The sequence below is a fragment of the Elephas maximus genome, chromosome 23 (assembly GCF_024166365.1).
Source record: "Elephas maximus indicus isolate mEleMax1 chromosome 23, mEleMax1 primary haplotype, whole genome shotgun sequence".
In the NCBI taxonomy this organism is placed as follows: Eukaryota; Metazoa; Chordata; class Mammalia; order Proboscidea; family Elephantidae; genus Elephas; species Elephas maximus.
The window spans coordinates 67,822,902-67,967,080 of NC_064841.1; the positions used below are offsets into that span (position 1 = coordinate 67,822,902).

At 40.0% G+C, this 144,179-nt stretch overlaps 2 protein-coding genes across 4 annotated transcripts; both read left to right on the forward strand.

Moving 5' to 3' along the window:
- Window positions 1–1,801: 1,801 nt before the first annotated feature.
- On the forward strand, window positions 1,802–36,600 carry ERCC5 (ERCC excision repair 5, endonuclease). 3 transcript variants are annotated; one of them, XM_049867668.1, is made up of 16 exons: window positions 1,802–1,862; window positions 2,183–2,420; window positions 7,296–7,471; window positions 10,024–10,139; window positions 10,643–10,729; window positions 12,118–12,178; window positions 15,024–15,167; window positions 18,539–18,746; window positions 19,243–20,358; window positions 23,008–23,270; window positions 23,614–23,733; window positions 23,905–24,118; window positions 25,593–25,737; window positions 32,890–33,090; window positions 33,720–33,804; window positions 35,916–36,600. In XM_049867668.1, exons 2-16 carry the CDS (start codon window positions 2,333–2,335, stop codon window positions 36,501–36,503), a joined length of 3,612 nt encoding a protein of 1,203 aa, XP_049723625.1. In that variant the 5' UTR covers window positions 1,802–1,862; window positions 2,183–2,332; the 3' UTR covers window positions 36,504–36,600. The 3 variants fall into 3 exon arrangements, with proteins under 3 accessions (XP_049723625.1, XP_049723624.1, XP_049723626.1); XM_049867667.1 differs by lacking the exon at window positions 1,802–1,862 and having other exon boundaries at window positions 1,871–2,420; XM_049867669.1 differs by lacking the exons at window positions 1,802–1,862; window positions 2,183–2,420; window positions 7,296–7,471; window positions 10,024–10,139; window positions 12,118–12,178 and having other exon boundaries at window positions 10,641–10,729.
- Window positions 36,601–48,169: 11,569 nt separating this feature from the next.
- LOC126066529 (putative methyltransferase-like protein 21E) lies at window positions 48,170–67,338 on the forward strand. The gene is made up of 4 exons (XM_049867678.1): window positions 48,170–48,231; window positions 62,776–62,942; window positions 63,910–64,027; window positions 66,623–67,338. The coding sequence occupies exons 1-4, from the start codon at window positions 48,210–48,212 to the stop codon at window positions 67,024–67,026; spliced, it is 711 nt and encodes a 236-aa protein (XP_049723635.1). The 5' UTR covers window positions 48,170–48,209; the 3' UTR covers window positions 67,027–67,338.
- The last annotated feature ends 76,841 nt before the right edge of the window (window positions 67,339–144,179 follow it).

Here is a 144,179-nt window from a genome sequence, read left to right on the forward strand (position 1 = left end):
AACTTGGCTTTCAAGTTTGGCAGTTATTAAGGAAAGACAGATTTACAGAGGCTGCTTTTCCAGAAATTTTAAGCAAGAGTTACTGCATACTTCTCTTCAAGAGCAATAACATTCCTGTCAGACTTGATTTCTTGGTCATCTCTTTTTAGGGATCTCCATAGAAGCATGAAGGTTCAAATCTTGGCTCTGTACGTGCTAACTGTATGACCTTGGGCAAGTTAAGATTAATTTTTCTATGTTTATTATTTGTAAAATGGGGGTGATAATAATACCTGTTTCTTAAAATGTTCTGAAAAATAAATAAGTTAATACATGTAAAGCGTTGAGAACAGTGCCTCAGGTATAAAAAGTGCCATTTAAGTGCTTTCTATTGTTATTATCCCAAAAGGTGTGTATTTTACTGCTCAGATTCTTTATAGAGAGCCCTTTAAACAGCAAAGAGCCAACTGATTGTAAATCAAATATACAGCCCTTAGTTACTGCTCCCTCAAAAGAATATTTTGTTTTCAAGAAATGCTGCTGTTGTTTTAAAAGCACTTAGAGTACTCAAATGCCCACACTGGCTATTTGTTTTTTACCCAGTTTTCAGGCAGAAAAAAAAAAAAAAAAAGCTAGTTTAGATGAAATTTTGTAACTCTTCCCTTTCCCACTGCTATTACTGTTTAATAACTATGCCACAGCATTAGGCCAAGCTCATACAGTAACTATACTTCCTATCTTGCCTTTTCCCAGACAATGGAGAGGCTCTGGCGGCTGCTCCGGGAACCAACACATTCTGTATCTCAGTTTTACCCAGAATCCATGTTAAATCACTGATCTCAGAACATCTCTAAGAAGGGGTGGCATCCTCGTTTTACTGGAGAGGACTGAGGCTCTCATTGGTGAAGAAACTTGTCTCTCACAGGTTATGTGCTGAGATGGGACCTAAACTAACATCTGTCTGACCTTCAAGCAAATTCTCTTTTAGTATGGTGCAAGATGCACTGCAGAGCTTTGTACTGGAGTCCCGAAGAGGTCATTTGGGCAATATTTATGGAACCCCTGCTGTGTCAGGAGTGGGGAATATGAGTCAACAAGATAGTTCTCTGCTTCAATAAGTTTAGGGTCTACTGTGGGAGAAGGAGGAGATAAAAACTGAGCAGTTATATTCATGTCAGTGAAACACAATTAGGAACAATTTCTGGGGATTACATTATATATGGAGGAAATGGAAAATACACTTAATTAGGATTATTCCTGAGAGATACTCAGTTGTAACTAGGTCAGCTAAACATGGCTACTATGCGCCATCTGTTGGGGCAGAGAAGTGGCTTTGCTTAAAGCTGATTTTTAGTATAGCTTTGTCATAAAGGATTCCTTTAAAAAATTACCTGCTCATTTCAATCAACCCTTTCACTCAGTTTTAGTCGTTCAATTTTGAATTAATGTGTGTGATAATACCACCATTTCTTGATTAACTACTAGTGCCAAATGCTTTGCATACATCACCTCAGATCCTTAATAAAATAGGCTGCTGGACTGGTTCCATGCCCATCTGACAGGTGAAGAAACGGAAGTTCTGAACAAATGTGACTGGAACAATGCTAAACATGATGTGTTATGGTCGGAATTTGAATCTGGGTCTGAGGGCTCCAAGAACTACTCTAGCAGTAAGTTTATCATTTGTGACCTCAAGCCGTGTAATCCTAAATGTCGATGCCGGAGAACACTAAAGGGTTAAGGAACCGACCTGATAAAAACCACGGAGCTCAACCCAATCACTTCCTGAGCGCGCCAGGCGCAGCATATATACGTCACGCAGGGAGGGCGTGACTTCCGCCCTGCGCTTCGTATTGGACGGAAGTCGGAAGGCCCCAATTGAGGTGTGGGTTTATTGACGCGCTCGAGGAGCCTGGCGGTAGCCGAGGCCCATCTTCTGGTTGTTTATGTCGCTTGTGCTGCCCCTCCTGCCCTATCTTCCATTCAAGTGGCAACTTTTGGGCCAAAACGCGGGGCAAGACCAGGACCTGTTCTCCCCGACGCTGGCCGTCCTCTGGTCCCTCCTTTCTTCCGGGAGGCTGTGTCAGCCGCCGGAAGTGCTCCTGCGAGCATCCCTCCCCCACATTCACGCTCCCGTGGATGTCGCTTTGCCCTGGAAAACCGTGTCTTTGTTTTATTTTATTTTTCCGTCCTTTCTGAGTAGGAGCAGGGAGCCTCTGACCGGCGTCCGTGGCGGTGGCGCGAGCCGCTGTAGGAGAGTTAGAATCCAAAGGCAGCGGCTCGGAGGAGCTCCTCCCTGGTCGGCTGTCTGCCGCGGACCCCGCTCCCGAGCTCTGCTGAGGACACCTGCCCCATGGGAGTCCAAGGGCTCTGGAAGCTGCTGGAGTGCTCCGGGAGGCAGATCAGCCCGGAGTCGCTGGAAGGGAAGATTCTTGCTGTTGGTATCCTTAATGCACCGGTGATACTTGGGATGCATTGATTTACATTCGAGTTTTACTCTCAGGTCTCGTTTGGGCGTAGAGTGGTATTTGTGGGGTGACGGTCTGACCCAGTGGGTAGCTATGGAATCTCCTGGACGTTCTTTTTTCTGAGTGTCTGCTTTTCCCGACTTTGGGATCAGACTTATTTATGGCCGGTGTGACGTGCCCCTTTGTTTTAGTTCTCATCTGTAAAGTGGAGTTGATGATAGTAGTTACCCACAGAGGTGGTATGAGGAATAAAGGAGTTATTTAAAGAGCGGAAGCTCAGGAGGGTGTTGGCATTGTTAAAATTACATCTTAAAATTATTATCTCGCAGGCATGTCAGGGCCGAGAACTTCCTACTATTAGTTTTGCCTACTGTACTGAATCTTGCTGTATTTGTTAGTGTGAAATAGTGATAATTTTTAAATAAAGTAAGTTTTTCGGCAATGATAATTATTTTCAAATACATATGTAATAAATATTTGGGTAATTTAGAAGTTTTGACATAGGGTACCTTGTGTGGGGAAAAGTGACGTTTGTAGTTTATTTTTTAAGACCCGTATGCTATTGCTGCCCTCCAGTGGTTTCTCCGTATCATTGCCGTCTAAAGATTTTCTTCATAGCCGTGGATGTGAATCCAGAGGAAGTGTCAGAAACCCTTAACACTTGAGCAGAGATTTAAACCATTTCATGTTGCAGTCTGTGCGAAGAAGTAAGAATTTGGAAAATCATTTAAATGACACATTAAGTTCAGCATTCTAATTTTTAAGAAAGTTGTCAAAATAAGGAACGATAAAACGTTTAATTCAGATTATTTTTAGAAGGCTCAAAGAGGTTGTCTTTTGGAATATGAAGTCATTTTTTTGGGTTAATTAAATTTTTCTGAAAGAGCGAATCATTTATCTAAGGAGGACTGTTAAATATGCTCTCGTTATAACGACAGCTCTCCCTGTATATGGAGAATATCTGATTGCCTGCTCTATAATTGATTTTACTTTGTTTTATTTTCATGGGAATTGAGACACCTGAAATATATTCAGATTTATTGTTTTGTTAGTAACAGTTTACTCTTTATTATACTAGGGTCTTCGTTTATTCTCGGATCCCTAAAATAAATGGTTTCATCTTTTTTTTAAGTGTCTTGTTCATTTACATAATAAATGTCTATGACAAATAATACAGAATTAACAGTTTAGCTTTGTCTCTTACCCACCTGAACATTTGTGAAATGCCTTTTAGTGTATTGGCAAAATAGTACACTCCATTTAGGCAGTGTATACGAATGGGGATTAACTAAATTTTACGTCACTTAACTGCAGACCTAAAGTAATTTATTTTTTGTTTCAAAATGTTATTCATCCTTTGGGTTTTGTCTTTAAAGTGATTTTTGGCTTTGCTGCAGATTTTAACTTTGCTAGCGCCAGAAGAGATTTAATTTTGTTTTGTATAAATTTATTGAAATTTTAGTTGTTAGGTGCCGTCCAGTCAATTCCAACTCATAGCGACCCCATGTACAGCACAACAGAACGAAACACTGCCTGATCCTATGCCATCCTCATGATCGTTATTATTGAAATTAGACATGTCAAATTATGTAAATATTTTCAGTTTGCTTAATTTTACATATTTCATACTTCACTATAAAAATTTCAAGCTAGAATTCTCAACCCTAGTTGAGAATGTGAGGATCAGCACTACCTATGGTTAATTAAAAAAAAAAAGACCCCATCCCAGTCCCTATGATTTAGAACTTCAAGCATATGGGGTTCAGTAATCTATATGTTTCAAAACTTTGTATCAGAGTCTGGTGGATTGCAGGGTTGAAAGCCACTGAAATTAGACTTTCTCAATTATAAAACTGATGGGCTGAGTAGAAACTTACTTAACCCTATACAGTAGTGTCAGAGAAAGCCAGGCATAAACGTTTATCCAGCACAGTACAGGTCTAAATCAGCACCACATCCCGCCTGCATCACTACCATGCGCTTTCACCTGGGCCCTCGTTACTAGCTTTGTAACTGGTTTCCTTAGAGTCTATTCTTTATTGTCCACCAGAAGGACCCTTAAGCCCCCTTCAGGAAACCTTCCAGTGGCTGTCGGAGATGCTGTATGACCCCACCAGAGTCTGTAAGGTCTGACAACCCACATTGGCCCCTACCGCTCCTCCTCTCACTGTTCTCTTGCCACGTTGGACGCATGCTCTGTTTCAGGGCATTCATGCTTGCTGTTGCCTTTGCCTCACAGTTTACTCCTATGTTCCTCTTTTCATTCAGGCCTCTGTTAAAATGTCATTTTTTTAGATAGGTCTTCCATAACTTAAGTAGTCCTTGGCCCTGAATTATTCTTTTGCCCCTTCACTCTGCTCTATTTTTTTCATGTCATTTGCCAATGACCTAACATATACCTGTTACTTAATTTTCTTGTTTGTCTTCCCTACTAGAATGCAAGTTTCCTTGGAACAGGGACTACGTCTGTTTCGTTCACTGTTACAGTGGTCACTGCTCAATCCCTCGAGTCTTAGATATGCCTGGCCCATGTTGTTAGGTGCTGTTGAGTCGATTTCGACTCAGATATTATGGAACAGAATAACAACAACAACAAAAATAAAACTAAAGAAAAGCAAGCTATTACTGTATTCATTTCTATAATACTTGAGTGTCAGTGTGTGTCATAGCAGTATGTGTCAGGCATATTTCATTGGGCGAATCTGCTGCAAAAGATCTCTATGAAGTATTAAGAAGCAAAGGTGTCATTTTGAGGATTAAAGTGTTCCTGGCCCAAGCCATGGTATTTTCAATGGGCTCATATGCACGCAAAAGCTGGGCAATGAATAAGGAAGACCAAAGAAGAATTGATGCCTTTGAATTATGATGTTGGTAAAGAATACTGAATATACCATGGACTGACAGAAGAATGAATAAACCTGTCTTGGAAGTACAGCCAGAAGGGTGCTTAGAAGCAAGGATGGTGAGACTCCTTCCCACATACTTTGGACGTATTATCAGGAGGGGCCAGTGTCTGGAGAAGGACATCACGCTTGGGAAAGTACAGGGTCAGCAGAAAAGAATAAGACCCTCAAGGAGATGAACTGACACAGTGGCTGCAACAAAAGGTTCAAACATGGCATCGACTGTGAAGGTCACGCTGACCTTTTGGTTAGCAGCCGTAGCTCTTAACCACCAAGCCTCCAGGGTTTCCGTGACAGGGCGAGCAGTGCACAAAACATGGTCCAGACAAGTTACGGAGCTCACCATCTTGGTTTCCCCCAACAAGATTGTAAATTTCTGAAGAGCAGGGACTCTTGTGTTTTGTTCAGTGCTGGATTCCCAGCACCAGAATTTGTTTTATGCATTGGGGAGTAGGATTTTATAACTGGAGGTCTTAATCTAAGCTGAGGAAGTGACCCATAAACTGAGACCTAAGGTTAGGAGATAGCGAGGCTAGGAGAGGGAGAAACTGTTAATAGCAGAGGACAGTGTGTGTAAGGAGACCCTGAAAGGAAGGAGCTTAGTAGGCAAGAAGTTTTGGGTATTATGCTAAAGACAGTGCAAAGCTTTCAAAGAGTTTTAACCAAAGATATAGTGGCAAAATCTAGTGTATACCTTCAAAATATATTAGAAGGTGGAATTGATAGGACCTGGTAATGGCTGGATGAAGGGAGAGTATATGAGATGACACCCAGAATTCTGACTCCTGCACCTGGGTGAATAAGAGTGACAGCCACTGATATGGGAAAAAGGAGCAGCCCATGGGAAAACAGTGAGCTGAGCTTTGATCATGTTAAGTTGGAAATGTCCGTGAGGAATTAGGTAGGGATGTTAAGTAGACTACTGGCCCCGCCTATTTGGGGTCAGGAGAGAGCTCTGGGCCAGACACAGACCTATTGGGATCTGCATCCAGAGGATAACAGCCATGGATGAGGCTGGGAGGCTGAGATAGCCCAGTAGGTAGTGAAGATGGGAGAAAAGAAGAGGGCTTCAAGAGATCATTGGTGAAGCTGGAGAAACTGCCAGAGACGTTGGGAGCAAGAAAACCAGCAGAGTCTCCTGTCCTTCTTTCTTATGGGCAATCTAAAAAAAAGCATTTTTTTAGAAAAGTTTAAAAATGCAAGAAAACCCCAAGAAGAAAACAAACTACCTATAATGTCAGTGTATCTAAGCTTTTAGTTTTTTAAATTTTGATAAATTACGTGTAAAACAATTTACATACTTTTGTAACCCGTTTTACCTCCTTTAATAACATTTTGTGACTGTCTCGTCACTGTATAAGCTTCTGCAACTTCCGTTTTTAATGGCTACTTAGTATTCTAGCAAATCAGTATATCATAATTTAGTTTTTAAAAATGACACATCGGGAAGCATTTAAATCATTTCCCGTTTTTCGTTATTTGTAAACACTCATTCTTATGAATAACTTATTGTGAATCCATGGTTATTTTCTTAGGATACATATCTGGAATTGGAATTCTTTGGTTAAATAGAATGCAGGTTTTTAAGGTTTTTGTGCTGAATTGGCAAGTTATCTGCTAGAAAGTTCATGCTAATTTACTGAAATTTTTTAGAGATCACTGGTTTTCTTATAAAAACAAGTCTTTGCAATTAGACTTTTTAAAGGATGCATCTGTCTTTGCAAGATAGTAAAATTCAGTATGTGGATAGTAGCGTACAATAAGGGTACAAATAAAGTTAACTGATTTCGGGGAAATTCCGTCAAGGCCAAACATTTTTCAATTTTATTTAAATAGCCATGAGTGTCTGGTGTTCAACATTTGGATGTTATCAGTTGTGAGGAATTGGAAATTGTGAGAACGGGGGAAGAGATCCGCAAATATTTGTCCTTAACAGTTCGTGCAGATATTAGCATTTGGTTAAACCAAGCACTTAAAGGAGTCCGAGACCACCATGGCGGCTCCATAGAAAACGCTCATCTTCTCATTTTGTTTCATCGGCTCTGCAAACTCTTATTTTTTAGAATTCGTCCTATTTTTGTTTTTGATGGGGATGCTCCACTGCTGAAGAAGCAGACTTTGGTGAGTGTCATCTAATTATCCTTTTCCTTCTTTTTCTGTACTTTAGGTGAAGGTGTACAGAACAAACTAGCTTCCCATTAGACAGAACACATATTGTTTTGTGACATTGGTTACCAACCCCATGACATGTCAACAGTGTCCCCTTCTCCACCTTGGGTTCCCTGTTACCAACTTTCCTGCCCCGTCCTGCTTTCTCATCCTTGCCCCTGGGCTGGTGTGCCCTTTTAGTCTCATTTTGTTTTATGGGCCTGTCTGATCTCTGGCTGAAGGGAGAACCTCAGGAATGACTTCATTACTGAGCTGAAAGGGCGTCCAGGGTCCTCCCTCTCGGGGTGTCTCCAGTCTCTATCAGAACAGTAAATCTGGTCTTTTTTTGTGGGTTAGAATTTTTGTTCTACATTTTTCCCCAGCTCTGTCTGGGACCCTCAGAGCAGTTGGTGGTGGTAGCCAGGGACCATCCTTTGGACTAATCTTTCCCTTGTATGTTTAGTTTTCTTCATTCTCCCTTGCTCCCAAAGGGGTGAGACCGGTGAAGTATCTCAGATGGCCACTCACAGGCTTTAAGACCCCAGATGTTATTCACCAAAGTAGAATGGGAACATTTTCTTTATAAACTATGTTATGTCAGTGGAGCTAGAAGTTCCCTGAGGCCATGGTCCGCACAGCCCTCAGCCCGATGATGCGGTCCCTCAGGAAATTTGGATGTGTCTCTGGAGCTTCCGTGAGCTTGCCTTGTACAAGTTGTGCTGGCTTCCCCAGCATAGTGTAGTGTCTTACCCTTCACGAAAGTTGTCCCTTAACTTATTGTCTATTTAGTGTTTTTCCATTCCCACCCCTACCCTCACTCGTAACCGTCAAAGTTGTTTCTTTTTGTGTGTAAACCTTTTCATGAGTTTTTATAGTAGTGGTCTCATACAGTATTTGTCCTTTTGTGATTGATTGATTCCCTTCAGCATAATGTCCTCCAGATTCATCCATGTTGTGAGATGCTCTGCAGTTCATCATTGTTCTTTTTTGTTGCATTGCACGCCATCGTGTATGTGTACCACAGTTTGTTTATCCATTCATGTGTTGATGGGCATCTAGGTTGTTTGCATTTTTTGTTATTGCAAACAATGCTACAGTGAACATGGGTGTGTAATTATCTTTTTCTTGCTGCATTCTTAGAAACAAAACAGAAAACTGATTTTCTCTGTAGAATTTTAGGAACTGAGACTGATTTTGAGACAGAGGCAATTTTATTTCAGCTACATTTTTATTTATCTTGAACAAATACACAATTGTTTTTTTGAAAAAAAGTTTAGTTATAAAGTATATTGTGAGTGAAATGAGAAAATTTAACTTTTAAATTACTGGAATTCTTACAAATGACAGTTTTCCTTTTAGAGGATATTCTTAGAGATTCTACATTTATTCTAGTTATGCTGCCATTATTTAGAGCATTATGAGATACCTCTTTGGGGAGTTTGTCCCTGAATCTGAGATTGGGTATTCTCAGTGATAACAAACCCTCTTTGAAAGGCGAATTGGATTTTTAGGAGTAAGCAGTGTTACATAGTGCCAAGTGGTAACTACAGTAGGTTATCAACAGAAGACATGTGATATGATATGAAAAAGTGAGAATTAATATCTTTGTTGTTCTGAAGGTAGTTTTAGAAAGTGAAATATGTTGTTATCTTTGTAATAACTGTTACCTTCCAAATGACAGCATCCATTTGGATATATGAATTTGTATGTTGCAAATGCTAGCTCATCATTTTATAATCATACCAGACAGAGATTATCTACTTAAGGGAGGATATAGGATAAAGGTAAGAATTTGTAAATCTTTGGGGACATTTGCTCCTTTAGTAAAAGTGTCTAGACTTGAATGTTCTAGTTTTTGGTTATCCAGGGCATACTCTGTGTCAGGAACTTTTCGGCAGGGTTAGAGAGGAAAAGAGAATGTCTTGATTATTTCTGCCTTCTATTCAAACATAAGCATAGAGACTATTCCAGTTTTCCCCTCCTTGGACATTTCTTAAAAGGCATTTCTATATATTTTAGGATTTCTTATGATGTAACCTTGAATGTTGAGGGACAGACTTATGAGTGGGGCCAGCTGGACAGCAGCTAACAGCAAAAACAACAATGTGTTTTTCTAAAAAACAGCTAACTTCAATTTGAGAAATTATCTTTAGCATAACAGTGACATTGTAAAGAATATATTGGTTGATAAAATAATTCCTTTGCAGCATTTACTTGATTGTATATCATTAAGTTTTAGGCTTCTTTGCAACATTAAGGAACATTCAAAGGCAGTAAATTAATAGTTTGCCACATACATTGTGTAGTAGCCAGTCCTTGAAATAGTTAGGTGGAAACTATGGGTATCCTTTGTACAGCTGAAACCTGAATGTGATTACATCTTTGATACAACAATTTGGAGGAGACGCTAAAACGGCCATAGTCTGAAAACTCAGACCAGCTAAGTTCTATGGGAGAAATATCACAGAAATGCTTTTAATATAGTAATACCTGCAAGTAAAATCTTACATCCATTCTTTTCACAGGCTAAGAGAAGGCAGAGAAAGGATTTGGCCAACAGTGACTCCAGGAAAACTACAGAGAAGCTCTTGAAAACATTTTTGAAAAGACAAGCTATTAAAACTGCCTTAAGAAGCAAAAGGCAAGACACATATTACATTGATCTTAAGGACTGTTTTTTTTTTTCAGGTTGGGTTCCTGCAGTTCCCCTTCCCTAATTTTAACTCTCAACTGAAAGTAGAGGATGAAATGAGCAGGAAATAGTAGGATGACATTCAGCCTAGTACCTTGAAGTTGTGAAAATTCTCCATTCTCTGGAAATTACCTTTGGTAATGAGAAAGAAAAGATGAAATGTTGCATTGCATACATTTTTTACTTTTATAATACTCCTCTTCGTGAGTATTGTTAAGGCTGTGCTCCATTCTCTGAGGGGCCATAGCCAGTTTCCTTTTTTCCCCAGCCTGTACTTATTTTGCAAAGCGGTGATCTAGCTCAGAGCTAGGTTAGTAAGGGGAGAAGTTCATTGCTGGTGTGTTTTCTCCTCCTTCACCTCCTGAGTAGGATTGGTGTCATCCATAGGTAGTATGATTAACTCAAAATACCACTCCATGTAATCTCTGTTTAAATATATGTGTATGTTTCAGAGATGAACCGCTGCCCAGCCTTACTCAAGTGCGGAGAGAAGATGACATCTATGTTTTGCCACCTTTACAAGAGAAAGAAAAAAATAGGTAAATGTTTAACTGTTTACAAGCATAATTGAAATTATTGCTGTATTCAAACAGACTTAAACCTTTTTATTCATCTATATGATAAGGCCTGTGGGAATGAAAGCACCTGAAGGATACACTCTGTACATCTTTCAGGATATTTTTCACAGGCTAAATTTTCTATTTGTTAACTTGCCTTTGTGTTTTGGTGATTTGTGATGGTTTTTGATACATTATTCTTTTCTATTCCAAACAGTCTCTGCTAGCACCGCCGATTTAAATTTCATAAAGACATGGATTTTAGTTTCCCTTGCACTTTGCTTCAGGTGCACATGCTGTGTCAACTTCTCAGTCCAGGATTGTCTCTCTTTACACCACGACACCAAGAGACCACATAGCCCATCCTGGTTGCTAAATCCAGTAGAAGCTTTTTAGTTCTCAGCTTCTTTGATTTCTTGGCACCATTTACACTGCTGCCTGTTGTCCTGTCTTCTCCGTACCTCTCGGATCACTTTTTCTCAGGCTTCTTTGTGGACTCCTCTCGTCTGGCTATCTGGTAGTTGTTCGTGGCTTCTGTGGTTGAAATGAAGGTGGAGGGCTAGAAGCCTTGACAGTTTGTCTCTGTCCCCATCTGCCCCTAGTCCTTTTCCAGGAGCTCCAAGAGGTCACATAGCTGTAGATTCAGCCCAGTTCTGTTTATCTCCATTGGCACCACCTTAGATTAGGTCACTATCTTGTTTTATCTGGATGGCTGTCATAGCTTCCAGACTTCTTTCTGTGTCTTTGTCTTTGATCTCACCCCTTTTGCAGTAGCCCCTCCCCACCTGAGTCCAATCTCTGCTTTGCGTTGCAGTGTTCTATTTAAAACACAAATCTGATATTGTCGTTTCCCTGCTTAAAACACTTGCTAGCATCTCATGTCTTTAGAATCAGACTTCAAAACTATGCTCTTCTCTAGCCATATCTTTTGCCTCTTCCATCCACAGGCAAGCTTTCTTTTCCTTATTTCCAGATGTTTGTAGAACTGATTTCCTCTGCTGGGAACACATGTCTCCGTGACTCTCCCCCACACTCTACACCTAGAAGCCCCCACTTTTTCATGGCTAATTCCAAGCAGTGTAATTGAAGGAGATTCCAGTAAGCTTTCATGACCTCCAAATTGGGGTGAGGTGGTGCTCCTCATTGCACCCATAGCAACCTGCTCTTTCCTGGTGATGATAGTTATTGAATTACATTGTAATTATTTACTTATAGTGCTTTTCACTAGACTGTAAGGTCAATGACAGCACAGATCTTGGTGCCTTGTTCACCATTGAGCTCCTGTAACTATCAGCACCTGTCACTGAAGAAATCTTTATGCAGGTAGTGATTGAAATCATAGATGTTGTAAACGTATGCTTGGCTTTCAGTTCAGAAGAGGAAGATGAGAAAGAATGGCAAGAAAGAATGACTCAAAAACAAGCACTACAGGTACTTAAATACTTTTTGAATTATTTAATTTTTAAATCTTTAAAAATATTTAAAAATTATTTTAAAATAAAAAATGATTTCCAAAATTAAATTTTAGAATACCTTTTGAATTATTATTTTGAAGGAATTTATTCTTTTATTTGAAATGAATGACATGAAAGTGATTCTCAGTGATGTAGTATGAATTCGTGAAAGTCTTGATAAAGATAAAGACAAATGCCTTCTTTATTTTGTGTGCAAATATGTATATGCATGTATATATGTGTATGTGTATACATGTATATATAAAATACGTGCACACCCCTACACACGTACATGGAATTTACCGTTACCTATGTCTGTTGTTGTTGTATGCCATTGAGTTGATTTTGACTCAGTGTGACCCTATAGGACAGAGTAGAACTGCCCCGTAGGGTTTCCAAGGAGCATCTGGTGGATTTGAACTGCTGACCTTTTGGTCTTAACCTTTGACCTTTTAGCTCTTAACTAGGGCTTCCCAAAATAGGGCCATTTTTCTTTTCCAACCAATAAGTAAATAAATAAAAATAATACATGCTTGTGTAGACAATAAATAGCTTCTAGTAACATTTTAGTATATTTTATGTTTTATTCAATTCATTTTCCTGTCTTCTGTATGGATGAATGTGTGTGTGTGTGTATGTATGTGAGAGTGTATTTAGGTGCGTGTATAGGTACCATAGAAACCCTGGTGGCGTAGTGCTTAAGAGTCCGGCTGCTAACCAAAAGGTAGGCAGTTTGAATCCACCAGGCACTCCTTGGAAGCCCTGTGGGGCAGTTCTACTCTTTCCTATAGGTTCACTATACTTGGAATCCACTCGAGGGCAATGGGGTTTTTTTTTTTTTTTTCTTATAGGTACTATATATATGTGTATATGTATGTCTTGCTTATGTTCCAGCTATCTATTGTTGCATGATGAATCACCCAAAAACTTAGAGCCATAAAACAACAGTTATTTATTTTCTTCATTTCTCATGCTTCTGGGAATTGACTGAGCTCAGCTAGGCAGTTGTCTTTTAGGGCATCCTATGCGCAAATGTAATCAGATTGTAGTTGGGACTGAAGTCACCTCAAAGGCTTCCTCACTTTCTTGTCTGGTGGTTGATCTGGCTGTCGGCCAGAACACCTGCACGTGGCCTCTCCACGTGGCCTGGGCTTTTCCACAGTGTGATGGCTGTGCTCCAGGAGCAGGCCTCTGAAGAGAAAGTGACAGGCAGTAGGAAGGCGTTGCCTTTTCCAGCCTTGGAAGCTGATGCAGCATTTCTTCCAGTGCACTCTCTTGGTCAGAAGTAAGTTATCAAAGCCAGCCCCCACTGAAGGGGAGGAGAATGAGGCAGGAAGAGCATCTGAAGAATTTGTGGACAGGTTTTTAAATCACCACCACAGATATTTTAGCGAATAACACTTTTCCAAACTGAAGTTGTACTCAATATACAAGACTGTTTAATAGGCATTTTTTTTCAAGTTTCTTATTCTAGGTGATAGCATTCTTTGATTCCCAAATTCACTATTTCTTATTTACTTGTATTATTTTCATACATCTAGAAGAAGACCTTTGAGCTAAAACCATGGGACTGATCCATGGAGGTTGTGCAATATTAAAATAGTAACTGATAGCAACTTTGGTGAAGAACATGGATCTTGTAGTGAGAAAGACCTACATTTCAGTCTGGGCTCTGCCCTTTACTAGTTCTGTGATCCTAGTCAAATTAATTAACTTCTCCAAGGCTTTATTTTATTTTATTTTTGTAGAACAGAAATAATAATGACAGCTTCCTCATAGGGTGGATGTGAGGGCTAGTAGGTGAAGCATGGGAAGTGGTAAGCATAATGACTGGCTGTCATAAGTGCCCAGTGGATTTTTACACACATACACATACATATAGGCAACCAGATTGTGTTACCTTATCTTGTATAGTAATGAAAAGCCTATTGCCCTCGAGTCAGTTCCAACTCAGTAACCCTGTATGACAGAGTACAGGTGCCCCATAGCATTTCCAAGGAGTGGCTGGTAGATTCGAACTGGTGACCTTTTGGTTAGCAGCCAAGCTCTTAACCACTGTGCCACCAGGGCTCCTATATAGTAATGAAGGGGTTTTAAATACTTCTGAAAATTAATTAAATTTTAGAAAAATTTTGCCTTTTTCGTTGCCTGTGAAATTTCTCCCTTTTAATTTCGCTTTTCATTTCAGGTTCAGAACAAAACAAAAGAAATAATTAAAAAATTATAAACATTCAAAATCATAAGGCTCTCCTTGCCATAGGGACTTTGCCCTTGCTGTTCCTTCAGCTTGAGAACTCTTTCCCGTTCACCCTGCGACAGGCACTTTGTTATCCTTCAAGTCTCTTTCAAATGTCCTCTTTTCACTGGGGCCTTCTCTATTTATCAAACAATTTTTTTCTTTTCCCTAATTCTCCTAATCACTCTCTTAGCCAATTAACCTGTTTTATTCTCTTCAAAGCACGTACTGTTACCTTTTTTATTTACTTATCATATGCCTTCCTGCATTGCTTAACACCCATTGTCCTTGAGTTGATTCCAACTCATAGTGATGCATTGCTTAAAGTGGGAACCTTATGTAGCTTGATCGCCACAGCACTCTAGCATCTAGAGTGGTGGCTGCACAGTAGAGGTGCCTGGTAAATGTTTTTTCCTTTTGAATGAATGAATGGCTACATTCCCTGATCTGCCTACTCACTTTGATGCCCGTCGTAGATTATGTACAACTATATATTTATGTCATAAGCGCAGTAAATATCTGTAATGTTGAGCAGAATTAGGCGTATAAAATGTAATTCTATGTTGTCACATTTCGCTCTTTACAGGAGGAGTTCTTTCATAACCCTCAAGCAATAGATATCGAATCTGAAGACTTCAGCAGCCTGCCCCTGGAAGTAAAGCATGAAATCTTGACTGACATGAAAGAATTTACCAAGCGAAGGAGGACATTATTTGAAAAGATGCCAGAGGTAAAATACACAGAATACGTAAATGCTTGGAATTAAGACCTTCACCAAAACTTTTCATTCAAAAGAAGAGAAAATTGATGTGCATTTCTTATAAGATACTTCAGTTTTCAGTAAACAGCGTTTGTATATCTCAGAGATTCTGTGAAGCATCATGTAATTAGAAGTTTGAACTTATAAACACTTTCTCAAGGAAGTGTTTCTTGACTTTCCACCCAAGACTATGTATGTCTTATCTCTGGCCATATGTTCTCATCGCACCTTGTAACATCTCTTTATAGCTCTTAGCATAATTAGTCTATTTCACCAAAATGTGCCTGTCTTTCTCACTTGTATTCTCAGCACCTAGCTCAGTATTTTTCACATAGTAAGTGCCCGTGTATGCTTAGCAGGCCAATTCTCAGGCTAGCTCATAAAAGATCTATTTAATTTATGACATAGGCTATCTTTAGAGTTCCAATAGGAGTATAGAATCAAATCAGAATGGAAAAATATGCTCTAACTTGGAAGTACAGGTACATTTCCCTCTTTGTGGACAGTGGTAATAGGGCTTCCTCATCTTGGAGCCTCTGGTGGTTCTTAGTGATTAAAGCCACAGAAAGCAGGGGTGGGGATGGCGCATGGAGTTGGGTTTTATTGAGCATGTCTCCCACCTCCTGATCATGCTATATACCATTATTTATTTTCTTTAGTTGGTGAATAAGTTTCTTTCCCTTTCTGCATCTACCACCAGTTATTTCTAACGTTGCTGCTAGGTGCTGACGAGTCAGTTCCGACTCATAGCGACCCTGTGTACAACAGAACAAAATGCTTCCTTGTCCTGTGCCATCGTCACCATCATTGCTGTGTCTGAGCCATTGTTGCAGCCACTCTAGTTCTCCTTTAATCTACTGTAGAAGAGAATATAATTTTTCAGTGTTACTATCTCTGGTGAATGGGTGTGGTGGTGGTGGTGGTATTGTTTTTTTCCTACAGATTTTTGAACGTTTTAGAAAGTGATACCAAAAATATGAAAAAGGCAGGAGATATTTCTTTACACATCACTCCCTCCTTTTTTTCCACTAAGAATGTGAAGGTAGGAAAATACTACGGCACACAGAAGTGATATTTTTTGGGTATACGAAGGACATTTACTCCCATTTCAGGGGAAAATCCCAGACTCAGTCTGTCTATCAGGCACTTTATTTCTTAAATGTGAAAGGATTCTTGAGTGGCTCTTGAAGAAATGGAGTTCAAGTAATGTAAACAGTAGTGGGAAGGAACGGGGGGAAAAAGAAGCAGCTCCTAGTGATCTGCTCTAGTTTATTCTTTCTGCCACCACATAGTCTCTTGGACTGGTAGACCGTGAGGTAGTTTGGGGTAGAGACTGAGTTGGAGCCATAATTTTGATAAAGTGGGGAGGTTCTAAGTCAGCAGGTTGGACCTTTGCATCATCTGTACATGGGGCAAGTGTAATATTGATTGTTGGAGCCCTGGTTGTGCCATGGGTAAAGCCATCGGCTGCTAACTGAAAGGCCGGCGTTTGGAAACTACCAGCAGCTCCTCAGGAGAAAGATGTGGCAGTCTCCTTCCATAAAGATTTACAGCCTTGGAAACCCTGTGGGGTCGCTGAGCCAGAATTGACTCGACGGGAGTGAGTTTTCTTTAAATATTGATTATAGTAATGATGGTAAGTAATAATAGTAATATTGATTATCATAATGGAAACAGTTTCATATAATTGCTAACAGCCTGCTTTTAACCCTGGATCTGCCACTTATGAGCCATGTGACTCCAGGGTAGTTACTTGACCTATTTAAGTTTCAGTTTCTTTATTTGTGGACTGGAGACATGGGTGTCCGTCCCATAGCTGGTTGTGAGAATGGGATGTGATAATACATGTAAGAGCACTTAGAAGAGCCCTCTACACACATGAAATGCTCTATAAATGTTAACTATTAGGGTTTGTAATTGCTGTAATTCGTTGTGCGTCTGTTAGGTGCCAAGGATTGTGCTGGGTACTTCATTGGCTTATTTTATTTCCCTGCATTCTAGAATGTTTTCTGTTAAGCCGTAATCAGAACCTCACAGGGACTGGGATGTAGTAGATGCTGTCTGAATGTTTTTGGATAAATGATCAAATCATACCTGGTGTCCATAGTTTCATTTCTCTTCCCCAATTAATATTATTATTTTTAAAATAATTTTTATTGTGCGTTAAGTGAAAGTTTACAAATCAAGTCAGTCTGTCACATATAAGCTTATATACACCTTACTACATACTCCCATTTACTCTCCCCCTAATGAGTCAGCCCGCTCCCATCCTCCAGTCTCTCCTTTCGTGACCATTGTTCCAGTTTCTAACCCTCTCTACCCTCCCATCTCCCCTCCAGACAGGAGATGCCAACACAGTCTCAAGTGTCCACCCTATACAAGTAGCTCACTCTTTATCAGCATCTCTCTCCAACCCATTGTCCAGTCCCTTCCATGTCTGATGAGTTGTTTTTGGGAGTGGTTCCTGTCCTGGGCCAACAGAAGGTTTGGGGACCATGACCTCCGGGATTCTTCTAGTCTCAGTCAGACCGTTAAGTCTGGTCTTTTTATGAGAATTTGGGGCCTGCATCCCACTGTTCTCCTGCTCCCTCGGGGTTCTCTGTTGTGCTCCCTGTCAGGGCCGTCATCAGTTGTGGCCGGGCACCGTCTAGTTCTTCTGGTCTCAGGATGATGTAAGTCTTTAGTTCACGTGGCCCTTTCTGTCTCTTGGGCTCATAGTTACCATGTGAGCTTGGTGTTCTTCATTCTCCTTTGATCCAGGTAGATTGAGACCAATTGATGCATCTTAGATGGCTGCTTGTTAGCATTTTAGACCAGAGACGCCACACTTCAAAGTGGGATGCAGAATATTTTCATAATAGAATTTATTCTGCCAATTGACTTAGAAGTCCCTTTAAGCCATAGTCCCCAAACCCCCGCCCTTGCTCCGCTGACCTTCGAAGCATTCAGTTTATCCCGGAAACTTCTTTGCTTTTGGTCCAGTCCAGTTGAGCTGACCTTCCGTGTATTGAGTATTGTCCTTCCCCTCACCTAAAGTAGTTCTTATCTACTAACTAATCAGTAAATAATCCTCTCCCACCCTCCCTACCTCCCCCATCTCGTAACCACAAAAGAATGTGTTCTTCTCATTCCCCAATTATTTTTGTTTTAAAGATTATCCTTTAAAAGGTCAGTTACAGATTTCCTACCATTCAGACTTTTCTTTGATAATAGGAAAATACTACCAATGAAAAAAACTCAGTTGCTCTTTGTCCCCTCTTGGGGAAGAGGATGGAAGAATGGTAATATTACCCGTGTTTCAGCTTTCTAAAAATCGTTTTTTAAATTTATTTTACCTTTAGGAGTCCAATGACTTTTCACAGTATCAGCTCAAGGGCTTGCTTAAGAAAAACTACTTAAACCAGCACATCGAAAACGTAGAAAAGGAAATGAATCAGCAACACTCAGGGCAAATCCAAAGGCAATATGAGGACGAAGGGGGCTTTTTGAAGGAGGTGGAGTCAAGGAGAGTGGTCTCGGAAGACACGTCACATTATATCTTGATAAAAGGTAGTACGCACCATCACTAATTTGACAGTGAAAAACCAAAACTGGGTCATGTCTCTGAATTCTATAAGTTACCATCCTGGATAATGTTAAGCTCTACTTATGTAATAATAATTTTATAGAACTATTAATGGATTACCAGAAACCCTGGTGGCGTAGTGGTTAAGTGCTACGGCTGCCAACCAAAAGGTCAGTAGTTCGAATCCACCAGGCGCTCCTTGGAAACTCTATGGGGGCGGTTCTACTCTGCCCTATAGGGTTGCTATGAGTCGGAATCGACTCGATGGCAATGGGTTTGGTTTTGGGCTTTTATTAATGGATTAACTACTGTCATGCCAACCTACTTTTAAATTAACTAAAGAATTCACTCTTCATTGCTAATAAAATGAAAATTTAGAATTTTGTTGATGAGAACCAGTATTCTCTTGTTCATCCTGCTAGAAGCATCTTGTCACACAGTAAGACTACTACATAATTAGAGATGTTTTCCTTTTTTAAGGTATTCAAGCTAAGAAAACTGCAGAAGGAGATTCAGAGTCTCTTCCTTCCTCCAGTAAAATGCATAGCATGTCCTCTGACATGAAGCCACCTCCATGTGAAAAACTGAAGCCAGAGAAAGAGACCGAAGCTACCCCTCCTTCTCCAAGAACCTTACTAGCCACGCGAGCAGCCATGCTGGGAAATAGCTCGAAGGAGGAGTTGGAGAGTGAAAATAAAAGGCAGTACGACGAGAAGAATGCATCTGCTCCTGTGGACAAAGGCTCTGTCTCACCAAGGACTCTCTTAGCGATTCAGAAGGCTCTTGATGATGATGAAGAAGTGAAAGTGCATGTTGGGAACGGTGTGCAGACAGCAGGGTTGGGAGCCAGAGAACTGCCTGTGAAGAGTCCTAATGAGGAAAATGATGAAGGCCTTAAAGATGAGGGAAAAGGGATGCTGTTTACAGCCGTGCCTCCTTCAGCCGGTGTGAACCGCGTAGAGGAGAGTGCAGCTAGTGCTCATGATGAAAAAGAGCTGAGCGACTCAGCTCGTCTGTCAAGCACTGCCTTTTGTCAAGGCAGTGAATCCGGTGTTCAAAAAGAACAAACATCGTTTATTCAGACAGTGAGCAAAGACCTTCACACAAGAGATGAATCTATGGAAAAGGATAGAAAAAGTCCCATTTCTGTACAGAGTACAGTGGTTCTGAGCAGTGATGCACCCAGGCTCCAGACCAAAAAAGAACTGATAGCAGCATCCTCACCAAGTACTGTTTTTGTGTCACAGAATGAAACATACCCCAAAGGTCCCGAGCCCCAAAACGATCTTGGCACATCTGAGAGTAAACATGATTCCTCTGTTCTCTCAGGTGATCATGAACTGGAATGTGAAAAAAATCATGCTTCTGAAGTCACCGGCACTGTCAATACGCAAGAAACAAGTAGCACAGCAATTGTCCCTTCAGAGACATTAAATAACTTAGGAGATGTGGTGTCACTTCATGATAAACAGCACGAGAATTTGCTGAGAACCATCCAAGAAAGTGAGGTAATTGAATCTGCAGGTCAGGAAGTAGTTTCAGTCCCAAAGTCCATGGAACCGAGGGAATCTGACTCTGAAGACAGTGAATCTGATGGTAGGTGCTATACTCTTTTAGGGATAAAACCCGTTACCATCTAGTCGATTCTAACTCATAAGAGAGGGAGTGGTAGATTTGCATATCTGTAGGACCTGACAAACCTTTTAATCTAGTCCAGTTCCCACTTTTTACTGCTAATGAACCAGAAGGTCAAATGACTTTTTCAAGGACAAACAACTAGTCATTTTAGTCTTGAACTCTCTTGTTTTACTGTTCGTTTTCTTGGAAACTCTATGGGGCAGTTCTACTCTGTCCTATAGGGTCGCTATGCGTCGGAATCAGCTCAACGGCACTGGGTTTTTTATTGGTGTTTTTAAAGGGAGAGAATGCCCTAGTTGGAGAAGGTAAAGGTAAGTCTCTCCTCAGTTTATCTTTCAACTTCTTATTTTTAGATAACTACAAACATAAGAAAATTTGAAAGAGTATTAGAGATAACTCTTGCTCCTTTACCTGGTACCTCAATCTCTAGCATTTTACCACATTTGCTGTATCATTCTGTCTCTTGACATACGTACATACATGTACACATACACAATGCTGTGTACACGGTACGTACTGTACCACACACACGCACATGCACACATGCCTTAGTTTTTTGTTCCTGATGTATGTCAGGTTTCTCCACTCTGCACTTACTGCAGTGAAACCTGTGAGAGCCAGAACTCCACGGGACCGCCTTTGACAGGGTGCCGTCTTACCACTTTTATGCCACTCTCTGTTAGCGGAAAATATTTGCGTTTTTCTTCTCTGACAGATTTCCGCCTTACACAGGTTCCGGCTTTTGCAGGCTTCACTGTATTTTAAGTATTTTGTAGAAAGCTATTTTTAGGGCTTTGTAAAGATGCTGTTCTGAACTGACTCCCATCCACTCGTTTTAACATCCTTTGGTGATTTTCACCTGCGTGAGGTACTGCAGCACCTTACACTACAGCAATAATGGTTGCCAAACGGTGGTTTTCGAATCCCGTCATTCCTTATATATTTATTAAGTTAGCATCCTACTGCAGCGAAGATCTGCCCTTCTCTCCCGTTTATTATTTTTTATATTACTTTGGACTCATGGATTCCTATTTTATTTAGTGAGTTATAATCTGATGCTATCATAATTTATTTTGTTGTTCGAGTTTTTCCAACTTTGGCTAGTGGAGACCTCTAATACTGGCTTTTGTGACTTGTGACAATTGCTCATTATTATTAAAACTTTTTTTTTGGTGAAAATGTGCATAGCAAGAGATTACATTGTTTCATCAACTCCTACACATACAATTCAGTGACGCCGGTTACATTCTTTAAGTTCTACAGTCATTCTCACTCTCCTTTTTCAAATTACTCCACCACCATTAACATAAACTCACTGCCCCCTAGGCTTCTCATCTGATCTTTTGAGTTGCTCTTGTCAATTTGATCTCACATAGATCATTTTCTTACTTCCTGACAAAGATGTTCCAGGCTTATCTTACACTTTTCCTGCCCTGGCCCTAGAAACACCATCTCACCAGGGGAGCCCTGGTTCCTTTCTTTTTCTTTAATTTATTGTGCCTTAAGTGAAAGTTTACAAATCAAGCCAGCCTCTCATAGAAAAACTTAAACACACCTTGCAACGTAACCCTAGCTGCTCTCCCCCTAACGAGACAGCACAGTCTTCCTCTTCAGTCTGTATTTCCCGTGACCATTCAGCCAGCTCCTGTCCCTGCCTCTGCCTTCTCATCTCGCCTCCAGACAGGAGCTGCCCACATAGCCTCATGTATCTACTTGAGCCAAGAAACTCACTCCTCAGTCCTGGTTCCTTTTAATAAAGCATGGTGTTTAGAAAACAAGATCTAGGTGGTGGGTGTGTTTATTGTTACTGGGTGTTTTGGGCCCTCTCAGTTACAGGACCAGAAAATATGTTTATACACAAATACATACACATTTATATTTATGTATGTGTCTCTCTATTAAAATTAATGAGTTCACACTGGTATCTCCAGCTCCCATCTAATGTTACAGATTACATTCCAGCCTCCTCCCTTTATTTATGATTTCTGTTTATAGCAGTGAGAAACCTTGCTCCCATTATCTTCAATAAATTTACTTATTTGCTTATTCCTTACCTGTAGGTAACCAATCTCCCAATCCCACTGGCCTCCTCCTTGGCCCTGTATGCCTCCTCGGCCCTAGCCCCAGCCCCTGATAGCCCCAGCCATCTTCTCGGTCAGGAATTCTTCCTCAGACCCAGACAAGAACAGAGGAGGGAAGGAAAGCAGAGGGGGAAGTACTCAGCTTTATTCTTTGCTGCATTAATAGTGAAATAGCATAAAAACATTTTTAACAACTTGCATAATTGTTTACATACTCTGATAGTTCTCCTTTTTGAATTGTTTAAACAGTATTAGTTCACTTAGATCATATTTGTATGAAGGTAACATACCAATCTTCGAAATCTTTATTCCTCATTTCAAAGACAATGCTAGTTTACCTAATTGAAAAGACTTGCTTTGAACTGACAGGGGTTTTAAAATTAATTTTATAGTTTTAAATTTAATAGTTGTAAGTTATCATTAAAAGTCTTCTATTATATTCAAATGTTTTATTTTAGAGTAAAACATTTTCTTTAGGATAATTTTAATGTTTCAGTAGCAAAGTGACTTTATTATCTTGGTACAGGAAGTTTCATCGAAGTGGAGAGTGTAATCAGCAATGATGAAAGTCAAGCCAGATCATCCGAGAGTTCTAAACCTCCCTCTGAACAAGGTGACAAATCCGTTGCTGAAGAGGGACTGATAGAAACCGAGATGGAAGAAGCTACCAGTGATACTGAGAGCCTCCCAAGAGACAACTCCGAAAGCAAGGGCTTCGATATTGAGCCACGTAAAGAAGCTGAGAAAGATGCAGATGGTTCAGTCAATGAATGGCAAGATATCGATTTGGTAATAATGTAACATTGCGTTTTCACTTTCTGCTAAGGAAAATAAGCACTTTTAAGGAGTCAGCGGATGACTATTTATTAGTTATTTGCACGTATCTTCTTGTTCTTGGTGATGGCACCTTCTTTATGTAGGTTACTGTCTGGGATAGACTCCGCTTTCCATGTGATTTAGTGAGGGAACTCAAAAGATATTACAGAATCTTGCCCAGAAATCCAAGTGGAGTACTTCATAAGGAGAAAAAGCATGTTGGTAATTTCGGTCAGACTACATGCAGGCTTTTTGTAACAAATGAACTTTAATTGGATTATTGATATGATTATTTACAAATGTAATTATTACATAGGAAGAGCTGGAGACCCTGGAGAGCAGCCTCTTAGAACAGCAGAATTCACTGAAAGCTCAAAAACAGCAGCAAGAACGGGCTGCTGCTACTGTAACGGGACAGATGTTCCTGGAAAGCCAGGTAGGTTGACTTAACCTAGACAATGCTAGGCCTTCCTTAAGCCACGCCTACTGATAACTTGGCTTGTTCAGCTTCCCGGAGAATGCATTGAATAAAGCACCGCTCCCACTTCTGAACTAGGACTCGGTAACGTATTTCTGTAGGCCTCACTCTGTGTCTGTAACTCTTCAGGAACTTCTTCGCCTGTTTGGCATTCCCTATATCGAGGCTCCTATGGAAGCAGAGGCACAGTGCGCCATTCTGGACCTGACTGATCAGACTTCCGGAACAATCACTGATGATAGTGATATCTGGCTGTTTGGAGCACGGCATGTCTATAAAAACTTTTTTAATAAAAACAAGTTTGTAGAATATTACCAGTACGTGGACTTCCACAACCAGTTAGGTAAGACTTCAGAGTGTGATCACTTTCTGAAACTTACCTTTCGAATTTGCAGTTTAAACTCTTTCTTTCCAAGGAGCTAATATGATGGATTAATGGAAATGGTAGGTCTATATGAAGTTTTATATAATCTTTTGCCTGTATAGAGTAACAGGCTTTTTAAAATTAGAATTAAGAACTTAAAATCCAAGCTTGTTTAAGTATTTCTGCAGTTTAATTGTCTGACTTGACTGGGCTGTGACTGATTACCCTGAGATCTCCACAGTGAAGCAAAAGGTGGGAGAGAGAGAAAACAGGTGGGAGTCACTCCCGCTAGAATCATGAGCCTCATGGTTCTGTATTAGTGTTTCTGGCATTGATCATTTGTTCTTTCTTTCATTCAGCAAACATACATTGAGTGATTCTTATGTACTAGTTGCTGTTCCTGGTAGTGGGGGTACAGCAGAGAATAAGACAGTCTGGCAGGTAAAACAGATGGTAAATAAATACATAAATAATATATATGTATTAAATAGACTATCTAAATAACATGACCTTTGGTGGTATGTACCATATGGAAAAATAAAGCAGTAAATGGGAGAGAGAGTGACAGGGAGTGGGGTGCTGTTTTAGACTGAGTGTTGGTCAGGAAAGACTTTTCTAATAGGCAAGCTTTGGACAGGGACCTGAAGGAAAGGAGGCAAGTATCTTGGTGAGCGTGTCAGACAGAGGGGCTACTGGATGCAAAGGCTCGAGGCGGAAGTCTGCTTGGGGTGTTGTAGGAGAGCAAGGAGGCCAGTGTGAAGGAAGCAGTGAATGAGGAGGAGGCCGAAGTTGAGGTCAGGAGGAGGAGGAGGCCAAAATCAAGTAGGCTCTGATGTGCTATAGCAAGGACTTGGAGGTGGATTGGGTGTGTGATGTGAAGGAGAAAAGTCAAAGGGGACTCCAAGTCCTGAAGAACTGATAGAGTGGACTTGCCATTTAACAAGATGAGGGAGGCTGTGGAAGGAGCAGGGGAGAGAACTGGAGAAATGAAGAGTTCGGGTTTGGACATGTTGAATTTGAGATGCCTGTTGCACATTTGGCACGGTGGTTAGCGTTAGGCTGCTAACCAAAAGGTTGGCAGCTGGACTCCACCAGGCGCTCCTTGGAAGCCCTATGGGGCAGTTGTCATCTGTCCTGTAGGGTCCCTATGAGTCGAAATTGGCTCAACGGCAATAGGTTTGGTTTTTTGGTATTGCGCATCCAATTGGAGATGTTAAGTTAATAGTTGGATATATGTGATTGTAGTTCAGAAACCAGATCCAGGCCAGATATCTAAATTTGGGGGACAGTGTATATTTAAAGCTATAGAACTTCATGAAACTTAAAAAAAAAAAAAAAAAAACCCTTAACAATTTAAAGTAAAGAATCTAATTTCCAATAGTAAAAAAGAATTGTTGGGTGGGGATATATACATATATAAAACTCTATATAAACTTCATTTTTGCTTTTATAGGATTGGACAGGAACAAATTAATAAATTTGGCCTATTTGCTTGGAAGTGATTACACAGAAGGAATACCAACTGTAGGTTGTGTAACAGCCATGGAAATTCTCAATGAATTCCCTGGACATGGCCTAGAACCTCTCCTGAAATTCTCGTAAGTTTATATAAATACCTAAATTAACAAATAGAACTATTATTTACAAAAGGAACTGTCACAAATCGTTATGCATTGAGAAAACAGGAAGAAGTATTTGTTGGGGTTACAAAAATTTGTTCTCTCTTTTCTAGAATTTCATGAAGTGGGAGTCAGTATTTTTAGTGGTGGTGGGCTTATCCTAGTTCAAGAGTACAAAGCCCAGCCCTCCATAGGGGTGTAGAAGTTGCCATTTTATTCATTCAGGTGTTTATTGAGTAGCTCCCTTGTGCTAGGCACCTGTGTGTGTATATATATGTAAGCATATGTATAGTCAGGTAGTCCCGGACTTAACGATGTACAGCCGCGTGTCGCTTAATGTCCACCATATATTCTGTGAAATAGGACGTTACACACCTTGGACGTTTTGCGAATACTGTATTATATACAGGCAGTCCCGTGTAGTCTGTAGTTATGAACCAACCCCCGTAAAGCCTGTTATATTAAAATCTTTTGGGAGCCTGCCAGACAATGCCGAGAGATGTATCCACTGGATATAGGAGGCTGGGCTTGCCAAGTGTAAGGGTTCGGGCTGGGCAAGGGCTGCGCTGGCAGCCAGATTGGGACTTCACTCACTTCCGAGTGCAGGTGGGGAAGGCACGGGAGGCTGGAGGAGGGAGGCACAGAGAAGCAGCTGCGGTGACTGGTGACCGGGTGGGGAGCAGGTGTGCGGGAACGTGGCCTGTAGTGGCGGCCCTGGCTGCTGCTTCTCTATTGGTGCGGCTGCTTCCTGGTCATGTGTAGCTACTGCTGCACCCAGAGCTGAGAATCTGTGATCGCCTTGGCCCGGCCAGCACCCATGGCAGGAGCAGAGGAACCACGGCTGATGGTGTCCTGCCCTGGGAGTGAACAGCTGTGGCTGCTGGTTGGGTGAATGAGGCCAGGAGGAGGTGAAGGAGGAGGTGCTGCGGGATCCGGAGGCACCCCGGAGCCCTACTGCTTCTTCACTCTGGGGGTTTAGGGTCTTTAAAATCATGACGGGGAAATAATAAAAGAAGGAGAGCTGCTTTCCCTTCAGAAACAAAAACAAACCCTCATGGGACCATGGATGTATATGCGATTGGACTTTGTCCTAACGGACATCATGTGGTGCATGGCTGAATTCCAGTCACGAGGAACTGTTCTTAGGACCATGTGTTTTTTCGTACATCTTATTGTTAGTAACATGTACTACATACAGTGTTGCAGCGTGTAATTTGCCGATGTTCTCATTCTCATGCCTACCCCCAAAGAGAAAACAAAGATTAGATTTATAGAGATAATGATAATAAAAGGCAATAATAATGAAAACTTAAAAAAGAGGTTTTCAACTTAAGTCAGAGCCAACTTATGACGGAGCCATTAGAAACAGAACCCCGTCGTAAGTCAGGGACTACCTGTACACACACACATGCTTTTAACAAGAATGAGATGATGCTACGTATACTTTTTATGTTGCCTGCAGCCCATTTAGTGGTACAGCAAGGCATATTATCAGCAATGTATAGATTTATATTTTTTTAATATTATTTTTGTACTTCAGATGAAGGTTTACAGAAAAACTAGCTTCTCATTAAACAATTACTACTTGTATTGTTTCGTGACATTGGTTACCAACCCAACAACATGTCAGCACTCCCCTTGTTGACCTTGGGTTCCATATTTCCAGCTTTCCTGTCCCCTCCTGCCTTCTCATCCTTGCCCTGGGCTGGTGGGCTCATTTAATCTCATTTTGTTTTATGGGCCTGTCTCATCTTTGGCTGAAGGGTGAGCCTCAATAGTGACTTCATTACTGAGCTAAAAGGGTGTCCGGGGGCCATACTCTCAAGGTTTCTTCAGTCTCTGTCAGGCCAGTAAGTCTGGTCTTTTTTTGTGAATTAGAATTTTGTTCTACAGTTTTCCCCAGCTCTGCCTGGGACCCTCTTATTGTGATCCTTGTCAGAGTAGGCAGTGGTGGTAGCCAGGCACCATCTAGTTGTACTGGACTCAGTCTGGTAGAGGCTGTGGTAGTTGTGGTCCATTCGTCCTTTGGACTGGTATTTCCCTTGTGTCTTTGGTTTTCTTTGTTCTCCCCTGCACCAGATGGGGTGAGACCAATAGAGTATCATAGATGGCTGCTCACAAGCTTTTAAGACCCTCTATTGTTGTTTGTAATGGCTCCACAGTAGTCTGTTTTTTGGGGGTATAACAATTTTTTAAAAATTTGTGTTTTTTAAAAGCATAAACAAATACTGATTTGAATGCCCTTATGTATGTCCTTCAGTTGTTGCCTAATTATCATTTTAGGAGAAGTGAAAATGGCATCTAACTTTTCAATGTGGTTTCCTAATTAGCATTGAGAGTTAATTTTTTTTCACGTATATTAACAATATGCATTTCTGATTTAGTGAATGGCCATTGTCATTTTCCTTTTCTTTATTCAACAGTTTTTGCTTGTTTATTGCCTGTTGAATTGTTTTCATTTTTGTAGAGTCAGCTGAACATCTAGAGTCAGTCACAATTTCTACCCTTGGTCTTCTAGCCTTTCTGGCTCAGGGGCAGCCTCAGCCCTGGCTTGGGTGGCTTAGGAGGATGCAGAGCCCGAGAGCAAACAGGAGCAGAAGAGCAGGAGCCCTGAGAATGCCGACTGGCTGGCGTTTCTGCTTTCTCTTTCTCTTGATCGGACTCCGGCTAGTAACTCCTCCTTTAAAGCAGAGGTTCCCTGGGTCTGCAGGTGGAACTCAGCCTCAGTGTGTTTGGTTTGGGCTACTTGGTATACTCTTCTGTAGAGCTTTAATCGTGAAATACCTACCAGACGAATCTGGGGAGATTTCACAGAAAATTTTGGATTCTCTTGAGGGAAAAAGAGATCTGGCGATGCTGGGCCCAAATTCCCAAATGTCCCCAAAATAGCTGGTATGGAATAACAGCAGTTCCCATCTGCTGCCGGGCCACCTTAGACAGACTGTGAATGCTTCAGCTTCATCACAGTTGTCACCACTCTCTAGTGTCTCCCCCACAGCTAAGCTAATTGACAAATGCCATCCTTTATTTTTATGTAAAGTACCCAGCTTTCTTACTATAAGGAGGCTTGCTGGGCTCACAGTGTGTTGTGCTATACTCTTAGCTGGCAATCATGATTACTGTTTCAAAGAGAAAAGACAAAAGGAGAATGGGGGAGAATTACAAGTGAACTCTTGGAAACAGTATTGTAAAACTGATGAAAAACGATACTGTAGGGTGAAGACTGCAGTTATGCATTTTTAGTGCTAGATGGCACTCCTGCATCAGTGAGGTGAGACGCTGGCGGAGACAAATATGAATCAGTTGCTGGTACTAATAAACACATGGAGCAGTGGAACAGGAGGTGTAGGGTTTCTTTTAGGTTCCATTGAATATGTGGATTGATGAGGGTTGTGTTGTGTTTTTAACTTTTATGTCCTTTTTCTAATTATATAAGTTTTTCTGATTATCCTTAAACCTAAGTGGCTTAAAACAGCAGCAGTCACTTATTTTGCCCACGAACCCACAGTTTGATCAGCCCTCGGTGAGGATGTCTCGTCTCTGTTCCATGTGGCGTCCTCATCTCATCTGGTTGGAGGATCCACTGAGATGCCTTAGGCACAGACATGGCTGGCACGTTGGTGCTGACTGTGCGCTGGGGCTCGGGCAGAGCTCTTGGCCAGGGGCCTTGGATCCTCTCCATTTGGGCCTCCATGAGCTTGGGCTTCCTCACAGTAGGTCCACTGGTTCCAAGAGAAAATATTCCAAGAGACAGGAAGTAGAAATCCAGTCTCTTAAGGACTGGCACAGTGTCACTTCTAAGTATATTGATTAAGCAGTGACAGAGTCCGCCCAGTTCAAGGAGAAAGGACATGGAGCCCACTTCCTGGTGAGAGAAGTGTCAAAGAATGTGTGACCACCTTTAACCTGTTGTTGGGTGCCGTCCAGTGGGTTCTGACTTATAGCAACCCTATGTACAACAGAACAAAACATTGCCCATTCCTGTACCGTCCTCACAAGTGTTGTTCTGCTGGAGCCCATTCTTGTAGCCACTGTGTCAGTCCATCTCCCTGAGGGTCTTCCTCTTTTTCGGTTACCCTCTACTTTACCAAGCATGATGTCCTTCTCCAGGTACTGATCTCTCCTGATAACATGTCCAAAGTATGTGAAATGGAGTTTTGCCATCCTTGCTTCTAAGGAGCATTCTGGCTATACTTCTTCTGAGACAGATTTGTTCATTCTTCTGGCAGTCCATGGTATGTTCAGTATTCTTTGCTGACATCATAATTCAAAGGCATCAATCCTTCCATCTTCTTTATTCGATGTCCAGCTTTCGCACGCACATGAGATGATTGAAGACGTTACGGCTTGGGTCAGGCTTACCTTAGTCCTCAGAGTGAGATCTTTGCTTTTCAACACTTTAATGAGGTCTTTTTGCAACAGATTTGCCTAGTGCAATACGTTGTTTGATTTCCTGACTGCTGCTTCCATGGCTGTTGATGGTGGATTTGTTGATTTATGCCAAGTAAAATGAAATCCTTGACAATATCCGTCTTTTCTCCATTTATGATGTTACTTATTGGTCTAGTTGTGAGGATTTTTGTTTTCTTTATGTTAAGGTTTAATCAGTAAGTGCTTCAAGTCCTGTTCACTTTTAGCAAGGAAGGTTGTATCATCTGCATATTGAAGGTTGTTAATGAGTCTTCCTCCAATCCTGATGCCTCATTCATCTTCATATAGTCTACTTTCTCTGATTATTTGCTCAGCTTACTGACTGAACAAGCATGGTGAAAGGATACAACCTGATGTACATCTTTTCTGATTTTAAGCCACACAGTATCCCCTTGTTCTGTTCGAATGACTGCCTCTTGGTCCTTAACCTACCATAATAATTTATGTTCATAGTAAGAAAAAAAAATTGAAAAATAAATAAAACACAAAGAAGAAAATGAACAGCTTTTTCTTACCTCTTAGAGAGAGCCACTTTAACAGACATATTCCATTCTAATCTTTTATATTTGTAAAATGAGAAAAATGAATAATACTTAAATATTTGAGATATGAAAATTAAATGGGTTAACAGGTAAAGTGCTTAGAACATTGCCTCGCCCAAAATAAAATGATAGTCATTGTTTTTTATTATGGTAAATATTTCTGGTTACTTCTTTTCGACACATATGCATTTTTTTTTTTTCAAAAATTGGGATCATGCTTGTTACACAGTTATGCCCTCCACTTTCAAAATTTAACATGTTCTTAGCATTTTTGCGGAAACACTGGTAGTGTAGTGTTTAAGTGCTATGGCTGCTAACCAAAAGGTTGGCAGTTCGAATCCACCAGGCGCTCCTTGGAAACTCTATGGGGCAGTTCTGTTCTGCCCTGTGAGGCTGCTACGTGTCAGAATTGACTCGATGGTGACAGGCTGGCTGGCTAGCATTTTTGCATTTTATTAAACATTCTTGGGTCCGTTATTGATTCAGTATTTGATTCACGCTAGATAGATAGAGCAGTCAGGAAATCAAACAACATATTGCATTGGGTAAATCTGCTGCAAAGGGCCTCTTTAAAGTGTTGAAAAACAAAGATGTCACTTTGAAGACTAAGGTACACCTGACCCAAGCCATGGTATTTTCAATCGCATCATATGCATGTGAAAGCTGGACAATGAATAAGGAAGACCGAAGCAGAATTGACACCTTTGAATTGTGGTGTTGGCTAAGAATATTGAATATACCATGGACTGCCAAAAGAACAAACAAATCTGTCTTGGAAGAAGTGCGGCCAGAATGCTCCTTAGAGGCAAGGATGGCAAGACTGCGTCTTACATACTTTGGACATGTTGTCAGGAGGGATCAGTCCTTGGAGAAGGACATCATGCTTGGCAGAGTACAGGGTCAGCGTAAAAGAGGAAGACCCTCAACGAGGTGGATTGACATAGTGGCTGCAACAATGAGCTCAAGCATAACAATGATTCTAAAGATGGCAAAGTACAGGGCAGGTTTCGTTCTGTTGTGCACAGGGGTCGCTATGAGTCGGAACCGACAGGACGGTACCACCACCACCAACAGGTAAAGCAGATCTGTTGCTCCCGTTTTACCATTGAGAAAGAGTCTGAGAAGTTGTGACTTTTCTGTTATTATGAGTGTGGACTCTGGAGGAGGGTGGCCAGGTTCTGACTGTGCCAGTTCTAGCTGTACAATCTGAAGCAAGATAGGCACTTCTATTTGAGTTCCGTTTTCTCATCTCAGGAAGACCAGGTTAATGATAGGACTCTGCTTGTGTAATTATTGGGTGTCTTAGCCATCCTAGTGCTGCTATAACAAATACCACAGGAGGATGGCTTTAACAAAGAGAAATTTATTCTCTCACAGTAAAGTAGGCTAAAAGTCCAAATTCAGAGTGTCAGCTCCAGGGGAAAGCTTGCTTTCTCTGTTGACTCAGAAGGAAGGTTCTTCTCGTCGATCTTCTCCTGGACTAGGAGCTTCTCTGCGCAGGAACCCAGGGTTTAAAGGGCGCGCTCTGCTCCTGGTGCTTCTTTCTTGGTGGTATGAGGTCCCCAACTCTTTGCCTGCTTCTCTTTCCTTTTTATCTCTTGAGAGAGAAAAGCCGGTGCAGGCCACACCCCAGGGAAACTCCCTTTACGTTGGCTCAGGGATGTGACCTGGGTAACGGTGGTGTTACAATCCTACCCTAATCCTTTTTTAACATAAAATTACAATCACAAAATGGAGGACCAACCCATGATGCTGGAAATCATGGCTGGCCCAGCCAAACTGATAACATTTTTTTAAAAAAAAAAAAAACTAGGGGGACATAATTCAGTCCATGACATAGGACATGTAAGATAGCTAACACAGTGCCAAGCAGACAGTAAGCATTCAGTACATGTTACTATCATTTTGTATTGCTGTTAATAACATTAGAAGTAATAATATTAATAATAAAAAATATTTACCATCATTTTACGTGGCTGGTAATAATATTAAAAGTAATAGTATTGTTCTGTAGATGGTATAATTCGTTTTGGAATTGGGACTTGAATTCAGGTTGGAACCTACTCGACAGCAATTTTTTTTTTTAAGTCTAGCTCTTTTTTGTCTACTACAGTGTCTTTATTGCTTTATAAGTAATTATTTTCCTTGTACCTTACAGAGAGTGGTGGCATGAAGCACAAGATAATAAGAAGATAAGACCTAATCCTTATGACACCAAAGTGAAAAAAAAATTACGAAAGCTGCAACTTATGCCTGGTTTTCCTAACCCAGCTGTGGCAGAAGCTTACCTCAAGCCCGTAGTGGATGATTCAAGGGGATCATTCTTGTGGGGGAAACCCGATCTTGGAAAAATTAGAGAATATCCTTTTACTTATTAAAACATAAAGAACATTGAGCTAAATATGTGTCTTGGTATAAAACTTAACGAAACATGAACTTGGATCAGTTTTTTTCTCATATTCCATTTACCTAAGAATCTTCCTTTTAGTTCTTTTTCCCTCTCCTTAATTTTAAAGAGGATATTTATTTAAAATACACAGTGATAAGCATTCATAGATACAACCACATACTTAAGTATTAGTCTGAAGGAGAAAAGATGATTAATTTTGTCCTTTTTATTACTGGTGTTCTTTCTGGTGTGTCATTTGAATAGCTGCTGAAAAGACTGCAATAGAATTAATTGAACTAGAGTCTTTTTGTTTTTTCATCCTCAGAGGAATTAACTACTGTTTTCTTTTCTCAAGAGTCTTTGATGTCCTAAAATAATAGTTGGATATATTTTACCTTAGAGGATATCGAAAAGAACACAGTGCTGGATAATTACATTGGTGTAATTTGTTTTGTTATTCTTTTCTTTTCCCACTTTGATCTTTATAACCATGAAAATCTTTGACAATATGGGGATTCAAGGGTGAGTTCTTTGGACTTTTTGATTTATCATTTCTTTAAATATCTTTAAAAACATTTATAAGCCTTAACTGCCTGCATATTTTGTCAGCGGTATTTTGGCTGGAACAGGACCAAGACGGACGAATCTCTGTTTCCAGTATTAAAGCAGCTGAATGTCCAGCAGGTAACCATAGTGGGCTTTGTCCTCAGTTCAGGAGAAAGAATAACCTTACTAAGGCTGTGATTAAAAAAAAACCCACTGCCATCGAGTTGATTCCAACTCATAGCGACCCCATAGGCTGTGATTAGCAGCTACTAAAGACCAGTTAACTCTTTTACTTTAGGGCATAGCACATACATTTTGAAATGATGATACTTCAGATAAGGGAACAGGAAAACAGAAAAATCAGACTTTGTCTTCATTTTCTAACACCAGACTCGTAGGGCTGAACTTTGGTGTACTTTCTTGTTCTTTCTGACTTTGAGACAAACAAGCAGACAAAAAAACGGTCTATATAGGTAGGAGTGCCGTGATTTTCTAGAGAAAAAAGTTTGGTTTTTAGTTTACCCATGTAGGTACCTATATCTTGCTCTACTTGTGAGTGTGTTTGTACTTACTCAAAACCAAACCTTCTCTCTCCCCAGAACAAATTCACAAAACATACATACAGATAAATCATTTAGCAGAAATGAGGCCATATCGCTTGAGACCATGTATTTAAATTAAATAAATTTCTATTAGATTTGGTTAATCTTGGAAAACAAACAGACCCCCAAACTGGAATAAATCACATTGCCAGAAAGGGTTCCCCCCTTTTTGTCTGGTGACTTTCTCTACTGAAAATATTATGAGCCAACAGAGAAGGAAATCTATTTGGCTTAGTGACTGGTTACCTCTTAATTTCAGATGAATTTTATTTGAACACTTTCCTCCTTTTCATTATAGAAGTTAGTATAAATTTATTTCCCCCAAATTGGAAAGTAAAAAAATAAATTGTTCATTATCTACCTCCTGTAACACAGATCTTAACATTTATCTTTATTTCTTTGTTTTTTCCTCCTTCACCATTCACCCATTTATTTATTTATTTTAATACTTTTTGTTGTGCTCTAAGCGAAAGTTTACAGATCAAGACCCATTTATTTATTTTTAAATTATTTATAAATAAAGTTGTGTTAATGTATGGTAACGAATAAATGCAACTTTATATTCCCCCCCACTTATTAACAAATTTTTTTTTTCTGTGTTACTGCATAGTTTTCATAATTTCAAATGACCAGATTACATTTCATCAAGGGAACTTGACTTAATTAGTTCAGTTTGTTTGTCAGATCTTTACATTTCAGTTTTTCATAAATAATGCTGTGATGAATGTTAGGCATATAGGTTTTCTTATATGTAACTATTTTTTAATAATAACTTCCTAAAAGTAGATTTGCTGAACCAAAGACATAAATATTTATTATGACTTCTAATATAGACTGTGAAATTGCTTTCTAAAGGAATTGAATGATAATAAAGTTTTGTAAAGAATGAAATAGCGAATTTAGAAATACCAAAAAACAAAAACTCATTGCCATCGAGTCAATTCCGACTCATAGCAACCGTACATACCAAAACCCAATCCAAACCCACTGCTGTCAAGTCGATTCTGACTCATAGTGACCCTATGGAACAGAGTAGAACTGCCCCATAGAGTTCCCAAGGAGCGCCTGGTGGACTTGAACCGCCGACCTTTTGGTTAGCAACATAGCACTTAACCACTACGCCACCAGGGTTTCCAACCCTACATAAACCAAAAAAAAAAAAAAAACCAAACCCACTGCTGTCGAGTCGATTCCGACTCAGAGAGGATAGAACTGCCCCATAGAGTTTCCAAGGAGTGCCTGGTGGATCTGAACTGCCGACCTCTTGGTTAGCAGCTGTAGCACTTAACCACTATGCCACCAGGGTTTCCCAATCCTACATAAAAAAAAAAAAAAGACCCCCTAAAATTATGTTGCTCCAAAGGAAGCAATAGATGTGGCTACCAAAAAATGTTTAACACCTTTTGAGTGCCTGGTAAGAGATTTTCATATTTGAGATGTAGACATTTGCCAGGGTTGGTATAAGTACTACTTAAAATACGATATAGAAAGTAAAATTTAATTCATTTGGGAGAGAACTGGTGTTCGAGAGATAATAAATTAGTATTCTCTGACATAGTAATCCAATGCCAGTGATCAAGGTAGAGATCTTTGAGATTTGTTTTAGAAACTTTGATTGTCTAATTTATTATTATTCTGTTTTTTTAGACGCAGCTTCGAATTGATTCCTTCTTTAGATTAGCTCAACAAGAGAAACAAGATGCTAAGGGTATTAAGAGCCAGAGACTCAGCAGAGCTGTGACATGTATGCTGAGGAAGGAACGGGAGGAAGAAGCCAGCGAAATAGAAGCAGTTTCTGTTGCTATGGAGAAAGAATTTGAGTTACTTGATAAGGTAAAAGGAAAAACCCAGAAAAGAAGTGTAGCAGATAAATGGAAAGACTCATCAAGCCTGAAAAGAAAGAGGCTTTCTGATTCTAAACGAGAGTATGAATGTGGTGGGTTTTTGGGGGAGGCCTACCTCTCAGAATCTTCTGAAGCATCTTCAAATGAGGATGCTGAAAGTTTACCTTTAATTAACATCCAAAGGAGAAAAGCAGCTAAAGAGTCAAAAGCCAGCCCTTCAGATTTGCAGAACACAGTGAAACACGATCACGTAAAGGATGGAGGTGACACTACCAGCAGCTCTAGTGATGATGAAAAGAAAACAAAAGTGATCATGGTGACTGCCAGATCTGTGTTTGGAAAGAAAAAAGGGAAACTGAGAAATGCAAGAGGAAGAAAAAGAAAAACCTAATGTAAGAATATGTATTTTCTGTGTGTATAAAATATGTATATATTTCTGTAACATCTATTAATGAATTTGCTGTGAGGAAATAATAAAATTAAACAAATTTGCACAGTCTTTGTATTTGGTGTTTGGGTTTTAAATATATGGGTGCTAAACTTTGCGGTTATTTGTTTCTCAATATGTTGCTTTTCTTGGTGTTTTCTACTTCATTGATTATTTCCTCATATTCACAGGTGTTGTCTATTCAGATTTCCCATGTCTGATGCTTTCTGACCATGTTTTTTTTTAAAGAAGGATTTATATTGATCAGCACTCACTCTAAATATGTGTTCCTCTGACTTGCAGACGTAAGAGAAAAGGTATCCTTATTTTTCACAACACAGTACTGGCAGTTCCACACAACTACTAAGTCCTGTGTCCTGCCACTTCCTGTTTTCCCTCAGGCTCCCTTTGAAAGAATTACAAGAGGGAATCTCACTGCTGAAGCATATTAGAAGAATAGATTGTCTGTGGTTATGGCAAATAACGAGAAAACCTATATAGGGAGCACCATTCCATTGGTGAGCACTAACTGTATGGGAACCTCCGTACCATGATGTTGGGCTTTTAAAGTACATCCTTTGTCAAAAGGTGACTTCTGTGTAAATGGATTTGGGGTCTCAGGTCTATGATAGAACTGGTATAGATTGGCCAGTTCTAGGGGTGGCTTCCGGGGGTTCGTTATTGTTAACACAGGCGTTTCTTCAGAGTGGATCAGCCAAGGTTACTTTAAGATTGCTCCTGCTGAGACATCTCACAGTAACAACACCCAAACTACTGGTTGCTTAGGTTAAGAACAATCTGATCAGGCACAAAATGGATTCAAGACTGGTATGCAGAATCTAAGACTCATCTTCTCATTTTCCCCCCATTCCTAGAAGATAGTTTTCCAGGGGTACCAACTAATAGCCTGGTGTTTCTCTCTTCCTTTGGGCTTTCTCTGATTTTAGCTACTTAATGCTTCTCAAGTTAGCCACATGACAGCTTCATCAGGAAATGCCTTGAGTAAAAAGTCAGTGCTCAGCATCAGGCTAGCTTCTCTGTCCCTTCTTTCTACAATCTCAGGCCCTCAATTCCTGGCTGCCTTGACAGCCCTAAACACTATTTTGTCTCCCCTGTTCTATGAGATTCCCTAAAGTTGTGCTGGCATCTTTGAGGTTGTCCTCTCTTTGGCTTCTCAGCTTCTTTCCCTGCACTTGGGAGCAAACGCACAGAATTCCGGGCTGCCTGGGCAGCTCTGATGGCTTCTAATATATGTGTGTGTATGTGTGCACGTGTGTGAGCTTAAAATCAGCTCTTCCAGTTCTCAACAGAAGCTGTAAGCAACTCATGTCTGGAGGCAGAAGTCTCTACGTACTCATTAAACAGTTGAATATAACTGAAAGAATCATTGTCATCATGTTGGTTAAGATGACCGATTTAAGGATTCTGTCTGTGGAGAAATCCAGCGCTGAGGACTGCATGATCTTTTTTTTTTTTTTGCCTTTTCTTTTTTTATTAACTTTTATTGAGGTTCAAGTGAACGTTTACAAATCAAGTCAGACTGTCACATATAAGTTTATATACATCTTACTCCGTACTCCCATTTGCTCTCCCCCTAATGAGTCAGCCCTGCCTGTCTCTCCTTTCGTGACAATTTTGCCAGCTTCCAACTCTCTCTATCCTCCCATTCCCCTCCAGACAGGAGATGCCAACACAGTCTCAAGTGACCAGTTGATATAATTAGCTCACTCTTCATCAGCATCTCTCACCTACCCACTGCCCAGTCCCTTTCATGTCTGATGAGTTGTCTTCGGGGATGGTTCCTGTCCTGTGCCAACAGAAGGTTTGGGGACCATGACCGCCGGGATTCCTCTAGTCTCAGTCAGACCATTAAGTGTGGTCTTTTTATGAGAATTTGGGGTCTGCATCCCACTGATCTCCTGCTCCCTCAGGGGTTCTCTGTTGTGCTCCCTGTCAGGGCAGTCATCGATTGTGGCCGGGCACCAACTAGTTCTTCTGGTCTCAGGATGATGCAGGTCTCTGGTTCATGTGGCCCTTTCTGTCTTTTGGGCTCTTAGTTGTCGTGTGACCTTGGTGTTCTTCATTCTCCTTTACTCCAGGTGGGTTGAGACCAATTGATGCATCTTAGATGGCCACTTGTTAGCATTTAAGACCCCAGATGCCACATTTCAAAGTGGGGTGCAGAATGTTTTCATAACAGAATTATTTTGCCAATTGACTTAGAAGTCCCCTTAAACCATGGTCCCCAAACCCCCGCCCTTGCTCCGCTGACCTTTGAAGCATTCATTTTATCGCGGAAACTTCTTTGCTTTTGATCCAGTCCAATTGAACTGACCTTCCATGTATTGAGTGTTGTCCTTCCCTTCACCTAAAGCAGTTCTTATCTACTAATCAGTAAAAAACCCTCTCCCACCCTCCCTCCCTCCCCACTTCGTAACCACAAAAGTATGTGTTCTTCTCAGTTTATACTATTTCTCAAGATCTTATAATAGTGGTCTTATACAATATTTGTCCTTTTGCCTCTAATTTTGCTCGGCATAATGCCTTCCAGGTTCCTCCATGTTATGAAATGTTTCACAGATTCATCACTGTTCTTTATCGATGCGTAGTATTCCATTGTGTGAATATACCACAATTTATTTACCCATTCATCCGTTGATGGACACCTTGGTTGCTTCCAGCTTTTTGCTATTGTAAACAGAGCTGCAATAAACATGGGTGTGTATATATCTGTTTGTGTGAAGGCTCTTATTTCTCTAGGGTATATTCCAAGGAGTGGTATTTCTGGGTTGTATGGGAGTTCTATTTCTAACTGTTTAAGATAACGCCAGATAGATTTCCAAAGTGGTTGTACCATTTTACATTCCCACCAGCAGTGTATAAGAGTTCCAATCTCTCCGCAGCCTCTCCAACATTGATTATTTTGTGTTTTTTGGATTAATGCCAGCCTTGTTGGAGTGAGATGGAATCTCATCATGGTTTTAATTTGCATTTCTCTAATGGCTAATGATCGAGAGCATTTTCTCATGTATCTGTTGGCTGCCTGAATATCTTCTTTAGTGAAGTGTGTGTTCATATCCTTTGCGCACTTCTTGATTGGGTTGTTTGTCTTTTTGTGGTTGAGTTTTGACAGAATCATATAGATTTTAGAGATCAGGCGCTGGTCGGAGATGTCATAGCTGAAAATTCTTTCCCAGTCTGTAGGTGGTCTTTTTACTCTTTTGGAGAAGTCTTTAGATGAGCATAGGTGTTTGATTTTTAGGAGCTCCCAGTTATCTGGTTTCTCTTCATCATTTTTGGTAATGTTTTGTATTCTGTTTATGCCTTGTATTAGGGCTCCTAGGGTTGTCCCTATTTTTTCTTCCATGATCTTTATCATTTTAGTCTTTATGTTTAGGTCTTTGATCCACTTGGAGTTAGTTTTTGTGCTTGGTGTGAGGTATGGGTCCTGTTTCATTTTTTTGCAAATGGATATCCAGTTATGCCAGCACCATTTGTTAAAAAGACTATCTTTTCCCCAATTAACTGACACTGGGCCTTTGTCAAATATCAGCTGCTCATATGTGGATGGATTTATATCTGGGTTCTCAATTCTGTTCCACTGGTCTATGTGCCTGTTGTTGTACCAATACCAGGCTGTTTTGACTACTGTGGCTGTATAATAGGTTCTGAAATCAGGTAGAGTGAGGCCTCCCACTTTCTTCTTCTTTTTCAGTAATGCTTTGCTTATCCGAGGCTTCTTTCCCTTCCATATGAAGTTGGTGATTTGTTTCTCTATCACCTTAAAAAATGACATGGGAATTTGGATCGGAAGTGCATTGTATGTATAGATGGCCTTTGGTAGAATAGACATTTTTACTATGTTAAGTCTTCCTATCCATGAGCAAGGTATGTTTTTCCACTTAAGTATGTCCTTTTTAATTTCTTGTAGTAGAGCTTTGTAGTTTTCTTTGTATAGGTCTTTTACATCTTTGGTAAGATTTATTCCTAAGTATTTTATCTTCTTGAGGGCTACTGTGAATGGTATTGATTTGGTTATTTCCTCTTCGATGTTCTTTTTGTTGATGTAGAGGAATCCAAGTGATTTTTGTATGTTTATCTTGTAACCTGAGACTCTGCCAAACTCTTCTATTAGTTTCAGTAGTTTTCTGGAGGATTCCTTAGGGTTTTCTGTGTATAAGATCATGTCGTCTGCAAATAGAGATAATTTTACTTCCTCCTTGCCAGTCCGGATACCCTTTATTTCTTTGTCTAGCCTAATTGCTCTGGCTAGGACTTCTAGCACGATGTTGAATAAGAGCGGTGATAAAGGGCATCCTTGTCTGGTTCCTGTTCTCAAGGGAAATGCTTTCAGGTTCTCTCCATGTAGAGTGATGTTGGCTGTTGGCTTTGCATAACATAGGTGGCCTTTATTATGTTGAGGAATTTTCCTTCAATTCCTATTTTGGTGAGAGTTTTTATCATAAATGGGTGTTGGACTTTGTCAAATGCCTTTTCTGCATCAATTGAAAAGATCATGTGGTTTTTGTCTTTTGTTTTATTTATGTGGTGGATTACATTAATGGTTTTTCTAATATTAAACCAGCCTTGCTTAAAAAAATTTTTTTTTTAATTTAATTTTATTATTATTATTATTTTTTACCTGGTATAAATCCCACTTGGTCGTGGAGAATTATTTTTTTGATATGTTGTTGAATTCTATTGGCTAGAATTTTGTTGAGGATTTTTGCATCTATGTTCATGAGGGATATAGGTCTATAATTTTCTTTTTTTGTAATGCCTTTACCTGGTTTTGGTATCTGGGAGATGGTGGCTTCATAGAATGAGTTGGGTAGTATTCCGTCATTTTCTATGCTTTGAAGTACCTTTAGTAGTAGTGGTGTTAACTCTTCTCTGAAAGTTTGGTAGAACTCTGCAGTGAAGCCGTCCGGGCCAGGGCTTTTTTTGTTGGGAGTTTTTTGATTACCGTTTCAATCTTTTTTTTTGTTATGGGTCTATTTAGTTGTTCTACTTCTGAATGTGTTAGTTTAGGTAGGTAGTGTTTTTCCAGGAATTCATCCATTTCTTCTAGGTTTGCAAATTTGTTAGAGTACAATTTTTCGTAATAATCTGATATGATTCATTTCAGTTGGGTCTGTTGTGATGTGGCCCTTCTCATTTCTTATTTGGGTTATTTGTTTCCTTTCCTGTATTTCTTTAGTCAGTCTAGCCAATGGTTTATCAATTTTGTTAATTTTTTCAAAGAACCAGCTTTTGGCTTTGTTAATTCTTTCAATTGTTTTTCTTTTCTCTAATTTATTTAGTTCAGCTCTAATTTTTATTATTTGTTTTCTTCTGGTGCCTGATAGATTCTTTTGTTGCTCACTTTCTGTTTGTTAAAGTTGTAGGGACAGTTCTCTGATTTTGGCTCTTTCTTCTTTTTGTATGTGTGCATTTATCGATATAAATTGGCCTCTGAGCACTGCTTTTGCTGTGTCCCAGAGGTTTTGATAGGAAGTATTTTCATTCTCGTTGCATTCTATGAATTTCCTTATTCCCTCCTTGATGTCTTCTATAACCCAGTCTTTTTTCAGGAGGGTATTGTTCAGTTTCCAAGTATTTGATTTCTTTTCCCTAGTTTTTCTGTTATTGATTTCTAGTTTTATTGCCTTATGGTCTGAGAAGATGCTTTGTAATATTTCGATGTTCTGGATTCTGCAAAGGTTTGTTTTATGACCTTATATGTGGTCTATTCTAGAGAATGTTCTATGTGCACTAGAAAAAAAAAGTATACTTTGGAGCAGTTGGGTGGAGAGTTCTGTATAAGTCAATGAGGTCAAGTTGGTTGATTGTTGTAATTAGGTCTTCCCTGTCTCTATTGAGCTTCTTACTGGATGTCCTGTCCTTCTCCGAAAGTGGTGTGTTGAAGTCTCGTACTATAATTGTGGGGGTGTCTATCTCACTTTTCAGTTCTGTTAAAATTTGATTTATGTATCTTGCAGCCCTGTCATTGGGTGCATAAATATTTAATATGGTTATATCTTCCTGATCAATTGTCCCTTTTATCATTATGTAGCGTCCTTCTTTATCCTTTGTGGTGGATTTAAGTCTAAAGTCTATTTTGTCAGAAATTAATATTGCTACTCTTCTTTTTTGCTTATTGTTTGCTTGATATATTTTTTTCCATCCTTTGAGTTTTAGTTTGTTTGTGTCTCTAAGTCTAAGGTGCGTCTCTTGTAGGCAGCATATAGACGGATCGTGTTTCTTTATCCAGTCCGAGACTGTCTCTTTATTGGTGCATTTAGTCCATTTCCATTCAGCGTAATTATAAATAAGTGTTTAGTGTTGTCATTTTGATGCCTTTTTATGTGTGTTGTTGACAATTTCATTTTTCCACTTACTTTTTTGTGCTGAGACGTTTTTCTTAGTAAATTGTGAGATCCTCATTTTCGTAGTGTTTGACTTTATGTCTGTTGAGTCGTTATGTTTTTCTTGGCTTTTATCTTGAGTTATGGAGTTGTTATGCCTCTTTGTGGTTACCTTAATATTTACCCCTATTTTTCTAAGTAAAAACCTAACTTGTACTGTCCTATATCGTCTTGTATCACTCTCCATATGGCAGTTCTATGCCACCTGTATTTAGTCCCTCTTTTTCATTATTGTGATCTTTTACGTATTGACTTCAATGATTCCCCGTTATGAGCATTTTTTTTTTAATTAATCTTAATTTGTTTTTGTGATTTCCCTATTTGAGTTGATATCAGGACGTTCTGTTTTGTGACCTTGTGTTGTGCTGGTATCTGATATTATTGGTTTTCTGACCAAACAATTTCCTTTAGTATTTCTTGTAGCTTTGGTTTGGTTTTTGCAAATTCTCTAAGCTTGTGTTTATCTGTAAATATCTTAATTTCACCTTCATATTTCAGAGAGAGTTTTGCTGGATATATGATCCTTGGCTGGCAGTTTTTCTCCTTCAGTGCTCTGTATATGTCATCCCATTGCCTTCTTGCCTGCATGGTTTCTGCTGAGTAGTTTGAACTTATTCTTATTGATTCTCCCATGAAGGAGACCTTTCTTTTCTCCCTGGCTGCTTTTAAAATTTTCTCTTTATCTTTGGTTTTGGCAAGTTTGATGATAATATGTCTTGGTGTTTTTCTTTTTGGATCCATCTTAAATGGGGTTCGATGAGCATCTTGGATAGATATCCTTTCGTCTTTCATGATGTCAGGGAAGTTTTCTGTCAGCAGATCTTCAACTATTTTCTCTGTGTTTTCTGCCCTCCCTCCCTGTTCTGGGACTCCAATCACACGCAAGTTATCCTTCTTGATAGAGTCCCACATGATTCATAGGGTTTCTTCATTTTTTTAAATTGTTTTATCTGATTTTTTTTCAGCTATGTTGGTGTTAATTCCCTGGTCCTCCCGATTTCCCAGTCTGCATTCTAATTGCTCGACTCTGCTCCTCTGACTTCCTATTGCGTTGTCTAATTGTGTAATTTTATTGTTAATCTTTTGGATTTCTACATGCTGTCTCTCTATGGATTCTTGCCACTTATTAATTTTTCCACTATGTTCTTGAATAATCTTTTTGAGTTCTTCAAGTGTTTTATCAGTATGTTCCTTGGCTTTTTCTGCAGTTTGCCTTATTTCGTTTCTGAGGTCATCCCTGATGTCTTGAAGCATTCTGTAAATTAGTTTTTTATATTCTGTATCTGATAATTCCAGGATTATATCTTCATTTGGGAAAGATTTTGATTCTTGTGTTTGGGGTGTTGTAGAAGCTGTCATGGTCTGCTTCTTTATGTGGTTTGATATCAACTGCTGTCTCTGAGCCATCACTAAGATATAAAAAAAAAAAATGGTTTATTCTATAATTGCTCACTGAGTCTTATCTTGTTTTGTTTTCTTTCAATATATGTGGATGGGCTACTAGACTGTGCTGTCTTATTTGTTGTAGCCCTTGACTTATTTATGACCTATTACCAGCTGGTTTGGGCTGTTGCCAGATATATATGCCTGAATCTATTCATTGTTCTTGAGTAGAATCTGATTTTGGGTCATCAAGTGTGTGCTGCACCCTAACACCTATCCACCTCGAGAAGTAGTGGTGATAGTTGTGTGCACCAGATTCTATTAGCAGCTGGGGTTCACCCTCCAGGGGGGCAGGATGCTGACAGGCTTCCCCCAAATGTCAGTGAGGTAGGTGTGTCTCTATTCCTATAGCACCTTGGTGGGAGGGCACTGCAGCTGTACCTTAGGCCCCCAATGCAAGTACCTCTACTGATTGGTAGGTGTCACCCTCCTTAGACCCCTAAGGCAAGAGGCTAGACGGTCTGGGGGGAGCTTCAGCCCTCAGTTCCCTGTTGTGGGTCAGTTAGGGCTCTGTTGAATAAGCAGAGATATCAGACCTGGGAAACTTGTTTTTCCAGAAAATTCGCTAAAAAAAAAAAATGCAGTCAGATCCCTATCAGATTATAGAGATCTGACTTTGGATTATAACCGCCACCTTGTTCCCTGTAAGGATGAGAGTCCGAGATTTGGATCATATATGCTTGGCTGGAGCTGGTTCTGTGTTTTTAGTCCAATTAGGGATGGATTTTTGGTCCCATGGTTTTTTGTGGTTCCTTCTCTCAGGCCGGAAAAATGGGTTAGGAAAAGACCAAAAAAAAAAAGGGAAAAGCAAAGCCGCCGCGGAGCCGGAGCCGTTCTCCCTCTGGCTCAGGAAATTCCAATGTTAATGAAGCTGCCTGGGAAGGGTGGGGGAGGGTTCAGAGAAACAGGAGAGTAGCACCCCGGAATATAGCCAAAGTTGCTTATCTTGCTTGGAATGACTATTTTATCTGAGATTCCAGAGGGGCGTGTCTCCTATGTGTGCTGGCTGTGTGGAGATTGCCCTTGAGGCTCTGCCCCGCTGAAGCCACAGTCAGATCCTCCGCTGCCAGTCCAAAGCCAAGTGTCAAGGTTCCCCTGCTGGGACGCGGCACTCCCGGCTCCAAAATCAGTCGCTGCCTCCCGGGAACTTCTCATCCCGGCAGCCGCGTCGCCACGCCGCCCCCGGGGACCGGCTGAGCCCCCTCCCGGGGTTAGTTAGGGGAGTAGGGCTGCACCCCGTGGTAGCGCCGTGACAGCACCCAGTTAAAAGCCCCGCGCCAAGGTTCCCCAGCTGGGACACTGCACTCCCTGCTCCAAAACCATCACTGCCTCCTGGGGACTTCTCCCACCAGCCACGTCGTCACGCCACCCGCGTGGACCGGCTGGGCCCCCTCCCGGGGTCAGTTCAGGGGGGTAGGGCTGTACCCCTTGTTGGCGCCATCACAAGATTTTGTGTTCAACTCCCCTGGTTCCAGACCTAAGCCCTGCGCCAAGGTTACCTGACTGGGACGCTGGCTCCAGGCTCTGAAAACAGTCGCTGCTTCCCCATATTTGTTCGTTCTCCATCTCTAAATCTGTGTTTGTTGTTCAGGGTTCGTAGATTGTTATGTATGTGATCAATTCACTTGTTTTTCCAAGTCTTTGTTGCAAGAGGGATCCGAGGTAGCGTCTACCTAGTCCGCCATCTTGGCCCCGCCTCCTCTGCATGATCTTTTAAATAACCCCTTGAAAAAGACAGGTGATTTTTTTTTCAGTAAATGACACTTTCTCCTTGTTTTAAAAAGATCCAATAAGAGGGCAAGCCCTCTGTCCTGAAATAACTGCCTATGAATAATACTTTCCATTGTTCAGGATTTTCAGCTTTCCAGTGTTTTTTACCTATAATATTCATTACACAGATATATGCTGTGTGCCTTTTATATTGCTGTTTAATAGATGAGCTAATTATTGACAGGAATAACTAAAATCAGGGCCTAGACTCCTAGTCCTGTCCAATATATTAATAATGACCTTGATTCAACTTTATATAAATTGTGGCATATAAAGTGTTTCTTAGAAGCTATGCTCGCCCTCTTCCTCCTAAGTTTAACTTCACAATGCTGCTTGATTTTGTTACCCACAGTAGCTATTAGGAATACCTTCAGTGAGAAGAGAAATTTATACATACCCAGAGGCACATATATGCTCGTGTGCACGTGTACAGACATCCACCTTCAGTCTTCCTGTTCAGTGTGGAGAAGGAGACCTCCTAATCCGATTCCTAATTTTTGCCCAATGCTGCACACATTCTCAAACATTTCTGGTGCAGTTGTCTCATTCAGAAAACGATTTTCACACCCAGGCAGGTGACGTGAAAAATCCACAGTCTCCATTTGACAGCTCCACACAGCCATAGAGTCTTAGAATAACTCTTGGCATCAAAGCTAAAAAAATAGGTTACCGCCCCCGGATAGTTCTCACTCACTTGCAGTACTGGTTTATATTCACCTGTTAGCTCTTGCTCTGTTCTTATCCTAAGACACTCACATGGAATAACCCTACTGTCCTTTAGCCCTTTACGGGTGTTCCAAAGCTGCCTTCCTGTATACACAGGGCTCTGAAGCTGCAGCTGTCAGGGTTCTTAATCCCTTCTGTGTGGGTTTGCTGCCAGTGTGTACAGGACTAAACTGCTTGCTTTATTGCTGTTCTTTCAGGCATTATTAGAGGTCTCACCAGGAGAACAAAAGTTGTGGATGATACTTCTTAACCTTCTAGAAACTCAGCCTCATTTAGGTATGTTCAGATTTAACATTTAACAAATATTGGACTTCAGGCAGACATGTATAATAAAGACTGCTGTATTTGATGGAAGAAATGCTAAGTAGGAAACAGAATGTGTGACCACTCTTACTGTTGTTTAGTATGTGGCCTCAGTGACTTAATTTAACCTTCTTCTTTTTCTCGATTGTAAATTGTAGGGAAAATAATTTGTCTTCTAACTAAGTAAGGGGTACCGTAAAGAAAAGTGTAGTGACTGTGAGAAGTGTTTTGAGATCCTTAGAAGAAAGGAGTGCTATATTAATTCATGGTAGTGTAATGATTATTTACTATAGGACCCAAAATTAAGATGTAAAACATCAAATCATTGTTTTCCCAAGTTTGAATAGCAACATATTTAAGCTTGCTCCAATTATATGCTTTATTTTAGAGGCATAAAATACCTTAATTTCTTCATTTTTCTATATGTTTGTTGAGGTTGTATGGACTCTTTAAAGTACAAGCTACTCAAAAGAACATTTGGCAGGTGGGCTGTTTGATATTGCATGGGGGCTAATGATGCGTTAGAGGGAATGGCCGAATTTGTCTTTATTGGTCTGAAGAAGACCTGGTGTTAGATTAATATCATGGTTTTCACAACTTTGTACTGAACCCATTTCTTCCTAATGTTTTAATCACCTTTTAAATTTTAGGATTGCTATCTTACTAGTCAATGTAAAGATGATACCTTTATATAAAGATGATACCTTTCTTCAGGTGAAGTTTTTTTTTTTTCTAGTAGCTTCTGAAATTTACTGACTCTGAAGTCTTTGTTCTAATTTAGATTTGTACTATTTAGATTGTGTCTAGATGGTCTTTCTTAAATCATAATTTATTAATATATGATGTTTTAGTATAGTTGTCCCTGTTATATTTGAAATTAAACATTAATAGACAAATATTAAAGCACTCAGTACACATTTTGGATTTATTACCATTTGATATTCTCATATATTATTTGCCTAGTTTTCAAGAAATGTTCAAGAAAACATCAAATTATAGCCATCCATTAATTCATCACTTAATGGATCCAGAGGCTCAAAAAGGTAAATCAGTTTATGTGTCTTTTGTAACATGACCTATTCTACAACAAAAAATAGAATATCAAATCTTACCCTTGCAGTGTTTGTTAATGTCTTAAAGGGACCTGGGTATTTTATCACCTGCATTTTAGATCTTGTCTTGTGTTTGCTAATCTGCAAATATCTCTCATAATGCTTGATGTCTACGGTTGTGGTACCTGTGGTCCTGATGGTAGGTTAGAGAGAAATCTGACGGTAAATCGCATATCTAGACTAACAATTACTTGGAGTTTGTTTTTTGATCTGCAAAAGTAGAATGCATTTTTCGCCCAAGTGCTCTACCCTGAATACATGATTATGACTTCTAAGTTACTTCATTTCAGATAAGAAGATTGCAAGAAAGACACAGTTTTATGTTAAACTACGAGCTCTCACTAATGCTTAGATAAAAGATGAATTTGGACTACAACAACATTGATAGCTCACATTGATGGTCCTCTGATGTACTAATTAGAGGCAAATACGTATTGTAATTTGACCTCTAGGTACGAGGAGCATCCACAGTTTGAATTCTACTACCCGTGAAGTTCTTTGATATTGGTTCCCTGTTTTTACTAGTAGCGGTTGCTGTCGAGTCGATTCTGACTCATGGCGACCCCACATATGTTGGAGTAGAACTGTGCTCCATGGGGTTTTCAGTGGCTGATTTCTCAGAAGTGGAGAGCCAGGCCTTTTTTCTGAGGCACCTCTGAGTGGACTCGAACCTCCAACCTTTTGGTTAGTGGCAGAGAACATTAACCATTTAAACCACCCCGGGACTTCACTGTTTTTACACAGCCTTCAATATCAAGTGCAACTTTGCGTAGGTTACATAGTGTAACTCTCTGCCTTGTCTTGAGATGAAAAATGTGCAGACATAACACTTTTGATATAGAATCATAGAAAGATTACCATGTTTTTGTAGAACAGTTGTAATACAAATTATCTTGGTTTCTTTCTTATCTGCACACACTGTAGATCTTTTCTAAGAATTATAATTCTGTCACACCTCCCCCCCCGCCCCTTTTTAGGACATAACAGGTGGCTTCCACCTAGGTGAGCATATCTTTAGGCCAAGATCGCTGGGTGCATGCCCAGTGTTGGCAGTTTTTGTGGCTTAAACATGAGTGGTTTTACTGTAGTGATTTTTGCAAACCTAAACATTTAAAGTTGTAATCACTTAGAGCATTCAACCATTTAGGAGACTGGAGTGAAGATGTAGTTTCTGTGAGGTTTATGAATAAAAGTACATCATTATCATCACCATTAGTAACTATTCTTGGTTTCAACTGTGCACACAATAATTTGGCAAATTACAAAGGAAATGGAAGAAGTTCAAGGTAAGGTTGAGACAGAGCTAGTATTAAAATATTTTGGAACAGGGACAAACACATCCCATAATCATTATATAGCTAATTAAAACTTTAAAAACATGTTCATAAGTACAATGCTAAGGGGATTGAGTGTGTGCTATTGGAGCACGGTCAGATAGCGTTTTGTTGGAAAGGCTTCTGCTAGCTTAGAGGAACATTCAGTTCTCAAGTACTGAGGCACATTGACTTTTCCTGTCCTAACTCTTGTATACGTCTCATCTTGCTCTTGGAAAGGGTGGAGCAAACCCATATCCAGTTCTCATATTTCAATACTGGCATGAAGATCCAAGAATCATAGGATGTCACCTATTTATATACAGATTAAAGTTAGGACTATGGTGGATTCTAAAAAACTGTACCTATGGTTTCTAATGCCGTATTATAACTTAAGTTTTCTGAAGCCTCATCCAAATATCCTATGTTGTCTGCCTCTTGCCAACAGCCACTCTCCAGCTGTTAGCACTTTCAACAACGTGTTGTAAAATGGCAGAGGACTCCTTGCAGCCTTGGGATGGGCTCATTCTAATCCAAGCTTCAGTGGCTCCTCTGCGTGACGACTCACCTGTCTGTCACTGCGGTTGCTTACTTGACGTCCTACTGGGGACCTCGGTTTGTAGCATTGTCTTGTGTCACTTTGAGTCCTCTTAGGAGCAGATGCTAAAATGGGATTAAATATGCAAGAGATTTATTGGGGGAATGCTTGCGAAGGAAGGAAGAGAAGTAGGCAGGAAGAGCCTTCGCCATGCAAGCCTGACACCTGTGAACAGCAAGAAAGATAGCTTGGGTAGGAAAAGGTTCAGCCTGCAGCATGGTTCTGAGAAAGTCCCGGGGGGCTGATGAGGAGTTTCCCAGCAAAAGTTGTCCACTAGAGGATTACTGTAGGAAGCAGGAACGGGCTGGCTTTAGTAAGCAGCCCCACGGGGAGGCATGGCCTCCTAGGAGTCACAGCCATGGCAGCTGGCACTGTCAGCTGTGCTCCCTGCAGCAGGTTCTCTTAACCTGCATGGCACACCTTCGTGGCTGGCACATCATGCCACAGAATATTATGCACTAAATGATCATTTCCCTTTGCAGATTTACCCCTCCACCTAGATTTTTCTATTTCGGTGTATGGCAACGGAAACGCTGGTGGTGTAGTGGTTAAGTGCTATGGCTGCTAACCAAAAGGTCGGCAGTTTGAGTCCACCAGGTGCTCCTTGGAAACTCTATGGGGCAGTTCTACTCTGTCCTATAGGGTCGCTATGAGTTGGAATTGACTTGAAGGCAGTGGGTTTGGTTTTTTTTTATGGCAACATCATATCCCCAGCTACCAAAGCCAAAGACCTGGAATCATCCTAGTCTTCTTCCTCTTTGCCCTTCATCCTTATGTCCCATTGATTTTAAGTCGCTAGCATCTTTTCCTACCCCCATTTCCACTGTCAGTTGCCTTGATGCAAGTCTTTGACTATTTCTTCTCCCCCATGTTATGACTTGGCTGCTCCCACCCTGGTGGGCATCCTTTCTTTACCCTCTCCAGTTCAGTCTCCACACCCTAGCCTGCATGATCTTTTACAAATCCAAATCCTGTCATAGCCATCTTCTGCTTAAAATTCTTCAGTGCTTCAGTATTTCCTATGGGATGAAGTCAAAACTTCTTAGCTACTTCACCCACTTACCCTGTATTCTAGTTCTCAGATTTTCCCAAATTGGAAAATTGATCCAGAGAATTTTTGCCAGTGGGTTTTTGTGGTTTCCTGTGAGTAGAATGCCTTACCCTCCCTCATATGACTGACAGACTCATAATCAAGACTCGGGTAGTTCTTCCCTGAGCTTTCTGAGATGAGACCTCTCTCTTTTCTATCATTGAGTCACCTAGTTAAGCCTCTATAGTAGCACTTACATGTTGGTCTGTCTTTGTATTCAGAGTGCCCAGGTTCTTAAAAAGTGGATGCTTAATAAATGAGTGAATAACTGAATGAGCTATAATTTCATTCTGTTGGCTCGATCTGACCTTTGTTCATCAGTGATCATCTTGCATTTCTGCTCACTAGTCATTTGACTCCTTTCAGAACCTAGGATACTACATCCAAATCTTTCATGAGGACCTTTGTAAGTCTGTAAAGTTGGGTTAATGGGTAATGCAACTTTTATAAAAACTATTGCCTTAATGTATGAATGAGAAAGTATATTTGAGTAATTTTACTGTTTAAGAAACATAGCAGACTGCAGTTCGAGGTAATATATTTAATGTATTAGTTGGAGTACTATAAAAAAACCCAAAACCAAACCCATTGCCATCGAGTTGATTCTGACTCATAGCGACCCTATAGGACAGAGTAGAACTGTCCCATAGGGTTTCCAAGGAGTGGCTGGTGGATTTGAACTGCTGACCTTTTGGTTAGCGGCTGAGCTCTTAACCACTGGGCCACAAAGGCTCCACTGGAGTCCTATAAAGAAAAAAAAAAATTTTTTTTTTCTCAGCAGATGTATATTCTATATAGCACACAGATGTTCTTTCACTATACATTTTAAATGTTTAAAAAGATAACCTGGATAAAACAAACAAAAAAACCAAACCCATTGCTGTTGAATCGATTCAGACTCACAGCAACCCTATAGGATATAGTAGAACTGCCCCGCAGGGTTTCTAAGGAGTGGCTGGTGGATTCCAACTGCCCACCTTTTGGTTCGAGGCTGAACTCTTAACCACTGCGCCACCAGGGGATAAGTATCTGATAAATAAGACTAACACGTTTTCCACAGGTTGAGTAAAAATAAGTCTTAAACATAACAATTTGGCTCAGATGTCTTAAAAAACTCAGGTTTGAATGTCAGTTTTTGCCCTCTGGGGGAGATATCTCTGTTTCAAAAGCACACACATTCCTACTTTACTCCTACGCCCAGTGCTGCTGCTTTTAGTTCAGACTCCAGTCGTATTTTATCCAGATGATTGCAACAGCCTTCTATTGGGTTTCTAAGTTAGCCAGTCCTTCAACTACACTGCTGCCAGAGCTAAGTTCTTCAGTATCAAATCTGATCATGTCACTTCCTGTTAAAAACCTTTGCTGGCTCCTCCTTACCTTACAGAATAAAGGTCACCATTGCACTTAAGTCTGACCATATCCTACTTCTGCCTGCTTATTCTCTTTAACTTCTCAGCACATGCCTTGTACACCAGCCCCACCCAGCTTCTAAAGGCGCCCCAGCCAGCCTCCATGCCTTGACAGGTATTGCATCTCCCTTGACTGTACTTCCTCCTGGCAGCCTTTTTCATCCCTCGAACTCAGTTCAAATGTCTCCTCCTTTAGAAGGTACTTCCTGATTCAATGAACCAGGGTCCTTCCCATTGCTCTTTAGAAATATCTCTCTCTTTTTTTTTTTTATCACACTCCTTGAAATTTGTTTAGTTGTCTATCCCCACCATGCTCTCAGCAAACTCTGAGTACAACTAATTTTTGTTTTTTTTCCCCCCTGCTGAGAAGTCTTGGTGAAAGATGAATTTTCTTCCTTCTCTAAAGACATAAAAATGTAGTATTGTTTGGCCTACTTGGTTGGAGTTACAATTTCTGCACAATTATTGAAAATAAACAGACCTACAGACAGAAGATATTTGTGGAATCTTCTCAGGAATTGGTTTGGGCCCAAGAATTTGATATTGCTGAGGCATTCAAACCTGGATCTTTCAGGTTAGCCTGTGACCGTTTACTAATCTGAAAATATCTTTAAATTTTTTTAAAATCTCTAGGCATTTCTAAGAAGCACAAAACATTCATCTCTGAATAGATATTTTCGTTGAATGACAGTCTCTTGCATTTAGTAGAGGGTTTTTACTTTAAATTTTGCTGACAGCTTTTTCATGACGGCCCTCAAGTGGAAGCTTGAATTCACTTGTCATAGTTATTAAAGCATGTGTGTGTGTGTGTGTGTATTTCTGTACTGACCCTTCCATTTTTTATTGTTGCTGTTGACCTTAAAAACATAAAAGAGAAGAATATAGACAAAGCCTCGATTTTTGCAGGCTTGCTGCAGGCCTGCGTTGGAAGCCAATTCACTGTTGAGTCTTCCTCTGAAGAAAATCATTATCATAATGTGTTAAAATCTTGCTAATTTTCACTTCATACTTGAAACCCCTTTAGTTCTCAGGAGAAAAAGAACACCTGGTAGGTTTTTATTCACTATCAGCAAAGATTTAATAGCAGGAAAATGATGTTAAATCTTTTTTGTATTTATAACACGAAGATACGGGATCAAAAGCCTTAAATAGATAAGCCCAAGCTGTCGACATATTGTAATATTATGTCTTGATTTTGTTTTGTTTATACTTTGTTTTAATATTTATGTTTCAATTTTAAATTCATTAATAAAATAATATTGTAAGATTATGTTGTTGCTGTTGGGTGCAGTGGAGTCAATTCTGACTCATAGCAACCCCATGTGACAGAGGAGAGCTACCCTCTAGGATTTTCTTGGCTGTAATATTCATTTGTTTTGTAATATTTATGCGAGTAGATCATCAGGCTTTTCTTCTGGAAGCCACTGGGTGGGTTTGAACCACCAACCTTTCAGTTAGCAGCCGAGTGCTTAACCGTCGTACCACCAGGATGTCTTTCTAAGATTATAGTTGGTAGTTTTTATCTAAAGGTGCAGAAAATCAGGGTTTCTCCTTTTTCACGTAAGGAAGCCAAGATGCAGTATTCTGTGGAAGGTTACCCAGTTTCAGGGGGCCTGAGTGCTAGATAATAAGGGGAGAATATATGTGGAAAAGTGGATCGCTGGTGGCGCAGTGGTTAGGAGCTTGGCTGCTAACCAAAAGGTTGACAGTTCGAATTCACCAGCTACTCCTTGGAAACCCTATGGGGCAGCTCTACTCTGTCCTATAGGGTCACTGTAAGTAGGAATCGACTGGATGGCAGTGGGGTTTTTTTTTTTTTTAACGTGGAAAAATTAGTCTTCAGAAATACATATTAGAATTTCATTATATGATAATACTGTTAATTTTTGGAGAAAATTGTTCTTCAAATCTTAACTAAAAACCAATAAATATTAATTGATTTTCTTAACATTTAGTCCTGTATTCACCAAATAACTAAGCATGCAAGTTGAGGAACTTGTTCCTTGTATATTATGTTTGGAGAATGGATCTCTCCTTCTTATTACAACAAGGCTACTTCAGGAACGCCTTCTAACAGTGCAAATTTTTCCATTAGATTTTAGTTCAGGTATTCTTGCTATCAATGTTGACAGGGCAGTGCTACTGTAAAACTTAAAACTCAACTTCGCCTTTTGATTGAAATAAAAAACATTACTGCTTGAATTGTTACCTCAAAGTCTTTAAACAGAAGTTCATGCTGGAAAACAGCAGCCAAAATTCTTAAAATGAAAACAATTGTATGCGTGTGTGCTTTTTTTTTTTTTTAATCCCATGTATTATAGCTAGACAAATTACTTTAAGCAACCAAGTTGAGTACATTTTGGTTTTATGCTATTTATGTGCTAATTATTTTTATGGAAGACCTATAGTATTCATGATGGTATTTAAACCCAGAATGGTATATTAACATAAAACATTTTCAATTAAATTTTATTTAATCTGATACTGTTTTCCATATAATACGTAGGTATCTTAGTTGTATATAACTAATTTTGAATTACCATGTATGATGGGATAGAGTTGTCTGTTTTTATATATACAACTAATAGTGTCTAGGGAGCCCTGGTAGCCCAGTGGTTAAGAGCTTGGCTGCTTACCAGTTCAAAGCCACCAGCCGCTCCTTGGAAACCCTATGGGGCAGTTCTACTCTGTCCTATAGGGTTGCTATGAGTCAGAATTGACTCAGTGGCAACGGGTTTGGTTTTTGGTTTTGGTATGGTTGCTTCATGACACTCTTTGAAGGTACTTAATTTTGAGGGTACAAATACTTTTCAATTATAATATATATTTGCATATTAAAAAATCTCATTCTCCTTAAAAAGGTAAAGATGTGGTCATTCTTTAAAAGAAATGGGTATCTCTGTGTATTTAGAAAGACGTAGTGAAAAAAAAAAAAGAAAACAGGACTTCATTCGTTATCACCCTGTGGCTGCTAGGACAGCAGCCCTAATCTGGCCAACTAACCTTTAAAAGAAAGTGCAAAGTCAGAGACATCAGATTGTACCAGTAAATATTCACTGGCAAAGTTTTTATATCAAAGATGGGAACTTTAGGAGATTCTCCTGGGATTTACTGTAACATCTATTAATCCCTGATACCTTAGGTGACTTGTCAAAGAAGTGCCACATTTACAATGAATGTGAAAGGAGGCCCTAGAGGACAAATTCAGCTAAAGGTCAAAGAAGCTATTCATGTTCTCTACTTTTTCCTAAAGAACTTCCACAGCAAAGTTGTCTCCCCTCCCCAATCTTAGCAAAGGCAAGTGAATACAGTGAAATGAAAGGGAAAGTTCAAATAAAACATATTACCAGTATTAGTTGGGTCTTAGCGCTCTTCCTGAATGTGAACACATGCAGTTTTTATGGAAAAGTATAACAAAATGTATTAGAAGTGGTGCCTCTTGCCGAAGAATATCAATTTTTCATCTCTATTTTCTCTACATCTCTGCCAAGGGTCCGTGTTTGTGGTGGTAGTCGGGTGGGGTGGTGAACTGAGTCCTTCCTGTGGTACGTAGTTATGTTAGAGTTTTGGGGGGCATACCTGGTTCTGTCTGGGTCCTTCCTTAGCAAAGCTTTACTAGGATCACAGACTTTAGGGCACAAAGTCCCCTGCTGGGACTATGGCCCCCAGTGGAAGTTTTCAGCAATGGCAAACTTAATTTACCTCCATCTTGCCATTCTGCTCCCTAAACACTAGGAAATGGTATCAGTGGAGCTCACAGGACAGAGCGCTGTAATTACTTCTTCCCCTGGGACTCCGCGACTCATGGCCCTCTCAGTGGAATTCTTGCTTCAGTGCAGAAATCTGAAAGTCTCTTGAGGCCTTCACTTACTGTTGAGTGTAGAATTTTGAAGACTGGCACTGAACTCATGTATTTTTTTCTTTGCATAGTCCCCCACCCTAACATTTTTGAATTTTTTTTTTTAATGCTCATCTTTGAGCCTACATTTAGGGATAATAGGTTTAAAAAAAATCTCTTATGTCAGATTTTGGTTTAATATTAGGAAAAGCTTCAATAATCAGGTTTTTAAATTGCAGAATGGGTACTTTGTGAAGTAGTGGACTCACCGTCACTGGAAATATTCAAACAGAGGTTGAACAAGCTGGGTATTTAGTTAACATGAATGTGAGGTTCCAGAATTAGGTCCAAGGTTAGGTTAGAAGGCGTCTACGGGTTTTCCATCTTGATGTTTTATGATTCTATGACATTTTATTTTTGAGTGCTATATATGTTTTCAAAGTTTGAATAATTATTTTTTTATATATGTTTTCAAAGTTTGAATAATTATAAAGTTGGAAAACATTAAGATTTTTAGCTGTTGGTATTTGTGAAATAAATTCCCTAGGAGGAACGTGGCTTCTCTGAAGACCAGAATGAGAAATTTTCTTGTTTGTGGATCTCAGGTACAGAGGTATGAGTTAGTTACACCTATTTTTTTTTTTTTTTTATTAGTTCATGGTTCAGTCTCATCATAAATTCATGCAAGGTCCTACTCTTGTATGTATATCTGTCTCTCTGATTCATTCATTCACACACTCATTTATTTGTTCATTCATTCCTTTTCACCCATTTCCTGCTCTCTTTTCCTTTCCCTGCTTCCTCCTCCCCCTCATTCTAATGTGTTTGGTCTGTATCTTTCTGCTTGTATGTATTTTTTGTGAAACCTGTTTTGTGCACAGTGTTTTAATTTAAATAATTGGTATCATAGATACTATTATATAGGTTTTTTTCTACCTCGTAGTATATTTTTAAAGTTTTTTTCCTATTTTTTATGCATAGATCTAATCTGGGCTTCTAGCTACTGGGTGGCATTCCAAGATATGCATCTACCATTTACTCCAGTGATAGACACACGAATTACTTCCAACTCCCACTACCACTGTAAATGTAGTGATAAATATTTTCATGCATATCCACTTATGGACTTGTGTGCAACTTTCCTTGGGAAGCATATATAGGAGTGGGGTTGTTGCGTCATTGGAGATTCATGTATTTAATGTATCAAAATACTGTGAGATGACTGCAGAATGACAGCAACATTCTAGATTCTCACCAGCAGTACTTGACGTTCTACTACCCCACAAGTCCACCAACATTCAGCACTGTCCATCTTTCTAATTTTTGTCAATTTAATGCATTTTGTCAATTTAATGCATTTTGTCAATTTAATGCATATAGAGTGGCAACTTGTTTTAATTGGCATATGTCTAAGTTTGAACATCTCCATATGCTTATGCTTTTCTGATTTACTCTTCTGTAATCTGCCAGTTCACGTTCTTTGCTAATTTTTCAGTACAGCCACCATTTTTTTCCTTGTTGATTTGGAGAGTATACTAATTTCTTATGTACTCTAGATATTAGTCCCTTTTTTAGTTTTAAACCTTGCAGAATATTTTCTCTCCCATCTGTCATCTGTCTTTTAACTTTGTCCCTGATGTCCTTCGTTGAATAGAAATCTTTACTCTTGATATAAGGATATTCATCAATATTTTGTATATTGCAGGTTTTGTTTAAGAAGTCTTTAAAAAATATGTCCTCCTGTATTATCCACTATTAACTTTATTTTTTGGGCTTTTCAAATTTAGGTCTTTAATCCGTCTGGAATCCATCTTTATAAAGATGTTACACAGGCACATAGTTTTATTTTTCTCCATGTAATGGGCCATCTTACCCATCACCTGTATCTTTAGTGGTCTGTCTCTGAGACCTCTCTTTTTCCCATCGGTCTATTTACCTGCTGTACCAATACCATACTGTTTTTATTACTATGACTTTGTGGTAGATCTAAATATCTAACAGAGTAATTCTCCCTCATCCCTTGTTCTTTTGCAAAGCTGAATTTTCATGGACATTTATTCTTCCATGTAATTTTTGGAGTAGGTATATCAAGTTTCTAAAAAAAAATCCTAAATTGGGGTTCTGAGCTATATCTATCTATCTGTCTATGTTTCTGTCTATCATCCATCCATCCATCCATCCATCCATCCATCCATCCATCCATCCATCCATCCATCCATCCATCCATCCATCCATCCATCCATCATCCATCATCCATCCATCCATCCATCCATCCATCCATCCATCCATCCATCCATCCATCCATCCATCCATCCATCCATCCAACCATCTATCTATCTATCATCTACCCATCTACCCATCTACCTACCTATCTATCTATCTATCTGTCTGTCTGTCTGTCTGTCTATCTATCTATCTATCATATATCTAAAATTCCTAAAGGAGCCCTTATGCTGTAATGGTTAAGTGCTCAGCTGCTAACCGAAAGGTCAGTGGTTTGAATACAACAGCAGCACCATAGGAGAAAAGACCTGGTGATGTGTTCCCATAAAAGATTACAGCCTAGGAAGCCCTATAGGGCAATTCAACTCTACTCTATAGGGTAGCTATAAGTCAGAATCAACTCAACAGCACACAACAACAATAACAGTATATTCCTTATAGTATTACATTATCCCATTCTAGCCATCGTATTCAAGTATGTAGACTGTCCATTTATTCTGAAAATACTTATACTGAAAAGTATTTCAAATGAGCAGTTGTGAAGTTTGGACTGCTGAATGTAGTTTCAGCCTGAGGGCCATACAAGAAACTTGAAATACATGTTTTGAATGGCAAACATTTAGCATTATGTGGTCTGGATGTGAGCAGTGATTCTGTTCTGCTGAGAAATCTAGTACTGCAGCTCTAGATGTGAGCAGTGATTCTATTCTACTGAGAAATCTAGTACTGCAGCTCTAGATGTGAGCAGTGATCCTATTCTACTGAGCAATCTAGTACTGTACCTCTAGATGTGAGCAGTGATCCTATTCTGCTGAGACATCTAGCACATCAGCTCTAGATGTGAGCAGTGAGTCTGTTCTGCTGAGAAATCTAGTACCGCAGTTCTAGATGTGAGCAGTGATTCTATTCTGCTGAGCAATCTAGTACTGCAGCTCCAGATGTGAGGAGTGATCCTATTCTACTGAGAAATCTAGTACTGCAGCTCTAGGTGTGAGCAGTGATCCTTTTCTATTGAGAAATCTAGTACCGCAGCTCTAGATGTGAGGAGTGATTCTATTCTGCTGAAAACTAGTACTGTTGATGCTCTTACTGGTCATGTTCTCGCTGAGGCAGAACTTCACGCAGGTCAGCCTACCTCATGGAGACGGGAAAGAGAGCGTGGCGCATGACAGTGGACATTTTAAGGCTCTAGCCTCTCAGTGTCCTTTTAAAGTGAGGCTTCCAAAACGAAACACAGCACTACAAGTATGGCCTGACTGGCATAAAATAGAACAGAGCTTTCACCTCCCTGATTTTGGAAATTGTATTGTTAATATGGCCTGGGTATTAGCTTTTATGATAGTTCTATTTTTGGCTCGTACTGAGTTTGCAGTCAGTTCAGTTTATACATTTTTCCCCCCAACATGTACTGCTGCTTCACTTAGCCTGAATGTAATCTTTACATTTATCTTGATTAAATTTTGTCTGTTGATTCCAACCCAGTGTTTGAGCTTATCAGGGTATTTTGTATCACATTTATACAAGATTATTTGGTATCACAGCAGGTATCTAGCATGCTTGCTGTCCACCTTAGACTCACATCATCTGAATGTTTGATCATACCTTAATATCATCAATCAAGCCATTAGCAAAAATGCTGAACAGGGCAAAGCTGAAGACACACCATTTATTAGGAAGGTCTATCTACGTGGGCATTGAAGCCAAGTGCTTTGAGGGGCGCCGTGGAAAAAGCTACGTGGGTACTCTTACATCTAACCCAGTATTGCTACATGAGGATATCATGAGAGACTGTGTGCGTTGCTGAAGTTCAGACGCATCGTGTCTATGCTTTTCTAACTTTCTCGAGGGTAGGAACCGTGTCTATGTGGTTAACTGCTGTGTTTCATCATTTAGCACTGTGCCTGGCACATAGCAGACCTTCAGCACAGTTTTGTTGAATGACTAAATGAAATAAACAAGGAACAGAGGTAATTCTGGCTTAAGTTTTTAAAACCAATCTTTACTGCCTCACCTCTTTCTCTTTCGAGGAATTATATTTTTTCCTTTCTCGGTCTTTATAACACTATCCCCCCTTTGTTCTTGAGATCTGGTCTTTATTTTCTATGTTCTTTCCCAGAGAGAACTAAGCATGGATTCATTAATGCTTGGGTAGGGGCAGCAGCCAGGAAGACACTAGCCGAGACTGGGAGAGTGGAGATAAGACTTAAATGACCAGTGGATTTCAAGGACTGATGTGAACAATAGATAGTTCCTCTATGAATGCAACTCATGTGTTAGAGCAAGCATTAAACCTTCGACATACTTCTCTGATGAAACCATACCTGACTAACCTCCTCCACAGTGATTTTCTTCTCCTTCTTTATTTGACTACAGACATTTAAAATCTGTACCACACAATCTAACATTTGATTATATGATGATACTGTTTCGTTTTTAAATTTCACGATCAAAATAATAGTAACAGCAGCAAAAATAATAATGCTATATTGAGCTCTATGTAACAGACTTGGTGCTAAGCACTTTTTACCTTTTTTAAGCCTACCAACATCGTTGGATGTAGGTCCTTCTTCACATCTTACAAATAAAGAAATGGAGGCTTGGAGAGAGAGGTAACTTGCCCCACAGCTGGCCTGTAAATTCTTAGAGACAATGTGTTTGTCTGGTTTTGTTTTATAAATGACATCATACCTTTTACTACTTTAGAGAGGAGGCTTTGGAACAACCAAAAAAGGAACTTAAATATTGGCTCCTTCATTTATGAGTTGTGTAACCTTGGTCAAGTTAATAAGGCTCTGTGAGTTTTAGCCTTATTATCTGTAAAAAGGCAAGTGATGATGCCTACCTACCTACACTCTTGGAAAAAGTGAACAAAATATCATACACAATATGTTTAATGTGCTCTGGCATGTTAAGTGTGTGCTCAGCAACTGGCAATGTTGCTTATTAACCCTATGTAATATTGCAGATGTTAAGATGTCATGAGTGGCCCCAAAATAATAATATAAAAGTAAGTTACAGTAATATAACACAAGAGGACATTGTTGGATGGCATTGAATATCTTTTGTCTGCATAAAAGCAGGCCATGAAAGATACACTGCTACACATTATTAAAATAATTGGAATTGTATTGTGTAGCCAATACAAATAGTTGGAATCTTATATTCCATCACAAATCTTTCTCTTATTCTAGATGAACTGATTGTTGTCGTTGTTGGGTGCCATCAAGTCAGTTCTGACTCGTAAAGACCCATGTACAACAGAACAAAACACTGCCCAGTCCTGCGCCATCCTCACAATCCTTTGCTGTGTTTGAGCCCATTGTTGCAGCCACTGAGGGTTTTCCTCTTTTTTGCTGACCCTCTACTTTACCAAGCATGATGTCCTTCTCCAGGGAATGGTCCCTCCTGATAACATGTCCAAAGTAAATGAAACGAAGTCTTGCCATCTTCACTTTTAAGGAGCATTCTGGCTGTACTTCTTCCAAGACAGATATGTTTATTCTTCTGGCAGTCCATGGTATGTTCAATATTCTTCACCAACAACGTAATTCAAACATATCAATTCTTCTTCAGTGTTCCTTATTCATTGTCCAGCTTTCCATACATATGAGGCGATTGAAAACACCATGGTTTGGTTCAGGTGTACCTTAGTGCTCAAAGTGACACTTTGCTTTTTAGTACTTTAAAGATGTCTTTTGGTGGCCCTTAAAATATATGTTTTTAAAAAGTATATTAATTATTTGTTTCACAAAGCATTGCAGAAATGGAGAGTGATGATTTCCACTTCAATTAAAAGCAGAAAAATGTTGCCACCCTGATGTATGAAATATTAGCTTGTATTATGAGCCCTTTTCAAACAGCTTACCCTACTATTACATTACACATTACACCTAAAGACAATGAGTGTTCAAAAATAACAGGATAAGTACAAATGCTGTGTTTCCATCAGGTTCCTCTTTGTTTTCATGACTTTATCAACACAACCATCACCCTCTTCCTTTCAGAGAACAGAGAAGATCATGAAGATAAGCGGGTGGTTCAGGAGATTATGTCAAGACGTTTTACTCCAACTGTAATAACGACAACCTCCTGGGAAGGTTTTCATTTTGTTGGTCATGAGATTCGGATTACTGAAGCCATGGATTGTTACGGTGCAGTTGTTTGGCCATCGGTATAGTTTCATATAAAATTTGCTACATTTCAGTTATTCTCAGCCAGTCTTGCTTATTATTGTGTTCTGTTTGGAAGAAGAAAGTAGGTTCCATAATTCTACCTTGTTACCTCAAACGACACTAACATATACAAATCACAAGATTGGGAAATTGACTCTATGGTTTCTATTGCTGACTTTATCAAAGTCAGGTTGGCAGAGAATGTTGTTTACACCTTCAGTTTTTTTTTTAATTTTTTTTAATGACTAAGAGTTTGGGAAACCCTGGTAGCATAGTGGTTAAGTGCTATGGCTGCTAACCAAAAGGCTGGCAGTTTGAATCCACCGGGCACACCTTGGAAACTCTATGGGGCAGTTCTACTCTGCCCGTAGGGTTGCTATGCGTCAGAATTGACTCAATGGCAATGCTTTTTTTTTTTTTTTAATAAGAGTTTAGAATAATAAAGGATTTTTATTTCCCATTTAACTGCCTCCATTTGGGTTAAACAATTATATTAAAATTTGTGCAAGTCTCAACATGCAGAGTATTCCAGAAGACCACCACTCCTTTACCAACCATTCCATGAAGGCTGGAACTCCCCACCGCTGCCTGACCTGACCCCACTTACTTCTTCGAAATGTCTGTTATTATTAGAAGTTGCTTCCCTTCAAGATCATCAAATCTAAGCAACAAAACGCCGTATTATTTTTTTCTCTCACCACCCCCACCACCATCCTCAGAGACTTTTTCTAGCCTAAATATTTACATGTCAGAGAATACACTTTCTGCTGATATTCTGTAGTGATGTATATATATGTATACACACACACACGTACACACACACAAATACACAAATACACATACTCACACACACACAATACATACAGCAGCATTAGTGGGATCAACTAGATCTTACAGAGTTTAACTTTGCTTCCTGTTATTACTTACCTAGCACCACTTTTTAATTTTATTTCTTAACTTTTATAGGCTCTTGTTCTATGTTATTTTCTGGAAACAAATGCAAAGCAGTACAATATAGTTGACAAACATGTAATTGAAATTGGAGCTGGAACAGGGCTAGTCTCTATTGTGGCAAGTTTATTAGGTAAGTAGTTTTTTTTTTTTTTTTTTTGATTGAATAAGATCAGAGAATTGAATGAGCAAATCCCATTAGTTGCTTTTACTATCTCGTGAACTGTGACCTGTGCCCGTTTTTCTCTTTAGTAGGTGAATGAATTTCATTAAGAAACTACCTATTCTAGAGTTATCATAATGGTTTCCTTCAAAATTTTAGGTGGAACTTGCGTTAATTCTTTCCATGGAGTGCTGAGTCACTAGCCTTCAATGAGATGTGCTAAATGGAAGGTGCCTAAGCATTCTGATTGCTAAAGAAGATGTGTAACATACTAGACATAGTCAGAATCTATCGCTGCTGATTCTGATATACGTTAGCCATCCATCAATGGTCCCGTATAGCTGTGTATTCCTTTTGGTTTTGAAGTTCTGTGCTTTATAAAAAAGCATCTGTTAATAGGGGTCCATCCAAAACCGTCAAACCCAGGGCAGTCGAGTCAATTCCAACTCATAGCAACCCTATAGGACAGAGTAGAACTGCCCCATAGAGTTTCCAAGGAGCACCTGGTGGATTCGAACTGCTGACCCTTGGTTAGCAGCTGTAGCACTTAACCATTACATCACCAGGGTTTCCATAAGAGTCCATAGGGAGGGAATATTAGAAATCACATGCTCCCTCTTGTCTGCTTCTATTTTTAGGTGTTTGTCTTTGAATTTATTTTCTCAGTTCATTTCCATTCTTCTTTTATGATCCCCTGTTCTCTCACCAGCATCTTCTTTTCCAACCAGTGTGTGATAGTTTCTCTGTATGCCTAACTCTGTTCCAGGTCATTTTGTCATTGTTGTTGCTGTCTATTTCATTGCCTTAATTTAGCTGCTGTCTCTAATGTGAGCTACCCAGATCTGTCTTGGTTTCCTTGACCTTCAGAGGTGCACACCTGCCACTCTAAAATCTTGAGTGAAATTCAAGATTTGACAGCCTACAACTTTTCAAACACTGGGGAAATAAGGACCCTTGAAGGTCCTCCCAAATATTTTTAAAAATTGCTCTGTCCTGATATCTCTCCAAAGTCATTATTCCATTTAGTATGGACAGAATCAGGGTGGCTATTTGATTTATACTGAAGGCTACCTGATTGAGGATCAGAGTTTTTATTTTGGGAAGTTAGTTTTTTTATTAAAAAGAATTGACCCCTTCAATCCACTTGTATAACTTGAAATAAACACCAAGAAAAGGAAGGCTTGTTTAGTTAGTATTCTGAAAGTGGTTGTGTTTACCTCTCTAGGCTCAAAGTTTTTAAGTTGACAATCAGTATAGGTCCCTATGAGTCTGAATCGATTCAATGGCCATAAGGAAGGGGTGGCCAGGAGCTATTCCGTGTCTTGGGACTTTAAATAGATTTGTTGAAAATGACGACCCACCTGCGTTAGAATATGAATGTCTATATTTCTGTGATTCTACTAGAGATATGAGTATTTATCTCTAATTTTAATATTTTTACAAAATATTATCAATGTAAGCAGGTTTTTCTTTTCATTGTGGCTAAGGAATGGATTCTAATTTGGTCTGAGCTGATCTACCTTTTGCTTCCAGTTCTGCTTTCTTATTCTTTGGCCTAGCATGTTCTTATCTGATGCTGTGGAATTGGCCAATCCTAGATTTATTAAGATTATTTTCAGGCTGTGTTTTGCTCTTAGTACACTTTAAGAATTTTTATTGATTATATACAAATTGATTTCTACAAGTTTGTTTCTTCCATTTTCTTGCTTAAAATGACCAAAACTTTTGGCACAGTTGTTAAGAGCTTGGCTGCTAACTTAAAAGTCTTGCAATTTGAATCCATCAGCTGCTCCTTGGAAGCCCTATGGGGCAGTTCTACTCTGTCCTATAGGGTGGCTATGAGTTGAAATCATCCCCGTGGCAATGGGTTTTGGTTTTATTCACTTTTAATAGTTTACCTCTCCTTCATTTGCATTCTGTCCTGCATCTGTGACCTTTGACTTCATGAACGCTATATGCATGTTTTGGGTAGGTTTTAAACATCTTTTGGTGGGAAGAGTCACACTTAGGATGGGGCTGAAAACTTGGACATAAGCATGGATGTCATGATACTTTTAATTTAATGCTGTTGAAAAGTCTTCTTTCCTCTCTTTGCTTATCCCACTTGAGCATTTCCTTTTCAACGGTAGGATGCCCAGTGTCATCTGCGCTCTCTTGGTCTACTCTTCTGAGGGCTAGACATCTTTTAGGGAAACGCTTATTTGTCTTTCATCAGTGACTTCTAGTTGGTTCAGTGCAGGTATCCAATATTTTGGAATTCTCTCCTAGCATGTGCTGGATGATTAGAAGACAGATCAACACCGCAAAAACAAAGGCAAACAAACCAAAAACCAGGAGAATGGAAAAATGGAATGGAGCACAAAAATATCATCAGAATCTTAAAAGTTTTTTTTTAATGGGCAGAACATAGCTCCCTTAGCATCCATTTTGGAAAGGATCCTCTTCTGTATGTCCGGACCAGTCTTTTCCAATTATGCAGAATTGCAGAGCGCATGCTGGTTGAAAACTTGGTTGTTCTACCTCATCCCACAAGGGTTACTTTTTCTACCATCCTTTGTTTCACAGGTGCACGTGTGACAGCCACAGATTTACCTGAATTACTTGGAAATCTGCAATATAATATTTCCCGAAACACCAAAATGAAATGCAAACACCCACCTCAGGTTAAAGTGCTCTCCTGGGGAGTCGCTTTAGATAAGACCTTCCCCAGATCTTCACACAATTTTGACTATATCCTGGCGGCAGACGTTGTCTATGCTCATCCTTTCCTGGAAGAACTCCTCATTACCTTTGACCATCTGTGCAAAGAAACCACCATCATCCTCTGGGTCATGAAATTCAGGTTGGAGAAAGAAAATAAATTCGTGGATAGATTTAAGGAGTTGTTTGACCTGGAGGAAATTTCCAGGTTCCCGAGCCTGAATATTAAGTTGTATAAAGCTATGAAGAAAAATCGGAGAAGCGCGTGATATCCTCAAATAAGGATTTGGAAGTGCTAAAGCCATTTCCAGTAGATTTTTGCTTTAAAGAAGATCCTGAATAATCTCATGTACCATGCACTTTTTTCAAGGGCAAACACACACACACACACACACACACACAAAAAACTATGAGTACGGAAGACAGTCCCTCAAATTTGCTTCACCCCCAGCAGGGATTTCTCCAGATACAACATGTGGGTCAAGAGGATTCAGGGAACTTACTCCAGGTCTACGTGAATCGGTGCTCAGAGCTGCCTTCTACTTATGTGGTAACAGGAACTGTTGTCAAAGTCATACTATGTGGTCATTGGGTAAGAAACATGTTTGCTGTCCTCGTTCCTCCTTAGAACTGCAAGCAATTATTGTTTTTTCATGTATAACTGCAGAATGACAGTTTTTAACAATGCTATCTCTAAAATGAACATCGTTATTCATGATTTTAAACATAGGATTATCTGATTCTCTCTTTAGAAATGAAGAAATTGACTACCATGGGATCTGCAAATAAATCTGAGAAGGCAGATACATAACATAATGGTAAATCTTAGGCTATGGTGGTTTTGGTTAGTGCCAACTTATAGGTGGTCCGTCATTCTACTTTGCAGGGTGGGCCCCTGTCTACTGCAACCTCTGAAATCAAATTTGTGGGTTTGAGGTTATCGGTAAGGACACTTCACTCTATTAAATGAAAAATGAGTGGAAGCAAACAAAAAGTCATGATTTTAGGGGAATTGTTTTGTTTTTAAGCTAAGTACACTTATTAATGTATCACAAATAAAGAGATGCGTATAAAAAACTAAAAAGACATACAAGAAGATTTAGGCCTCTAATCTCAAATAACTAGACATATGGCTAGTTTTAAAATGTAAAGCTCTTTTGATGAACATGTATAGAACTAGATCTTTGAAATCCTGTGTGATTTTTTACATGGGCCTTAGAGATTAGAATAAAATCTGAGGTAATTAATGTCAATGCGAGGAGAGCAAACATATTAGGATTTTGTGCTGTGTAATTGCTCAGACCGTATTAGTTGGTGACTACGCTGCAGTGTCCACAGTGATGTTTGTTAGGTTGTCACTGTGCCCTTGGAGTGACCCTCACTCTTCTAGGATCAGTCCTTTCAACTTTACATCAGTATGGCTGAACAGGCTATTTCTTAGGGCCCCGATCCGTAAGCCAGGATGTGGATATCCTCCCAGTGGATTTTTTGATATATGTATTTCATAGGACAATCTCTCAGTAATTCCCAGTACTTAGACATGGCTCTGTAGTTTTCACAGCCTGTTACTTAGATGAAGTCATTTTATCGTCATAACTACTTTATGAAATATAAGTAATATCGGTATCCCAGCTTCACAGATAAAGAAAATGAGGGTAAAAAGAGTAAAATGTCTTGTTCCAGGCCACACAGAGGCAGAGTGGCAGAGCTGGGCACTCACATCCAAGTCTGAGTCCAAAGCCTGTGTTTTTTACTACTACACTGTCTTCCTTTATACAAAACGGTAACTTTCCAACTTTCTTTTTTTAAGCTAGTGCAGTCATTTTTTAAAAATGAAATATATACCCTGGAAGGTAAGCAAATAAATTAGGAATAAAAAAATTTGAGAACTCTTCCTTCTTAAAACTTGTTTTCTTGCCTACTTGGGTTGTCAGGGTAGGCTCATTTAGGAGGTGACATTTATGCAAAGCTGAACGGAGATGAGGGAATAAGTGCAGATATCTGGGGAAGAGCATCCCACGCAGAGGGAGTAGCCATGCAGGAGCCTTATGACCGGAGCATGGCTCTAAGTTGCCTTAGAAGCTTCTGGAGACCTAGGTCTTTTAGGTGAAACACATGGAGCTTTGGACCTAGCGTGGCTTTTCGCTGTAGTTCCGAGTTGGGGCCTTTAGCGTCATGTAGCTTGGTTGTTAGATATGGGTTGCCCTAGGAAGCTTCTGTGACCTTGGGTGAGGTGACTCTCTTCAGCTGAGACAGTTCCTGAAGCGGTTGATAGCTGAGGGCTGTCTGCCAACAGCACTTCCAGCAGCAGGGGATCTGGGCAGGGTATCACAGTGTCAAATGCAGCCTTGTAGGCCATCAGAAGAATTTTGGCTTTTATTCTGGTGAAATGGAGAATCGCTGGATGGTTCTGACAGAAGGGTGAAATAATATTACTTAGTGTAAGAACTACTCTGGCTGATGGTTTGAGAATAGAATGTAGGGGAAAGGCTTCAAGAGACCAACTGAGAGGCTGAGGCAGCCATCCCTCCAGGCAAGAGAGGGTGGTAGCTTACAGAAGAGAGTTTGCAGTGAAGGTGGTAAGTGGTCAGTTCTAGATGCCTTTGGAAGGTGGAGTCAAGAAAGCTTCCCACGATATTGGATATGGAATGTGAGGGAAAGAAGAGTCAAGGGTGACTCTGACGTGTTTGACTGAAGTTAGTTACCCATTACCCGTTGCTGTCAGGCGGCTCTGACCCCTGCTGCTCCCTAGGGTTTCAATGACTGATGTTTTGGAAGTAGATTGTCAGACCTTTCTTCTGAGACACCCCTGGGTGGACTAGAACTGCCAACCTTTTGGTTACCCGCTGAGCACCCATTTGCACTGCCTAGGAGCCTGAAGATAATCTGAAGTCATCAGCTTACAGATGGTTTATAAAGTTTACTAAGGGAGCAAGAGTGACTAGAAAGAGAATAAAACAGGGGCTGAGCCCTGAGGCGTACCAATGTCGAAAGATCCAATAGAGATTTTTTTGCTTTGTTTTGTCTTGAGATCTCCTTCCACTGCTAAAATTGTGTTAATATCCGTTGACTCTGAAAGATATTAGTTCAATATGGCAGTGATTTTCGAACTGGCCTCTAAGCTGCCTTAGAGGCTTCTAGAGAGAGACCTCGGTGTTTTAGGTGAAACAGCAGGGATCTTGGGATAAGTGAAAAAATGGCTTCACTTCTAAAAAATGTTTGAAAATCACTACTGTTATTTTAGGTAGAATAAAGTGTCCTTCTTTCAAAGACAGTGTAGGACCAATCAAACCATATGGTTCTTTAAAGTTCTCCTTTTTCTCAGTGTCAGTCTGTCAAGCACAGTGTTTAATAACCATTGTTTTATTCTGTTTATAGCATTCATTTGCAAGTTTTAACACCCACCCACGCACGCCATGTCTCTTCTGCCTCACTTCATTTTACGGACGTGTCTAGTCTTTTATCTTTTTGCTGCTGTTTCTCCATATTTTTTAGATTCAATTTTACAATAGTTTTAATTTCAAAAGATGTAATTTGAGTTGGCTTTTTCTATTTTACAATTTTTTTTTTTTTTTTAATGGCTAGGAATTGATTTGTTAACTTCAATCCAAGGGAGTTATACTGTGAATTTTTCCTTTTCCCCTTTTTATCTGGCTTTTTGACAAGTTAGGCTAAGTTACTAAAAACCTTAGTCCAATTCTTGAAGTAGCTTTCTGGGCCTCCAATAGAATATATATGTTGATTGCCAAGCTTTTAATAGAGGTTGGTATAAGTTATTGTGGCTCCGCAGCAGACACTCCGACTTGCTAGAAATGCTCTGGAGCTTAAAATTACCCTGTGGAGCCGCAGGAGTGGTCACTGCGCCCCAGACTGTAACAACTGACCTTAGAAAATGCTGTGCTGCACTGAAGTCTTCTGTTCCGGAATTCCCTGATGGATCCTGTTTCATTTGTATCCATTTTTGTGTACTGAATTAAAAAAAAAAAATTTTTTTTTTTTTTTGCATTCTGTATTCATACCTGTTCTCTTTTTTGGATGAAGATTTGGTGGCATGAGTAACCTCTTAACAGATTCAGCAACCAACAGCGTAAACTCAGAGCCCTGGTGGCGCAGTGGTGAAGAACTTGGCTGCTAGCCAAAAGGTCAGCAGTTCAAATCCACCAGCTGCGCCTTGGAAACCCTATGGGGCAGTTCTACTCTGTCCTCTAGGGTGGCTATGAGTCGGAATTGACTCGCCGGGAATGGGCTTTAGTGTAAATTCATTATCGTGGAAGAAAAAAAGGTGAGGAATCAGAGTCCTTAATGGCAGGATCCAGGACATCGAGTTTGCAGCGAATGTCTAACCTTTAAAGACAGAGGCCAAGGGCAACTTGTTTCCAACACTGCCATTTGCATGTGAGCCGATAAATAATTTCTGAATATTTTTTTGGAAGCAAAACCTGTGCATTGGGTAGAATTTTGATCCAAGAAAAGATTTGCATGTACTAGTGGGGGCCTTAGGTTCTAGATGTAAAAGAAAAAAAGTAGACTTTAAGTAAATCAGAAACAAACTTACAGATAAAAGTATTAATATACCATGCCTCTTCTTTCTACTTTATTTTAATTTCGTTTTTATGGAAATCTGCAAGTGGAGAAAATAAAAAGAATTGTCATATGTGTGCTTTCAAAAAAATTTTTTTTTACCAAGTTATAAAAGAATAATAGGAAACAAAATTGGGTTTGAAGCCGGTAAATACATTTGTAAAAGTGTGTGGGGATGTGGGCAAAGCAGTATTTAAGCACCACAGACATGTGTAAGTGTGTGGGGGGGCGCAATTCTTTACACCTTCTTTCCGAAGTCTAGAAATAGTTAACTAATGATTCCCAATCCAGGTTTTAGCGTGCTTGAGTTTCTGATGTCATATCATGCCTAGAATGTTACCTGCAAATCAAATTTCAGCATTTCCTCTGCTTCAAATCCCACACCAAATCAAAGTGTTCCCTGTAGTTACAATGTGACAGTTGCGTCTCACACGGAGTTAATTAGCATGAGTTAGTTCCGGGGTCATATTAGCCCCTTTTATTAAAAATTCCTGGGCTGGACATTAGTGTTTGCTCAGGTTGTGCAGAGCTGTGTAGTGTTTAGATTGCTGGGCATATACTATTGAAATGGCCTTTGGCTTCTATTAAAGGATCCCTGGTGGTACAGTGGTTAAAGCACCTGGCCGCTAGTTGAAAGGTTGGTGGTTCAAACCCACCAGCCGCTCCACGGGAGAGAGATGTGGCAGCCTGTGTCCGTAAAGATTACAGCCGTGGAGACCTGTGGGTCAGTTCTACTCTGTCCTGTAGTGTTGCTTTGAGTCATAGTCGACCTGATGGCAGTGGGGTTGGCCTTTATAGTGAGCAGTGCTTTTACTGAGCAAGCTCAAAGACAGTGTTTCTTCCTTCCGGTTCTCTCCATTCCTTTGTTTCTAAAGCCAATTTTCTTTCCCTGAAATCCAATCAAGTTTTATAGTTGGCACAAGGAATTTTAAGGTATAGAATTCATTAAAAAAACAGGTTTTCAGGTTAATTTTGTGATGAATGGCATTAATAGAAAAAAAAAGCATAAAATGAATATTGGCTGTCAGTTGCCAACTCCCCAACCATCCCAGTGCCAACTACCGGCACTTTTATTGTATTAAAAATATCGTGTGATTTTTCAAACAAAAGCACAAGCAGAATAAGATCAAAACAAGCCATTTTATTTTTTATGCTTTTATATTCAGGTGTTATTTCATGATATCCTCAAATACAAGACATAAGGCATCTAAAAATTACTTATTTAGTAAATGCTAGATTTTGTAATTTAGATTTTAAAAAATCTGTATTTTATTGTTCTTAGTCTGTATACCTATACCCTTCTTTGCTTAATTTTTAAATTATGAATCAGTCCTTACCTTCACTGGAGTTGTTTTTTTTTTTTTAGTGCCGTGACTTAATTTGGGTTTTCTTATCTCTTTCTATGTTTCTTTTGTTGGTAGAGTATAAATCATAATGGCAAAGATTGTCTCTTTGCCACGAAGTATCATAAATAAGCCCAAAGGACAGGCCATAAAAATGTAAGAAATTCTTAAATTAGAAAACACGAGTAGTGCTTTCAACCCACCTGGTGTTCAGAGAAAGAGACCTGGTGATGCAGTGATTACGTGCTTAGCTGCTAACTGAAAGGCTGGCCGTTCAACTCCACTAGCCACCCCTCAGGGGGAAAGATGTGGCTGTCTGCTTCCAGAAAGAGTTACAGCCTTAGAAACTGTATGGGGCAGTTCTGCCCTGTCCTATAGGGTTGCTATGAGTTGGAATTGACTTGATAGCAGTGAGTTTGGTTCTTGGTGTTCAGAGGTAAAAGTACAGTCAGCTGCCAGTAAATTATTAACACTTTTCTACCAAAGATTTCCTCCTTTCTCAGGATCTCTGTGATTAATTTAAGATTAGGAGAATGTCAAAGATGATAAGAGCATTTTATAATCATGTATTAGAAAAAACTCCATGGACACATCCAAACTCTCTGAGGGGCTGAATTACTGGGCTGAGGGCTGTGGGGATGATGGTCTTGGCAAACATCTGGCTGAATTGGCATAACATAATTTATAAGGAAAATATTCTACATTCCACTTTGGTGAGTAGCATTTGGGGTCTTAAAATCTTGTGAACAGCCATCTAAGATACTTCACTGTTCTCACCCCATCTGGAGCGAGGGAGAATGAAGAAAACCAAAGACACAAGGGAAAGATTAGTCCAAGGGTAATGGACCACAACCTCCACAGCCTTCACCAGACTGAGTCCAGCACAACTAGATGGTGCCCGGCTACCAACACTGACTGCTTTGACAGAGATCACAGTAGAGGGTCCCAGACAGAGCTGAATATATACATACACATATATATATAGAATAAATTTCTAACTCACAAAAAAAGATCAGGCTTACTGGCCTGACAGAAACTGGAGAAACCCCAAAGGTACGGCCCCAGACACCCTTTTAGTTCAGTAATGAAGCCGTTCCTGAGGTTCACCCTTTAGCAAAGATTAGACAGGCCCATAAAACAAAGTGAGACTAAATGGGCACACCAGCCCAGGGGCAAGGACTAGAAGGCAGGAGGGGGCAGGAAAGCTGGTAATAGGGAAGCCAAGGTCGAGAAGGGTGAGTGTTGACATGTTGTGGTGTCAGCAACCCGTGTCACAAAACGATGTGTGTACTAATTTATTAATAAAAACTAGTTTGTTCTGTAAACCTTCATCTAAAGTACAATAAAAAAAGAAAAAGGAATTGAGGAAAAACTGTGCAGCATCCTTAGGGTGAGGGGGAGAAAAGTGTTCAAGCGGGTAGAAGCAGATTGTGTGTTGTTTTGAGGAAGTAATTCAAGGAGACTTAAAGACAATTATAGGAAGGTAAATTGGCTAGTGTAACAGCCTTGCACTCTTCTTGGATTTTACTTTTTCTTCTTTAGGAAGCTATCTGTGGTCATCATTCATTCACTCATGCATGCATTTATCCAGTCAGTATTTATGGAAAACACACAATGTCCCAAGAAGAGGCTGCAGACACGACGGTAAACAAGGTAGGAAGGGCTCCAGTCCCCATGGATACTTGAAGTTCAGAGTCAGTGGGTGTCATGAATTGAATTATGTCACCCCCCCAATATATGTCAACTTGGTTAGACAATGGTTCCCAGTATTGTGTGGTTGTCCTCCATTTTGTAACAGTAATTTTATGTTAAAGAGGACTAGGGTGGGATTGTAACACTCTTACTAAGGTCACATCCCTGAGCCAATGTACAGGGAGTTTCCCTGAGGTGTGACCTGCACTACCTTTTATCTTAGGCAAGAGATAAAAGTAAAGGGAAGCAAGCAGAGAGTGGGGACCTCATACCACCAAGAAAGCAGCGCCGGGAGCAGAACTCATCATTTTGGACCCAGGGTTCCCGCATGGAGAAACTCCTAGTCCAGGGGAAGATTGATGACAAAAACCTTCCTCCAGAGCCGACAGAGAAAGCCTTCCCCTGGAGCTGATGCCCTGAGCTTAGGCTTCTGACTTACCAGCCTGTGAGAGAATAACCTCCTGCTTGTTGAAACCATCCACTTGTGGTATTTCTGTTCTAGCAGCACCAGATGACTAAGACAGTGGACAAATGCAGCAAAGTAAATGGCATTTACAATGCAGTATTATAAGTGTCGTGGCCGGGGAAATAGACACAGTCACAGGAGCGTTAGGTGTCACGGGAGGGGGAAACGAAGCCATAATTAGGGAGCCAGGGAGAGCTTCCTGGAGAAATAACCTGTGGCTGTAGCACAGGAGACAGAGCCTGAGGGCCGAGAGGGAGAAGATGAGATATATTCTGGGCAGAAGGAGCAGCATGTGCACAAGTTTAGGGGCAGCCAAGTGCCACCTGCTTGAACAACTTGCTGGAAAAGTTATAGCTTCTATTAATCCTTGCTGGAATAGTAACTGCCGTTTATGGCATAGTCACTGCTTTAGGCTCGGCTTTAGACATGTCAGCAACCCTAGGGTTAGCCCACTTTTACATATGAATTTATATATAAATTAGCCCAATTTTATATATGAAGGTACTAAGGCTCAATGAGACTAAGTCATTTCTCCGAGGTTGTGCACTTGGGACACTTGGCATGGTAACCTCAGCGGCTGTGGTGCCAAAGCTTATGCGCCCTGCAGAGTGTTGTCTTGTGTACATTTTCCACACTGAGCCCTGCAAGACGATCCTGAATTTAAACTTTATTCTAGCTAGTTTGGAGCCATCCACTTAGGGAATATTGTCTTTGTTTACTTCTTGAGCACAAATTAGCTTATGTCAGATACTACTGAGATGTACCTGGAGGAGATCAGAAGCCCTGGTGGCACAGTGGTGAAGAGCTAAGGCTGCTAACCAAAAGGTCGGCAGTTTGAATCCACTGGGCATTCCTTGGAAACTCTATGGGGCAGTTCTACTCTGTCCTACCGGAATCGACTCGACAGCAACAAGTTTGGTTTTAATGGGGTGTTGAATAACATGCACTTCTTTTCATATCTCTATGCTTTTATAAATATATGTATATACCTAGTGAGTACACGTATAAATTTTTGTTTGCAGGGAATATTGGACAAATGTTAGATTAATTAATTTAAAAAGACATGGAGATCTTAGATCAAGTGGGGAAAAAAGATCCCCTTGTATAAAGGAGGCGGAGGGGGAGGTAAAACCTCTTTTTCTTGAGCGATGGCTTAGGAAGAATGAAATGATGAAACGTAGGGTGTTCTCAGGTGACTTTTCAGCAGAGAAGCCAAAAGAGTGGGGTTGTACTTTAAAACATCACCTGATATGTTTGTGAGGCGGTTCTGTCAATGATGCCAGTATTTATAGCCCTGTTGCTAGGTGGTGGTTCGCTGCATCAGCAGAGAATAAAGCCCTGCAGTGCTGTGAGAACACCGGTTCATGGAAACCACCTTTCAGCAGTCTTTCAAGGTGGCAGCATATATTGACTCAGGCTGCATAGCCTTCTAAAGCCAAAGAAAGGGGCAAAGGAACTCTTAGTGGTAGACTGGAAGTACACCAGCGTCTTTGGCAGGAAAGTGCTCATCTAAGTGGGAATGGCCTTTGGCGTCCATTAGCCTGAGATTGGTCAGGTGACAGGCATCTCATTTCTGGGCAGTTGATATTGGCTGGAGCACTCAAACAGGTGACAGGATGTAAGCTGATGCTGGAGTGGGGAGGCCTGTGTGCTTTCCTGATGTCAGGGGAGAGCTGGCTGTCACGTGAGGACGATGCTCAGAGGATGGCGTGAGGGCCACTGGAGAGTGGCCTGGTCAGCCAGAGTAGCCACAGGATGTTCCAGAATTGAGAGGGGAAACTATGTCTGTAAAACACCTGATGAGAAATGGCCACCCTGGGCAGTCATGTTGTCAAAGGCAGCATGTTAGGAATAGAAGCCCGGGGAAGAAAACATTAAGGCTATTGAGGAAAAACAACCACAGGATAAGTTTCTCTTGACACTCTATTTACTGTATATCTTCCTGCTTCATTTTGAAATTGACCAGCAGAACGTGAAGCCCGCTGATCGGCATCTCTACTAAGCAAGTGACTGGAGTTTGATCAATGCAAGAAGCCATCATCTGGGTAGATTTCAGCTCAGACGCTGATGTAATCTATCTCATACGAAGTTTGCTTTGATTCTGTTTTATGCTTCTACCAGCTACGTAGCACCTAAGTACTTGGCTGTCACTCCTTCAGAGCTCCCAGAATAAAATCTGAGTCTGAAATTCCATGAGATTGCCACTGGGAGTCCCCAGTGGTCTGCAAAATCAACTTTCCTTTCCGAATAAACAAGCAGAAACAAAAGAAATGATTTAAACAAGTGAATTGAATTATGAAAGATTATATGCAAATGCATCAAAAGCGGTAAGGGGTAAATACACAACAGTATAATGTGATAAATACGTGGTGCTGTCTTCCTTAATTAGGGATTGTTTAAATTCCACCCCTTGCCTCAGCACTCTGCACACATTCTGAAACAAATTCTCCAAGAAAAGGAAAAATAAGGGCTAGTTTCCAGTTCTTTGAATGCTACGCAGGTGTTCACTCAGTTACGTGTGAGTGTGTGTGTGTGTGTGTGTGTGTGTGTGTGAGAGAGAGAAAGGGGGAGGAGAAGGAAGAGGAAACAAGTGCAAGAGAAAGGAAATGGAGGTGAAAGTGAAGACTAAGACTGGAGTGGTAGCTAGGTTTTGATTTTTACAGCCTGAGAAATAACGTCTGGTCAGACTTGTCAAATTTTCATTTCTTGTAACATCCTCGTGGCCTGTTGAGTCGATTAGCACACATAGCGACCCTGTGGGACAGGGTAGAAACATAGGGTTTCCAAGGAGCAGTTGGTGGATTCGAACTGGCTGACCTTTGGGTTAGCAGCCGAGCTCTTAGCCACTGTGCCACCAGGAAACAGTGGTCTTCAGACTGTAGCCTGCATCAGAATCAACTGGAGGTTTTGTTAAAACACAGGTTGCTGGACCCCAACCCCAGAGCTCCCGATTCCATAGATCTGAAATGGGGCCTGGGAATTGCATTTCTAGCAAGTCCCCAGGTGATGCTGAATCTCCTGGTTTCAGGACTACATTTTGAGACCCACTGTCATACATTACACTTCTTCAACCTTCAGTGTTAATCGTTTGAGACTGGGGTATTTGGTACATAAGAGAGATGCCCTCGTCCATTTGTTCTATTGTATCCTTTATTCATTCAGTCATTATAGCTGATGATCCATATATTAAAATGTACCCTCTTCCTGAAATGAATATTCTTCCCATGAGGTCTTCCATGAACCACGTAGGCAAATTCCTGCGAGTCCTGTCCTCTCTAAGTTGTTAAGATTACGGCAGAGTAAATATTAACATTATTTTTTTAAATGTTTACATGCCATTTATGTCCATTTTAAGTGTGACATCTTAAGCATAGTTATAAATAGTCTATAAATTGAAGAGGAAGTGAGAAAAATCACAGATTATTTTATAGTCAAAGACTAAGGGGATAATTCTTGAAATTCCAGTTTGGGGACTTTGAATATAAAATGCTTGTAAGCTATTAAAGAACAGAAAGTGACAATGTTTAATTTTATTGCTATAATGTGTATTCATATTTTGTATTCAGACAGGCTCTTAGTTAAAATTTTTTTTTTAATGCTTCTTTAGTACCAGAGATTTTACTCCCAACCCTTGTCTTTAGAGGGAAGGTTCTGATATTCACAAATAGTGACAACATTTGGTGGTACCAAAGGAGGTTGTTGGGGCTGGGGTGGGGGGTGAGGAAGCTCAGGCAGGCAGAGTCCTTGATCTCACCATTGAACATGTGTCTCTGTGCAAGCACCCTGAATGTCACCACCTTCACCATCTGTGGGATATGCTAGAAGTTGGTTGGCATTGGTGAGCTTTTTTGTCACAGGTGAGATTTTCTGGTCGTGGAGTCTAATAGCTTGTCTCTTTTCAAACTTATGATGAATTAGGGTCATATCCTTTCATGAAATTTACATAATGATATCTCCAACTAGATAATCTTCATGAAGTAATTTGAAAAACTTAGATTTACCATCATTATTGTAAGAAATAAATTTAAAATAAAAAATAGACAATTCTAGAAGTGGGAGTGGAGACAGGTATTCGTTTTCTCTTTTCTAATATGAACATGGAAACCCTGGTGGCATAGTGGTTAAATGCTATGGCTGCTAACCAAGAGGCTGGCAGTTCAAATCTGCCGGGCACTCCTTGGAAACTCTATGGGGTAGTTCTACTCTGTCCTATAGGGTTGCTATGAGTCGGAATCAACTTGATGGCACTGGTTTTTTAATGAAACTTTGGAGCCTGGTGGCACAGTGGTTAAGAGCTCAGTTGCTAACCAAAAGGTTGGCAGTTCGAAACCACCAGCTGCTCCTTGGAAACCCTGTAGGGCAGTTCTACTCTGTCCTATAGGGCCGCTATGAGTCAGAATGGACTCTACGGCAGTGAGTTTGGTTTTGGTTTATGAAGGTTTAGAAAAATGCACTTTCCCTGTGTCATGGATTGTGTTCTCCCAAAATGTATCAGTTTGCCTGGACTATCAATTTGGCTGGTATTGTGTGATTTTCCTATATGTTGTAAATCCTACCTTTATGATGTTAATGAGGGAGAATGGGCGGCAGTTATGTTAGTGAGGCAGGACTCAACCTACAAGATTGGGTAGTGTTTTGAGACAATCTCTTGACGTATAAAAGAGGAAAGTGAGCAGAGAGACAGAGGGACCTCATATCACCAAGAAAACAGCACCGGGAACAGAGGTCCCTGCGCTGAGATGCTGCCAGATCAAGGGAAGACTCATGCATCAAAAGGACCTTCCTCCAGAGCCAACAGAGAGAGAAAGCCTTCCCCTGGAGCTGAAGCCCTGAATTTGTTCTTGTAGCTGACTTGATTGTGAGAGAATAAACTTCTCTTTGTTAAAGCCATCCGCCTGTGGTATTTCTATTATAGCAGCACTAGATGACTAAGGCACCCTGCCTCCCCCTCCCCCCCATCCCACTGAATTAGAACCCTTCGGGGAGGGGGGTTGAGATGGGTGTGTGCTTGTGCAAAAAGTTGTGTTATGTTTTTTAAATCTCCCCACAAGATTCTACTAATTGGCCATTTTGGGGGAAATATTGGTTTGGTGTACATAGCTAATGGTGCCCAGATTTTTTTCCTTGGCTGTTACTGCATTCTTCCTGGCTTGTGATTTACTGAATCACTTATAAATTCCAAGTTCTCTCATTGCATGTAATTGCTAAATAGAGAATTTTCCACATGAAAGCCTCCAACTGTATTGAAAACAACCTCAGTCATATCCTAGGATACATTTCCCTGGAGCTCAGTCAATATAGATTAATTAATCGCTTTTGGAGGAAAGAAACATATTACCTCAACCCAGCACTGGATAAATTAATTGATCTAATCAATAGAAATTGGAATATTACCATGTTAAACACAAACTACATCCTTTGCCCAATGAGCCACAACACCAACGTTTTTGCCAAGAACTTAAGTGGTTCCACCTCAGAGAGCAGGGATTCTGCTTTTAACAAATCCGTGGCCAGGTGTTATCTGCACAGACGACTCATCATGGAGTGAATCTCTGTCAAGCCAAAGGGAAAACAGGAGCGTGAGTGACCGCACCAGGCCCAGGGAAGGATGATCTCCCCGTTTCTCTGCACTTTCTCGGCTGGATCAATTCAGCAACAGTTATTATTTTCATTCGGTCTGTGTCAACAATTCAGATGGAGGAAAAAATTTGACAACATAGACTAACAATACAAGAAAATAGCATTACATAAAATGTATGTCAAAAGGGCACACAGGATCTCTCTATTATTTCTCACAACTGCATATGAATCTACAATTGTTTCCAAATAAAAAGTTAAACAAAAAGGCATATATGTGATCAGGTATGTTCCCCGTCTGTCCTCCCTCCTCTGTATATGTCTGGGGTACAGATGGAAGGTATTCGAACAGTGCAGGAGAATTCATAGCTCAGATTCTAGAGGCATTGCAGGCTATTGTGAATTGTCTGATGGTAACAGCTTCTCTTCGTTGAGAGGCGTTAGAGATTGAATTGTGGTCTCCCAAAGTATTTGCTGTAAATCCTAACCCCTATATCCTTTTGGGAATAGGGTTTTCTTGGTTATATTAATGAGACCATATGAGCGTACAGTGTGTAGATATAAAAAAAGCAGATTAGACACAGAGAGAAGCAAACACAAATGGGGGAAAATAGATGCCACATTGAGATTTCCAAGGAATGCCAAGGAGAATGCTAGAGAAGCTGAGAAAAGGATTTTCTCCCAGAGAAGGCAGACAGAGCCTTCTTCTAGAGGTGGTGCCCTGAATTTGGATTTATAGCCCCCTTTTTAAACAGTGAGAAAAGAAAGCCACCCATTTGTGGTATTTCTGCTACAGCAGCAAAAAGAGACCAAGATAAGGGTTTCTTTGTGCCAGAGCCTTTGCTAAACTCTTTACATTCATTATCCCATTGTCCTTACAACAGTCTTATGAGCTAGATACTATTATCCCATTTGACTGATTTAAAGTTTAGGAAGGTTAAGAGATTTGTCTAGGTCACAACAGATAATAAGTGGTGGAGTAAGGATTTGAACCTAAAACTAACACTGAAGTCCATGACTTCAGGATTTTAATTACAACCCAATCTGTAAGGTAATGGGAATCATACATACTGGCTTTAAATCAAGTGGTTTTGGCTTATTTGGCTGCTGTAGAAGAAACTATTGGCTCCAGAAATAATTCAGAGTTCTCATGCTAAAATTTTTAAAGCATAATATGTTATGAGTTAACCAAATACAGACAATTAGGAGCCTGGGATTTAAAACTGCCTTAGAATCAGAAGTCTGACCTCTTATTTAGTGCAAAATTACCTTCTAAAGTATTGTTAACATTTGATGATCGGGGATTCTTTCAGGGAGGGGACCCCTAACTCCGACAGGAAAGTATATTCTAATTATGAGAGAGAGAGCTTCCTTGTAAATCTGCTTGCCTCTAGTATCCAACAAAAAATAAGCCTTTCCTACACAAAACAAGCCTTCTCTATAAAACTGCAAAGAAAAGAGCAGAAGACAGTTTGTCTCCCTCACCTTCACCCCCAGGCTAACCACCTCCAGTTCTTTTTCAATCATTTGTCATTACTTTCATAATCTTAATTTTACTCCTTGGATATACTCCAATTACTCAATATATCCTTCTAAATTGTGATTTCCAAAACTTGAGGCAGTGCTGCAGATCAAAACGGAGAGCATTCTTCCTGAACATTCTTATGACCTTGATGATGGAATGAAGTAATGGCCGTACTTCATAAACGTTTCTTGTTAGGTGCCATTGGGTCGGTTCCGACTCATAGTGACCCTGTGTACAGCAGAACTCTGCCTGGCCCTGCGCCACCCTCACAATCGTTGTTATGCTTGAGTCTGTTGTTGCAGTCACTGTGTCAGTCCATCTCATTGAGGGTCTTCCTTTCTTGCCCTGACCCTCTGACGTCTTTCTCCAGGGACTGGTCCCTCCTGATACCATGTCTAACGTACGTAAGATGAAGTCTCTCCACCCTTGCTTCTAAGGAGCATTCTGACTGTACTGCCAAGACAGATTTTTCATTCTTCTGAAGTCTATGGCATGTATATGCGATATTCATCACCAACACCATAATTCAAAGGCATCAGTTCTTCTTCAATCTTCCTTATTCATTGCCCAGCTTTTGCATGCATATGAAGCATTTAAAAATACCATGGCTTGGGTCCATAGGAAATGTAGTACTAGAATGCATCAATACACTTGTCTGGGTTCACTCAGAGAAAATAGAGAAGTGAGATTTCCTGTGAAAATTCCTTTTGTCCATAAACTCAAAGTGTTATTTGCTTTGGAAGGTCGGAGCCCAGTTTTCCTTTCAATAACTGATGAAATTACTCAAACCCAAGCAAGGGTTGAGTAGCGGGTAAGAGGGAGTAGTCATCCATCAGAGGAGATGGGAAATTGTAAGTACCCACCTGAACTTGGAAGCCCTGGTGGCCTAGTGGTTACGTGCTACGGCTGCTAACCAAGAGGTAGGCAGTTCAAATCCACCAGGTGCTCCTTGGAAACCCTATTGGGCAATTCTACTCTGTCCTATAGGGTCGTTATGAGTCAGAATTGACTCGATGACAATGGGTTTGGTTTTGGTTTTTGGTACCTGAACTTGGCTCCCAGCTGAAGGGTCAAGCAGAGATATGATCTTTATATTTGGCATTAGGCATTTTCCCTACACGTGTAGATTCATTTAGGGAATTTGAAGGCCATATTAGATATTTTCTTAAGACCATTTATATTTTCTTCAGAAAGCGCAAGTTAAGTCAGAGCAATATACCTGCTTTACAACTTTCTTTTTTAAAAGAAATGTTACCATTCAATGCAGGCCGAGCATTTCCAAATAGCACAGAGCCAAAGACAGCCATTAGAGTTGGCATATATTTATGTCCATTTCTTTATTTGGGTTGAATTTCCTAGGTCTGTTTATATTTTACTATTGAAATGATATGAACAACAACACTGGTATATAATATTATCCTTCTCACTGTTTTTTTTTTTTTTTTTGGTGTACTCCACTCTGCAGGGTTAAAAAACCAAAACTGTTGCTATCAAGTCAATTCTAATTCCTAGCGACCCTATAGGACAAAGTAGAACTGCTCTATAGAGTTTCCAAGGAGCACCTCGTGGATTCGAAACGCCAGCCTTCTAGTTAGCAGCTGTAGCACTTAACCACTATGCCACCAGGGTTTCCTACAGGTTCAGCACAAGAATATTATATGAGTCTTACTAAGGCTCTGGATTGTTCAAGAACTCCAGAGCCTTGTTTGGTGCTAACATAATGGGAGAGAGTCATTAGCCCTTTGCTAATAAGCAGACACTGGCTTTTCACCATCTCTAAGGCCCTTATTCCTCCTACGGACTGCAGAGTGGACTGACTGTCATAGTAAGCCATAGGGAGCCCTCACCAATGTTCCCAGGTGTCTCTGCTCACTGTCTAGCTCCCCACAGACACCTATTGTAGCCATCTTTCTATTGACAATGTGGTCTGCAAGCAGGCATAGGCCCCCCATGATGTTGTGGAGAAAAGGTTATTTTTTAACTTTCGTTCCTTTTAGAGAAATCAATTCTTTTGATCATCTTACGACACTATTTTGTTTAAAACTATTTGAAATCTTTTGTGGCAATAGACACATACAGTTAAACTTTTACTTAATTTCCTCTCAGTGATAAAGCGTATCATATGAAAATAGCTATCCAGGTGAAAAAATCTTTAATACTCATAACTTCTCTCCTTTGTCTTGGTCAATATATGCACTCACGGTATTCTATTTTTTTTTATTAGAAGAGAGTTTGTTGCTACATTGAATAACCTCTCTGTTTTATATATGTATGTATATATATTTGTTTTGTTTTCCTTTTCTTTGATAGCAACTTAAAGATGAATTCCCTAGGTTTTTGTGCCTTATCATTTTGATGTTTCCAACTTTGTTACTAACTTAAAAAGAGAGTTCTGTTGGAATTCTTGTTTTATTCACTGAAGACATACATAAAGGCACTAATAAGCTGGTTTGGAATTTTAATAGAATATCAGCAGCACAACCAGGCAGCTGTGATTAGATGTCAAGAAATCTGTTGCGTTGGGAGTTAGAGCTTAAAATGTTTTGTGCAGGGCTCAGGAAGAGGAAATTGTTCATCATTAACAAATCTAGTCCAGGGAAAAGTGAGTCAGAAGATGGTTTTGTCTTATGAGAGGCACTCCACAGATGCTCAGCTTTGCACACCTCTTTTCTGTTTTCTTCACGGTCTTTATTAGAGAGTTCATTGGGAAAAAAAGCCCTTCTTGAATGTAAAGGCAAAATAGAAACAGCAGGGCTAATTCACACGGAAGCTGAAGTCACTCATCCTTCACGGCATCTCTGACGTGTTTCAGATAGTAAATCGAAGAGGAAAAAGAATGTAGCTTTATGGAAATTGCGCATATGATGATGAGTCTGTCTGATTAGGTGTCCTGACAGGTGTTACCGTGAAATACAATATGAAAAATTCAGCTCTTTACGTTATAGCTAAAACATCTTATCCAGTTTATTGGGGTTACAAATTTAAGTTACGAAAGCAAAAGTGAACATTTTCTTTGCAAGAAGAATTTACCCACACATATCAATTCCTCAATAAGCTATGTATTTAGAAAACAGGCCAACAACCTATGATTTTGCAGGAGAGCAGCATGGATAAATTAAAATGACTATGAAAACTATATTAAAATGTTTCCTGACTTCCCTGTGCTCGTATTTGTAACGTAAACATTGTTAATACGCATTTTATCCTTAATTTCCTGGGACTTGTGAGACAAAAGGAAGACTACGAACATAGAATAAGGTCTTTGCTAGAATCAGCCAGAAAGTAGTAATAATTTTACTGTCTAGTTTAGATAGAGATCAAAATCCAAATGAAGGAGCTTATAGTGCAGAGCCATATTTAGGCTGCATATGACTTTTCAAAAATACTTTTTCCTTTTGGAACTGGGAAAACTCCTGCAGAGTAGAGGACTTGTTAACCTCAGTGCAAAATTGAAGAATTTACCTGGTTTTGAGTATTTAAAATGCCTGAGGCAAAGCTTGGGAAAAATGTGGTTTTCAGGTACATTTTTCAACGGGGAAGTGACTATTAGCATAACCATGTCCATCCATCTGTCCACGCGTTTGAAAGCCTGTGCTCTGCGTGCCAAAGGCAAAATGAATAATGTACAGGTCTGGATCCCCGAAGGCCTGAGGCAGAGGAGGTGAAAGTCTCCATGGAGTGAGGGAGGGGGTGCCACTGGCCTAGACAAGCTGCTGCCATTGTGTCTCACAGTCCTCTGAAATGTGACTCACCTTTCTAGCCTCCTTCATTGTTTCTGGATTTCAAATGATGGCACAGGTTTTCGAGCTCAAACTTTAATTAGAAAACCAGGGCTCACTCTTCTTCCTAGGTGAGATAAGGTGGAGATTGTATTTTAAGTCAGGAAGTTAGGAGTAAGTAAACCAGGCTTTATCATTGAAGTACATTTTCATCCTTAACTGCTTTCTCATACACCTTTGACACAGAAAATAGAGACAATACCTTTGCTAAATTATAATATTTTACGATAGCACTCTCCTTGATCTCTGTGAGACTTCTCTGGATGAAAGTTTTTTTTTTTTTTTTTTTGCTATTTTCTGGCACAGATTGGAAACATGCCATTTGTCCATGCCCTTGATCATATAACAGTTCAACAGAGTGATGAAAATTTTAGGATTATTTTGAGGACCAAGTGCCTCTTATTTGGAGTTAAAAATAGAGACTCTCATCTTCCTTTGATAAACATTTCATGAACTGTCTGGTTGCCTAGGCTAGAAACCTCAGAGTTATCATCCAGTCTATTCTCTCTCGTGCATTATTTAACCAAGTCTTATTAATTTTACCTTCTAAATATTGCCCTTAACATAGTCCCCAAACAGTCTCCCTAACTCTCTTTTCGTTCTCCTTCATTTACCACTCAATTTTTTTTTTTTTTTTTAAACAAACCCTTATAATACGTATCTGAAAGGGTTTGCCCATTAACCACATTCAGATCTTCCAGAGGGACAAGCAGGGGTTGAATGAGGAACAAAGGGACATTTAGTTAAGTCTTTCCTGGACTAGTCGATTCCGACTCATTGTTCTGTTGTACACAGCGTCACTATGAGTTGGAACTGACTCAACGGCACCTAACAACAACAAATCTTTAGGGGAGTTGACCGCCACATCTTTCTCCTGTGGAGCGGCTGGTGGGTTCAAGTCACCAACCTTCCAGCTAGCAGCCAAGCTTAACCACTGCACGAGCAGGACTCCTTAAATCATCTCTTAGATTAGCTAAATTGTCCTCCCAGCTGATCTGATGAAGTCACTCTTCCTACTTAAGATCCTTTAGTGGTATACTGTTGTCTATAGGTTAAGTTTCAAACTTGTATTCTAGGCAGAATACAAGAGCCTTGTCAAACTTTCGTATCCAAGCTTTCTTAACCCCCATCACTTTTCTTTTCCTCTCCTTGCCTTTCTGCCTCATTTCTTCCTTACCCCATTCATTTCCCTTATAAGTCTGATATCCAACTACTTACTGTTCCCCAAGCTCAGCATGCTCTCTCATGGCCCCATTCCTTGCTCTTCTGTCTGCTCTCTCAGGCTGGAGTGCCATTCTCTTTCCCCACTGCAGTTCCTGCTCACTTATCCTACAAAGGTCCAGCTCCAATGTCCCTTCTTTATAAACTACCCAGAGCTGGTGCCCCTCCTACTCTACTCCCATGAGGTAGTCTAACCAAAAACAGCAACAACAACATCAAAACCAAAACCATAGCTAGTGCTGTTCCGTTGATTCTGACTCGTGGGACCCCATATGTTACAGAGGAGAACTGCGTCATAGTTCCGTAATCTTTACTGAAGCAGCTTGCCAGGGTTTTCTTCTGAGAAGCCACTGGGTGATGTAGTCTAGGATACTTATTATCACATTGCTTTGCTATGATTTGTACTCTTCTCTCCCCTTTCAAGTAAACTCAACTCTTACAGAAACAGTTGTTGTTGTTAGGTGCCATTGAGTTGATTTCAACTCATAGCGACTCCATGTGACGGAGTAGAACTGCCCCATAAGGTTTTCTAGGCTGTAATCTTTATGGGAGCAGATTGCCCGGTCTTTCTCCGGAGGATCCTCTGGGTGGGTTCAAACCACCAACCTTTCAGTTAGCAGCCAAGCAAGCATCTAACCCTTGCGCCACCAGGGCTCTTTTATTGAAGCAGAACGTATGCTTTTTATCTTTGTGCTCAAGTATCTAGCACAGGGCCTGGGACATCATGTGTCAACAAATGTTTATCTTGAGCTAATTTTGTGCACTTTTCATTTTGCTTCTGCCATTTTAATTTTGGACTTTCACAAACAACGTCAGTTAGGCAGAATGGAATGAGCTCAGTTAGTTGCTGTAAAGCCTACTCCTTTAGTGGCCTTAAGTGGCCATTCCTTCATTTACCCATTCTTTCATATAACATTGTTCATATAACAACCAATTGTTGAGCATCTTAAATTGTCTCGTGTTTTGCTAATTATTGAGAATAAAGAGATGCCCCGGCCAGATACCTCATCAAATTCTTCTTGGATTCTTTCTAGGAAGGGAAGGGAGAACTAAGAACTGGTTTGTGTCCTTATTCTATTTGTGGTAAGTGCTCTGTTTCTGGAAGTTTTGTTTCTGGGCTAACCTTTCAATTCCAACAAAAACTTGAGTGAGTTGAGGGCAGGACCAGTTGACATATTGATTTAGTTATAAATGGTCTTGAAAGGCCCCTCCTGACCTTGGCTAATGCCTGGGCTCAGACATCTCTGCAAGGTTGGATTATTTCTAGGTCGACCATTTCTAGGTTCTCTTCTCCCGAATGAATGCTTAAAAACTTGGATAAAGAACATTTCCTTAGTGATGCAAAAGTGGAAGGTAAATGGCTTTTATTTAGTTTTAGCCTTATCATTCTTTACTTGGGAAGACAGAAGAGTGCTGTTTTATATACTGATACCATACTTTATTTGTTGTAATTTTGTTAATGAAATGCCTACTTCCTTTCCTATTCTGCTCAGATCAGCCTTTGGAAAAGTGCTGGCATCTGAGTTAAGTGAAAGGGTGGAGCAACTTTTGTAAAGTGGCAGAATGCCAACATTCCTTTGCCTTCTGTTGTCTTGTGAGTGATGCCAAGTCATCTGGTGGCTACTTGTAGCAGAAGAAAGGATGATGAATTTTTCTCCGATAACTCTCTGAGGCATTTTTCAAACCCTTGACTTCAAGGAGCTATATGGTAAGGATATCAGAGTTACACACACAAGGATACTTAGTAGAAATATTATTCTTCAAAAACAGAAGCTTTGCACAAGTATTATTTTACTTATTTTCACATAATCTCCCTCATCTCTTGTGAAGTAGGTAGGAAGAATTTATAGAGAAGAGCAGCTAAGACGAATGACTGTGTCTCCTCCCAGCCACCGGGTGACCTAGGTTACATGGTAATGAGCACAAATGGTGTGGACTCTGTGGAAAGGGAGAGAAAGATGCTGACAGAGCACTTGTTTTCATTGGATTTATAATATTATAGGGAGAAACTGAAAGTGAGAGGAAGAGATAGGAAGGGGTGAAGCAATATTGAGAGAAGGCTGGGAGACCTATTAATGGCTGTTGAGTTGTCGTAACTGAGCTGCTTTGTTTTGCCCACTCAGTGGACTGACCTCCCTCAACACTCTTGTTTGACAGCCTTGGAGAATAAATTCCTCCTTAATCCACCCCCTAGCCCAGCAGAGGCAGCAGCAACTGAACAGCTCAGACAGAGCCAGTAAGTTCACTTCCAGAGGCGAAAGGGTAATTCATTCTTCCTGTTCGCTCCATCACTGCCCTTTCTGTTCGACTGCTGCCCAGGGTACCAATTAGTGCTAATTGCTGCCGATGGTGGTGAAAGATTCTGTGACAAGTCTCTGCTAAGAAGAGGGCTAAGACCCCTAACTCATTTCATGTAGAGTATGCCCATGAGAGTAGGTACTTTGGGAGAATACAGCAATAAGGCTGGGCTGGAAAAAAAGATCATTACTAAGGCACAGTGGTTTTCAACAGGCCTGTCTCATTATAGTCCAGGAACAGCTACTGAAAATCACGCTTTCATTAATTTTTCCAGAAAGAGAAATTTCGCCACTTCTTACCCATATCTTACTTTGATGTGGAAGGACCCAAAAGTATCCCCAAAGTAAAAGTCAAGCTAATTATATCTGAGGTAAAAATTCACGGCTTCAACCCTGTCCAGCAAAACAGCAGGAGATCTTCATGCCCAGGGAAATAAATTTTTAACAGACTTGCTATAATGTGTCAAAGTTTCCTGAATAAAGTTGAGTGAGTAAGCATCGCTTTTAAGATCTTTCAATTTGATGGACAAGAAAATACCAGCGTAGAAAAGTAGGTCTTCTTATATGATTGCAATTAGCCACATGACTGCAAGTAGAAAATCCTCTGAAAGGGGATTGGTGGCCCTTGTGTCATTTTTAAAAATTAATATAAAAATATCTGCTTTGTATTAGCCAAGAAAGAGTTGGGAGTCCTGTGATGTGACCATTAACACTCTTGAAAAAGGCAGTTAGTTTCATGTATATCTAAAGAAGCCACAGTTAGCTTTAACAATTGCCAACTGCCAGTTATAAATAGCTTTCCCATTTGAAACAAAGGCTCATCTTTCAAATTGCTAGTTTCTTAAGAGGGAAAAAAATCCTGAATTTCGTTCCACACACAACAGCTGTTCCAGGTGTTATGGTTACATACCTAGGGCCATATTCTGAACTAAAAATACATACAGGACGTTGACTTCCAACCTCTTTAGTAAAGAAACATCATAAATTGTCTTACTCCTTAGTTAGCTGTAGGAGAGTTTGTAAGTGGTTTGTAACCCATGCAACCTATTATGATTAGTAGTAAGATTTATTAATAAGACCCATAATCTGGTCCATTAAATCCTAATCCAGATTTTATGTATGTTTATTTATAATTAAAAATAATAAAATATCCTATTATTTTAATATTAGTAAAAAGGAAAACAAAAAAATTAAATAAAATGTAAAAGTATGTTACTTTTAAGGTTGAGACTTGAGAAAATTTGATTAGCAACTGAGGAGTTAGAAGAAGACTTTGGGGGATATTCTGAGAGGACTGTGGGGTGTTTTCAGAGGATATAGGATAAAACAGTTCTCTACACTGGCCACCAGATGGCTCCCTGAGATCAGAGCTTAGTGTGTGTGGACACACCGGTGGTAGGAAACGTAGTGGAGGTGGCAGCAACAACAGATTCAGGTAGTCTGGGGACCAGGTAGAAAGTATGCAACCGTTCAACTTTCATTTTTGCTGCAGCTCCTTAAACCAGAGTGATATTTTAAAAATGGAACTCAGATGATGACATTTTCTTGCTTATAAAACTCAGTGACTTCCCAGCATGTGTAGAATAAACTCCTTACCCACTTTTACAAAGTCCTTTTTACGTAATCTCTGGAGCCCTGGAGGTACAGTGGTTAAGAGATCAGCTGGTAACCAAAAGGTCAGCAGTTCAAATCCACCAGGCGCTCTTTGGAAACCGTATGGAACAGTTCTACTCTGACCCATAGGGTCACATGAGTTGGAATCAACTCCAAGCAATGGGTTTAGTTTTTTGGTTTAGGTAATCTCTTCTCTATCTCAGACCATCTCCCCCCTCATCTTATTGCATTCCAGTCACACTAGGCTCTTTGTGCTTTTTTGAGAGAACAAAGCCTGCTTCCTATAGGCCTTCGCATAACTTTGCATAACTGCCCTGTTTGACTCATACCCATTACTGTCGAGTCCATTTTGACTCATCGCGACCCTATAGGTCAGAGTAGAACTGCCCCGTAGAGTTTCCAAGGAGTGCTTGGAGGATTTGAACTGCCAACTTTTTGATTAGCAGCCATAGTACTTACTCACTATGCCACCAGGGTTTCCATCTTAGAAATGCCTGGTTCCTTCTTATTCTTCAGATATTCCCTAACCATTTGATCTAAACTATTAACTCAACCACTTTGTACCACTTTTCGTTTATTTCTCTGACTAACCCAAACCCACTGCTGTTCTTTTCTCTCTCTCTTTCCCTCTTTCTCCCTCCCCCCTTCCTTCTGTTTTTTTCCTTCCTTCCTTCTTTCCTTCCATCATGTATCTCTTTTTGTGTTTATCACCTATCTATCATCAGTTCCTCCTCACTGGAATGCAAACCCCAAGAGAGGAGGAACTTTGTCTATATCATCCACTGCTATTTATCTCATCATCTAGAACAGTGGCTGGTGTTGTATATAGAATGAATGAATGCCCGAGATATTTTTAAGTAAGGTATTTATAACCCAGGAAGTACTAATATTTGGATAGTTTCTTATGGTAACATTTATTATAACTTATTTAACTTTAAGCTTTTTTTTTTTTTTTTCATTTATCACATATTTACTGAACAGCAACTAAGTGCTACGCGTTGTGATAGGTACTGGAGAGAATCCAGGGTTGAGTACTAGTGACAAAAGTTATGTTTTTTGAACTAAATCTCTATACTAAGTACTTTATACATATTACCTCATTTACGAGTTACAACAATACTCTAAGACAGGTACTAGCCTTAATTCCTAATTCCATGTTATAGACTAGAAAACTGAATTTAATTAAGTTAAACAATCCATTAAAGGTAATATGCCTATTAGTATGGAACCGGAGCTTAGGAAAAAGCTTATCATGAAGGAGTAAACAGAGGTGACAAACACTTGGATTATACCCAAAGCACTTCAGGTAATAGATATATATACACAGAGGCTACAACGTGATTACAGACATAAAATATGTTATAAAAATGACAGTAAGACTATTAAAATAGTTCAGATATATTTGAGAAAGGACCAAATAGAACTTCTAGAAGTAAAAATTATAGTCACAGAAAAAAGAAGCTCAGTGGGTAAGATAAATAAGTTTAGTTAAAGCTAAAGAGACAGTTAATGAACAGCTGTTGTTGTTGTTGTTGTTAGGTGCCGTCGAGTCAGTTCCGACTCATAGCGACCCTATGCACAACAGAACAAAACATTGCCCGGTCCTGCACCATCCTTACAATCGTTGTTATGCTTGAGCTCGTTGTTGCAGCCACTGTGTCAATCCACCTCGTTGAGGGTCTTCCTCTTTTCCGCTGACCCTGTACTCTGCCAAGCATGATGTCCTTCTCCAGGGACTCATCCCTCCTGACAACATGTCCAAAGTATGTAAGACGCAGTCTCGCTATCCTTGCTTCTAAGGAGCATTCTGGTTGTACTTATTTTAAGACAGATTTGTTTGTTCTTCTGGCAGTCCATGGTATATTCAATATTCTTTGCCAACACCACAATTCAAAGGCGTCAACTCTTCTTCGGTCTTCCTTATTCATTGTCCAGCTTTCACATGCATATGATACAATTGAAAATACCATGGTTTGGGTCAGGCGCACCTTAGTCTTCAGGGTGACATCTTTGCTCTTCAACACTTTGAAGAGGTCCTTTGCAGCAGATTTGCCCAATGCAATTCATCTTTTGATTTTTTGACTGCTGCTTCCATGGCTGTTGATTGTGGATCCAAGTAAAATGAAATCCTTGACAACTTCAATCTTTTCCCCATTTATCATGATGTTGCTCATTGGTCCACTTGTGAGGATTTTTGTTTTCTTTTTTTATGTTGAGGTGTAATCCATACTGAAGGCTGTGGTCTTTGATCTTCATTAGTAAGTGCTTCAAGTCCTCTTCACTTTCAGCAAGCAAGGTTGTGTCATCTGCATAATGCAGGTTGTTAATGAGTCTTCCTCCAAACTTGATGCCCCGTTCTTCTTCATATAGCCCAGCCTCCTGTATTATTTGTTCAGCATACAGATTAAATAGGTATGGTGAAAGAATACAACCCTGACGCACACCTTTCCTGACTTTAAACCAATCAGTATCCCCTTGTTCTGTCCGAACTACTGCCTCTTGATCTATGTAAAGGTTCCTCATGAGCACAATTAAGTGTTCTGGAATTCCCATTCTTCCCAGTGTTATCTATAGTTTGTTATGATCCACACAGTCAAATGCCTTTGCATAATCAATAAACACAGGTAAACTTTCTTCTGGTATTCTCTGCTTTCAGCCAGGATCCATCTGACATCAGCAATGATATCCCTGGTTCCACGACCTCTTCTGAAACCAGCCTGAATTTCTGGCAGTTCCCTGTCGATATACTGCTGCAGCCGTTTTTGAATGATCTTCAGCAGAATTTTGCTTGTGTGTGATATTAATGATATTGTTCTGTAATTTCCACATTCAGCTGGGTGACCTTTCTTGGGAATAGGCATAAATATGGATCTCTTCCAATCAGTTGGCCATGAAGCTGTGTTCCATACTTCTTGGCATAGATGAGTGAGCACCTCCAGCGCTGCATTTGTTTGTTGAAACAGCTCAATTGATATTCCATCAATTCCTGGAGCCTTGTTTTTCGCCAATGCCTTCAGAGCAGCTTGGACTTCTTCCTTCAGTATTATCGGTTCCTGATCATATGCCATCTCTTGAAATGGTTGAATATCGACTGATTCTTTTTGGTATAATGACTCTGTGCATTTCTTCCATCTTCTTTTGATGCTTCCTGCATCATTTAATATTTTCCCCATGGAATCCTTCCCTATTGCAACTCGAGACTTGAATTTTTTCTTCGGTTCTTTTAGCTTGAGAAATGCTGAGTGTATTCTTCCCTTTTGGTTTTCCATCACCAGCTCTTTGCACACGTCATTATAATACTTTATTTTGTCTTCTCTAGTGGCCCTTTGAAATCTTCTGTTCAGTTCTTTGACTTCATGAGTTCTTCCTTTTGGTTTAGCTGCTAGACGTTCAAGAGTAAGTTTCAGAGTCTCCTCTGACATCCACCTTGGTTTTTTTCTTTCCTGTCTTTTCAGTGACCTCTTGCTTTCTTCATGGATGATGTCCTTGATGTCATTCCACAACAACTCGTCTGGTCTTCGGTCACTAGTGTTCAATGCGTCAAATCTATTCTTGAGATGGTCTCTAAATTCAGGTGGGATATACTCAACGTCATATTTTTGCTCTGGTGGACTTGCTCTGATTTTCTTCAGTTTCAGCTTGAACTTGCATATGAGCAATTGATAGTCTGTTCCACAATCGGCCCCTGGACTTGTTCTGACTGATGATATTGAGCTTTTCCATCATCTCTTTCCACAGATGTAATCAATTTGATTTCTGTGTGTTTCATCTGGTGAGGTCCATGTGTATAGTTGCCGTTTATGTTGGTGAAAGAAGGTTTTTGCAATGAAGAAGTCATTGGTCTTGCAAAATTCTATCATTCGATCTCTGGCATTGTTTCTATCACCAAGGCCATATTTTCCAACCACTGATCCTTCTTCTTTGTTTCCAACTTTTGCATTCCAGTAGCCAGTAGTTATCGATGCATCTTAATTGCATGTTTGATCAATTTCAGACCACAGCAGCTGATAAAAATCTTCTATTTCTTTATCTTTGGCCCTAGTGGTTGGTTCATAAATTTGAATAACAGTTGTATTAACTGGTCTTCCTTGTAGGTGTATGGATATTGTCCTATCACTGACAGAGTTGTACTTCAGGATAGATCTTGAAACATTCTTTTTGACGATGAATGCGACACCATCCTCTTCGAGTTGTCATTCCCAGCATAGTAGACTAAATGATTGTCTGATTCAAAATGGCCAATACCAGTCCATTTCAGCTCACTAATGCCTAGGATATTGATGTTTATGCGTTCCATCTTGATGATTTCCAATTTTCCTAGATTCATGCTTCGTACATTCCACGTTCCGATTATTAATGGATGTTTGCAGCTGTTTCTTCTCATTTTGAGTTGTGGCACATCAGCAATGAAGGTCCTGAAAGCTTTACTCCATCCACGTCATTAAGGACGACTCTACTTTGAGGAGGCAGCTCTTCCCCAGTTATCTTTTGAGTGCCTTCCAACCTGGGGGGCTTATCTTCCAGCACTATATCAGACAATGTTCTGCTGCTCTTCATAAGGTTTTCCCTGGCTAATGCTTTTCAGAAGTAGACTGCCGGGTCCTTCTTCCTAGTCTGTCTTAGTCTGTAAGCTCAGCTGAAACCTGTCCTCCATGGGTGACCCTGCTGGTATCTGAATACCGGTGGCATAGCTTCTAGCATCACAGCAACACACAAGCCCCCACAGTACGACAAACTGACAGACACGTGGGAGAATGAACAGCTGAAGAGAGAATTAGTAAACTAGAAGTCAGATGTAAGGAAATTATCCAGCACAGACAGGTTAAGAGATAGAAATGTATTACAGAGAAGCTTAGAGATATATGGAGGACAGATTTAGAAGGCCCAGAATCTGTCTGGTAAAAGTTCCAGAATGAAAAAGACAAAGAAAGAGGAAGGTAATATTTGAAGAGTTCATAATTCTGCAAAAATTGACTAAAGACATGAATCTTTAGATTAAGAAGTGCGGTGTGTCTTGAGACGAATAAATAAAATGAATCCGCACCTAAACATAGCTTAATGAAATTTAAAACATTGAAGGCAAACAGATCTGAAAAACAACCAGAGGAGGGAGCACTTGTGGAGACAGTGGGGTCAGTGTTTGTCATGGATTGAATTGTGTCCCCCTAAAATATCCATCAGCTTGGCTAGGCCATGCATGATTCCTATGCTTGTGATTGTCTACTGTTTTGTCATCTGATGAAGTTTTCCTGTGTGTTGTAAATTCTATCACTATGACGTTAATGAGATGGATTAGCGGCAGTTATGTTGATGAGATCTACAAGATTGGATTGTGTCTTGAGACTATCTCTTTTGAGACATAAAGGAGAGAAGCAAAGCAGAGAGACAGGTCGACCTCATACCGCCAAGAAAGCAGCACCTAGAGCAGAGCGTGTCCTTTGGACCCGGGGTCTCTGCACCTGAGAAGGTCCTTGACCAGGGGAAGATTGATGACAAGGACTTTCCTCTAGAGCTGACAGAGAAAGAAAATCTTCCCCTGGAGCTGATGCCCTGAATTTGGACTTGTAGCCTATTGGACTGTGAGAGAATGAATTTCTCCTTGTTAAAGCCATCCACTTGTGGTATTTGTGTTATAGCAGCATTAGATGACTAAGACAGTGTTGGAAGAGGATGTAGAGGACTTGCTGCCTTCCTCAAGAATGCCTGAACCAAGCTGCCCCTGTTCAGTCCCTACACCAAGTATGCCAGCATGAGGAACCAGCCCACACCCTACAAGTACTCAGTCCGCCTTCAAGGTGATGGGAACATACTGGATGTGCCCAGCCACCTCTGGGACTCCTAGGGCCCAAACTTGGAGTGGCTGAAGAAACTGTGAACTCTTCCTTTCCCTAGATCCCCCAATAAAAATGTGAGACCCAACCCCCCATCCCCAGAAAGCAACCAGAAGAAAGATATAGCTTATCTACAAAAGAATAACACTTGCACTGATAGCAGACTTATCAGTAAAAATAGATGCCAGGATATAATGGAATAATATTTTTCATTATTAGGGAAAAGAATGGTTAGCAAAGAATTCTATACTCAGTTAAACTATCTTTCAAGATGTAGAGTAAAATAAAGACATTTTCAGGTAAAGAAAGACTGAGTTATTTTACCATCAACAAAACTCTTGATGAAAAATTCAGTGTGAAAGGTACTTCGGGAAGAAGGAAATTGAAAACAGAAGGAAGGAATAAGATATATGAAAGAATGGTAAGCAAAGACATTTGTAAGCGTGTAGGTAAATATAAATAAACATAGCTGAATAAAACAACAACAATAGCAATGAATTTGAGGTGTTGTAAAATCAAGGTGGAATTAAAAAAAATGACTGCACAATAATTATAAAGATAGGAAGGGTATGTATGGACTTATTCTAAGCTCATCTGAGGTTAGAGGTGTTACCTTTGGACCCTATACACGCTTTCAGCTATGCTGAGGTAACAATTAAACTTTGAAATTTCAGGCGACTTTGCAGCGGTGAAGGAGCCCTGGTGGCTCAGTGGTTAAGTGCTTTGCTGCTAACCAAAAGATCAGTGGTTTGAACCCACCAACAGAAAAATGTGGCAATCTGCCTCTGTAAAGATTAACCAACCCCCCGGCCCCCCAAAAAAAAAACTAAAAAAAAAAACGAGCCCATTGCCCTCAAGTCGGTTCTGACTCATAGTGACCCTATAGGACAGAGAAGAACTGTCCCATAGGGTTTCCAATAAGCAGCTGTTGGATTTGAACTGCTGACCACTATGCCACCAGAGCTGCCTATAAAGGTTACAACCTTGGAAACCCTATGGGGCAGTCCTACTGTCCTATAGGGTTGCTATGAGTCAGAAGCAACGGGGCAGCAATGGGTCTGCAGTGGTGACACAGCAATCCAGCCTTCTATTTTGTGATGCTGCTGCCTTTGGCACATGACTGCCATGCACAGTGCTAAGGGGAAAAGAGAGAGTGGAGCATCACACAGGGTATCTTATGACTAGGGGTGGGAGTGGAGCATATCACTTCTTCCCTCATGCTTTGCCTAGACACCACTCCCATGACCCCAACCTAACTTCTAGTTTTGTGTACCCACAAATGGGAATAACTTGTCAAAATACTGCAACACTAAGCATTAAAAGAATGAAACCAAAAAACTAAAATTCAACTGCTGTCATGTCGACTCTGACTTCTGGTAACCCCATAGGGTTTCCAAGGCTGTAAATCTCCATGGAAGCAAACTGCCATGTCTTTCTCCCACGGAGCTGCAGGTGGTTTTGAACCACTGATCTTTTGGTTAGCAGTCAATCACTTTAGCTACTGCACCACCAAACCTCCTTATTAAAAGTATAGAACCAGAATTTGTAGGTTTCAAGTAAGTAGAGGAAAGAAAAGGAATAAATAAAACTTGATGAAACCAATAGAAAGCAGCAAAGGAGAAAAAAAGCACAGAAAAAGTGTAAAAGAAAGCATAAAATAAGACAGCAGAAGTAAAAACAATAAATACAATTACATTAATTTTTCCAATTATTGTCCAGAGAGTATCAGAATAAAAACTCTTTATAGTAAAAAAGCAAAAATAAAAACACATAGCCAGCTGCATGTGATTTACAAGGGACATATCTAAAATATAAGGATATAAAAAGATGGAAAATGAAAGGATAGAAAAAGATGCACCAGTTAAATACTAGCCAAAAGAAAGCTCCCCCAACTATATGAACATCAAGCAATACAGGCCTTACAGCAAAATGCATTCTTAAGGCTAAAGAGGAGTACTACACTTGCTAAAAGGAGTAATTCAGCAGGAAAACACAACAATTTAACAGTTCTAAACTTGTGATCACCCAATAAGGTAGCTTAAATTTAGACAGCAAAAATTGATATAGCTACAAGACGCAATGAACAAATCCACCACGATAGTGGGAGATCTCAGCCCACCTCTGTCAGTAAGTTGTAGACTACGCAGAAGAAAAGTTGGTACAGTGGCATTGAGCAACATAGCTAAAAAGACTGCTGTAATTTACCTGTAGAGAACCCTGCTCCCAGTAACGAAAGGAGGCACATTCAGGAGAAATCTACAATTGTTTCTGTGTCAGACGGAGAGAACCTAAACAAAAATGTTATCAAATGGATTGAAAGGAAAGAATCGGTGACTAAAATAATAGACCTTGCCACTTACTGAGCACAGGAGTCGTGGGGAGGGGAAAGTGGGATTGAAAATTATGAAAGCCAGGAAGATAGTAATGCTATGAACGGTGAGAAGGGGAAAGAGTTGGGAGAAAGTTTGCGGAGGGGGGGAGTACGATGAGGTCAAGTGGTATGTCTTGAGTTGTGTTTGTCAAGTGCGTTTCTAGGAGAAAGCTGAACTTCAGCTCTCTAGACTTATTTACTTTGAGTAATCTAGAAGACTTGACCTTCCATATATATTTATTCAATAATAACATTTATCTGTGTTTAATAGATATCTCTTAATGGAAATGCAACTTGATTAATCAGATAATATTTGGGGATAATATTAGCTATTATGTTGAAATAGCTAATTTTATTTTACTATTAATTAGCTAAGGAGCCCTGGTGGTGGAATGGTTAAGTGCTGGGCTGCTAACAGGAAGATTGGTGGTTCAAACCCAAGAGCCGTTCCATAGAAGAAAGACGTGCAGTCGGCTTCTGTGCAGATTACAGCCTTGGAAACCCTATGGGGCAGTTCTACTCTGACCTATAGGGTCTCTGTGAGTTGGAATCGACTCAACAACAATGGGTCTTATTAATTACAGCATGTAGTTAATATTAAGGGAGCACAGGTGGTGCAGTGGTTAAAGCACTCGGCTGCGAACCATAAGATTGGCCATTCGAATTCATCAGACATCTGCAGGGGAAAAAGATATGGCAGTCTGCTTCCATAAAGATTTATGACCTTGGAAACGCTATTGGGCAGTTCTACTCCGTCCTGTAGGATCGCTATGAATCAGAATTGACTGTGGTGTTTTTTTTTTCTCCTAATTGTTAATTAGAGCATGTGTTTATTATTTTATTATTAATTACAGCATGTAAGAGGGTAAGAGCTTCCCTTTCAAATGGGTTATAAACTCATTTCAACTCCTTACAGATGGTCCGTACCATGACTCAAACATAATAATAACAATAGCCATCACTTGTAAGTGGCATAGTGGATTTAAGCCATCACTTGTAAGCCCTTGAGAGCTTACAGACTCTTCCATGTGTGCTTTGTGATTTTCACACAATGCCATCAAGTAGATAGGACAGGATTTATTATCATACCCATTTTGCAAATGAAGAAATTGAAGATCAAATCAGATAATTGTACCCCCTGACTTCCAGCACTCATTTTGGCTTTGCAGTCAGCCTTTGCAGGGCCACTCTTAAGTTGGAAAGATTGAAATGAAGAGAACAGCTACATTTTGTTTTTCACTGGTGCTTAATTCATAGTTCTTCCTCACTTGTCTTCTCTCTCACCCTGAGTTTGATGTTTTAAGTTCTTTATTTCTATAGAGAAGTTTTGAGCCTTGAGCCTATGGAGAGGTTTAGATATCTGCAGACATTTTTATCAATGCTTTCTTTATGCTCCCCTCCCCTTTCCTCCTCCCAGTGTATCTTTCCATATTGTAATAAGTGGAAAGATAAAAACTACAATTCCTGGATGGATTCTGTTCTCTGGAGTGAACCGTGACCAAGAGCACATATATGCAATTTTCTGGAGGGAGGATTCACAAGTTTCACCAAATTCTTAAAAAAGGCACAGGACCTATCAAAATTAAAAACAAATGCTGACAGAGAAGGGAATATTAGCAGGGAAAAATGTTGGCCCTATGGAAGGGTATTCGACTGTGTGGATCATAACAAATTATGGATAATACTGTAAATAATGGAATTCCAGAACACTTAATTGTGCTCATGTACGTAGACAAAGAGGCAGTCATTTGAACAGAACAAGGGGATACTGCGTGGTTTAAAGTCAGGAAAGGTGTGCGTCAGGGTTGTATCCTTTCACCATACTTATTCAATCTGTATGCTGAGCAAATAATCTGAGAAGCTGGATTATATAAAGAAAAACGGGGCATCAGAATGGAGGAAGAGTCATTAACAACCTGCGTTATGCAGATGACACACCCTTGCTTGCTGAAAGTGAAGAGGACTTGAAGCACTTACTCATGAAGATCAAAGACCACAGCCTTCACTATGGATTACACCTTGACATAAAGAAAACAAAAATCCTCACAAGTGGACCAGTGAGCAACATCATGATAAACGGAGAAAAGATTGAAGTTGTGAAGGATTTCATTTTACTTGGATCCACAATCAACATCCATGGAAGCAGCAGTCAAGAAATCAAAAGACATATTGTATTGAGCATACATGCTGCAAAAGACCCATTTAAAGTGTTAAAAAGCAAAGATGTCACTTTGGGGACTAGGGTGTGTCTGACCCAAGCCATGATATTTTCCATCACCTCATATGCATGCAAAAGCTGATAATGAATAAGGAAGACCAAAGAAGGATTGATGCCTTTGAATTATGGTGTTAATGAAAAATATTGAATATATCATGGTCTTCAGAAGGACGAACACATCTGTTTTGGAAAAAGCACAGCCAGAGTGCTCCTTAGAAGCAAGGATGGTGAGACTTCGTCTCCTGTACTTTGGACATGTTTTCAGGAGGAACTATTCCCTGGAGAAGGACATCATGCTTGGTAAAGTAGAGGGTCAGCAAAAAAAGAGGAAGACCCTCAACGAGATGGGTTGACACAGTGACTGCAACAATGGGCTCAAGCATAACAACTGAGAGAATGGCACAGGACCAGACAGTGTTTTGTTCTGTTGTGCATAGGGTCAGTATGAGTCAGAATAAATTCAATGGCATCTAACAACAACAACTCCAGGTAAATGTCGCTTGGGTGGCAAAAATTGTTTGCAGTCATCTACCAACCTAAAGGTTGGTGGTTTGAACCCACCCAGTAGCACCACAGAATAAAGTTGTAGTGATCTGCTTCCATAAAGACTACAGTCAAGAAAACCCTATGGAGCAGTTCTACGTTCTAACACACGTTGTTGTTGTTATGTTGTCCGGTGCTGTCGAGTCAGTTCCGACTCCTAGCAACCCAGTGTACAACAGAACGAAACACTGTTCGGTCCTGTGCCATCCTCACAATCGTTTTTATGCTTGAGCTCATTGTTGCAGCCAGTGAGTCAATCCGTCTTGTTGAGGGTCTTCCTTTTTTTGCTCTGACCCTCTACTGACCAAGCATGATGTCCTTTTCCAGGGACTGCCCCCTCCTGATTACATGTCCAAAGCATGTGAGGCATAGTCTTGCCATCCTTGCTTCTAAGGAACATTCTGGCTGTACTTCTTCCAAGACAGATCCGTAACACTTGAGGTTGCCACGAGTCAAGCTGGAGGGTAAGAGGTTTGGTTTTTTTGTTTTTTATCCCAGGTAAAGATTTACTCATCTTAAAGGGTCCTTATCACTAAGGAAAATTACAGTTCCCTTAAAAGAAAGGGCTTTTCCTTATGAATCGTCAGAGTGAATAAGAAGACCACAAACCATGTCTTATTGGATTTGGGATTATCCTGGCTGTGCTTTTTCTTGGGAAATGTGGTTGGATTAAGTCTGGGGAGTGGAGAAGGATGAAATTGGTTGAGGGCACTTTCTATTCTTCACATTGCTTGGGTTTTCCCTCTGAGACCAAGTCACCACATGCAGCCAAAGGGAGAGTTTTGGCCTAGAAACATATTGATTCTTCTTATCTTCTAATTTCCGCACCTCATTCTATTCTTCCAAATCTGTTCTTCCCATCACCATCAAATACATCTTCCTGAAATATGATTTTCATTATGCTCTAAAGCCCTTAATGACTTTCATTGCCTGTGTGATAAATTCTAAATCCCTTAGACTGACATTCAAGAACCTTTACAATCTGGTTCCAACCTCATTATCCCCAACACAAACATTTGACCCAGTGAAGCAGGTGTGACTGTTCCTTGAATGTTCCAGAGAGATTCCTGTCTTTATGATATTGTTGATCCCACGGTCACAACTCAGAATGCCCTTCTCCACGCCTCTCTACTTAGGTAAAACTTAAAGATAAATGCTCAAATCCTGCCTGGTGCATATAATCTTCTCTGATTACTCTTGACCTCCATTAAATCAGTTAAGGTTTTTTCTTTCTTTTCCATAATGACTAACTGAGTTTGGTTAATCCTAGTGAGGCTGAATGAGTGGAAAGAAAACGAAATATAAAAACATGGAGGAGCAATCCCCGGGTGGTGCAAATGGTTAACCCACTTGGCTGCTAACTGAAATGTTAGAAGTTCAAGTCTATCAAGAGGCACCTCAGAAGGAAGGCCTGGGATTGACTTCTGAAAAAAAATCAGCCATTGAAAAGCCCATGGAGCACAGTTTTACTCTGACACATATGGGGTCGCTATGAGTGGAAGTCAGTGTGATGGCAACTAGTTTAATGTGAAGAAGTGTACTTTTTGGAAGTAAGGAAGCTGTCGAAACTTCTTCTGAGAGAAAAATACTTATAGCAATGCATCTGTTGCTTTGCCCTCTTTAGTGTCAAACACCTCCCTCTCTCAACATGGCATTTGTTCGGGAACCACAGGGCATATTTTTGCCCCATTGGCACTCAGCTGATTTCAAGGACTCATGCTGCAGAACGTTCTCAGAGTACTCTCAGTGTATTGAAGCCAGGACCTTCTCAATGATTCGAAGCTATCAGTTTTCTTTCCAACGCGCATAAAGTACTTAAATAATACTGGCCTAAAAGGCGTTTCTAGGACACTTGACTCCCTGGGATGGCATGCACAAGAGTAGCACAATTAGGATAAAAGTTAGGAATGTCCACACTTTAAACCGTGAAAGCGGTAGCTTGAGAGGAATGAGGCATGGGCCAGGGAAATGGGTTGATGATGCGGTGGAAAGTCCTCATGAAAACACTAATATATAAGTTAGTGTCAAGGCTTGTTTGCAATTTACACTCTATGTATTCAGACCCCAAATAGGAATCAATGGAAACTGACCAACTTTTCAAAATGTTAAGTCAGATAGGTTTTGGCCTAGCAGGGTCAGAGGCATCCGAATAGTCTGAAAGTTCTGAAGGCATTGTATAAATGTTTGCCTTAATGTAGCAGGTGTTCTGTGGTTAATGTTGTCCTGCAGAGCTACATCAAATGGAAATCGAGCTATGTATTTTCTTAGCATCTTAGGCCACAGTGCGCTGTGCGTTTGACTCAAAAGTCTTTAAACTGTAATGGAACGGCCTTAATGGATCGTTTGACATATGCAGCGATGCCAACTTCTAAAAAATTTAAGCCTTTTAGAACTTCCCACAAGGGAGCATGGTTGTATAGACAGGCAATAGAATTTGTGACAGAAGTCTTTTCTTAGTCTCTTTAGGAAGCATTCTTCTTTTCCTTTCCTAACTTCATTTTCTTCTTTTTTTAAAAAATGAAAATTTATTATTTGATTAAGTGAAAGACGTTAGGATTCATTCTTTTTTTAAGAAATCACATATAAATCCATCCAGCACATATGTGTTACACTTTATTCAGCTTTTCCCACTCATTATTAGCTTTTTTTTTGTTGTGATAAATATATACGTGTGTGTATGTATATAAACATTTGACATTCTAGCTTTTTAAAAATAATTTATTTTGTTATTTTTTTTGTTGTTGAGAATATACACAGCAAAATGCTTAACCGCTGTGCCACCAGGGTTCCTATGATTGATTAGTATGAATATAAAAGTCAACATTTTATGTTACACACATGTGTATATGTATTTATTTCATTATGATAAAATAGACGTAATTCTCTTTCTCTTGTTTTGAGAAAAGGTCAGTACCTTGCAATATAAATCCAGAAGAATAGCAAATAAATTGTCCTGTATGATCCTGTATTACTATTTGTGTGACCGAGGTTCCATGACTGTTGTGCCACACAGATTTAAACCGAGGCTGTTCTTGAAGACAAAGTGCAACACCTGTGTTCTTGTACAAATTTTAATGATCCATTTACATGCTTGTAGCTGCAATTATAAGGAATATTGTAGTTCCTTTTTTATTTGTTCATATATAGAGAGCAGTTTATTTAATATACAGTCTGGACACATAACTCAGTAATTATGACACCCCCCAAAAAATTATGACACAGTTACCCCAAAATATCTGGGCTATGTGAATTAAAAAATGTTCTTAATAACCTTGTATTTCTTTCTGAAGAACTTATAAAAAGGAATGATTGCTTTTCAGAGAGGCATAGGATAATCAGAGAGCCCTGAGGAGGGACAAATCTCTTCTCTTGGCTTTGCTTGGGACTCATCCATCTGCTGCCTCTGTTCTCAGCTGTCTAACAAAGCAAATCAAGAGATTCATATTTGATTTTGGGAGAGGGAGCCCAAGACCTACAAACTTAATAATGCACCCCAGGCCTTCTTATATTATCTTTGGTTGAATTAATACTGGGGTCAAGACTGGAATTCTTTCTCATAGCCAGGGCTGGATTACCCAATAAGCAAGGTACCACAAGCTTACTTGTGCGTATTTACTACAGATTAGTCAATGCTCATGAGTAAGCCCATGTGTACCTTGCTTGCTGGTTAATCTGCCCCTGCTTATGGCAAGTTTTTGGATCAAGTTTCTAGAGTCAGAGATCTCAGTGGTCTTTTGTATGTATTTTTGGACAAATTGGTGCCATTCAAGCCTAGAGTCCAGAGCAGGTTTTCCTGGTGAAAAGCTGATGCGCTACTTGCTCTAAAAAAACCCACTGCCGTTAAGTCTATTCCAACTCATAGTCACCCTACAGGACAGAGCAGAACTGCCCCATAGGATTCCCAAGGAGCAGCTGGTGGACTCGAACTGCTGACCTTTTGCTAGTGGCCTGAGCTCTTAACCACCGTCCACCGGGCCTCTGCTGATTGCTCTAACCACAGTTTTATTCACCAAGAACTTAAGAAGTGCTTACTCATTGCCGAGTGCTGTAAAAAACACCTTACCAATAATTAACTCATTTAATCCTCTCATTGACTCTATAAAGTAGATACTGCCACTCTTCCTATTTTTACAGATGAGTAAGTAACATGCCGAAGGTCACAAAGCTGGGAAGGGGCAGAGGCAGGATGCGAACACGGCCAGTCTGGCTCAGATCCATGCTCTTGGCTACAAGTTCTGCGGCCACTCTACCATTCTGTATCCCTAAATCACCTTTCAGGAATTTATACATCTATAAATCAGAATATATATATTTTATTTTACTTTAGATGAAGGTTTACAGAACAAACTAGTTTCTCATTAAACAATTAGTACACATATTGTTTTGTGACATTGGCTACCAACCCCATGACATGTCAGCACTATGTCAACACTCTCCCTTTCTTGACCTTGGGTTCCCTATTACCACCCTTCAGGAATTTAAACTATCACAGCTGGTATCCTAAACTGGTCCTGGAGGATGCTTCCCAGGATAATTCATCTCTCCCAAGAGAAATCCCATGACTTTACATCACACCACTGCATTCTTTCCTCTGTACCTTATAGCCCAGACACAGTACACATCTCGCCATCTCTCAACTCATGCTTTTCACACACTTTGGGGTCTTTATACTTTTGCTCAATCCCTCCTTACTGCAATGCCTCTTTCCTCCTTATTCACAAGATAGTCTCCTAGTCACTTTTTGAGATGTGATTGAGTTATATCTCTTCTGACTCGTTCCACCCTTCTGGCAGTGTTAAACACACACACACACACACACACATACACACACACACCAACACTTCCCATTTAATCCAGGCCCTCTTGTGTCTACTTTCAGCCCAATTTGAGCCCTTTTAGGCTGAATCTAGGATTTGGGGCCTGGGGAAATAGGGTGTTGGAGTCCAATAATTCTGGGTGTTCAGTGTTGGGCCTAGGTCCCACCCACCTACCTTACTGAATTCTTACAGAATTTTTAAAAAGTTGGCCATCATTTGAGCAGTGGCTTGTTCTCATTATGCTCCTGACACCTTCCATCTTGGATAGGGCAGCCAATCCATTGAAGTACCTCTCATAAAAAAAAAAAAAAAAAAAAACAAAAACAGTAAATTGTCCTGGAACACAATCCATAAGACATAGATACAGTGCTAGAAAGACCTAACTGTGCTTAACTTTGGAAGGCATTGATGTTTATTGGGAATCCTACTAAAATGTTAAAAACAAAAGCAAAAGTAAAAAAAAACAGTGCATCCCGAGACTGTTAATTGAGAATATTAATTTCATACTAGCTAAGTGCTACGTCTGCTAACCTAAAGGTTAGCAGTTTGAATTCACTAGGTGCTCCTTGGAAGCTCTATGGGGCAGTTCTACTCTGTCCTATAGGGTTGCTATGAGTCAGAATTGACTTGTTGGCAATGGGTTTTTTATCCTTATTAGTACATGATATTTGTGTTACTGTATAGGCTGGAAAAAAATCACTGCTGTCCAGTCGATTCCAACTCATAGTGACCCTATAGGACAGAGCAGACCTGCCCCACAGGGTTTCCAGGGCTGTAAATCTTTACTGAAGCAGACTGCTTTATCTTTCTTCTGCGGAGTGGCTGGTGGATTTGAACCACTGACCTTTCAGTTAGCAGTGGAACACTGAACCATTGCAGCACCAAGGCTCCTTAGTTTATTTCATAGGGAGATAAAATTTCTTAATAATTTTCTAAAAAAGGAAAGAAAATAAATATTTTGGGTCAGATAAGCTACCAGCCTGGAAAAAAAATCTCACTTTAAGTTGAACCAACAGTCTGAATGGTTCACCTCCTTCAAGGATTTTCCAGTCTCAAGCAGTAATGAAAAGTGCTGGGAAGTGGGGAGAAATTAGGAGGTCATCAAAGCAAAGTCCTTCCCAGATGTACACTTGTGTGGTGTATGTTTGTGTTGTCTCACAATTTGATTGCAGAAGTGATTGAAATCACACAGAATCTTCTCTTTTACTTCACGCACAGACAGTGTGGGGCTATAGTCTGAGAAAAGCCAAAAAAGAACAAATAAATGATCAACTGTAAAGTCTTTTAGAAATGTTTAGATATTGTCTGTCAAAAGAAGTTACCTTGGCTGAAGAGATTTTGATTTTATTCTTTACCAAAGTTGCTAAGTACTGGTAAGTGAAGTCACCTATCTCTGTCTTTCCTTTTGTTACGTGTTAACTTGTGACTTCTGGTGAGTTTTGATGAGACAACGTTTTTAAAGTGATCTGAAAAGTGGAATGAACACATTGACGTAAAACGAATACACAGTTGCCAAGGCTGGTTGACTCCTAACTTTTACCTTGTATCACTTCCCCATGGAATTGAACATAAATTTCTTTTGTCAACAGATGAAATGAAAAGGCATTTATATAGCACGTTGCTTCCCAGGAAGAAAGAAGCACGTTTACTGGTAACTGGTGGAGTCACAAAGGGGTCCATGCCTTGTATTTCACTTACTGAAGTTGCTGAAAATGAAATTTGTTTAAGAGCTTTGGTAAACATGCCCCTTCTGTGCGATAAAGGCTTTCTGTGCAAATTCATAAATTGCTATAGAAGGGAGGTTTAAATCTATTTGCTGGCTCTTGTAAATTAAAAATTTTGCACCTAAGTGCAGCTGTGCAAGAAACCGCCACCAAGCTAAACCTGAATTATTTTATTCAGTTCCTACCTGGAGGCTTTTTTTTTTTTTTTTTTTTCCTTTGGGGTGCAATTAATTAAGCAAGCAGGACCAATATTGGTACTTTTGACAGATTACAAGAGCCAAGGCCCTTGCATTGGGGCTTTGATGGGTCTCATAAGTAGACAGTCCTCATAAATCCCACATAACAAATCCTTTGATTTTTCCCTCAAAGGCGTTATCTGATTCCAACTGGAGCTCATCCCCACAGGGGACCTGCCACTTGCCAATTTCTCTATCGCTGTTTTCATTTCCTCTGTAGTGACAGAGGCAATCAGTTTCTCATTATCCAGAAGATTCAGTCTGGGATTTTAATTTTAGCCAGAATTTTTATAATCTCTGCGTTATCAGCTGCTAACTCAGATGCAAATATCAGTTTGGAGAACAGAACAAAAAACAAAAAAAAAAAAAGGAAACTTTTTACATCATTGCGACCTAACGATTAGATACAGAACCTGTTGAAATCAAATGTGGTCTTTCTGATTCTGATTCATGTTAACATATTAGTTACTCTTGAAATCAGCATACATATGTATCAAATTTATTGAGGATTTGTTAAGAAAATTATAGTGTATAACAATGCTAACTTCTAAAATTCAGAGTTTTGTACTTTGGGTATAGAACCACACTAATTTTTATCTGCGTCACGGGGAACAGGTTTAGGTCCCAGGAGAGAAAAATTAGTACCCCTCAGCAAGGGTAGTGTTGTATTGATATACAGCATAGTTCAGCCTCAGTTATGAGTGCTGATCTCCAGTAATTTGTGCCAATCTCCCCCTCGTCCCTTCTGTCATTCGTCTTATGAGTTTTGAAGAATAAGAATTACCATCTAGGAGAAGAGAGAAGGTATATTGGAAAAAACAAACTTAAAATTAGAGAAAAGAATTCAAGTGCTTTATATAATTCAAATTATTCAACAAATTGCACAAAAAGTAAAGGAATGGCTTTTTTTGATAAAATATATAGTCTTTTAAAAGGGTCTTTGGAGAATGATCTATGAATGTAACCTTTGACATTCATTTGGTATTCCGTGAGTGATCAAGGTGCAATTTAAACCTACTGTTTACCTCCAATTTGTGTGATATGCTTAGATTTCTATGTGATTGACTTGAAAAAAATTATTTTAGAATTTCCTCTATTTTACTAATTTGGTTTCTAAACGATTCATTATTCATTTTTTATTGACCTGCGTTCCTGCTGGTATATTGATCTACTGTAGGAAGCATTTCATAGACTCTTTGGGTTCTGAAGAGACTTAAACACATCAGCCAGTCCTGTGGGATACCAGCCTATGGGCCTGAGGACTGGAGGGAGGGCTTTTGTGTTCCCTGTTGGAATCTGTAACTCTTTGATTACTCAGAGAGGAAGCAATGGGGACACTGTAGTTATTAGGAAAATCAAGCCATTTCCCTTGGCCTCTTGGTGGGTGCAGCTGCTTCATTTTGAATTAGTAGGATATAACAGTGACACAAAGAAATCTATTTTACAAAACGGAGAGCTTGCATAATTTTTAAAATAAATTCTATTTATTTTGTTGTTGAGAATATACGCAGCAAAACATTCACAAATTCAACAGTTTCTACCTGTACCATTTAGTGACATTGATTACATTCTTCGAGTTGTGCAGCCATTCTCACCCTCCTTTTCTGAGTTGTTCTTCCCTTATTAACATGAACTCATTGCTCTCTAAGGTTTCTATATAATCTTTTGAGTTGCTGTTGTCAAGTTGATCCCATATGGAAAGTTCTTAAAACAGTGTAATGCTCAAGGCTGACCTCTTTTTACTAGTTAAGCTAAACTATTGTTTGATTTTAAGAAGACTTCAGGGGATATTTTTGTTTAAGGTTGCAGATTATCTCAGGGTAATAGTTTCAGGGATTCATCCACCCTCCATGGCTCCAGAAGTCTGGAGTCCATGAAAATTTGAAATTTTGTTTTGCATTTTTTTCCCTTTTGATCTAGATTATTCTAGATTGCATAATTCTTAAGGAGCTATGTTTGTCCATTCAACGATCGAATACTTAAAAATCACCTAGTACGTTCCAGAACTGTTCTAGGCAAAGGAAACGCCATGGTGAAATGAAAAGGTAAAATGTTTCTCTCTCATTGAGCTTGTAGTTGAAGGGGAAGGCAGACGTTGAACAAATCATCAACCAAATAGGTATGTTATTACTGAGAGAAGTGCTATGAAGAGAAAGTAAAGGGTGTGTGGCAGAGGCTACTAGTTTCCCACCAATGTCCATTATCTTTGTCTTTAATAATAGAATACCTGAGTTTTGGCTGGGACCACAGCCAAACACCTAAAAAAAGGGTGTGTTTCCTTGACCCTATGGAGCACACCACCTTGCATCCATCAGTTTGTCATGCTGTGGTGGCTTGGGTATTGCTGTGACACTGGAAGCATTGTCACCAGTATTTCAAATACCAGCAGGGTCACTCTTGGTGGACAGGTTTCAGTTGAGCTTCCAGACCAAGACAGACTAGGAAGAAGGATCTGGCAGTCTACTTCTGAAGAAAATTACCCAGTGAAAATCTTATGAATAGCAGCAGAACATTGATATAGTGCCAGAAGATGAGCCCCTGAGGTTGGAAGACACTCAAAATATGACTGGGGAAGAGCTGCCACCTCAAAGTAGAGTTGAACTTAATGACATCATGCTTTCAAGACCTATTTGCTGATGTGGCATGACTCAAAATGAGAAGAAATGGCTGCAAACATCCATTAATAATTAGAATGTGGGATGAACAAAGCATGAATCTAGGAAAATTGGAAGTCATCAAATGTGAAATGGAATGCATAAACATCAATATTCTAGGCATTAGTGAGCTGAAATGGACTGGTACAGGCTATTTTGAATCAGACAATCATATGCTCTACTGTGCCAGGAATGACAAATTGAAGAGGAATGGCGTCATGTTCATTGTCAAAAAGAATATTTCAGGATCTATCCTGAAGTACAATGCTGTCAGTGATAGGATACTATCCACATGCCTACAAGGAAGATGAGTTAATAGGACTATCATTAAAATTTACACAGCAACCACTAAGGCCAAAGATGAAGAAATTAAAGATTTTTACCAAATTCTGCAGTCTGAAATTGATGAAACATACAATCAAGATGCACTGATAATTACTGGCAATTGGAATGCAAAGGTTGGAAACAAAGAAGAAAAATCGATAGTCAAAAAATATGGCCTTGGTGGTAGAAATGACTCCAGAGGTCACATGATAGAATTGTGCAAAACCAATGACTTCTTCATCACAAATACCTTTTTTCAACTACATAAATGGCAGCTATACAGATGGGTCTTACCAGATGGAACACACAGGAACCAAATCGACTACATCTGTGGAAAAAGACAATGGAAAAGCTCAATATCAGTCAGAACAAGGCCAGGGGCTGACTGTGGAACAGAACATCAATTGCTTATATGCAAGTTGAAGGAATTAGAACAAGTCTATCAGAGCCAAAGCACAACCTTGAGTATATCCCACCTAAATTTAAAGGCCATCTCAAGAATAGATTTGACACATTGAACACTAATGACTGAAGACCAGAAGAGTGTGGAATGACACAAGGACATCATACATGATGAACGCAAAAGCTCTTTAAAAAGACAGGAGAGGAAGAAAAGACTAAAATGGATGTCAGAAGAAACTCTGAAACTTGCTCTTGAGCGTAGAGTAGCTAAAGTGAAAGGAAATAATGATGAAGTAAAAGAGCTGAGCAGACGATTTCAAAGGTCAACTCCAGAAGAAAAAGTAAAGTATTATAGTGAAATGTGCAAAGACCTGGAAATAGAAAACCAAAAGGGAAGCTCAGCATTTCTCAAGCTGAAAGAGCTGAAGAAAAAATTCAAGCCTAAAGTTGCAGTATTGAAAGATTCTACGGGGAAAATACTAAAAGACACAGAAAACATCAAAAGATGGAAGGAATACACAGAATCAATGTACCAAAAAGAATTGTTCGATGTTCAACTATTTCAGAAGGGAGCATATGATCAAGAACTGATGGTACTGAAGGAAGAGGTCTAATATGCACTGAAGGCATTGGTGAAAAGTAAGGCTGGAGGAGCTGACGGAATTCCAATTGAGATGTTTCAACAAACTGATGCGGCACTGGATGCCAAGCAGTTTGGAAGACAGCTACCTGGCCAACCAACTGGAAAAGACTCATATTTGTGCCTGTTCCAAAGAAGGTGATCCATCAGAATTCAGAAATTTTTGAATAATATCATTAATATCACATGAAAGTAAAATTTTGCTGAAGATCATTCAAAAGTGGTTGTAGCAGTACATCAACAGGGAACTGCCAGAAATTCAAGCCAGATTCAGAAGAGGACATGGAACAAGGGATACCATTGTTGATGACAGATGAATCATGGCTGAAAGCAGAAAACACCAGAAAGATGTTTACCTGTGTTTTATTGACTATGCAAAGGCATTGACTGTGTAGATCATAACACATTATGGATAACATTGTGAAGAATGGGAATTCTAGAACACTTAATTGTGCTCCTGAGGAATATGTACATAGACGAAGAGGTAGTTGTTCAAACAGAACAAGGGAATACTGAGTGGTTTAAAGTCAAAAAAGGTATGCGTCAGAATTGTATCCTTTCACCACACTTATTCAATCTCTATGCTGAGCAAATAATCTGAGAAGCTGGACTCTCTGAAGAAGAACGTGGCATCAGGATTGGAGGAAGACTAATTAACAACCTTTGATATGCAGGTGACACAACCTTGCTTGCTAAAAGTGAAGAGGACTTGAAGCACTTACTGATGAAGATTAAAGACCACAGCCTTCAGTATGGATTACACTTCATCATAAAGAAAACAAAAATCCTCACAACTAGCCCAATAAGCAACATCATGATAAACACAGAGAAGATTGAAGTTGTCAAGGATTTAATTTTACTTGGATCCACAATCAACATCCGTGGAAGCAGCAGTCAGGAAATCAAAAGATGCATTGCATTGGGCAAATCTGCTGCAAAGGACCTCTTTAAAGTGTTGAAAAGTGAAGATGTCACCTTGAAGACTAAGGTGTGTCTGACTCAGGCCATGGTATTTTCGATCTCATCATATGCATGTGAAAGCTGGACAATAAATAAGTGAGAACACAGAAGAATTGACGCCTTTGTATTGTGGTGTCTGCGAAGAATATTGAATATGACATGGACTGCCAAAAGAACAAGTGAGTCTGTCTTGGAAGAAGTACAACCAGAATGCTCCTTAGGAGCAAGGATGGCGAGACTGGTTCTTACATATTTTGGACATGTTGTCGGTGGCGGGGGGGAGGGGGAGAAAGTCCCTGGAGAAGGACATCATGCTTGATAAAGTAGAGGGTCAGTGAAAAAGAGGAAGACCCTCAATGAGATGGATTGACACAGTGGTTGCAACAATGGGCTCAAGCATAACAAAGATTCTAAGGATGGCACAGGACTGGGCAGTGTTTCATTCCTTGGTACATATGGTAGCCATGAGTCAGAACCAACTTGATGGAACCTAAGAACAACAACTAGACTTTCTGGAGCCATGGAGCCTGGATGAATGCCTGAAACTATTGCCCGGAGATAGTCTTCAAAACTTAAACCAAAAATATCCTCTGAGGTCTTCTTAAAACCAAATAATAGTTTAGCTTAACTAGTAAAAAAGGTCAGCCTTAAGCATTATGCTCTTTTAAGAACTATCTATATGGAATCAACTTGACAACAGAACTGAAAATATTAGATAGAAGCCTTAAAGCGCAGGGAATTTATGTTAATGAGGAAGGAACAATTCAGAAAAGGAAGGTGAGAATAATTGTACAACTCGAAGAATGCAATTAATGTTATTAAATTGTACACTTAGAGACTGTTGAATTGGTGTATGTTTTGCTGTGTATATTCTCAACAACAGCAAACTAAATAAAATATACAAAAAAAATTTATGAAACTTGGAATTTATCCAGTTGTGTGATAATTACAAAATTGCTCTGTTTAATTATGTGGTATTTTATAGGAGGGCTTTTTTAACCTTTGTCACTAGTACCAAACAGAAGGAAACACAGCCCTACATAATAAGCATCATAATTCTAATGGCATCTAAAGCTTATTCAGGAGTAATTTATTTTTTAAAACATGACCTAAATTTTTTCTGTCAGTAAAAATTGCTGAAGTTAATTAATTTGTGGTGGCAAAAATAAAAAAACAACTGTTTGTTATGGTCTGCTCTACTATTCAAATTTTCTAAGTCTTCCTCTGGCTTGGAACCCGGGTGGCACTGTGGTTAAGCACTCAGGCTGCTAACCAAAAGGTCAGCAGTTCAAATCCATCAGCTGATCCTTGGAAACCCTATGGGGCAGTTATACTCTGTCCTGTGGGGTCAGTATGAGTCTGAATCGATTCAATGGCAATGGTACCAAAAAAACCCCAAACCAAACCCAGTGCCGTCAAGTTGATTCTGACTCATAGCGACCCTATAGGACAGAGTAGAACTGCCCCACAGAGTTTCCAAGGAGCGCCTGGCAGATTCGAACTGCTGACTCTTTGGTTAGCAGCCATAGCACTTAACCACTATGCCACCAGAGTTTCCTGGTATATGGCACATCTGGCTTCTTACATCCCCACTGTTGTTGAGTTGATTCTGACTTATAGCGACCCTGTAGGACAGAGTAGAACTGCCTCATTGGGTTTCTAAGGCTGTAATCTTTACTGGACACAGACTACTACATCTTTCTCTCACAGAGCAGCTGGTGGGTTTGAACTGCTGACCTGTCGCTTAACAGCAGAGTGCTTAACAACTGTGCCATCAGGGCTTCTTGGCTTATGATACAGACAGTGTCAGTTCATTTCTAAAACATGAGGAAAGGCCTTATATAATCAAGTGACTCATTAGAGAAGATCAGAGGATTTCAAAGTGCACATTAAAAATCAGAACTAAAGTATCGTGCTTAAAGAGATGATCGAAGTGGGCACCAAGTCCAGAAGACTCTTTGCATATATTACCCTTCGGTTTTATTAGCAGAAATGACTTTCACTGACATTCACAGTAAGTCCATGCACGTACTCATGATAGATAAAACAGTTAAGACAACACATTTATTCATCAGACGTAATTATTGACTGACTTATGTGGAAGGCGGTGTGAAACCCAATACTATGTATTATGTAGTTCTTTTGTTTTTGAAATGCTACTACTGAAGTAGCACTTTCAAAACAAATTATGGCACAAGGGGTGTGTTATGCTTTTAGGTCAGGATGTTTTAAATAATTGACAGAAGTAGAAAATTAAAATTTCTAAAAGATTTTTAAAATGTGAATTTAATAAAATTCATTTATTGAGCACTTCATAGATAAGGTGCAGGGTTAGATAGAGTGGGTGGTATAAACCAGAGTATGATAGGATCTCTGTCTTGAGAAGCCTTCAGTCTATTGGGAGAGAAAGTATATGCAGACCTGTGGTAGTATAAAAGCTACAAGAAAGTTAGAGAAAACATGCTTTGTGAACACAAAGGGGAGAAGGATCACTCTACCCAGGAGCAGCCTCAAAGACTTCACATGGAGATAGGTTGAGTCAGATATCGATGGATAGGTTTTTGAAACATGGACATGGAGGATGAGCATTCTACCTGGGCAACACTGTGGGCAAAGGCTGCAGGTAGGAAAGTGCCCTGTGTTTAGAGAACAGGAGCATTTACTTTTAGCTGGAGCTAAATGGTCCACGAGGGAAATCAGTGGGGGAAAGGTAGAATGATGCAATGGGACATTTAAAGGGTCCGAAAGTGAAGACCTGAGTTTGTGGTCCTCCTCATTAACCATACAAATTAGTTTTCTTGTTTCTAAAAGGGTAAAAAGCTAATTTCTGGCAGCATTTTCAGAATAAGCTAGCTTTAGTTTGTACTGCAATAACAAATAAACCCTAAAATTTCGATGGAGTGGTTAAGAGTTCGGCTGCTAACCATAAGGGTTGGCAGTGCAAATCCTCTAAGTGCTCCTAGGAGACCCTATGGAGCAGCTCTACTCTGTGTTATAGGGTAACTATGAGTCAGAATCGACTTGACGGCAACGGGTTTGGTTTTTTGGTTTTTATAGCAATAAAAGTCAATGCCCAGCATGGCAGTGCAGTTTGGTTGGTGAGAGGTAGAGAGGTGGTGGGAGGGCGCAGAGCGGGGTGGGAGCTCCACTGCAGGCTGACTTTCAGGCAGGTAATCCATCTTGGCATGTGATCATCCTTAACACAAGGTCTTCAAATTCACTACAGAAAGCCAAGAGAGAGGCAGAGAATGTAGGGGATATTTTAGAGACCAGGCCTAGGAATAAATTAAATCTGCTCACATTCCGTTGGCCAAAAAACAAAACAAACAAAGCAAAAAACCAAACCTGTAGCCATGGAGTCAATTCCAACTTATGGGGTCCCTGTACGACAGAGTAGAACTGCCTCATAGGGTTTCCAAGGAGCACCTGGTGGATTTGAACTGCCGACCTTTTGGTTAGCAGCCATAGCACTTAACCACTATGCCACCAGGGCTTTCTTCCATTGGCCTGAACTAGTCTTATGACTCTACCTAGATGCAAGAAGTGAGAAATAAGAGTCTTTGTTGTGTTCTGGAGGAAAAGGGAATGTTTGGGGAATAGCCAACTGTGCTCTGTGAATATATGAAGTTATTAATATACGTGAAAGCTACCAGTACTAGTTGTCATTGAGTCAATTCTGACTCATGGTAACCCCATATGTGTCAGAGTAGAGCTGTGCTCTATGGTGTTTTTGGTGGCTGATTTTGGGGAAGTGGATCCCCAGGCTTTTCTCCTGAGTGCCTCTGGGTGAACTTGAACATCCAACCTTTAGGTTAACACAAGTGTGTTAACTATTTGCACTACCCAGGGACTCCATGAAACAGATAGGATAATGTATATTATCCTCACATGTTATTATTATTATTATTTTTAACACTGGAAAGATAGGTTGGGTTTAACATATTGATCTCCTTAAATTATTTCTTACTAAGGAATTTATAATTTACTCCATAAATTATGGGGTGCTACTAAGAGCTTTTGAAGAGAGGAACTACTTGAACAAAAATTTGTACTTTAGGAAGATTAAACAACTGCCTGTAGGCTGGAGAGTCCTGGGAAAAACTGTAGATAATAATCTTTTGTGTTTCTTGAGGAAATATAGGCCCTGGACTAGTGACGTGTAAGAGGTTCTAGAAAGGCAGGCTGCGTGTAGGAGGCATTGCAATACACGGAGACATTTTATTCATCTTCGTATCCACAGTGTCTGCCACAGAACTGTAAAATCTGTTAAGTAAACATTGCTGAATGAATCACTAATGACTCAATGAATGTATGAGTAAATGAATTCCATTGTGGAGAGGAGTTAATTTTGTATATGGCTTTTGTAAGAACAAGTAGAAATTGAAAGAAGCTTTATTTATGCCTGTTGAAAATAAGGGAAAAGGCACCCTTCTAACCCAGTTCTTCCAGAATCCACTTTAGATAATTTGTAATTGTAAATTCTTTATCTGTCACTGTGAAAAGAGAAAGTCTAAGGTATGAACTCGAGGATTTGGCAGCCATCTCTTTAAAATGTAACTTCAAGTACTCCTCCCCTATCTTCCAGTTTCCTGGAAGGAGATTAGCCTACCCTCAGGTGGCCTGGGCCCCATGTTTCAGGTCTACCTCCACCTCACCAAAAGATACTAGAAACTTAGCAATTTTATCTTGAAAACATGAATATAATGGGCCATAGCCACTCAGCTATGTAAAGGATAAGACTGAAAATATACACAGTTGAATGTACACCAATTTAACAATTTCTATATCTTATATGTACAATACTGTTCAATCACATTGATTACATTCTTCAAATTTTGCAGCCATTCTCACCCTCCGTTTCCAATTTGTTCCTCTGTTATTGACGTAAACTCATTTCCACATTAAAACAATATAAGTATACTATGCTATGCTCTATTTTCTATGACCTAGAGCTTACTAAAACTCCATAGAACATTTTTTGGCAAAGTAAACAATGACTTGTACAGGGTAAATCTGAATTCGACTGTCTTCTGGCATGATGTGATTAAACACACACACGCACATATATTTTCAGTATTATCGGTTTTATGTATATTGACCTTGCAACAGTTTAATCAACTAGAGATTAGGGTGTATGACTTAAATATTCATGTGCAATAAATAGAATGATTTATTAATTGTAGGCCACTGAAGCAGAGGACAGATACACACAAGCTTCTATGGAATTTCACTTTCTCCAGGTCATCAAGGCCTAATACCACAGAATCCTAAACCCTTAAAAAAAAAAAAAAAAACCCATAGACATATTTTAATGTCAAATCCAGCCAAAGATTAATTTTATTCAATTATAATTTCATTTGTTTGCTTATAATGCCATAGTGACTTTTAAACGGATTAGACAAACGTTACCCGTATCAGGAGGAGCAGAGCAATGATTCTGGGAAATGTTAATTAAGTAGCTTGGGCCAGGCTGTATGCTAAGTTTCCCTTTTGGTAATTCAAAATATTTATTGACATGCTAAAGTATGGAGAATGGCTTCAGTAAAGAGAAACCTATTGCACTTTGCTTGCAGTTTCAAACTAACTCAATTGTGCCCGCAAAATCTCTTTCTCTTGGCACACTGATTAACACGTCACAGAACTGTTCTTCTTTAATACCAGTTTGGGAAGCCCTGCATTAGCTAATTCAAAGGCTATGGTCAATACTATTAAAATTTTTAGCTCAAAGCAAACCCATATTGAAGGCCAAATTGAATACATTAGTTGACATAGTTTTGTGACTGTCTGCCAAACCCTTGATGATCTGGCTATCCTGTCCTGCTTGAATTTTCCTACGTGCATTATCTGGTCATGCCTCTATGCTTTCCATGTGCTCTTCTTTTTGTCTTCTAAATGCCCTTCCTCCCTTTGTTCGCTTGGCTAACTTAAACAGAGCCTGCAAGTCTTGGCTCAAGTCATCGTCAGGACTCATGAAATATCTCCCTGACCTCGTGTACATGTCAAGAACTATGAAGGATCAGAGATTTTACCCTACTTTCAAACTAACAATTTAGGCTGCCTCAGTTTTTTGGATGTTGGCAGAAGATATGAAACTCCTGGGTGAGAGACAAATGACTTTATTCCTCCCTACAGAGCAAGCAGTATGTTCCTGACAGTTCGGTTTGCCCCACCAAGTCCCACAGAGGAAACACAGAGAGGTCCTCAAAGGCTGTCACGTAGTGGGTTTGCTTCACAGCCGAGGAACCCTGAGCTTAGGAAATCCCAGTCTTTCATAATAAATGGGCAGCAGGCAAACCTGATCAATTTTGCCCTAGAGGGAGACATTATCTTTGTAATGCTGGACAACAAATTTTTCTCCCCTCTGTTTTAGAAGACAGTATTTCTATCTTCCAAGGCTGTTCACTGTACAAACATCCTTGAAAAGAGAGAGAGAAGGCTGTTGGTGCCTTTGCTCAGAAAATGTGCTGAAATGAAAAAGACCCATGGAGAACTGTCTCCCACAGTAACATCAAAGTTACCAACTCTGCAATTTCTTGAGTTATTGTAACCAACTGTATATTTTATAATTATAGTAGTTCTTATACTGTCCTAAGTGTTCTTTGTCTGGAGAGGCTGTCTTTATTTCCGTGTTTACAACACCCACGTGAGTGCAAGGTCCAAAGTAGATATTTAGCAAAGATTTTGAGATATAGGGTGGTGTCCTTTAAATATTTTCTGGATAGGTCTTCAAGTTTATTGTCCCAATGACTGTAGGAGAAGGGGCAGGAAAATGGAATAAGCAGGCTTTCGCTAAAAGTCTCCAATGGCTTTAGTCACCCAAGGGGAAAGTTTTGCTTTAATATCTAAGCATTAGCACTGTGGAGGTTTTGGCGGAGGTAGCAGTGTTACCCCAAATTGCCGATTCGAGCCGCCTGCCACAAGCCAATAGTGAGACAGGAGGAGGTAAGCAGCAAGAGGGCTTTATTGAACACCGTGTTCAAGAGACAGAGGGGGCAAAGTTTCACCCAGATTCTGTCTGTCCTAAGAGGGCTACAAAAGGGTTTTATGGGGAGAGGGTCAGTGTTTAGAAATTCCCAGGAATGTTGATTCTTCTTTGAGGGGGACGTAATGATGAAGTGACTTATTGTTGACGTCTTGCAGGCCTCTAAACCATCCTGGTTTCGGTCACTGGATGGGTCTGGGTTTTGCTCAATTATCTTGGGTGCTGATGGTATTGCTCGTTGTTTTTGTCACCTCGGAGAGAAGCATGGCTTAATCAACAACAAAAATCTTGATTACCTTGTTTTTCTACAATGGCACAATCGTGAGACAGATTCTAGAGTAAATAATTGACATTTTCAAAGACTGAAGATTTTAATCATAGCTTATACAGCTAAACTAGAAAATATATCCTGTCTGATTTTAATACTAAAACACTACAGAAAATGTACTTTCTCTACTTCAGCAGGACTTACCAACTAACAGCTTTCAAGACAGAGAGGGACCATAGCAAATGGAATGCTGGCAGCCAAACAGGGAGACTGTTGGCAAAGGTGGTGGCAATCGGCCATTGTGTCAGGGACAACACAAGGCCTGGCAGGGTAGCTGCAATTCCACAAAGTAGACAAGGAAGAGTTTAGGCCAAGTATCATCTGAACAGGATTTTAAAAGAGGATTATGACTTTTCTAGTCACAAAGAAATGCAGAATAGGAAAGGGAACTACATGTGGGAAGGAATAGAGATAGAAACATTCTATGTTGAGGAAACGTCAAGTAATTTTTTATTGTTAGAATATAAAATTCGAAGGAAGAGTTTTGAGGAGAGATTTGACAAGAAAGTAGCTAGGACCTAGATAAAGCAAAAAAAACCCAAAAAACAAAAAACAAACAAACAAAAAAAACGGAGAAACAAAAACCTGTTGCTGTAGAGTCCATTCTGCCTCATAGCAACCCTACTGGACAGAGTAGAACTGTCCCGTAGGGTTTCCGAGGAGCAGCTAGTGGATTTGAACTGCTAACCTTTTGATTAGCAGCCAAGCTCTTAACCTCTGTGCCACTAGGATTCCTCCATAGTGGAGGACATTTAACAGTGCTTCTCAGAGGGTAGCTCTTGGCTTGGCAACTATTTGTCATGGTCCATGAAAAGATGAGTACAGAAATTGGAATAAGTATTGAGAAATTTTCATGTTGTTGTTGTTAGGTGCCACCCAGTTGGTTCTGACTCATAGAGATCCCGTGTACAATAGAATGAAACACTGCCTGGTCCTGTGCCATCCTCATAATCATTGCTATGCTTGAGCCCTCTGTGGCAGCCACTATGTCAATCCATCTTGTTGAGGGTCTTTCTCTTTTCCGCTGACCCTCTACTTTACCAAGCATGATGTCCTTCTCCAGGGACTGATCCCTCCTGATAACATGTCTAAGTATGTGAGACATAGTCTCACCATCCTTGCTTCCAAGGAGCATTCTGGTTGTACTTCTTCCAAGACAGATTTGTTTGTTCTTCTGGTAGTCCACGGTATGTTCAATATTCTTTGTCAACACCACAATTCAAAGGCATCAATTCTTCTCCGGTCTTCCGTATTCATTGTCCAGCTTTTGCGCGCATATGAGGGGATTGAAAACACCATGGCTTGGGTCAGGCACACCTTAGTCCTGAAGGTGACATCTTTGCTTTTTAAAACTTTAAAGAGATCTCTTGCAGCCAATTTGCCCAATGTAATGCATCTTTTGATTTCTTGACTGCTGCTTCCGTGGGTGTTGATTGTGGATCCAGGTAAAATGAAATCCTTGACAACCTCAAGGGAATTCCTAAACACTTAATTGTGCTCATGAGGAATCTGTACATTGATCAAGAGGCAGTCATTGGAACAGAACAAGGGGATACTGCATGGTTTAAAGTCAGGAAACGTGTGTCAGGGTTGTATCCTTTCACCATACATATTCACTCTGTCCTATAGGGTCACTATGAGTCAGAATCGACTTGATGGCAATGGGTTTAGGTTTTTCTTTTTGGTTTTATTCAATCTGTATGCTGAGCAAATAATCCAAGAAGCTGGACTATATGAAGAAGAATGGGGCATCAGGATTGAAGACTCATTAACCACCTGCATTTTGAAGATGACACAACCTTGCTTGCTGAAGGTGAAGAGGACTTGAAGCACTTTCTAATGAAGATCAAAGACCACAGCCTTCAATATGGATTATACCTCAACATAAAACAAAAATCCTCACAACTGGACCAATAAGCCTGCATATGAGGTGATTGAAAATATCATGGCTTAGGTCGTACCTTAGTCCTCAAGGTGACATTTTTGCCTTTTAACACTTTAAAGAGGTCTTTTGCAGAAGATTTGCCTAATGCAATATGTCCTGGGTTCAGAAATGGTTAAGCACTAACTGAAAAGTTGTCATTTTAAACCCACCTAGAGGCCTTGGAGAAGCCTCAGTGGCACGATGGTTAAGAGTTCGGCTGCTAACCATAAGATAGGCAGTTTCAATCTATCAGCTGCTCCTTGGAAACCCTATGTGTCAGTTCTACTCTGTCCTGTGGGGTCACTATGAGTCAGAATTGACTGAACAGCAATGTGTTTGGTTTTTTGTTTAGAGGCCTTGGAAGATAGACCTGGAGATCTGCTTCTGAAAGGTCACAGCCTTGAAATCTGTATAGAGTGCGGTTCTACTCTGCAACACATGGGGTCACCATGAGTGGCATGCTGCCTGTAATATGACTAATTTCATGCATTTTAATTTGATACTCAGGATATTAAGAAGAGATGTCTAGATGTCGGCAGCTGGAAGTAGGATGAGAGATCAGAATTAGAAATAAAGATTTGGGAGTGTATTCGGTGGATTGCAATGATGGCCTTCAATAGCTATGCAGCTCCAAAAGGTCCTCCTACAGTGGCTCTGGACTTGGCTATGTAACTTACTTTGACCAATGGAATAATAGCAAATATGAGGCAGGGAGACACTTGAAAATTCAGAACGTGTACATTGGAGTTTGCTGCCCTGTTGATCTTAGAACCCTCATCTGCTTGGAATGCTGAGAAGCCCTGTGAACAAGCACAACCTAGCTGGCTGGATAAACAAAAAACATGCAGCCTGGTCCCCTTTGTGGTCCCAGCTGGTAGCCACCTAGTCCCTGGAAGCAGAGTCACCTAGCTGACCAGCAGCTTACTACAAACACATGTGTGAATCTAGCCCAGTCTACCAGAAGAATTGTCTAGCTGACCTCATCTGAAATTTTTGACCCGCTATGTTTTGGGGCGATTTGTCATACAGCAAGAGATCGCTGAAGCACAAAGCCATTGCATAAATGGGATAGTTACAGAGTCGAGAATGAATGAAATCAAAGGAGAGAAGAACTGAGATTAGAATGATTAATTTTATTAATTTTTCTTATTGTAGAATTTTAAAACACCCCAGACTCACAGAAATGGTGTAAATACAGTACATATATTACAAATATAGTACAATAAAGAACTTCTTCCTTTTTTTCTTCTTGAATCATTTGATGCCCATCATTCCCAAATAAAACCTTGAAATTGAGGAAATTGACATTAATTCATTATTAATATCTAATCTTCAGACATGATTCAAGTTTGCCAGTTGTCCTAATAATGCCCTTTAGAGAAAAATGATCCAGTTTCAAATCCTTTGTTGCTTTTAGATGCCTCATCTCCATAGTTTACAGGCCAATTATTTTGTAGTATGTCCTATGTGGATTTGTCTCATGTTTTCTTATAATTAGATTTAGGTCATACACTGTTGGAAAGAATATCACGGTAGTGGGGCTGTCTTCCTCTCACTGAATCTTATCGGGTGTTGAACTATTAAAATTTATCCTGTTACTGATAATGTCACTTTGATTAATTGATTTTAATATTTTGTCTGCCAGTCTCTTCCACTGTGAAGTTTGAAACCATGCAAATATCCCACGTCTCACTGAAGTTTCAGATTTTCATTTATTTCTTCACTATACCAGTATGAATTCATGTGTTTCCTCTTTTTTTAAGTGGGTTATAATTTGTTATATGGAAACCCTGGTGGCATAGTGGTTAAGAGCTACGGCTGCTAACCAAAAGGTCGGCAGTTCGAATCCACCAGGTGCTCCTTGGAAACCCTATGGGGCAGTTCTACCTTGTCCTATAGGGTCGCTATGAGTCAGAATCGACTCGATGGCAATCGGTTTTGGGTTAATCTGTTATATCATTATTTAATTTGATTCTCAAACTGTCAATGATTTGACTGGTAGATGCCTATTCAAGCTGAATAGTGTTCTTTTTGCTAGCGTTTCCCATTCTTTGAGTACTTCATTGCTCTCTCGCATACCAATATGCTGTAGACTCATCTTGTCCCTTCAAAGCCCCAATCGTGAATCAACCATTTCTTTAAGGATCTCTGGTTGCTTTTAGTGGAGAAATGCATTTAGAAGAGAGGATCTGGGTGCTGAGTGTGCTTATTGCTGCTATGATGTTACTCCTTGTAGGATCTCTGAACGGACGGAGTTAAGGAATAAGTTCATTACATACACACACAAATAATGTATATGCACATATGTGTATTTACACCTTGTTATGGGCTCATGTTCCCACAAAATGTGTTTCAACTTGGCTAGGCCATGATTCCTAGTATTTTGTGGTTGTCCACCATTGTGTCATCTGATGCGATTTTCTTATGTGTTGTAAATCCTAACCTCTATGATGTTAATGGGAAACACTGGTGGCGTAGTGGTTAAGAGCTATGGCTGCTAACCAAAAGGTCAGCAGTTCGAATCCAACAGGTGCTTCTTGGAAACCCCATGGGGCAGTTCTACTCTGTCCTATAGGATCGCTATGAGGCAGAATTGACTCGATGGCAACAGATTTGTTTTTTTTGGTTTACGATGTTAATGAGGCAGAATTAGAGGCAGTTATGTTAATGAGGAGGGACTCAATCTACAAAATCAGGTTGTATTTTAAGTCAATCTCTTTTTAGATATAAAAGAAAGAAGCAAGCAGAGATACGGGGGAACTCATGCCAGGAAGAATGAAGAACCAGGAGGGGAACGCTTCCTTTGGATCCAGGGTCCGTGTGCTGAGAAGCTCCTAGGCCAGGGAAAGGAAAGGCTGATGACAAGGATCTTCTCCCAGAGCTGACAGAGAGATAAGGCTTTCCTCTGGAGCTGGCACCCTGAACTAGAACTTCTAGCCTCCTAGGCTATGAGGGAATAAATTCCTCTTTGTTAAAGCCATCCACTTGCAGCATTTCTGTTATAGCAACACTAGGTAACTAAGACACACCTATATTTCAAAATCTGACAACATAGTATGAAAACAATAAGTGCACACTGATACCTCCAATTCCAATACAAAGCTACAGGGTTCATGTCAGTTTTCTCCCTTTCCATGTATGTAACTCCCTTCTCAGACAATGAGATACCTGGCTCCCCTTACCCTTAAAAGGTTAATTTATTTGATTGACCCCTCAGTATGTAACTGGTCTCCTGACACCGCTGCAGCATCCTCAGTTATGTGGAAGTTCTCCTCACCACACGTCACCTCACTGTGACATCTGTTCCTCTCCTCGATCAGTGTGCTCAAGACCCTCCTTAGGCTCTGAGAGCTGAATTTGGGCCGCTATGGACCCTCCCCCTCCTCCCTCTCACTCCTACTCCCCCCTCCCAATTGCAGATACTCACCTTACTGTGCCCTAGCTAATTGCTTTAGGACTAAATTTTTTGGAAGGGAAGAGGAAGAGAAATTAGATTATTGAAAGTGGAAAAGAACAGAATGGTCATAACAAATTGGAAAAGCCCTTTCACAATGCTGCTTAGATAAAAAAAGAGCTGTGTTGCCCTGCATTTCAGCACACTCTACATGTGAGTATCCAGCAGATTCTAACCAATCAATAGCAGCCCTTTGGATAGTAATATCCAAAACCAAACCAAACCCACTGCTGTCGAACCTATTCTGAGTCATAGCGACGCCAAGCAGACTGCCACATCTTTCTCCCGTGGAACTGCTGATGGTTTCAAATCACTGACCTTTTGGTTAGCAGTCAATGACTTTAACCACTGGGCCACCAGGGCTCCGTGAATATCCAAAACAAATGCAAATATTATTTTCTAGGCTCTCAGGAGGACCCTGGTGGCACAGCGGTTAAGAGTTAGGCTGCTAAGCAAAAGGCTGGCAGTTCGAATCCACCAGCTGCTCCTTAGAAACCCTATGGGGCAGTTCTACTCTGTGCTGTAGGGTCGCTATGAGTCAGGATAGCCTTGAAGGCAATAGCTTTGATTTGGTTTTTGGAAAGAAGATATACACCATAGACTAATAGTTTATCAAAAGGAATTGGAATATTGCCCTGAGCTCAAATGCAGGGCAAAAATTACCTGAGGTTTACTTGGCTGCATGACATGTCCTGGCTACCGCCCGCTGGGTTAAGCATCCATGAAGAGTCTTCTCATGTTCTTCCGGTAACCCCTGAGAGGTTCCACCTTTGATTTGTGCTCTTTTTTGTTTCTCTCCCCACCCCCAATAAACACAGAAAAAAAAAAAAATAACACTGGCAGTTCAGTGACGAGTAGAAAGCTAAGCTCCTTTGCTAGGTGCTTTTGGAAGGTAAACACTCTTTAGATTTCAGGAAACTGATTTTTTTTTTTTTTTTATAAATGCATCTCAAGGTAAATAGCTTCCGGAAATGGAGGTTGGCAAATGTCATTGATCAGGGAAGTGGGAATTGTTTTTCCCTTCAAGAATTCTTGGGGGTGGCTATCATCTCTTTGGCTTTTGTCCTGTATCTTGCCTTACTGACACTTTGTCGGTGTACTTTGCGTGTACTTGCAGGTGCTTCATCAAACATTATTGTGCTCATGATGTCACCTGCCAATACACAGCACTTTTGTTATTGAGTACCCACAGAGGATTTAGTAACATTTTAGAGGCTCAGGTTAAATGTTGAAAATGCTCCCATGGTTTCCTTATCTGATCAAAGGAGAATGATTGCAAACACAGGGAGAATGTGCTTGGTCCGAGAGATGGTTTCCACGATTCCTGTGTTCATTCAGGAACAATCTGCTGTTTTAAGTAGATAACATGGAACTTTTTAATCTGAAGGGAGATCTGTGCACTAAAGAAAATAGCATCTGTGTGTGTATATGTGTGTGTGAGAGAGAAAACGAGAGAGAGCGCGAGTGAGAGAGAGAGAGAGTGTTGGTTTGTCTTTTACCAACAGAGTTTGCCTAACAGCAGTTCGTAGTACCCGTTATACTCTCATTATCACTCTCAAACTTCCTTCCATTTTTGTTTTGTTCTCCCTCTCTTGCCTTAAATTAAAGAAAAGCAGGAGTGCTTGAGATAATTGATTCTCAGTAATGCTTGCATCTTAAAACATATTCCGCTTTTCTCCAGATATCTAATGATTAGGTTCCAGTAATTACATTTAGGAAAATCTGAGCCAGTGAGAGAAATTAGCTGTATATTTTGTCACAGGTTGTCTTCATCATTCTGCAGTCTCCTTTAATATTTTCTAACCGCAGTTACTTGCCTGTAACAGTAACTCACAGAAAACCAATAGCACCCCCAATAAAACACTTAATGATGTTTTGTTCTCTTCTGGGGCCCTTACATTTTGCTGAATCTATTCCCAGGCAGGAGGAAATCCTATTAATGGGGAAGTAAATGTAGAGTGTGCTGCACCTGACAGTGCTCTCTCTGTCTCTGCTCATGGAGGACAGCCAGAATTGTATTTCCTCCTAGAACCCATCTGAGCCTCATTTGTAATCTATTCCCATCAAATCCTGGACAGCACCAAAGGAGGAACGTTTGTGTCCCGGCTTCCCAGTGAATAATCAAATCCAAGTTGCAATTGTTCAAACTGAAAAACATTCCCAGGCTGCGTTCACAGGGAGAGCTTTCACCTTGTATATTAAAATTGGGGGTGGATTGGGGCAAGCAGAGATACAGTACGGGGTTCTTTATAAGTACAGCTTTATAGGTAAGATAACTCCCTTCACCCCTGCCAGGAAAAAATGGGCAATAACTAGAAAAGGGGGAAACTATATCTTTCCAAAAGGCTTTGAGAATAAATAAAGCCGTTTGCTCCATTACTTTTCCGTGTTTCTTATTGCCCTAGAGTAGTGATTCTCAAACTTTATGTACACATAAATTACCTGGGATTCTTGTGAAAGTGCAGCTTCTTATCAAGTAGCTCTGGAGTGAGGCCTGAGATTCTGCATTTCTAACAAGCTCCTAGGTGATGCTGATGCCATGGACCACACTTGGCGTAGAAGTTAGAATGGAGATTCTCAAAGTGTGGTCCCTGAACCAGCAGCATCAACATTCCCTGAGAACTTGTTAGAAAAGCAAATTCTGGGGCTCCACTCCAGACAGCCTGTGGTAGGCAGAATGACTCCCTAAAGATGTCCGTGCCTAATGTCTGGAACCTGTGACTATATCACATTACATGGCAAAAGGGACTTTGCAGATGTAATTAAGGTTTACCAACTTTAAGATAGGGAGATTACTCTGCATTATCTGGACGGGCCCAATCTAATCACATGAGTTCTTAAAAACAAAGAACATTGACTGACTGGAGTCAGAGAGATGTGGCAGTAGGGAAATTAGGGCCTTAAAGTGTGAGAGGGACCTACCATTGCTGGAAAGTTGGGAAGGAATATGGACCTCTTCTACAAGAAAAGACTGGTTCCGGCAGACACCTAGCAAAGAAATGGAGACCTCAGGCCTACAATGGGAAGGAACTGAATTTTGCCAACAACCTCAATGATCTTAGAAGCAGATTCTTCCCCTGAGCCCCCGGAAGGGAGCGCAGCCCTGCCCACTCCTTGATTTCAGCCTCTGCAAGACATCATCAGATCCTCCTTTGCTGCACCAAGTCTGAGGTGCAACAGGGCAAACCTGTGATGTGCTCTTCCTCAGGTTGTCCCTGATGTCCAGGTAGCTGGAGCCTGAACACACATTAGCACATGGAAAATAGCTTTTATTACTCACAACAAGAAATGGACAGCGTATGTAACAGGCACGCAGTACCTCCTGGCTTAAAAGCTGTCCACGTGAAGATGATAACTCTTCCACGCACACCCCACTTTGTGACCTGGGCAAGGGACTTAAATGCGATAGTTCTATGACACACCAGTCTCCCCTGGCTTCTGGAAACTGTCCTGGTGGATATAAAGAACTCTTCTAAAGGAATCTTCTATGCAAGTCCTCCACCTAGCATCATAGGTGAGGGACACGGTGGGCACCTACCTTCTACCAATCTCTCCTTGGCCAGGTAGGTCTGCTTAGGTGGGCTAGAAGCTTATGCTACACAGGCTGCCCATTAGCACCATGGCTGAGGAGACAGAGAAAAATCCCTCCCCTAGCCATTTCATAACCCCAGGCTAGGTGACTGTCATGGATCGAATTATGTCCCCCCCAAAATATGTGTATCGATTTGGTTGGGCCATGATTCCCGGTATCTCGTGTGATTTTCCTATATGTTGTAAATCCTGTTTCTATGATGTTAATGAGGGAGGATGGGCAGCGGTTGTGTTAGTGAGGCAGGACTCAATCTATGAGACTGGATTGTGGCTTGAGGCAATCTCTTGAGATACAAAAGAGAGAAGCAAGCAGAGAGACAGGGGGACCTCATACCACCAAGGAAGGAGTGCCAGGAGCAGAGTGAGTCCTTTGGACCCAGGGTCCCTGTACCTGAGAAGCTCCTTGACCAGGGGAAGATTGAGGACGAGGACCTTCCTCTAGAGCCAACAGAGAGAAAGCCTTCCTCTGGAGCTGACACCCTGAATTTGGACTTTTAGCCTACTTTCCTGTGAAGAAATAAATTTCTCTTTGTTAAAGTCATCCACTTGTGGTATTTCTGTTATAGCAGCACTAGATGACTAAGACAGAATTGACGCTTACACAGAGATTTTTCCCAGCTGACCAGCCTAGGAGAAGGGAGTTAGACACCTTGTTGCCTTTTTTTTCCTAGCCTGAAATTATATCTTTTACCCTGCTGATATTTAGAAGGAAACCCTGGTGGCGTAGTGTTTAAGTGCTATGGCTGCTAACCAAAGGGTCAGCAGTTCGAATCCAGCAGATGCTCCTTGGAAACTCTATGGAGTTCTACTCTGTCACATAGGGTCAATATGAGTTGGAATTGACTCGACGGCACTGGGTTTGGTTTTTTGGTTTGGATATTTGGACAAACCATTAGGCTTAGAGTTGTGGCTTGTTCCAAAGCCTAAAGATGTTGCAAGGGCAAGAATGGGGAAGACATGGCAGGTAGGCTTGTTTGAAGGACTGCCTCCTCACAGCCTCTAAGCTGAGAAACCGGCTGAGTAGTGCTATACTTGGTCTTCTGACCTACAGAACTGTGAGATAACAAAGTTGTGTCGTAGTTAAAGCCACTAAGTTTGTGGTAATTTGTTACAATGGCAGTAGAAAACTAATATGCTGACTAAATCAGAAACTCCGAGGGTAGGACCCGGTAATCTGTTTTAACAAGCTTTGCAGGTCATTCCGACGCATGCTATAGAAAGATCACGTACTGAAGTCTGACCTAAACGGCATTCTGCCACTTAATAGCTGTTGCAACGTTGGTCAAGCTTCCTAACATCACTAATCCTTAATTTTCTCATTTGTAAAACAGGGTTAATAAAACAAGGTGTTGATGTGAGTCTTTGATCAGCATCTCTGATAGGGTATTTAGTAGTCTTTGTTTTAATAGGTTCTCAAATATTCCTCTCTGGCCTTTGTTCCATTCTTTCCTTCCATTTCTCCCCCTGGACACACTGAGGAGTCTGATGTCTGCTTTCTGAGGCTTAGGGCTTGGGGCATGACCTCGATTGTCATTGTGTAAAGATGAGTTGGAAAGGAAAAAGAGAATCAGAAAGGAGATGCTGGTCTAATTTATAAGCAATTGCCCTGCTAAGCTTAATTGCTACCCTTCAAAAAGAGAACAATGAGTGTGTTCCCCCTTGTTTTTAGAAAAATTCAACACTATCCAAATCTGAATATAGAACATTCATTTCTAAAGGTGACCTTTTAATCATAGCAAGTGTATAAGTGAGTTCTTTATATCATGCAATCTTTGCAGTGGGACCACAACAGCTAAAATCTAATATTCCGTAGATTCCTAAGAATGCAATGTACTCATTCTAATTTCCTCGTCTACTGGAGTGTTCTAAAGCTCATTAATTTTTAAAATTTCAAGTGTATTTTCTTTCCTTTGTGTCCAACACTGAACTGAAAATATTTACTAATTCTTTCTCCTTTATCCTCTCTGCTTGGTGAGCTGCTTTCCCAGATGATTACATTCTTTTCCTCTATGATCTCTACAGCCTTTCCCTTCTGACCATCAATCACTGTGTGATGAAATTTGTTGATCAGGTTTATTTTGCAAATGATGCAGTTTGCAAAGTCCCAAGTTCATAGTCATTTTCTATTGCTGTCTAGACGAGACTAAAACTCTCAATCAATCAACACTTCTAGATTAATTTTTCCCTCTCTGTGAAATAAAAAAAAAAAAAGTGAATTAGGACTTAAATTAGGCTTCCTGGCTTAGGTATTTATTAATCAATCAACCTTCCACATAATACTAAATTAATGTTTATGGTACAATATCTGCATACTGATTTTTGTGTCTGCTGGCTTGAAAATAGTGCTGTGGCGATGATGCAAGATTCTATGTGCTGCGAACCTTTTTATAATGAGCTGCAGCCCTGGTAACATTGCAACCCATTTAAAAAGTGACCTGAATAATCTCTCAGAGAAAATTAAATGAGTGAAAGATCATGGATAAGAAGATCACAGATATATTTAAATACCATCAAGGTGTCATCTATTCTTTACTGTATAGCTCTTGGCTTTACTAACATGAAACGGCATCTGGGTAATTTTGGGAGAGGTTGGGGGAACTATGACCACAGATATACTTCTTTAAATATACTTATAGACCATATCTCTCATGTCTAGGTCATATTTCTTATTATCATGTATAGTGAATGTTCTTAAGTGTCCAGAGAACTATGCTAGATTTTATATCTCTTTCACCTCTTTTTGGAGCCTTGATGGCACAGTGGTTAAGAGCTCAGCTGCTAACCAAAATGTCGGTGGATTGAATCCACCAGCTACTCCTTGGAAACCCTGTGGGGACAGTTCTACGCTGTCTTATAGGGTCGCTATGAGTCGGAATCAACTCGAAGGCAATGGGTTTGGCTTGGTTCATGTCTAATACGGTTTGATTTTCTCTAACGATGGGTTATGGAGTGGAGGCTTGCTATATGAAATGAGTGATCCTTGGACCAGAAACTTCGACATCTCCTGGGAAATTCTGAGAACTCCTGAATCTCAGATCCCAGGTCTTCTGAACCAGAATCTGCATTTTAACAAAATCCTAGGCAAGTCATATGTATATCAAAATGTGAAATCCATTGGAGTTAAAAAAAAAAAAGAGAATGGGTGGGGGAGAGGGTGTGGAGGGTATGGGGAGTGTGAAGACTAGTGGTGAGAGGCAGTATTGGACAGAAATATACGATTTACCTGTTTGCCTTCTAGTGGTGAAGGCTTTGTGAAAAGCCTCTTGCACTCTCCTGTCTTTTTAACCTGGTGGTCAGGAGAATACATTTCTTAAACGGTTGAGTAGATTTCAGGACGTAGTTTAAATAACTATGAACTAACCGAACAAGTCTACATGGCTTGTATCCCATTTTCTAATGTAGTGCCTTCAGGTTTTGAGCGTGCCCTTGCATCAGAAGCAGTGTCGGGTAGTGGAAAAACCAAGAGTTTAGTGACCAGGCAGAAGTAGGTTTTAGCTTTAACTCATACCTACTGCCGTTGAGTAGATTCCGACTCATGGCAACCCTATAGAACAGAGTAGAACTGCCCCATAGGGTTTCCAAGGAATGCCTCATGGACTCGAACTTCTGGCCTTTTGGTTAGCAGCCATAGCACTTAACCACTATGCCACCAGGGTTTCCCCAACTCTGATAGTTGTCCTTAATAATGTCAATAGTTTCTTTATATGTAAAATAGCAGTGCTGGACATATACGGGTTATGTGAGATGATGAATGGGAAGCTGGAAGCTCAGTGGCCAGACCAAAGTAAATATCTAACAAATATGTCCGTTTCTTTGATTCTTCATTCCTACTTATCATTCACTGGTCCAGCCATCTATCCATCCCATTCCTACTGTAATTTAACAAATATGTGTTTATAAATCTATCATCTCTCTCTCTCTACCTACCTATCATCTATCCATCATTTCTCATCTATCCATTCATCCATTTTTCTTTCTACCTGTCTGTTCTTTCTTTTAGCATCAGTAATTTTTTTCTCTCCTTCTATCAGACATGTTGCTTCAACTATCTCCATTCTCTTTCCCACACAGTCAAATAAAAACATTGAGACAAGTCAAGGTACTTGGGGAAAAAGTGTTTCAAATAGCTGAGATTGCCAAGTACTGAATATATCGTATTGGTGGTATGAATGGTTAAGTGCTTCACTGAAGACTGAAAGGTTGACAGTTTGAATCCACCCAGTGGCTCCTTGGGACCTGGTGGTCTGCTTTTGTACAGATTACAGCCAAGAAAACCCTATGGGACAGCTCTACTAGATGACCCCTAAGAAGTGCATTATGTCTAGCTTCAGGGGCCACTACTTTCCTCCCTTCCAGAAGACGATTGGCAGCTTCCCAGAGCCTGTCTTATCCCTTTCAACATTGGCTTAGGGATCTTCTGACCAAGTAAAATGGGGATTATCTACCTTAGGTATTGCCATGCACATTTGTCTCCAGACTGCTTCCAGCTCACTACACGTCCAGGTAATAGTGTTGGGCACTTCCGTAATAACTGGCTTCTGTTGGAATTTAAGTTCTCAGTGCAACTCTGATGACATGGGACTCTTAACACCCCCCTTTCTTGCTGAGGGTGTGAGGAGGAATGAGAAGAACTCATACCTTGTGTTTGTGTTTTGAGGGAGAAGCCTCTTGAGCCCTGGAGCCTTCAGGTAATTGGTATCAAGGATCCTGACATTGAGAGAATAAGCCTTTGATACTGAAACTGATCCTTCAGTATAAGCTGGAATTATTCCCCGCTGAGCCAAACTGCTCATTTATCTTACACGTGACAAAAATCTGCTCCAGCATATGGTTTCACCTTCCTTGATAGGAAAAAAAAAAGTCATTTTAATTGCTAGTTAAAACTGCTAGGTTACTTCAATTTGCAGACTCTTTATTAACTGTGATCTATTTCATTTAAAGCAGCAATAAATGAGATTTGGTGTTAGCCTCCTAGTTATTAAATTTCACAGGCACTGTGAGAAGACGTGAGATCACCCTTTTGAGACTCTGAGCCACTTACATTTAAGGATTTAACATACTTGAAGAGCAGGCAGAGTGCTAGCACATAGTAGGCCCTTAATAAATGTTTGGATTTGGAAAGTTGACAAGGTAGATGTGGACCCCATTTCATTTAATATTCTTGTTCCCACAGATTGGGGGTAGGACCTAATAATCCTCCTTTAAAGTATCTACTTCAGGTGCTGAAAACTGTGCATCTGCTTACAGTGAGTTAATCCAGCTGATTTCCTTATCCTACTTTTGCTTGGGAACCCTGGTGGTGTAGTGGTTAAGAGCTAAGGCTGCTAACCAAAGTGTCAGCGGTTCGAATTCACCAGACACTCCTTGACAACCCTATGGGACAGTTCTACTCTGTCCTGTAGGGTCACTGTGAGTTGGACTCTTTTGCTTAGTGGAAGGCAGGTAGTAACAATAGCTACTTCAACTGAGAAAAAGAGATTGAATGACAGGTTTTAACCTGTGGGATGTAAGATCTATTAAGCCATCTTAGAAAAGAGACAGTGTGTTTCCTTGGAAAGAATAGAATGCTAGAAACCCGTGTTCTTGTCTCAACTCGTGAGCTGTGACCTTGAGTAAGTCACATCTCTCTAGATCTGTTATTTTACCTGCAAAATGTGAGATTGGAGGTTACAATATTGTTTAGGTACCGTCAAATTCTCAAACTTTTTCCTTTTCTTTCTGTTCCCAGTCAAGTATTGGAATTTGGATTCTCTTTTTGGTTTTGACTCTTACTTGCTATTTAACCCTGGCCAACCATTCTAGGTCTCAATTTCTATGCATGTTACTGTAGTTTTGTGGAAGATATTCCTGGGTTTTAGCCTTTCAGTGCTTAGTCTAACATTTTTTTTTTTTTAATTATGGAAATCTTAAATGTGTTGTATCTATATGTTGCCTTGGTTACCAAAAGAAATGGAACACAACTTGGCCTCCTTTGGATGACACAGAAACATTAATTGAACTTCAGACATTGCTCTGACATATTTTGATACCTGCCTGCCCTCGGGGGTCACGGGGATGCTCAAGCTCGTTCATTCACTTCAGTCAAACATGCAGTATGGTGGAGTGTTTTGTTTCTTTGGTCTTGTCCTTTGCTGTCAGTTTTCACTTCTTTATGCTGTTGGTTACCTGGGGCATACAGGTAGCTAAACTTCAAGTCAGCAAGTTAAATTTATACATCATACCAGGCCCGTGGCCTCTGACCTGATCGTGACTTCATTTCTTTTTCTTCAGAGCAAAGTGCACAGACTTCTTGACAATGATTTTCTTTGCAACTTTAGGCCTTTGAAACCAACTTACTTGGTTGATAGCAATTGCCAGAAATCTAAGTAGAAGTTAAGAGGGGGAAGCGGGGAGGGTTCTTGTATATGAATACATGTAAATATACATTCAGTAATGTGTCATGTTCAATACATAAAAGAACCACGTTTTAAAAATGGTTTTAACACCATAAAACACTTAACACAGTGTCCTTACATAGTAGACATTTTGTTAAAATGCAATGCAAACTTGATCATGTGGGTTATAATTCCCAATTCACATAATTGACTGATCATTTTAGTTTTTCTTATGTATTATAAAGGCATATATAAACCAAATCAAAAACCAAACCCAGTGCTGTTGAGTTGATTCTGACTCATAGCGACCCTATAGGCATATATATGTATGTATATATATATATATATGTACGTGTATATATGTATGTGTACGTGTGTGTGTATGTATATATATATAGTATATATGTATGTGTACGTGTGTGTGTGTATGTATATGTATATATATATAAAATCTCCCTAGGTGGCACAAGCAATTTGCATTCTACTACTCATCAAAAGGTTGGTGGGTCGAACCCACCCAGTGGTGCTATGGAATAGAGACCTGGTCATCTGCTTCCATAGAGATTACAGCTAAGGAAGCCCTATGGAGCAGTTCTACTATGTAACACATGGGATCACCATGAGCTGGAACTGACTCAGTAGCAACGGGTTTGGTTTGGTTGGGCGTGTATACATATATATTAGAGATAATTAGAGGATATAGATTCCTCAGGCCTTTTCCTGGGCTGTGAGCACAAATGGGGGCATTTTAATAATAACGGCCCTAGATGCTTATACAGGTCTTCACATATTTTGGAAATTCCCCAGTTATGCTTTCATGCCTGTCTATTAATACCAGATGCTAACATTCCCCTCATCTTTAACACAGCAGCCTCTGAGTTTTGCTGTTTGTAGATCATCATCTCTTACAGCATGGGAAACACTGAAGCCCTGGGAGGGACAGAAGCCACACTGAATTTTATTGTGAAGTAGAGAGTGCTGCTCTCTCATTTCTATCTCGCTATTCCCCCCACCTTGAGTCCTGGTGTCACAGTGGCTAGCTAGCTCAGCTACTAGCCGAAAGGTCAGCAGGTGGAATCCACCAGCCGCTCTTTGGAAACCTATGGGGGCAATTCTACTCTGTCCTATAGGGTTTCTATGGGTCAGAATCGACTCGATGGCAATGGGTTTTTTGGTTTCCTTCCCCTACCCTTATTATTATTATTTCCGTTATTGATATTATTGTCTTTGGTAGGGGGAGAGGAATGTTTTCCTAAGCAGAGTGTTGTTTTCGTTAAATAGGTGTTCAGTTCTTCCTCCATGACAACACACACATACACACACCCATGTACTTTCTCTCCCTTTCTCTGCTAGGCTCAGTCAAGGGTTTAGTATGGGCTAAATTGGGAGACAAATCCATATAAGAGAACTTGTCATGCTCAGAATCCTCTAGGTCACGCTCACTCTGCTTGTGTCTTCTTTCCTTTAATGAGTTCTCTGGAAGGTAGCTCCTTAGTACCTCTTCCAAGTATGCTTCTGGTGGACTCATCTTTCCAGTTCACTGGGCGTACCAGATATAAGTGACTACCTACTTAGGCTCATGCTGGGACCCAAAATATATGGAATCTTGAACATGCTGGGTATTGTATACTTCATGTAGGAACTCGTGAGCTGATAACCATACAAACTGGGTTATAATACGGTTAACCTTTTATGATCCTGAGTTTGAGGTACAGTTTACATATTATTTGGACCCTTGTTTTATCTTTCCTGTATCATATCATAGGGCCTGCCTCATGGTGAGTTCATAATGTTTTACTTCCTTTACCAATGGCTGGGTAGAAACCAGGTGAGGAAGCAGCTTAAATAGCATCTTAGCAAGGTGTATGGTAAAAGAATAGAGTAAAATTGTTACTTGAAATATTTGGTATTAACAACAGGTTTCAATTATTTACCCAATTCTTCTACAGTTTACGTATTATTTGGACCCTTATTTTATCTTTCCCGTATCATATCATAGGGCCTGCCTCATGGTGAGTTCGTAATGTTTTACTTCCTTTACCAATGGCTGGTTAGAAACTGGGTGAGGAAGCAGCTTAAACAGCATCTTAGCAAGGTGTATGGTGAAGGAATAGAGTAAAATTGTTACTTGAAATATTTGGTATTAACAACAGATTTCAATTATTTATCCACTTCTTCTTTCCTCTGAGCAAATGAATAACAGCAGATTGAATATATATGAATTTTATGTATACACATACACACCAGTTGTCAACTAGAGCATGTTTTCTTCATTCTACCTGCAATATGGTTGAAAGATCAAAGACAAGCTCTTATTTCCTTTTCATTCCTCAATAGCTGTTGAAAAACTGTCTGTTATGCTTCTATTTTGTAAGACAGACCTTGTAGAATTTCAAAAGTAAAGCCAAAACGTTAGTTGAAAAGATGTACACGAGCCTGTATCAGTGTGGGTTCTCTTTTTAACCACTGTCATGTGCTGTGCAAAGATGTTTTTAAAAGGTACAGATAAATCTGAGGCATTGGCCACGATACACTTAGCCTCTTAGCCTTGAGCCATATTCTACATGACCTCCTCAAATCCAATAAACAGTAGCTCTATGACTATTTTATTACATGCTGAGATGTTCACAATTATAAGTGGTTACCTTGAACTTTAGCCACTTTCTGGTTTTTGAAGTTAGGAATCAATGAACTTGAAGTGACGTGTATAGAGGAAGGCTGCTGTAACCTTCTTCCAAAGTGGTTTTACCTTTGCACTGTGCCCTGAGCAGAAGTAAAAACTTATTCTACAAGGTGGATAGATTTGTGATATAACTAGTAGAGAATAAAAGGCAGGAAAGAAGACTAAAATTTAGAAGATTATATTTAAATAGCCTTTTTTGAGTTCTTATAAAAATACTAGGTTTTTGTAAAGGTGGGGTGGCTCCCTAAAAGTATTACCTTAAATTTTTTTTTTTATGGAGACTGTGACCTAAATAATTGAATGAGTGAATCAATCAGTTAATTGATCAGTAAGAGTTTTTGAGCACCATTCATATAGCCAAGATAGTTAGATCTTACTTATCAATAGATTTATTTACCTGACAAATATTTATTGACTCTCTTCTATGTATTAGACCTAAGTTACCATTTCAAAAAAGCCAAGCCCATTGCCGTCGAGTCAATTCTGACTCATAGCGAACCTATAGGAAAGAGAAGAAGAGCTCCATAGGGTTTCCAAGGAGTGGCTTGTGATTCAAACTGCTGACCTTCTGGTTAGCAGCAGTGGCACACCGTAGCTCTTAATCACTGTGCCTCCAGAGTTCCTAAGTTACCATAGGCATTGCCAATACACTAAGACACAGATGCTACCATCAAAAAGCTCCTAGTTTAGTAAGGAAGACAGAAATGCGAATATGTGGTTTAAATACTATATGATAAACAGTAATAGAAATATTTCCTGGGTATTGTGAGATTGATTCATTAATTCACTCATTTATTAAACTTTTACTATGCTCCAGCCATTATGCTAGGGCCTGGAAATGATAGTGCTGAACAAGACAGAACTATTTGCTGCCCTCGTAGAACATATATTTTCATGGGAGAGAAAGACATTAAATAAATAAATGCATGAATAATAATATAAGTAAAATTGTGATAAATATTATGAAGGAAAATCATGAGGATTAATGAGAATGAATAGCGAAGGTCCCTAATCTAGGTATTCAGACAATAAAGCAATAACCCAGTAAATATCTGTATGCCAAGTAATGTGTTCAGCCCTGAGTGGGGCCATCAAAATCGGAAAGAATGTGAAGGATCATTGAAGCCCCAAGTTTGGCTTGATACAGCTGGAGTGGGTTGTAGGAAGGGAGCTGGTTCAGGAACCAGGAGGTCTGGTCATCAGTCTTGTTTTATACACTAATGACCTGATGACATCATTGAACATTTCTGGGCTCAGTTTTCTTACTTGTAGACTGGGAGCATTAGACTGGGTGATCTGTAAAGCTGCTGTTGTTAGGTGCTGTTGAGTCAGTTCTGACTTATAGTGACTGTATAGGACAGTATAGAACTGCCCCATAGGGTTTCCAAGGAGTGGCTGGTGAATTTGAATTGCTGACCTTTTGGCTAGCAGCCGAGTTCTTGACCACTACACTGCCAAGGCTCCGTATCTAACAGTAACCATTCTTCATTCCCAGCAGGATAATAATTTCCTGCCTCTCTGCAAAAAGCCCCGTTTCTACGCTGAGACAAGATATGTGCATGTGCTTGGCAAAGCCTCGGGCCTTCTACAGCATAATTGCAGAAGGAATTAGGCTAGATGGATTATATGCCCGTGTTCTGACCTTGCCCGTACCAGATCTGGAAGCAGGTACAGCTCACCAGAGGTGCCTTTGCTCCCAAAACCACGAGCTTTAGATGGTTCATAGGCCTGCCCACTTTTTAAGGGTTTGATGCAGGAACCACCTGTGTACCTCAGACATTTACACATTTACCAAAATTGGAAAAAAAAAAAAAGGGTGTCCCAGGGTGTTTTAGTTTTCTAGAGCTTCCATAACAAATTGCCACAAACTGGGCAGCTTAAAACCACAGAAATGTATTGTCTCCCAGTTTTGAAATTTAAAAGTCCAAAATCAAGGTGTTGACAGGGCCATGCTCTCTGAAGCGTGCAGGGGAGGATCCTTCTTTTCTTCTCCCTAACTTCTGGGGGCTGCTGATAACCCTTGGCCTTCCTTGGCTTGCAGCTGTGCTCCTCCAACATCTGCCTCTGTCCTTGCATGGCAGTCTTCGCTCTGTTTGTCTGTATGTCCAAAATTTCCCCCTTAGAAGGACATCACTCATATTGGACTTAGGGCTCACGCTAATCCACTATGATCTTCTCTTAACGTGATGACGTCTGCAAAGACTCCATTTACAGGTGAGATCACATTCACAGGTTCTTGGTGGACATGGGTTTTCAGGGGACATTGTTCAACCCAGTATATAAGCATAAGAACCAGAAGTAGGAAACAAAAAGTCAAGGGGTGGTGGTTGTGCACTGGACCAGGAACGTAAATACCTGGGTTCCAGTCTAGGTTTTACCACTTTCCGGCCTTGGCTCACTGAATCTTGCATCTTCCCCTCCCTGTAGGTAAAAGGTGCTAGCTGTCCTGAATTAGAGATTTGCAAACTACATTTTCAGTATCAGATACTCTTTTCAATCAAGTCATGTGTAAAACTCCAGTATGTCTAGCAGATAAAAATGGAGATACACTGGCTGAAGGAATGATTGAAGGCCTGTAGCCCTACTAAGTGGGCCTGTTTCTTTTATTACTAAAACAACTCTGAGACAGGAATTCAGGGCTCCTGGAAATCCAGTTTGGAAACTTCTGGAATAAACGGTGTCTTCGGGGTCGCATTGATGACAAGAGGTGTCTGGTGGTATCACCACGCCATGATCCATTGATGCCACCTTACTGTCCCCAACATACACACTGGCTTTTCTTTTTTCCTTTCTGTTTTTATTAACTAATTGTGTAAAGGGACATTACTAAGTAGAAGGGTATTTCTTTCTTGAATGATTTCTAAGTTCTGGAGGTGTTTGAGTGTTGGAGTGGTTGCCAAAGTTCCCAGCCATTCTGTTCCATATTCCAGCCACTCTTCTCTGAATGAATGCTGGCTGGTATTTAGGGCAATCTGGAGGGTTAATTATGGTCCACAATGGCTGTTTAATCCTGCATTAGATAAAGACGCTGTACAGACTGTGGAACACTTGACCTATGCAAATATGACCTTACCCAGATTGTTCTATGAGGCCTGTAATAACATCCTAGAGATGAAAATTTTCATTGTGGACAGAAACACAAAGTAATTCGGTGTGTGGTTAATTGCTATGAAGCCAGAGAACTGGGCAGGCAGCAGCCACCACAAGGGGAAGGCCTTTAGACTTTGGTTTCAGGTTGTTCTGTTTTCCTATGGTTTTTCTCTATGGCTGCATGTGTTATTTCAGTATCATTTGTGTTATTACCCCTTTTATTGCAGCCTAACTGTGACTGAATGGAAACCAGGTAATAGCAAAGGGGTACATTAGAAGAAAAAAAAGTTTAAAGAGGTTTAAAAGTGCCAAAGCCTTTATTCCACTGTGTGTGGATTTAATTTGGTGATTTGAACTTTGAAATATATTTTGAAGAAAATCATGTACATAAAAGAGCACATAAAACTTTCTGGGCATAATGTAACACTTAAGATCTAGGTTTTGGAGCTAGACAGGTGAGCTTTTGAATTTTGTCTCCTTAGCTCTGTGGCCTTTTGTCAAAATTCCTTTGGTCTTCCAGCCTTACTTTCTCACCTGTAAAATGGGGGTGAGAATGATTGTCCTAAAGATTAAATGAGATAACCCATGTAAAGTGTGTAGCATTTTGTCACAAGCACTTACAAAGTCCTATAATTCACAATTGAATTTCATCCTTCATCCACGTTATTGGTAACTTTCCATTTCAGAAATAGCTCTACATTTTTTTTTCAGTATTTACTAAAGCAGGACCTAAGTGGAAAAGTTAAAAACAATGCAGATGAAGGACGCGATTTAAAAATGTGTACATGCATTCAAAGAATAATTCCAACGAAGATGTGAAGGGAAGGTGAATCAGTTGCCTTGAGTTGATTCCAACTCATGGTGACCTCATGTGTGTCAGAGTAGAGCCATGCTCCATAGGGTTTTCAGTGGCTGGTCTTTCGGAAGTAGATCGCCAGCCTTTTTTTCTGAAGGGCCTCTGGGTGCACTAGAGCTGCCAACCTTTCGGTTAGTAGCCCAGCACAGCACTGCATTTTTTTTTTTTTTTTTTAATAATATTGTGTTTTAGGTGAAAGTTTACACAGCAAATTAGGTTCCCTTTCAACAATTTTTGGAGCCCTCTTGGCGCGGTGGTTAAGAGCTTGGCTGCTAACCAGAAGGTAGGCAGTTTGAATCTACCAGCTGCTGCCTGAAAACTCTATGGGGCAGTTTGACTCTGTTCTGTAGGGTTGCTACGAGTCTCAATTGACTCGACAGCAATGAGTTTCTTAAAAATTTTTATGCAAATCTTGTTTTAGTGTGTCAGCATTCTCGTTATTTCCATTCTGTTTGTTCTGTTTCCATTGATCTAGCTTCCCTTCTCCTTGCCTCCTCACCTTTGTTTTTGGGTAAACGTTTGGTCACATAGAGTTCATTGTTTAAGGGAGCACGTTACTCATGGGCGATACTGTTTGCTTTATGAGCCAATCTATTGTTTGGCTGAAAGATGACCTACAGAAATAGCTTTGACTCCACGTTCTCTTACTGTGACAGTCTCAGGGGTTCCTTTAGTCTCTGTTGGTCCAGTAGGCCTGGCCTTTCTTAGGAATTTTTTTGTCCTACATTTTTCTTCCATTCTATCCAGGACCTTCTGTTGTGTCCCTGGTCAGAATGGTCAGTTGGCAGTGGTAGCTGGGTACCTTCTAGTTTTTCTGGTCTCGGGTTAGAAGAGGCTGTGTTTCATGTGGGCTATTAGTTCTATGAATTAGTTTATTCTTTGAGTCTTTGATTTCCTTCATTCTCTTTTGTTCCATATGAGTAGAAATTAATAATTGTAACATTATTGTTTTTAATGCAAGGCTGTGGTTAGTCATGAATTGTTCAATAGATTTTAAAATTTGCCCCAATATTCAAAATTTAAAAGTAAGAGGTGGTTGGGTTAGTGCAGTTATACAAACAGCACAATTTGTCCTAAAATGTCATGAATAATTATAAGGAGAACATGGTATTGCACATAGGAATTTTTTTGTTTATTGTGAATTAAACTGGACTGTCTTAGGGATTACATCAGAAAGAATGTTTTAAAGGTAGAAAAACATTGTTGGTGTTTACAGTCACAAAAGCTAATCATGTATTTATTTTCCTTGAGGCTTAATGTGTTAGCTAGAGCTAATACTACTCTTTGTATGTCACTTAGAACATCCACACGTGTCTGAAGGCCTT

Excerpts from the sequence above, each read along its gene's own strand:
- ERCC5 (XM_049867668.1), top strand. The coding sequence starts at position 2,333 with ATGGGAGTCCAAGGGCTCTGGAAGCTGCTGGAGTGCTCCGGGAGGCAG. Across the intron at positions 10,730-12,117 it reads CAAGAGAAAGAAAAAAATAG|TTCAGAAGAGGAAGATGAGA; the intron begins GTAAATGTTTAA and ends CTTGGCTTTCAG. Across the intron at positions 33,091-33,719 it reads GATCTTGGAAAAATTAGAGA|ATTTTGTCAGCGGTATTTTG; the intron begins ATATCCTTTTAC and ends AACTGCCTGCAT.
- LOC126066529 (XM_049867678.1), top strand. The coding sequence starts at position 48,210 with ATGGATCCAGAGGCTCAAAAAG. Across the intron at positions 62,943-63,909 it reads GTGCAGTTGTTTGGCCATCG|GCTCTTGTTCTATGTTATTT; the intron begins GTATAGTTTCAT and ends TAACTTTTATAG. Across the intron at positions 64,028-66,622 it reads TATTGTGGCAAGTTTATTAG|GTGCACGTGTGACAGCCACA; the intron begins GTAAGTAGTTTT and ends TTTGTTTCACAG.